General features: G+C 44.8%; 4 protein-coding genes and 1 pseudogene across 10 annotated transcripts in view; 4 read left to right on the forward strand and 1 right to left on the reverse strand.

Annotated features, from left to right (window-relative positions):
• Nucleotides 1–15302: 15302 nt before the first annotated feature.
• On the forward strand, nucleotides 15303–29731 carry LOC106589411 (protein kinase C epsilon type). The gene is made up of 16 exons (XM_014179373.2): nucleotides 15303–16255; nucleotides 16485–16631; nucleotides 20324–20387; nucleotides 22086–22251; nucleotides 23033–23067; nucleotides 23261–23349; nucleotides 23611–23740; nucleotides 23947–24089; nucleotides 24161–24236; nucleotides 24340–24512; nucleotides 27010–27183; nucleotides 27276–27430; nucleotides 27578–27716; nucleotides 27814–28002; nucleotides 28214–28360; nucleotides 28532–29731. Exons 1-16 carry the CDS (start codon nucleotides 16055–16057, stop codon nucleotides 28673–28675), a joined length of 2172 nt encoding a protein of 723 aa, XP_014034848.1. The 5' UTR covers nucleotides 15303–16054; the 3' UTR covers nucleotides 28676–29731.
• A 3733-nt stretch (nucleotides 29732–33464) lies between these two features.
• LOC106589190 (NLR family CARD domain-containing protein 3-like) lies at nucleotides 33465–37162 on the forward strand (annotated as a pseudogene).
• Nucleotides 37163–40047: 2885 nt separating this feature from the next.
• Nucleotides 40048–76841, reverse strand: LOC106589412 (protein transport protein Sec24C). 4 transcript variants are annotated; one of them, XM_014179374.2, is made up of 22 exons: nucleotides 76592–76841; nucleotides 71109–71287; nucleotides 70639–70719; nucleotides 70149–70281; nucleotides 69900–70066; nucleotides 69187–69816; nucleotides 67379–67521; nucleotides 66972–67040; nucleotides 59206–59445; nucleotides 58868–59006; nucleotides 58670–58785; nucleotides 58299–58423; nucleotides 57991–58182; nucleotides 56446–56656; nucleotides 56009–56179; nucleotides 50872–50968; nucleotides 46218–46502; nucleotides 45776–45894; nucleotides 45348–45527; nucleotides 44983–45168; nucleotides 44793–44882; nucleotides 40048–41707 (listed from the first exon to the last, which is right to left on the reverse strand). In XM_014179374.2, the coding sequence occupies exons 2-22, from the start codon at nucleotides 71266–71268 to the stop codon at nucleotides 41567–41569; spliced, it is 3675 nt and encodes a 1224-aa protein (XP_014034849.2). In that variant the 5' UTR covers nucleotides 71269–71287; nucleotides 76592–76841; the 3' UTR covers nucleotides 40048–41566. The 4 variants fall into 4 exon arrangements, with proteins under 4 accessions (XP_014034849.2, XP_014034851.2, XP_014034850.2 ...); XM_014179376.2 differs by lacking the exon at nucleotides 70639–70719; XM_014179375.2 differs by lacking the exon at nucleotides 66972–67040.
• Nucleotides 76842–91586: 14745 nt separating this feature from the next.
• On the forward strand, nucleotides 91587–102021 carry LOC106589413 (synaptopodin 2-like protein). The gene is made up of 5 exons (XM_045710252.1): nucleotides 91587–91817; nucleotides 94120–94271; nucleotides 94479–94754; nucleotides 95067–95293; nucleotides 98189–102021. Exons 1-5 carry the CDS (start codon nucleotides 91716–91718, stop codon nucleotides 100930–100932), a joined length of 3501 nt encoding a protein of 1166 aa, XP_045566208.1. The 5' UTR covers nucleotides 91587–91715; the 3' UTR covers nucleotides 100933–102021.
• Nucleotides 102022–105630: 3609 nt separating this feature from the next.
• The window catches only part of LOC106589415 (myozenin-1-like), a 5588-nt gene continuing 719 nt past the window's right edge, over nucleotides 105631–110499 (forward strand). Inside the window, exons 1-6 of one of the 4 annotated variants that reach the window (XM_014179389.2) lie at nucleotides 105631–105772; nucleotides 107765–107855; nucleotides 108759–108925; nucleotides 109018–109093; nucleotides 109980–110163; nucleotides 110326–110499. The exon at nucleotides 110326–110499 is cut by the window's right edge and continues 719 nt beyond it. In XM_014179389.2, coding sequence (XP_014034864.1) covers nucleotides 107774–107855; nucleotides 108759–108925; nucleotides 109018–109093; nucleotides 109980–110163; nucleotides 110326–110499 — 683 coding nt within the window. In that variant the 5' untranslated portion in view covers nucleotides 105631–105772; nucleotides 107765–107773. The remainder of the gene's footprint in view (nucleotides 105773–107764; nucleotides 107856–108758; nucleotides 108926–109017; nucleotides 109094–109979; nucleotides 110164–110325) is intronic. The other 3 variants (XM_014179391.2, XM_014179390.2, XM_014179392.2) reach the window with 3 other exon arrangements.

Here is a 110499-nt window from a genome sequence, read left to right on the forward strand (position 1 = left end):
TCAGAGTGACCATCGGGTTCATGGTCACCTCCCTGACCAAGGCCCTTCTCCCCCGATTGCTCCAGGCAACCAGCTCTAGGAAGAGTCTTGGTGGTTCTAAACTTCTTCCATTTCAGAATGATGGAGGCCACTGTGTTCTTGATGTCCTTCAATGCTGTATAATTTTTATTTTTTTGTACCCTTCCGTAGATCTGTGCCTCGACACAATCCTGCCTCGGAACTCTCCTGACAATTCCTTTGACCTCATGGCTTGGTTTTTCTCTGACATGTACTGTCAACGGTGGGATCTTATATAGACAGGTGTGTGCCTTTCCAAATCATGTCCAATCATTTGAATTTACCACTGTTGGCAGTGCATGTCAGAGCAAAAACCAAGCCATGAGGTCGAAGGAATTGTGAAGTTGTAGAAACATCTCAAGGATGATCAATGTAAACAGGCTGCACCTGAGCTCAATTTCGAGTCTCATAGCAAAGGGTCTGAATACTTATGTAAATAAGGTATTTACTGGTATTAACTGACTAGGCAAGTCAGTTAATTAAGAACAAATTCTTATTTACAAGCTTAATTGAAGTTCGGTTTAAGAACATTAACTTAATTCCCGTAACAATTATGCATAGTCACTAACTCTACCTACATGTACATTTTACCTCGACTAACCGGTGACCCTGCACATTGACTCTGTACCGGTACCCCTGTATGTAGCCTCGCTATTGTTATTTTACTGCTGCTCTTTAATTGTTACTTTTATTTCTTATTTTTTACTTAACACGTCTTAACTGCATTGTTGGTTAAGGGCTTGTAAGTAAGCATTTCACTGTAAGGTCTACACCTGTTGTATTTGGCGCATTGATAAATACAATTTGATTGAGGGGAATAAACAATTTTAATCCGTTTTAGAATAAGGCTGTAATGTAACAAAATGTGGAAAAAGTCAAGGTCTGAATACTTTCCGAATGCACTGTATTTGGTGACATTGTCCTGCAGTTCTTTGTGTTCTGGAGGGTCCTTCTACGTATAGATGGTGTTTTTCACTGACAGCATGTGATTTCGAGTGGGGTCATTTAGCAGATGAGGGCAGGCCATTGTTAGAGGGATAATCTGCTCTGACTGCTCAGATGGGTTAACACGCTCCTGATTAGTGCAGATTATTATACACACACACACACACACCCCATGCCCCCATCTGGCCTCTCTTCTCTCTCTAACCCTAGTCCCCTCCCTTCAAAGCTCCCTTTTCCTGTGCTTCTCTCGGTCCCTTCCTCCTCTTCCTGTCTCACTCCTTTTGTATTAGTCCTGTACTCTTTCCCCTGTACATTTCTCTGCTCTCTCTCTCCTTTCCTCTGTTTCTCTTGCTTTTGCCAATTTGTGAATACTGAAAACAGATAGCTGTAGACCGTGTCCCTCCGACTGTTTGTGTTTTTGGCTGCTGGTGTCTTTGTCAGGGCAGTTGAATGTGTTTGTCTCCACATACACCCACTACACCGACACAAACAACCTGGTTAATGTGATGTCACCACATTCGCTGGATAGCGATTTAAATACAGAGCCGACATCTGCCCAGCTCATCCTAACCTATCTCTCTCAGGCACAAACACTGAGTTTGGATCAGAGACGAGGGCTTGTTCGGGAGGAATTATTATCTTATAATAATCTTGTGATTTTGTTTATAGGTGAGTGTTTTGTGCTTTTGGGTGTGTGACGGGTGTTTGTGTGTAATTGAGTGGTAACACCTCTCCTCCGCTCTTTTTCCTCTTCATATTTATGTATTTTAACCCTTTAATTTACCAGGTAAGTTGACTGAGAACACGTTCTTATTTACAGCAATGGCCCGGGGAATAGTTACAGGGAAGAAGAGACGGTGGGAAAGATAAGGTGACCATGATGGTATGAGGGCCCAGATTGGACATTTAGTCAGGACACCCGTTTAACGTCCCATCCGAAAGACGGCGCCTTACACAGGGCAATGTCCCCAATCACTGCCCTGGGGCATTGGATGCTTTGTTTTTTTCACCAGAGGAAAGTGTGCCTCTTTTTGCACCTCCAACACCACTTCCAGCAGCATCTGGTCTCCCCTCTAGGGACTGACCCCGCTTAGCTTCTGAGGCAAGTCAGGAGTGGGATTCAGGGTGGTATGCTATATTGTTCTCCTGTAATAATGTGAGGTATGTTCCTGTACAGTTCATATTTCTCTAGGGGGAGATTGAGGACAATATATGTGTATTGAATAGAGAGTTAAGAAAGCCCTGAGAACCAGCTGTAAATACAGCTATAAATACACATCACACATCATTGATACCTGGTATAGAAACCCTGATGTACGTTTGTGTGTCAAGGAGAGACGCACACCTAGCTGGTGGTCTTGTTCTGTTATAGAGACCCTGAAAATAAGGGATACCCTGATGAAGACAGCTTGGCTGTCGAAACGTTGGTCATTACATTTTTGCATCTGAGCTCCTAGAGTGTGCGGCTCTCCCTTATTTTCAAGTTTTCTACTCCGCTAGCCAGCACCTCGCCTTAATAGGTGTGCGTTAATTTTTCTTCTAGATAGTTCTGTTATAGAGACCCACCAGTCTGCTTCAGACACCACTTAGTCATGGAGTGGATCTGTGAACAACAGCTAAGGCGTCTCGAGTAGTAATCGTGTTAGAGTATGGAATGAATGGACACAGCCTTGACATATCCTGACCCAGAAGTATCAGCCTGAGAGAATAAACCACCAACACATTCCTAGAGAATAGAGAAGCACTACACACACACACACACACACACACACACACACACAGTGTGACTGGGCTCAGACAGATCCATCTGCCTGTGTGTGTGTGTGGGGGGGGGTGGTGGTAATTGGCATTATTAATTGAGCCCATGCAGCAACCCCAGCTTTTTTCTTTTCCCAGATGTTTTTGTCATTGGTCTTAGTGTCAATCAGCAATCTGGTATACGGTTGTTTTTGGACAGGGCACAACAATCTCGCCCCATCCCAAATCAATCCCCCAGACCTCATTGGCACTCCTGTAGATCTGAGAGGATTGGACAGGTACTATAGCTTCATCTTGCCCTCTGAAATCAAATCCTGCTGTGTGATCTCTGCATCCGAAGGTAGTGGACACTCTGGACAAAGATAAGCACACACACACATCAGTATTATTATGGCTAAAGAAACCTCCGGTCCAGGGTGACTTTTATGTCCACTGTATCACCGGTAGGCTGCGTCTGTTTCTCTAAGTGGTTTCCCAATGACATAAACCATTATTCTAATCACTGTTCTGCTATATTTGTCATTTGAGTGTTAAGCCACACTACATTCTAATATAGTCAGATTATCATATCTAGCAGTCTGATAGACAAACACATTCAATCTGTATTAACACAGATTCAGTTAGGCTCAGCCATATGGGTATGGGTTGGGTTTCCTGATAGCTATGGAACAAATGCAAACAAGTGTTTTAAAAGATAACTAGCACCTTTGATATCTTTCTGGGTATCTGTGGCTTCACATACTAAGTAGGAGCCAAGTGCAATCCCAGAGTATATTGGGCTTAAAGAAGAGCACATGCCTTGACAGCTTTCTCTTCTGAAAGATGTTACTGCCAAAGGTCCAATGGGAGACCTTGCACATCCTCTAACACTGGTGTTTCAAAATGGGGGCATATGACATAACAGGACAAGCTTTTTACAAACAAGGAAATGGTTGAGCTGTTTTGCTATCAAAATGACGTGCAGTGAGCTGGTAGCTTACACTATCAAATAGTGTTCATTCTAATCAAGAATTTAATGAAACCATAATTGTACAAGAATGCCCAGTTTGTAAGAGATGCACAAAACACCAATCTAGCCAAGACTTAACATCTCAAACTTAAAGTTTTGTCATTTAGCACAGTGATTCACAAACTGCATGTGATCGGCATTACAAAATGTGTAGAATTGCAAGAAATTAGCTTTAAAATGGCAGGAAAAAAAGAGGCCTGAGTAAGAAAGTTTGGGAATCGGGGGGGCTGTGGGATTACCTAATATACTCTTTGAAGAGGCAGGGTTTCAGATGTTTTCAGAAGATGGGCATGGACTCTGCTGTCCTAGCTTCAGTGGGAAGCTGGTTCCACCATTGGGGTGCCAGGACAGAGAAGACCTTGGACTGGGCTGAGCATGAGCTGTGCCCTTCCGTAGGGGTGGGAGGGCCAAGAGACCAGAGCTGGCAGAATGGAGTGCAAGGTTTGAGCATAGCCTGAAAGTAGGGAAGGGCAGTTCCTCATGTTCCTCATTCCTCCTGTAGGCAAGTACCATGGTATTGTAATGGAGGCGAGCTTCGACTGGAAGCCATTGGAGTTTGTGGAGGAGTGGCGTGACATGGGAGAACTTGGGAAGGTTGAACGCCAGGCGGTTTGCAGCGTTCTGGGTAAGTTGCAGAGGTTTGATGGCACAAGAGGGGAGCCCAGCACATTGCACTAGTCCAGATGGGAGATATGGGCCTGGATTAGGACCTGTGCCACTTCCTGTGTGAGATAGGGTCGTACTCTACGGATGTTGTAGAGCATGAACCTGCAGGAGTGAGTCACTGCTTTGATGTTTGCAGAGAACGACAGGATGTTGTCCAGGGTCACGCCAAGGTTCTTTGCGAACAGCATGCATACAGCACTACCCATTGTCTACACTGGCAAGGCAAGACAGTGAACTTGGGGCTTGTATTCCCTGAAACCTGAGAGACCCCATCATGACAAAATGTTATTATTCAGTATACCAATACCAGAGATTTGTCTCTACCATTCATTCTGACTGCTGTTTGGTTCTCCTGTGCTGGTGTTTTATAAAAGGTGAGGTTATAATGTTCTTTCAAGAATGTAATCGTCTAACAGTCAAGGATGAGGTCAGAGTATATTAGAGTATATTATACTGCTCCGAATGGCATCTCCCGCAATAGCCTTCATAGTTGACGAGTTTCATGCGAAATGACTATTCAAGGCAGCTGCAGTGCAGAACCTTTGCTCTATAAACGTAATTCACCTACACTGAACAAAAATATAAACGCAACAGGTAAAGTGTTGGTCCCATGTTTCATGAGCTGAAATAAAAGATCCCAGAAATGTTACATATGCACAAAAAGCTGAATTTTTCTCAAATGTTGTGCATAAGTATGTTTACATCCCTGTTAGTGAGCGTTTCTCCTTTGCCAAGATAATCCATCCACCTGACAGGTGTGGCATATCAAGAAGCTGATTAAACAGCTGGAGACAATAAAAGGCCAGACTAAAATGTGCAGTTTTGTCACGCAACACAAAGCCACAGATGTCTCAAGTTTTGAGGAAGCGTGCAATTGGCATGCTGACTGCAGTAATGTCCACCAGAGCTTTTGCCATAGAATTTAATGTTCATTTCTTTACAATAAGAGAACATAGTTTTAGAGAATTTGGCAGTACATCCAACCAGCCTCCCAACCGCAGACCACGTGTATGGTGTAGTGTTAGTGGGCGGTTTGCTGATATCAACGTTGATGGCAAAAAATAAATATGTAAAAAAAAATGTTTTAAATGTTCTTTTTTTTACCCCTTTTTTCGTGATATCCAATTATAATCTTGTCTCATCGCTGCAACTCACCAACGGCCTCGGGAGAAGCAAAGGTCAAGTCATGCGTCCTCTGAAAAATGACTCGCCAAACCGACGCTCCTTAACACCCACCTGCTTAACCCAGAAGCCAGCTGCACCAATGTGTCAGAGAAAACATTGTTCTACTGACAACCAAAGTCAGCCTGCAGGCACCTAGCCCACCACAAGGAGTCACTAGAGCGCAATGAGCCAAGTAAAGCCCCCCCAGCCAAACCTTCCCTTAACCCGGACGACGCTGGGCCAATTGTGCACCGCCCTTTGGGACTCTCGGTCACAGCCGGTTGTGACACAGCCTGGGATAGAACCCAGATCTGTAGTGACACCTCAAACACGGCAATGCAGTGCCTTAGACCGCTGCGCCACTTGGGAGGCCCTTATCGATGTCAATTTGAATGCACAGAGAAACCGTGACGAGATCCTGAGGCCCATTGTCGTGCCCTTCATCCGCCGCCATCACCTCATGTTTCAGCATGGTAATGCACAGCCCCATGTTGCAAGGATCTGAAATACTCTTCCTGGAAGCTGAAAATGTCCCAGTTCTTCCATAGCCTGCATACAAACCAGACATGTCACCCATTGAGCATGTTTGGGATGCTCTGGATCAATGTGTATGACAGCACATTCGCAAAGCCATTGAAGAGGAGTGGGACAACATTCCACCGGTCACAATCAACAGCCTGATCAACTCTATGCAAAGAAGATGTGTCGTGCTGCATGAGGCAAATGGTGGTCACACCAGATACTGACTGGTTTTCTGATCCATGACCCTACTTTTTTTTAAAGGTATCTATATTCCCAGTTGTGAAATCCATAGATTAGGGCCTAATAAATTTATTTAATTTGACTGATTTCCTTATATGAACTGTAACGCAGTAAAATCTTTTAAATTGTTGCATGTTGTGTTTATATTTTTGATCAGTATGTATATTCCATGAACTGAGAACCACCTCTGCAGGTTACATGTTTACAGTGAAGTCATGAATAAGGCATGTTTGCACCTCTTTTCAAGTCCATGCATGCCCTTGTGCGTAGACCCATGTCTGTTCATTCACTTTGTATGATCAGTATGTTGTGTTCAACATAACATCAAGTAGAAGGAGGTGATAGTAGTTTCTAATAAATGGCAAAGGTGTGAAAGGTCAGTGGAGCATACATGTAAAGCTGGATACTACCCAGTGACAGCTTTAATGGAGGACCCATATAGGCATTTCATTATTCAGTCCTTTGGAGTATTGCTCAGTACAGAAGTGGTTGGATGAAGCAGACACTAAGCCTCAACACTGCTTCGTAAGCACAAACTAGAATATGTTTAGGGATTCAGCCAATAACTTTGAGGCGTTTACCACCATAGTCCCCTCCATGCTCATCACCAAACTCGGGACCCTGGGGCTGAACAACTCCCTCTGCAACTGGATCCTGGACTTTATGACAGAACGCCCCTAGGTGGTGAGGGTAGGTAGCAACACATCTGCCACGCTGACCCTCAATACGGGGGCCCCTCAGGGGTGTGTGCTTAGTCCCCTCCTGTACTCCCTGTTCACCCACGACTGTGTGGCCACGCACGACTCCAACACCATCATCAAGTTTGCTGACGACACGATGGCAGTAGACCTGATCACCGACGACAATAATACAGCCTACAGAGACCTGGCAGTTTGGTGCCAGGACAACAAATTTCCCTCAATGTCAGCAAGACAAAAGAGTTGATCGTGGACTACAGGAAATGGAGGGGCAAGCACACCCCCATCAACATTGACAGAGCTAAGGACTTAACGTGGTCTTCTCACACCAGCTCTGTCGTGAAGAAGGCGCTGCAGTGCCTCTTCCCCCTCAAGAGGTTGAAAAGATTTGGCATAGCCCCTCAGATCCTCAAACAGTTCTACAGCTGCACCATTAATATGGCAACTGCACCGCCCCAGATCGCAAGGAACTACAGAGGGCGGTGCATCACTGGGGCCGAGCTCCCTGCCATCCAGGACCTCTAAACCAGGCGGTGTCAGAGGAAGGCCCAGGAAATTGTCCAAGATCGTAGCGGCCCAAGCTATAGACTGTTCACTCTTCTACCGCATGGCAAGCGGTACCGGAGCACCAAGTCTGGGACCAAAAGGCACCTGTACAGCTTCTACCCCCCCAAGCCATAAGACCAGGTCTCGAATTTCCCCGTGGCATGGCTGTCAATGCCCCTTGTGTGGCCGTAAGGCCCCCTAGATAAAATCCATGCCTTGCGGCCAAAGTGGCCGTTGTGCCCTCGGGCTGAATATAATGATTATAATTCCCTTCTCCTGGCTGCCAATCGTCATGCTCCGAAGCACCTCTCACTCACATATCTCAATTCTTATTAGCCAATGCCTGTCACGTGATCAGGTCCTTTTCAGAGGCATTGCAGATCCAAAGTAGGCTACAAGTGAAGACGGACACATCGGGGACTCAACGGTGTACATCCTTCTTATTGAAGATGTTAGAACTGTCCACATTAACTTTTCGTCAGCCAACAAGATCAGTAACAAACAGCAAAAGCACTGGCCTATGTCATTCTACTATCCCCCATAGTACAGAAGTTGACCTATTCTATTGGTCAGCTTGTTGTTCTGTGCGAGCAAGAAATATTCCTAACATACTCTGGGACAGTTGTGGGATATCGTGATAGATCCCAAATTAATACAACCACTGTATCAAAAAAACATTTTAAAAGGCAATGAGGCTGATGCAACAGATCAGAACCTTTAGATTAAAATGTTGATAAACTATTAGGCTATTTCTTTACATTAAGCACAGCATGCACAAATGGCAGTAGGCTATAAGCCGAATGTTCAAAAAAGATATTAGTAGTAAACACGGTTCTCAAAAGTGAATCGCATGGGTTGTTAATATGACTATGATTTTGTCTTTGGCTGCTGGACACCGAAAGCAAGTTGAGAACATGAGAGAAATACTGGTTTCAATGGCATATGAGGAAGTGTTTATAAGAGAATCCCCTTAGCATTCCTATGGTCAGAACTCGGTAAGACATGCCTCATAAAATGACACAAACGTCCAGGTTTTAAACAGTTACGTTTATGTTTAAATAGTTTCAGAATGTTGACTGCCTCGACTCAGATTGCAAGGTGGGTGGCCTTTCTCACTGGTCTTTCTCATTTTCAGGCTATCACCTATGCAAATAATTGACGTACATTTACATACACTTATGTTTTTCTCAACAGAATAGCTAGTGTTTTTTCGATTTTTAAATCAATTTAATTGGCTATTTTGGTGTATGGCCTTGGTGCCCTAGCAGATGGCCTGGGTGCCCTGGTAGATTGGACACCTCTAACCGCTGAACAGTTAATCAAATGGCCACCCAGACTATTGCATTGACCTGTTTTTTGCACTGACTCTCTTTCACTGACTCTATGTATGCACACTCCCTGGACTCTATCCACACACTCACACATGCTTATACTCCAACACACACACGACATACGCTCACAAACACAAATCACACACACGGATATTGACCACACACACACACTATCCACATAGCTGCTGCTACCCTGTTTACTATCTATAGTGATTACCTAGTCACGTTTACCCCTACCTACATGTACATATTACTTCAAATACCTCGTACACCTGTTCATTGACTCGGTACTGGTACTCCTTGTATATAGCCTGTTTACTGTTATGTATTGTGTTCCTGTTTTCTATTCTAATAGGTAGGAGAGGGGAGGTAGGAGAGGAGAGGAGGTGGTCTGACGCCTGCTAAACTGTGATTGGCATCACTGTTTTTCCAGCCCTGTCCCCTCCAGTAGGACACCCAATGGAGATGCAGACTAAGGGTCCCACCCTGCCCTTCAGGTGAGCTATAGAAAGACTCCAGACCAGCGAGCTAATAACAGAAAACTGTCTTTTTCTTCTCTATTCTCTTCATTGAACCGATGGTGTTCAGGTCGCCGCTCAAGCTCTTTCACGCCCATCTCTTCCTGCCCCGTGTAACCGATGTAAAATGGCAATCAAGTTAGTGGGGTGCGCGCTAATAGCGTTTCAATCCGTGACGTCACTCGCTCTGAGACCTTGAAGTAGTTGTTCCCCCAGTTGCTCTGCAGGGGCCGCGGCTTTTGTGGAGCGATGTGTAGCGATGCTTCAAGGGTGACTGTTGTCTATGTGTGCAGAGGGTCCTGGTTCGAGCCCAGGTAGGGGCAAGGAGAGGGACAGAAGCTATACTGTTACATTGATCCTGTTGACCGGTTGTTGCGGAAAAGGAGGAGGTCAAAATGAGGTCAAAAAGTCATTATTCTGCCAGGCGCACTTCCTCCTTGTGGCCACGAGATGGAGACAACAGACTGTAGAATGCACTGGGGATAAAACATATGTGGGATGCATGCCAGCAAAGACACTACACAACACTAAACAATACATTAATTGCACTATAACAGGGCCCACAAACTGTTAGAGCCTACATAAAGCTGTCCCAACACCTTACCACTGCTACACCTGGCTATCAGCGGAGCCTTGTCTGGCAGTGAAACAGTTAATTCAGCCTCATTTACTGTCTTTAAAAAACATAGCTGATATGGCTGACTTGCTTAAACAAATGTGGTTTCTGCTGACAATTGAGATGTACTAACTATGGCATAAGGGGACAACAAGCGGAGAAGAGGCAAACCATAATTTCGATTAAGAAATTAATGAGCGAGCTAGGACGGACGTCGTCAATATAACTTTGTTCGGCACTTTTGAAATGTACAGCAACAGAATTCAGAACATGGGCCATTCTTACGGTGTTCTCCCTGTACACCAAGTCAGAACCGTAGGATAAATAAAGGGGGCAAATAAGCAGCCAGTGAAAGTTCTTACAATATTCGATGACTACATTTCTAAAAAACAGGTTATAGGCTACATGTACACCACCAAGTCAGAACAGTAGGCAAGATTAAGAGGTGAAATAGACCAAATTATTAGGGTGAGGCACATGGGCTACTAACAGCTTACTACACAACATACACTTAGTATTACTTTCTTAGCTACAGTATACATACCTCCCTGGCATATTACATCATTTATGCAGCAGCATACAAGACAATTTTGGACTCACCTTGTTGTGCTGTGATCACTTGAAAAGGAAGGTGGCGTGGCGGTCCTCCGTGGGCAAATTTTGTCATCAAACTTTGTAATCAAAGTCTGACGTTCTCTGGATTTATGGTGTTTTTAAGACAACTGGGAACTCAGCAAAAAAAGGTTGAATCATGATGATGTCAGTGATTTTCAGGTCGTAGCTTTAGAAAGAGTTGGATGAAAGTTCAAAACGTATTTTCCCAGTCGTAGCTCATTTTTCCCGAGTTCCCAGTTGTTTTGAAAGGGGCAGTAAAAGGGAAAGGGGGATACCTAGTCAGTTGTCCAACTGAATGTATTCAACTGAAGTGTGTCTTCCGCATTTAACCCAACCCTTCTGAACTCACTAAAGTCAGATTTTGCAGTTCCGAGTTAACAGTTGTTTTGAGCTCGGCACAAATCATGCTTCATTGACAGCATGGCCAATGTTGAATGTTTATCATTTTAAAATAGGAAAATAGACCCTTAATCTTAGACTTGGGACCACACAGCCACTCCACTGAATAGCAGGCTAATGATTGCTTTGCAATGCTTGCAGTTAGCCACTGATTCCTTCCAAACCACTCATTGTTGAATTTGCGATTTCCAACTTGTTGTGTAATGTTTATGTCCAATGGCCGATGAGCACTGATACATTTTATCTATACTTTCCCTACATTATTTCTCTTCATAGGATTAAGAAGGATTTGCCAGTAGATTGTTGACTTGATTCATTATGATGACTGCTAGCTAAGATTTTGAAAGTATGATGTTGACAGTCCAATCAAAGCTACTGTAGATATAATGTGATTTGATGTCATTTTATCTGTGGCCAATGACATTGAGCCTTCTTGGATGGGCACTTCTAATGTAACTCTATGGCAGCACCCAATCGGCTTGAATTTTCTAGCTCCACCCTTAGAATTGGCGGTGAAGTAGTGTCCCCATGAGTGACAGAACACTGGGCCAATCACGACGCAACATTCCGTATTTTCTGCACCATCACCACAGAAAGCACTGAGCTAGGCTGAACACCTGCATTTTGGAGCTGCCTTACTTCAAGAAAACAAAAAAGAGACCATGTTTGTATGCAGCTTTATTAACTCAATGATTTTTTTTTTTACCTTGTTTGCAAACTGATATGTGACACATATTAACGCCTCACAAGTCGTCAACTGGCAGATTCATTAAATAGTACTAACAAAACACCAGTCTCAAAGTCAACAGTGAAGAGGCGACTCCGGGATGATGACTTTCTAGGCAGAGTTGAAAAGAAAAAGCCATATCTCAGACTAGCCAATAAAAATACAAGATTAAGATGGGCAAAAGAACACAGACACTGGACAGAGGAACTCTGCCTAGAAGGCCAGCATCCGGGAGTTGCCTCTTCACTGTTGACATTGAGACTGGTGTTTTGCGGGTACTATTTAATGAAGCTACCAGTTGAGGACTTGTGAGGCGTCTGTTTCTCAAACTAGACACTCTAATGTACTTCTCCTCTTGCTCAGTTGTGCATCGGTGCCTCCCACTCCTCTTTTTATTCTGGTTAGAGCCAGTTTGCGCTGTACTGTGAAGGGAGAAGTACACAGCGTTGTACAAGATCTTCAGTTGCTTGGCAATTTCTCGCATGGAATAGCCTTCATTTCTCAGAACAAGAATTGACTGATGAGTTTCAGAAGAAAGCACTTTGATTCTGGCCATTTTGAGCCTGTAATCGAACCCACAAATTCTGATGCTCCAGATACTCAACTAGTCTAAAGAAGGCCAGTTTTATTGCTACTTTAATCAGAACAACAGTTTTCAGCTGTGCTAACATAATTGCAAAAGGGTTTTCTAATGATCAATTAGCCTTTTAAAATTATAAACTTGGATTAGCTAACACAACGTGCCATTGGAACACAGGAGTGATGGTTGCTGATAATGGGCCTCTGTACGCCTATGTAGATATTCCACTAAGAATCTGGGGTTTCCAGCTACAATAGTCATTTACGACATACAAAATGTCCACACTGTATTTCTGATCAATTTTATGTTATTTTAATGGACAAAAACAGGAACATTTCTAAGTGACCCCAAACTTTTGACCGGTAGTGTATATACACTACTGGTCAAAAGTTTTAGAACACCTATTCATTCTAGGGTTTTTCTTTCATTTTACTATTTTCTAGAATAATAGCAACTATGAAATAACACATATGGAATCATGTAGTAACCAAAAAAGTGTTAAACAAATCAAAATATATTTTAGATTTGATATTCTTCAAATAGCCGCCCTTTGCCTTGATGACAGCTTTGCATGCTCTTGGCACTCTCAACCAGCTTCACCTGGAATCCTTTTCCAACAGTCTTGAAGGAGTTCCCACATATGCTGAGCACTTTTTGGCTGCTTTTCCTTCACTCTGCAGTCCTACGCATCCCAAACCATCTCAATTTGGTTGAGGTCGGTGATTGTCGAGGCCAGGTCATCTGATGCAGCACTCCATCACACTCTCTCTTGGTCAAATAGCCCTTACACAGCCTGGAGGTGTGATGGGTCATTGTCCTGTTGAAAAATAAATGACAGTTCCACTAAGCCCAAACCAGATGGGATGGCGTATCGCTACAGAATGCTGTGGTAGCCAAGTGTGGCTTGAATTCTAAATAAATCACTGACAGTGTCACCAGCAAAGCTCCCCCACACCATCACACCTCCTCCTCCATGCCTTATGGTGGGAACCACACATGTGGAGATCATTCTTCATCCGCACTGCGTCTCACAAAGACATGGTGGTTGGAACCAAAAATCTCAAATTTGGACTCCAGACCAAACAACACATTTCTATCGGTCTAATGTCCTTTGCTCATGTTTCTTGGCTCAGGCAAGTCTCTTCTTCTCATTGGTGTCCTTTAGTTGGGCTCCCAAGTGGTGCAGCGGTCTAAGGCACTGCATCTCAGTGCGAGAGGTTTGAATCCAGACTGCATCACATCCGGCCGTGATTGGGTGTCCCATAGGGTGGTGCACAATTGGCCAGGGGTAGGCTGTCATTGTGAATAAGAATGTGTTGTTAACTGACTTTCCTAGTTAAATACATTTTAAAAAACCAAACAAAAAAATAGTAGTGGTTTCTTTGCAGCAATTCGCCTATGAAGGCCTGATTCACACAGTCTCCTCTGATCAGTTGATTTTGAGATGTGTCTGTTACTTGAACTCTGTGAAGCATTTATTTGGGCTGTCATTTCTGAGGCTGGTAACTCTAATGAACTTACCCTCTGCAGCAGAGGTAACTCTGGGTCTTCCATTCCTGTGGTGGTCCTCATTAGAAACAGTTTCACCATAGTTTTTGCGACTGCACTCGAAGAAACTTTCAAAGTTCTTGAAATTTTCCGTATTGACTGACCCTTGTCACAGCACAACTGATTGGCTCAAACGCATTAAGAAGGAAAGAAATTCCACAAATTAACTTTTAAGAAGGCACACCTGTTAATTGAAATGCATTCCAGGTGACTACCTCATGAAGCTGGTTGAGAGAATGCCAAGAGTGTGCAAAGCTGTCATCAAGGCAAAGGGTGGCTATTTGAGGAATCTGAAATATACAATCTATTTCGATTTCTTTAACATTTTTTGGTTACTACATGATTCCATATGTGTTATTACATAGTTGTGATGTCTTCACTACTATTCTACAATGTAGAAAATAGTAAAAATAAAGAAAAACCCTTGAATTAGTAGGTGTTCTAAAACGTATGACTGGTAGTGTATTTCTTTTTTTTTTGCTTAAAATGTGGGGCTCAAACCCATCTGCCCTTAATGACGGGTCGCAACTGCACACATGCATAGCTCCAGTAGAATGTCCTTGGCCATTTAAATCGCTGTCAGATGAAAATCTAATCTCCAAAACAGAAACTTTTCAGGAAAAAATAAAAATAAAAAACTGCCATATTTTCCCATGAACGAAATACAATTATAAAACTACAGAAGCTATTTCAAATAGGCCTACATTTTCTTGGTCCCAGAGTCATGACATGTTCAGAGCAGGCTACATTTGAGGGGAGTTAGCCAACTGCTTTCAATAGCCTATCCCTGCATGTAAAAAATGTAAATAGGCAAAAATTGAGTAACATGGTTTTCATCCAACAGCGACGGGATGCACTAAAAGCCCTTTGCGGATTCCGTGTGTGTGTGTGTGTGTGTGTGTGTGTGTGTGTTTGTGCGCGCGCGCGCGCATGACAGTAGACATCACTGACAACACGGAGATGGATAAAATGTATGACATCATAGCAAGGACACAGTCAAGCTTTTATCAACACACTCCTCTTGTGTCCTTAGGTAAACCACTGGATTTGAACCGTGGTTGTCTGCGCAGTCAGTGCGCCACAAGACTGTTAGTCCGCTGAGCTAAAGCCAAACCATTAGGCTATTCATCAGTGTACCGAACCATCTCTTCTACACGTGTGTGTGTTATCGTTTCGTTGGACAGAGAGGCTGTCTGATTGACCATATTGGGTGTGGTATCTTGCACACACAAACACACACACACAATCCCTTATCCGGCGCAGAGGGCAAGCGGCGCGGCTGACGCGTTTTGCGCATTTCCTGAAGCTCGCGCTCACACTGGGAAACCGCTGCTGGCTGGAGAAACGGGTGAACGCGCACAGGGAGGGAAAGAGAGAGAGAGGAAAACGACAGACAGATTGAGGGGGACCGATAGCCTGTCACTGGTCAGCTCTTTAAACCGTAGGACCCACCGGATAAGCAGACAGACATCCCGGGAAAGAAGAGAACCAGTGCTGTTCAAGACAGATTGTGTCGGAGCTGTTTACTGAGTTCGAGCTGCTTTTACAGCCGGCACGAGACACCGTGGAGGGATCGCGGATGTCTAGGTCTCCTCCCCCGCCCTGAGCCCGGGACAGCAGCTGCTCTACCGGGTACAGTCTCTGATCAGATGATCAGGACCGGAGCCGTTCTCTGTGATTCATCACCGGGCTTCTCTCCTTTCCTCCCACCACCGAGACCTATTCTATAGCGTCGTTATTCGTTATTTCTGCTAACGACAACCCTCGCTATCTCTGCCATCTGCACGGGACGGACTGTAAACAAACACGGAGGACACCGTCTGTCGTCTGGCCCGACCTGGTTTGGCGCAAGCAGGGCTCGGTACCTGACTGTGGGGTGTGTCCTATAGACTATATTAAGGGCGAAGAGGGGTGTTTTTGTTTTTACCCATGTTTACGTTTTAACATGACAGTGTGTGTAGGCTATGTGTGTGTATCTGTGACAGTGTGTTTGTTGTAAATGTCTGACTGTTTGAATGGATTCTGGGATGTAGGATTACCTATCTAATATGGTGGCTAGTTAGAGAGAACAGACTTACAGACAGACGGACCATCTGCACACACCAACACGCCACCATGCCAGTGTTCAGTGGGGTGTTGAAGGTGCGTGTGTGTGAGGCGGTGGATTTGAAGCCCACCCCCTGGGCACTCCGCCATGCAGGGGGGAAGAACTCATCCTCATTCCTCCTGGACCCCTACCTCACCCTCAACCTGGACCAGACCCACCTGGGACAGACCTGCACCAAGAACAGAAGCAACTCACCTGCATGGAACCAGGTACTGTACCAGATCCACCTCTCCAGGGCAGGGCCGCATTGGTGGCACGCTTTTGCTTCAGCCCAACACAAACACCTGAACTAATCATGCGCTTCAGTTTAGGGCTAGCCTAAAGGTTACAGAGGCAGACTCATGGGCAGAAGGTGGCTGGTGTAAATCTGGCCAACAAAAGTTTGCAGTTGGATATAGATTGACAAAAATGATATTATTCTGTTCTATTTTGTTGTAGGACTTTACAGCCCAGATGACAGACGGACGGAAATTGGAGATGTCAGTGTTCCATGATGCACCAATCGGATATGACGACTTTGTGGCTAACTGCACCATACAGCTGGAGGACATACTGCAGAACGGCAGCACACATTACCAGGCCTGGGTAGGAAGACGTGTGTGTGTGTGTGTGTGTGTGTGTGTGTGTGTGTGTGTGTGTGTGTGTGTGTGTGTGTGTGTGTGTGTGTGTGTGTGTGTGTGTGTGTGTGTGTGTGTGAGAGAGAGAGAATCATGCTTGCATGATGAGTATCCTTGTCTGAAACATTAAGACATGCATTAGCTCCCCAAGCTAATGCATAGGCTTTAGCTCAGCAGGCTAACACAGTTGGTGGCACACAGGCTAAATTAATTTCGTAACATTTGTGTCTGTCCGTACCTGTGTGTGACGTGTAGAGGTTGAGGGGGCCTGCTGAGGACAGGGCTGATGAGTATGTAGACTACCTTCAGAAGGTATTCATACTCCTGATTTAGTACACATTTTGTTGTGTTACAGCCTGATTTCAAAATGGATTGAAACTGACTGCACACACAATCCCGTAATGACAAAGTGAAAAGCTGTTTTTAGAAATGTTTGTAAATGTATTGAAAATTAATTACACAAATATAGTATCTCATTACGTAAGTATTCACACCCCACAGTCAATACCTGTTAGAATCACCATTGGCTGTGATTACAGCTGTGAGTCTTTCTGGGTAAGTCTCTAAGATCTTTGCACACCTGGATTGTACAATATTTGCACATTTTATTATTTTTTTAATTCTTCAAGCTCTGTCAGGTTGGTTCTTGATCATTGCTAGAAAACCATTTTCAATTCTTGCCATAGATTTTCAAGCTGATTCAAATCAAAACTGTAACTAGGCCATTCAGGAACATTCAATGTTGTCTTGGTAAGCAACTCCGGTGTATATTTGGCCTTGTGTTTTTGTTTATTGTCCTGCTGAAAGGTGAATTCATCTCCCAGTATCTGGTGGAAAGCAGACTGAATCAGGTTTACCGCCAGGATTTTGCCTGTGCTTAGCTCCGTTTCTTTATAACCCCCAAAACCGATGACAAGCATACCCATAACGTGATGCAGCCACCACCATGCTTGAAAATATATAGAGTGGTACTCAGTGATGTGTATTCAGGACATTTTTTGCAGTTTTACTTTAGTGCATGTTTTGTAATTTTTATTCCGTACCGGCTTCCTTCTTTTCACTTTGTCATTTAGGTTAGTATTGTGGAGTAACTACAATGTTGTTGATCCATCCTCAGTTTCCTCCTATCAAAGCCATTAAACTCTGTAAAAGTCACAATTGGCCTCATGGTGAAATCCCTGAGCGCTTTCCTTCCTCTCCAGCAACTGAGTTAGGAAGGGCACCTGTATCTTTGTAGTGACTGGGTGTGATCATCCATGTAGTGACCATGCAAGGTGTAATCAATACCTTCACCAAGGGATATTCAATGTCTGCTTTTTTACATTTTACCCATCTAGCAATAGATGCCCTTCATTGGAAAACTTCCCTGGTCTTTGTGGTTGAATCTCTGTTTGAAATTCACTTCTCGACTGAGGGACCTTACAGATAATTGTATGTGTGGGGTACAGAGATGAGGTAGTCATTCAAAAATCACGGTAAACACTATTATTGCACACAGAGTTAGTCCATGCAACTTATTATGTGACTTCTTAAGCACATTTTTACCCCAGAACTTATTTAGGCTTGCCATAACAAAGGGGTTGAATACTTATTGACTCAAGACATTTCAGCTTTTCATTTTGAATACATTTCTAAACATGTCTAAAAACATAATTCCATTATGGGCTATTGTGTGTTGGCCAGTGACACAAAATCTAAATTTAATCCATTTTAAATTCAGGCTGTAACACAACAAAATGTGGAAAAAGGGTGTGAATACTTTCTGAAGGCACTGTAACACACACATACACACACACGCACACACACCCCAGGGCTTCCTGTCCTGCTCTGTCAACCAGTATGAGGTCAGAGTGAACAGATCAATGGATCACTCCGATGATCGATCAGTTTTTATTGATGAGCCAGCCAAGTCAATACTCTCTCTCTGTACTGCTACAGCTAGTTACCCTCTCCCCTCCTCTCCTGTCTCTGTGGTGACATCACTGACTGTGGCCTCCTGGGTAATAACTGGATGGTTGCCGGGCAGTGACATCACTGGCTACGCCCCTCAGTGACCCTCTGTAGAAGTAGGGCAGACTGGGCTTAAGATGCCCTTGTAAACACACGCACACAAATGGGCCAGTGCATTCACAAGCACAAAGGCACTGGAAAAGGAAACCTGATCAACAATACAATGTGTGTGTGTATCTAGTGTGTGTGTATCTACTGTGTGTCATATATGGCCTTAGTGAAATTTGAGAACTCTCTTTCTGTGTGAGTTGTGTGTGTGTGTGTGTTTGCTGAAAATGCTGAATTCTCAATTCCAAACTCTCCTGAGAGAGGGAAAGGATAGATCTTTATTCAGACATTTTCATTTATCTATTTAAACAATGTATCAACATTTCTGTTACCATTATTACAAATGTACCCATTAATTAATTGCCCTATTATATCTCGAGATGTACTAGTCATCAGTAACAATGCATGTCATTTTAATGGGATGTTATTGGGATTTCACTGTGATTTTTAAAAAGTGATTTTATTAATAAATAGCATTTGAAACTCCCTTACGTTGGAAATGTTTACCTATCCATGTCATGGCAATAAAGCATATTGCATTTGAGATAAAGGGAGGGAGAGAAGTGGCTGGACTGGAGGGAGAAGAAGAGGGACAGAGGGATGACAGGAAGGGGTGCAGACACAGTGGAAGTGTAACGTGAGGTGTGTGTGTATGTGTGTGAACTGCCAGTGTGTGTGTGTGTGTGTCAGGTAGTGAGAACTCAGATGTGTAGTTAATGGTGGCCTCAGTCTCCAACCTACTTTAGGTTCCCTAGACACCAGACACTTACAGATCACACTCAATGATACAGTGTGTGTGGCAAGGGCTGTATCCCTGCATCCTAATTGGCTAGCCGGATTAATGAGGTGAACTCATTTTTCCATGTCCATGGCGACAGTAAAGTACTTAAAGTCTCAGCCAGGCAGTGTCTCCGAGTGTGTGATTCTAACTTAGCCATGTTGTTGTGTGTGTTGATATTATATGTATAATAGGTCTACATATGTATTGCTCTGTGTGTCTGTGTAAGGTGGCAGATCTGCTGTATGACAGGCAGAGTGTTGCGTAAGAGGATCTACGGCTGTCCAGAGCTTAACCAAGGATTTAACCCCCATCCCTCTCTAAATCTCTATCCCTCTCTATCACTCTCTCTCTCTCGCTCTCTCCGCAGCTCTCTCTCTCTCTCTCTCTCTCTCTCTCTCTCTCTCTCTCTCTCTCTCTCTCTCTCTCTCTCTCTCTCTCTCTCTCTCCCCTCTCTCTCCCTCTCTCCCTCCATTTGGAAAATGTAAAATACTTGTGAGGCCAGCTGCCATTGACGCTATGAAGGGTGGCAGGTAGCCTAGGTTACAGAAGCAGGTTCAAATCCTGGCGTGGGTAATAAAACATGTGAGAGTTAACTGACAACACCTACCTGGCTCCTGGACCTATAGGTGTTCCTCTCAATAATATGTGTTTGAATGTCTGGATGTTGGAGATGCATTTCCGTCATAACAGGTGGACTATACTACTATTCTATGATGTCATTGGTGTGTGTGTGTGTGTGTGTGTGTGTGTGTGTGTGTGTGTGTGTGTGTGTGTGCATACAGTGTGTTGTACATCAAAACGGACTGTCTTTCTCTCTCCAGGTTGATTTAGAACCAGAGGGGAAGGTCTATGTGATTATCGATCTGTCAGGATCTTCTACTGAAGGTAAAACTACTCTACCCACAATCCTCTGCTTCACCCACAGCCTCCTGTTCTACCCACAACCCTCTGCTCCCCCCACAACCTACTGTTCTACCCATAGAGAGTGAGGTCAGACACCAGCCCTAGGGCTATTGTTGGAAGGCCAGTCAGCAGAGGTGTGTGTGTGTGTGTGTGTGTGTGTGTGTGTGTGTGTGTGTGTGTGTGTGTGTGTGTGTGTCTCTCTCTAAATCGATTCTCACCCCTTTGTCCTACACCCCGTCTCACACAAGCTCTGACTCTCTCTCTCTCTCTCGATCTCCCTCATCATGTCAGTGACTAGATCAATATGATATTGCAGTCTGATGCCTGACTGGTAATTTAGATGTTGTGGCGTTTAATCATTGGTTAATTTGTGCAGCTGCTTCCCTGACCCCCTCTCACACCTGAACTTCCTCCCAGTTCAGCTAGCTAATTTATGCTAATATATGCTTATTATTCATTTGTACTATATTTGTATATAAGGACGGGCAAGAACTGGGGAGTCAAAAAGAATAACAGAGAGAGAGAGAGAGAGAGAGAGAGAGAGGGAGAGGGGAAAGATATAGGGTGGGTGAGGAGAGAAAGAGGAGGTATTTTTAGGAGTTATTCTCTCTGCAATCTGTTCTGTGCTGCTCAGGGGCCTTCGCTCGTCCCCTCCCTTCCCCTGCCTCCATCATCTCTCTTTTGTCTGCTGCGTATCCTCCTAGAATTCTTCTACCTCTACTTCCCCATCCGCTCCTCTTCACTCCCTTTACCCTGGTTGTTGAGCTTTTCTATACTTTTCCCCCCTACACTCCTCTCTCACTTTTCCTTATTTGAGATCCTCTGTGATTGTGTATGTTTGTGTGTGTGTGTGTGTGCTGTGATTGGTCAGTAAGTGTTCTGTGAGTTCATAGTACACCCGTCTCCACGGCAATCACTCACACCTGCCTAACCCCGCCCCTCTGTGTGGTGTGTGTGAACAGATGGATGATGTATTATGTAAAACACACTGATCTCAGTAATGGCCTGTTTAGCTGCTCCACTTTCTCGTTTTCTCCCTCACACACACACACACACATACACGCACACAACAATGCACGCACAAATGCACGCACGCACGTACACACACACACACACACACACACACACACACACACACACGCACACAACAAAACACGCACAAATGCACGCACACACACACACACACACACACACACACACACACACACAAGAATGCACTCACAAATGCACGCACTTACGCACACACACATACATACTGTACACACACAGTAACCACCTCTGCAAGACAACCTAGAGAGAGAGAGAGCGACAGAGAGAGTAGGAGGAGTGGAGGTGGTTCTCTTGTCTCATAAGGCTAATTCGGTCCTAGGGACACAGAGAGAGGGAGAGATGGATGGAGGTAAAACGATGGGACTGGAAGAGAAGAAAATGTAAATATCTTCATATTCTGTCCTTTGTTGTAGTGCCCACACAGAAAGACATAAAGAGAGGTAGAGGAGGACGGAGAAAGAGGGGGAGAAAGATACTGTACTTTTAGGAACGATCTCGTGTGCCCAATCCCCAATCGGACCCTAGCCTCTACCCCAACCTCCCTTAGGTACAGGTGGAGATCTTACAGGATAAGTAATATGGTGATTTGCGAATTGGACCCCTCTTTAATGCTGCCTGTCTGTTTGTTAGCCCCGGCAGCCAATGAGAATGAGGAGCGTGTGTTCCGAGAGCGGATTGGTCCTCGGCGGCGGCAGGGGGCCGTCCGGAGGCGTGTTCACCAGGTTAACGGACACAAGTTCATGGCCACGTATCTACGGCAACCGACCTACTGCTCACACTGCCGAGACTTCATCTGGTGAGAAACACACACACACACACACACACACACACCAGCTTCAGCCCTCTGTTCCATCCTAGAGCTTCCTCTGCTGGTGGGACCCAGATAAAGCAGCTCAGTAATCAGCCCCAGTAATGATCATAGAATACACTACATGACCATAAGCATGTGGACATGCAATAACAGCCTCCACTCTTCTGGGAAGGATTTCCACTAGATTTTGGAACATTGCTGTGGGGACTTGGTTCCATTCAGCCACAAGATAATTAGTGAGGTTGAGCAATTAGGCCTGGCTCGCAGTCGGCGTTCCAATTCATCCCAAAGGTGTTTTATGGGGTTGAGGTCAGGGCTCTGTGCAGGCCAGTCAAGTTCTTCCACACCGATCTCTAGAAACCATTTCTGTATAGAGCTCGCTTTGTGCACGGAGGCATTGTCATGCTGAAACAGGAAAGGGCCTTCCCTAAACCACCGCCACAAAGTTCGAAGCACAGAATCGTCTAGAATGTCATTGTATGCTGTAGCACTAATTTGAAGGCGTATCCATATACTTTTGGCGACATAGTGTATTTACATTTTAGTCACTTAGCAGAGCTACTTTCAGGAGCAATTAGGGTTAAGTGACTTGCTAAAGGGCACATCGGCAGATTTTTCACCTAGTCGGCTCAGGAATTCAAACCAACTACCTTTCGGTTTCTGGCCCAATGCTCTTAACCGCTAGGCTACCTGCCGCCAATATCCCCATTTTCTCTACGAAATGCTGACTTTCTCTCTTTCTCACCCTCTCTCTTTGATTTGATAGGGGAGTACTCGGAAAGCAGGGTTACCAATGCCAGGGTGAGTACAAGTTATCTGTGTCTGTCTTCTGTCTGGGTTCTTGAATTATTATGGTGGTTCTAGTGATACCTGCACATTCTAGAATGAGTCGAGACATTTTTGAGTTGTCTTTCTGTTGTATTCATATCGTGTGTTGTTCAGTGTCCACTTAAGTGTGCAATTGTGGAAGTGTGTAATTGTGTGTTTATTGCAGTGTGCACGTGCGTGGTCCACAAGCGCTGCCATGAGCACATCATCACCAAGTGTGCCGGGATGAAGAAGCAGGAGGATACACCAGAGGAGGTATTGTGGACTGTTATTGGTCAACATGGCCACCGTAGAGTTATCATGATGTATTTTGGTTGGGAAACACAAATGCCAAATTCTGTCTATTATAAACTATAGGCCTATATTCCTCTGAGCGCTGGGCATAGCTGTGTGTAGAGAGATGCTCCTATATACTAGGCGTAGATTCCTATCACAGCTCCAAACTCTCCCTAACTCTCCCACCCTCCTTCCCTTTCTCCCTCCTTCCCTCCCTCCTTCGCTCCTCCCTCTCTCCAGGTTGGTGCCCAGAGGTTTAGTGTCAACATGCCTCATAAGTTCAGCAACCACAACTACAAGGCCCCTACCTTCTGTGACCACTGTGGATCTCTACTATGGGGACTAATGAGGCAGGGCCTGCAATGCAAGGGTATGGCACCTGTGTGAGTGCGTGTGTGTGTGTGTGTGCGTGTGCGTGTGCATGTATGTGGTAGTATGCAAGGTGGGTGTTCATTGTCAACAGACGGTGTGAGTATAATGTAGCTCCTAACTATGACGTGTGTGTGTGTGTGTGTGTGTGTGTGTGTGTGTGTGTGTGTGTGTGTGTGTGTGTGTGTGTGTGTGTGTGTGTGTTAGTGTGTAAGATGAATGTCCACAAGAGGTGTGAGGCCAACGTAGCTCCCAACTGCGGGGTGGATGCCAAAGGCATCGCCAAAGTCCTGGCTGAAATGGGAGTCACTCCTGATAAGATCTCCACTACCGCACAGCGCAGGAAAAAGGTATACACACACACACTGACGATGGCAATGACGATGTTGACGATAACCTTCTCTTTCCCCTCTCTCTTTAGTTACTCCCAGGGTTAGACTCCCAGTCACCTTCAGAACTCTCAGACGAGCTTCCCCTCACCTCACCCTCACAGCAAGGTAACACACACACACACACACACACACACACACACACACACACGGTCACAAACATACTCGAAGACACAGAGTTGTCTGACTTCCTTTACGTGTGCGTGTGCAGAGCCGTCTGAGTTGGAGCGGCTACAACAGGGGACGTCGCTAGAGATGCAAGGTTCTCCCTCCTCCTCCACATCCTCCTACGCCTCCTCTGTCTCGCGGGAGAACGGAGCAGTGAAGAGGACTCTCAAAGACTTCAGTTTCATTAAGGTCCTGGGGAAAGGAAGCTTCGGAAAGGTGAGGAGGAGGAGGAGGGAGAGGGAGGAGCGTAGGTCTGTGGCGGTCATGACATTTTGTCAGCCGGTATCTGTCATGCAAATAACTGCCGGTCACACGGTTAATTGATCGTTAATTAACATAAACACATTTAGCATCTCCGGGCATAGCCTACAAGCCACTGATGCAGACCTTTTGAACATCCAGATTTTTAAAAAGTGTAATAAATCCATTTAATATAGCCTACACCAGAGATGGGAAACTCCACTTTTCCCCCATCCCAAGCAGACACCGCCGATTAAACTAATTGCATTCTAATCTGAAGATCTATAATTAGTTGATTATTGGAGTCAGGTGTGTTAGCTGGGGCCGGGGCAAAAGGTGTGACACAAATCAGGCCCCCGAGGACTGGAGTTGCCCATCCCTGTCCTACACCATCGCAATAAATCCGCCATTTATTTTAGGCAGTTCTAAAGAAAACATGATGTGAAGAAAATGTAGCCTATTTCAGATGAACAAAATAGCGTATTCTGAGTCGTTCTTATGTTTGGCCCTGATCTGGCTATGCCGTATGGCTACGGGCTACACTATTTGATTTAGCAGACAATATTAGCTTATAATTCCCGTGGCAATATTTTATATTATTTTATAGTAAGAAGAATACAATTGAACATAGCTGAATAAAATAGAAAGGATATTTTTCTCAGGGAGTGCGCACATGCAGCTATTCTGTGTTGAGCGGTTAACAAAGAAACAGGTCCTCCTATATGCTTATTTTAGAGTTATTTATGCAACTTTACTTGTGATACAAACGTTGGGCTGTATGTTTCGATTTCTAATACATTCTAAGGCTGCATGATGCTACTCTAATGAGGATTTGAAAAAAGTCGCATGAAAGGTTTTTCAGGCTGCACACCGCCCCAACGCTTTTCTGGATACTACATGATCCCATATGTGTTATTTCATAGTGTTGATGTCTTCACTATTATTCTACAATGTAAAAAATAGTACAAATGAAGAAAAACCCTTGAATGAGTAGGTGTGTCCAAACCTTTGACTGGTACTGTAATTACAAATCATTTGTAGACTGCAATGCAAGAAGCCCAAACAGATATAATGTTTGACTGAAACATAATCATTTTAAACCTTTCTTACATTTGTAAACGATCACGTGTCTCTCTATTATGCTTAGGAATACTTGGGAACAGATTTCTTAAATGAAAATCAGTTGGAGCTGATTTCCAAGTGTTATTATTATTCTTTGCTCAGAAAGCTTGTGGGGCCAAATAAAACCACCAGTTAGGGAATCCTGCACTAGGCTCTCTGTAGACTATGGGCTCTCCAACCCTGTTCCTAGGCCTTTACGTTACACTTGGAGTTATTTGGCCACTTGAGTTGTGATACAAACCTTATCAAAACATATAGTCCTATAGGTCGCACTGTTTCTGGCCTTAAACTGCACACGCTGGACATCATTCACATGCGATAATATTCTCACCCACTATTCTCAATTTAATCTTGTCTTTACATATACTAAATAATATATGTGTGAAATTAAACTGAACAAAAATACAAACGCAACCTGTAAAGTGTCAGTCCCATGTTTCATGAGCTGAAATAAAATATCCCAGAAATGTTCCATACACTAAAAAGCTTATTTCTCTCAAATTTTGTGCACAAATTTGTTTACATCCCTGTTAGTGAGCATTTCTCCTTTGCCAAGATAATCCATCCACCTGACAGGTGTGTTATATCAAGAAGCTGATTAAACAGCAGGATCATTACACCGATGCACCTTGTGCTGGGGACAATAAAAGACCACTCTAACATGTGCAGTTTTGTCACACAACACAATGCCAATTTACTGATGGAGAAAAATACATGTCATCCGTATGCACTTGAATAGCTTTTTCCACATCTCATTTTCATGCCATCAAGGTAGGCTACTCTGTTGTAAAGCAAAGCAACGTGCTTAATATTAGGACAGTTGAGAAATTAATATTGTAGGCCTAGCTTATAGAAAGCCGATGGGAGCCTCCTCTTTTTAGCGGAGGCCATCAAAACTCTGTTTTGTCACACAATTACATAGCATAGCCTATATAAATGTTGCACAACACGCTTATAGGAACATTAATTGAATTCCATCAACCAGCTACGAGGAGCTGGCTCTTGCTGCTCAACAGGTGATCCTATTCCGCTCAAACTCTGATGAAGTGTTTGACGTGGTTTTTGATTGTATTTGCATTGATGTCAGTGTGATTAGAGGGACAATAGAGCGCTGAGTACCATTAGCGAGTCCGGTAGGCTATTAATGACCATTAGCAGCATCAGAGTGCAGTTTTGGAGAACCCTAGTTCCCGTGACTCAACTGGCCACCGTAACAGCCCTAAGAGGAGGAAGGGACGGAGAATGGACATGGGGACGGAACTCATGTTTAAGGGTAAAGTCTCTCTTTTTCTCTCTCGCTCCCCCCCCCCTCCCTCTCGCCCCTCTCCTCTCTCCCCCCCTCCCTATGCAGGTGATGTTAGCAGAGCTGAAAGGCAGTGAGGAGGTGTTTGCCGTGAAGGTGTTGAAGAAGGATGTGATCCAGCAGGATGACGATGTGGACTGCACCCTGACGGAGAAGCGCATCCTGGCCCTGGCACGCACACACCCCTACCTCTGTCAGCTCTACTGCTGCTTCCAGACCCGGGTACACACTAAACACACACATGCATCTACACACACACACACGCACACACACATATATACACTCACACCCCAACCCTCTCCCTGCTTCTCCAGGACCGTCTGTTCTTCGTGATGGAGTACGTGAACGGAGGAGACCTGATGTTTCAGATCCAACGCTCCAGGAAGTTTGACGAGGCTCGCTCGCGCTTCTACGCCGCTGAAGTTACCTCTGCACTCATGTTCCTGCACCGCAATGGGGTCATTTACAGGTAACAGCTGACCTTTAACCTTGAACCGCAGCCCACACGTGCCGGCACAACATGAGAATCATATCATGGCAACTGCTGTTGTTGTACCAGTGTTACGTTTTTTTGTTGTTGTTGGTGGCAACCATGTCCTCTCTCTCCCTCTCTCAGGGATCTGAAGTTAGATAACATATTGTTGGATGCAGAGGGACACTGTAAGCTGGCAGACTTTGGCATGTGTAAGGAGGGCATCATCAATGGAGTCACCACCACCACATTCTGTGGCACGCCTGACTACATAGCCCCTGAGGTGAGCTGAGCCAGTGTTACACACATTTCTGTCCCCTATGGTGTTTTTAGCGCCTCAGATGTTAAAGATAACGATGACGATGTGTGTGTGTGTGTAGATCCTGCAGGAGTTGGAGTACGGTCCATCAGTGGACTGGTGGGCTCTGGGAGTGTTAATGTATGAGATGTTGGCTGGCCAGCCTCCGTTTGAAGCAGACAACGAAGACGACCTGTTTGAGTCTATCCTCCATGACGATGTCCTCTACCCCGTCTGGCTCAGCAAGGAGGCTGTATCCATCCTCAGAGCTGTACGCACCATCCCTCCATCCATCCCTCTTACATCTGTGTGAACGGATATCTCCCTTTCTGTTTTTCTGTATTTCTCTCTTTCTCTCTCTTTCTGTCTTTCTCTAGCATCTTTGTGCGTGTACTGATCTCTCTCTCACTGTGTTTGTGTGTGTCTGTGTGTCTGTGTGTGTGTGTGTGTGTGTGTGTGTGTGTGTGTGTGTGTGTGTGTAGTTTATGACAAAGGCTCCAGCCCAGAGGTTAGGGTGTGTGTTGTCTCAGGGCTGCGACGAGGCCATTAAGAAACACTCATTCTTCAAAGACATCGACTGGACCCTGCTGGAGCAGAGACGACTCAAACCCCCCTTCAAACCACGCATTGTAAGTCACAAACGCACGCACATTCACACACACAAACACGTGTCTCCTGGTTGACTCCGCCTTCTCTCTCTCTCTCTCTCTCTCTCTCTCTCTCTCTCTCTCTCTCTCTCTCTCTCTCTCTCTCTCTCTCTCTCTCTTCTTCTCTCTCTCTCTCTTCTTCTCTCTCTGTAGAAGACGAAGCGTGATGTGAATAACTTTGACCAGGACTTCACCAGAGAAGACCCAGTGTTGACTCCCACAGACGAGGCTGTTATCAGACAGATCAACCAGGAGGACTTTAAAGGCTTCTCTTTCTGTGCAGAGATACAGACTTGAGAACTCTACGGTTTAGGTGTGTGTATAAAGCCTGTGTTGATTGGTTACAAAGTGTTGTGTCTGAAGCATGGACCGGTGCTACTGGTTACTATTATTACTACTGTCCACTGTAGTGAGAAAAACTATACCTTGGGTCAAGTACATCTGTCAAATACATTCGTAAAATACCTGTGTTGTGCTTTATTTGGTTTGTCTGGTACAAAGGAACCAATAGAATAGTCCCAAAATGGCAAACTCCAATGTGAAACAAACGCACCGCCTGACCCTGATTATGTATATTTTATCGGTGTGTTTATTTCTTGGCTGGATATGTATTGTTTCTTTTCTTGACTGGAGATGTATTTGATTGTACAGTTTGTTTCATTTGCTTATGCGTCAGCGTTCCCACTGGTTCATTTCAACTACTTTCACCCAATCAGAGACGAGTAGTCCTCAATGTAGTACAGACTACCTCACACTCCGTGTGTGTGTGTGTGTGTGTGTGTCTCTACATTTGTGTACGGTGTGTGTTTGTGTCTCTCTCTATATTTGTGTACGGTGTGTGTGTGTGTGTCTTTCTCTATATTTGTGTACGGTGTGTGTGTGTGTGTCTCTCTCTATATTTGTGTACGGTGTGTGTGCGTTTGTGACTTTCGTTCCCATAGTACCCCCCCTACTCCCAGAAGCCATTTCTCTCAGCCAAAACCACTTTTAGTTCCTGCTGCTTTTCTACAGCTTTTTCCATTTTATGTTCTGTTTTGTAAACTGTCGACAGTAGCTAGTGGAGGGAATCGCACCCTTCCCTATATAGTGCACTACTTTATGTACGCACACAGACGCGCACACACGCACATCCACACACACACTCTCTAAGAATAATTGTGTATAGTGTACAGTGTTAAATACAGAGGTGGTTCATATAGCAGGCCTGTTAGAGGCGATGTAGTGATGCTATGTGCACCCTGGGTAAAATTGTTCCTGGTCACACTATTTCACTGTGCCAAATGTAGTGTAACAGCAGGAGGGGTGTCGGTTTGTCTGTCTGCTTATAATAAATACTCAACTGTCAACATGAAACTACCTCTCTCCCACTCTCTCTAACTGAGCTGTGTGTGTGTGTGTGTGTGTGTGTGTTTAAAGGTGCTGCACAGTGGTAATAAATTCCACATCAAATCTTTTCTGAGTAACAATAACATCCCTTACACTGAGTGAACAAAACATTAGGAACACCTCTTTCCATGACACAGACTGACCAGGTGAATCCAGTTGAAAGCTATGACCCCTTATTGATGTCACTTGTTAAATCCACTTCAGTCAGTGTAGATGAAGGGGAGGAGACAGGTTAAAGAAGGATTTTTCGGCCTTGAGACAAATGAGACATGGATTGTGTATGTTTGCCATTCAGATGGTGAATGGGCATGACAAACATTTAACTGCTTTTGAACGGGGTCTGGTAGTAGGTGCCAAGCGGACTGGTTTGCGTCAAGAACTGCAACACTGCTGGGTTTGATGCTCAACAGTTTCCCATATGTATCAATAATGGTCCACCACCCAAAGGAAATCCAGCCAACTTGACTGTGGGAAGCATTGGAGTCAATAGGGGCCAGCATCCCTGTGGAACACTTTAGACACCTTGTAGAGTCCATGCCCCGAAGAATTTAAGCTGTTCTGAGGGGAAAAAGGGGTGCAACTCAATATTAGGAAGGTGTTCTTAATGTTTTGTACACTCAGTGTATAATTGTTTGTTTGACTATAATTGATTTCAATTAAATGAGCCAAAAATAAACAAAATCAGTGTTTGTGCAAACCACAATATGGATAAATGGATCCTTTGCCATTTTCTTGTGTAAATAGCATATGAATTGCTGTGTACAAGGAATGACATTTGTGGTTTCGATGATGTAAGACAGTTCTACTAATCTTAGGTCCTCAGAGTACGATTTGACACAGGTTGTGTTCTATTCTGCCACAGCAGCCCAAAGGACCCACTGGGCCCACTGGTTGAATCAATGTTGTTTCCACGTCATTTCAATGAAATTACGCTGAACCAACGTGGAATAGACGTTGAATTGCCCAGTGGGGAAGTTATCAGAGGGATACTAGCTTAACTGAGCTAAGAAGGTAGAGCTGTTTGGATTTGCGGGCATGTGAGGACATGAAAAAGACACCCATGACTCAACAAAACATGGTAGAGTCTGGGGAAATTACAGTTTTTTAGCAACGAACATCAAACCACAGACAGACAGCTCCCTGTTTTCATCTGCAGCACGCCACCAAGCCCATCATACAGGAAACTGTTTCACTGACTGGTACACTGGCACGAAATGACATTTGCATGAGACAGAAAACAAAGAGATGACTAATAGAGAGAGAGAGGGTGAGAGAGAGCGAGATGTAGTGATGCAAAGTGAGGGACATTTCAGAAGATAGACCGAGAAATAGTCATTCCATTTCTGCAGAGAACCCGTGTGAATATACACAACGTTTCAGTTCAACGTGTTTTAAACATGTCTGTGTCTGAAGTGTAACTTACTGTGCTCTACGATGGCGACACCTGCTCCTGGAGCAGGTTGGACATTTCACTGGTACCTGACTCAGAACGTACCAGATGGCTCTCATCTCATCCCCAAGGGCCATCTGGAGAACGCCACCAGGCAAGACACCGTGGGTACCATGGTGAACTCCCACGGCCACGATGGAGCTATGACGATCTCCCTGGAAATCATGAAGATGAATCAGAAGTGAATGGCAGATCACCAAGGGGGGTATACCGTATTCTTTCACTCCTGCACTGCTTAGTATTGCTTGAGAAAAGAAATATGCTGGAAAAATCTGTGTAGGAGTTGAGAATAAAATTGATCTTTCGCTCTCTCTGTAAAGGCTGAGATTGACGGAGCAGCTGCCTCGGTTCTTGCCTCTCCGGTCTACCTCACCTGTACATCTCAGACTGGCGGCCATGTTGTGGCCCCTTCACACCCCGGCTGCTATATTGATGGTCCAATTCACTTCAACATCAGAGTCAAACTCCATAGACGGTCAGTAGCCTACATACTTCTAAAGTATTGATGAGTTCTAAAAATTTAAATCCCCTTGCTATAAGTATTTCAACTCACTTATCTTGTTCTTTACTCTCTACTTCTCCGTCTCTCTTCTCATCACCTGCCCGTCTCACCATGTTTCAACCTGTTCCTGTAAAGACTGAGGACAACGGTAAGACAGAGAGAATGGGGTGTTTGGCAGTCTTACTGTAGATCTGTGTAGAGAAGGTTGATCGGCAGTGGTAAGATCAGGGAAACGCTTTGGGACTGAAGTTGATTTTGGTATGAAGAACCACAAGATTGCAACGTTGTCCAGCAACCTGTATTTAGAGAGCGCACGATCAAACAACCCTAAACCTGCATTATTATACTGCAGTCTCGAAACAGTTTCAGTTTGAGTGGAATATTTACTGGATAATCCACAGAACCATCTATTTTACATACACAGGAACCTTTGTATACTGTGTTTGTCACTTGTTTATTTTACCAGATGAGCGAATCGAGAGGTGCCAACTTTTGTATTATTTTTATTTAAAAATATATATTTTAACCCATCAGGGAGGACACGTCTTTTTTATTTAAATTTTTTACAGATTTTCAGCTACATGTACACACATTTTACATACACATTTTACATACATGGAGAGGTGCCAACTAAAACTCAAACTCAATCTGAAAAGGAGTTTCTACCGTGTGTTTGAAGCCTGTTTTGCATGTTATTTGGGCATTACTAGCTGTCACATATCAGTTTGCAAACAATGTCAGAAAAAAATCATTGAGTTAATAAAGCTGCATACTAACATGGTCTCTTTTTTGTTTTCTTGAGTAAGGCAGCTTCAAAATGCAGGTGTTTCAGCCTAGCTCAGTGCTTTCTGTGGTGGTGGGGGAAGCCAGCGGAAAATACAGAGCATAGGGGTTGGTCATGTTCTCTAGTTGCGCTGTGATTGGCTCTGTGTTCTGTCACTCATGGGGAGACTACGTCACCACAAAATCTACGGGGAGAGCTCGAAAATTCAAGCCCCTTGGGTGCTGCCACATATTTACATTAGAAGTGCCTATCCAAGAAGGCTCAAGGTCATTGGCCACAGATACAATTACGTCAAATCCCACTATATCTACCGCAGCTTTGATTGGACTGATCATGTCAAAAATCTTAGTTAGAAAGCTAGACTAACTGTCATCGTCATGAATCAAGTCAACAATCTACTGGCAAATCCTTTTCAATCTTTGTCAGATGAAGAGAAATTATAGATAAGACGTATCGCTGCTCATCGGGCATTGGACATAAACATTACACAACAAGTTGGAAATCGCAAATTCAACAATGAGTGGTTTGGAAGGAATCAGTGGCTATCCTAGCCTTCTATTCAGTGGAGAGGGTGTGTGGTCCAAGTCTGGGTTTAAGGGTCTCTTTCCAAGCTTAAAAGGATAAACATTCACATGCAACAGAAACATGGGCCAGAAAAGGTTGGATACATTGGCTGTGCTATCAATCCAGCATGACTTTAGCTGTGTTCAAAACAACTGGAAACTCTGAAATCTCAGACTTCAGTGAGTTCAAGACAACTGGGAACTAGGAAGAAAACGAGCTCCGACTGGGAAAATACATTTTGAATGGTCATCCAACTCGGAATTCCAAGTCGGGAACTCAGGGCTCTTTTAAGAGCTCCGATCTGAAGATCACTTACGTCATGATTCAACCTTGTTTTTGTTTTTTTAAGAGTTCCCAGTTGTCTTAAAAGCGCCATAAATCCAGACAATGCCAGACTTTGATGACAAAATTTGCCTACAAGAAGGACTGCCGTATTACTTTCTTAGCTACAGTATACATATCTCCCTGGCATATTACATCATTTATGCAGCAGCATTCAAGACATTTTTGGACCCACCTTAAGGAAGGTGGGTCCAGAAATGTCTTGTATGCTGCTGCATAAATGATGTAATATGCCAGGGAGATATGTATACTGTAGCTAAGAAAGTAATACTAAATGTATGTTGTGTAGTATGCTGTTAGTAGCCCATGTGCCTCACCATAATAATTTGGTCCCTTTCCCCCTCATAACTTAGCCTACTGTTCTGACTTGGTGGTGCAAATGTAGCCTATAGCCTGTTTTAGAGAAATGTCATCATTTAATATTGTAAGAGCTTTCACTGTCTGCTCATATGCCCACTTTATTTATCCTATGGTTCTGACTTGGTGTACAGGGAGAATACTGTAAGAATGGCCCATGTTCTGAATTATGTTGCTGTACATTTCAAAAGTGCTGAACAAATAGTTATATTGACTACGTCTGTCTTAGCTCGCTCGTTAATGTCTTAATCAAAATTACGGATTGCCTCTTATCCGCTCATCGTTCCCTTATGCCATAGTTAGTACATCTCAATTGTCAGTAGAAGCCACATTTGTTTAAGCAAGTCAGCCATACCAGCTATGTTTTTTAAAAAGGCAGTAAATGAGGCTGAATGAACTATTTCGCTGCCAGACAAGGCTCCGCTGACAGCCAGGTGTAGCGGTGGTAAGGATTCAATCCAGGGTGCTGAAAAGAAAGCTCTGCTGTTGGGACTCTGCTGTTGGGACAGCTTTATGTGGGCCCTAACAGTTTGTGGGCACCGTTTGTGGGCACCGTTTGTCACCGTTATAGTGCAATTCATTAATTGTTTAGTGTTGTGTAGTGGCTTTGCTAGCATGCATCAAACCATGTGTTGGGGAATTTGCCCCAACAAGATGTACATGCAAAAATCGCCACTGGTCTACACAGACGTACAAAGCTCAGTAATGAACATGAGGTGAGACAGCATCCAGGAGACCAGCAACACAAGAAACATCAATCAAATGCAATGACATCTTTCAACCTTCACCTGGACACGATCAACCTATCAGAACTGTTCTGACAAAAGGGAGTTGCTGACATCGGGAAAAACGTCTCAGTGCAGAAGTTCATTCTGGACTGGGCTGAAGGAAAAGCCAATCAAGATCTACAGTTGATATTTCCTCTTTCTTTTCGAGAGCTGAATTTGATGAGCAAGAAAAAAATGAGTTTTATTGAGCTTCTCTACTGATTTTTAAGGAAACAAAAGAATCAGAAATATCAAACTACAAGAAGTATCAGGTTTTGTGTTCGATGGCCTGGATGAGTGTCGACTTCCTCTAGACTTCCACAACAATGACGTATTGTTTGATAGAACTGAGTCAACCTCAGTGGACGTACTGCTAACAAACCTCATCAAGGGGAATCTGCTTCCCTCTGCTCAACTTTGGATAACCTCCCGACTTGCAGCAGACAATCAGATCCCTCCCTGAGTGTGTTGACCAGATGACAGAGGTAAGAGGGTTCAATGACCCACAAAAGGAGGAGTACTTCAGGAAGAGAATCAGTGATGAGAACCTGGTCAGCAGAATTATCACACACATAAAGACATCAAGAAGCCTCTACATCATGTGCCACATACCTGTATTCTGTTGGATCGCAGCCACCGTTCTGGAGAAAAATCTGGTAAAAGCAGAGAGTGGAGAGACGCCGAAGAACCTGACACAGATGTACTCACATTTCCTGGTATTTCAAGAGAAAGACGTGTCATATGCTTCACAGAAGAGGAAACCTTGGCTCTGACTCGATGAGAAAGAGCATCAGGTCCCTGGGAAAACTGGCTTTCCAACAGCTGGAGAAAGGCAACCTGATCTTCTATGAGGAAGACGTGAAAGAGTGTGGCATAAACGTCAGGGAGGCGTCTGTGTACTCAGGAGTGTGCACTGAGATCTTCAGTGAGGAACTGACCCTGAGCCAGGGAAATGTTTTCTGCTTTGTCCATCTCAGTATTCAGGAGTTTATGGCTGCTCTGTATGTGTTTCTCATATTCTTCAGTGACAATGTGAATCTATTAGCCAAACAGCAATCCTTTTTTTTATTTTCCATTCAGAGATTCATCTTCAACCAGCTTTTACAAAGCAGCAGTGGAAAAGGCCATACAGAGTGAATGGACACCTGGACCCGTTCCTCCGATTCCTTCTGGGCCTCTCACTGGAGTCCAATCAGATTCTCCTACGAGACTTGCTAACTCAGAGGATATGCGGATCACAGACCAACAATGAAACAGTCAAACACATTAAAGATCATTTCAAGGAGAATCCCTTTCAAGAAAGATGCATCAATCTATTCCACTGTCTGAATGAACTACATGACCATTCTCTAGTGGAGGAGATCCAAAGCCACCTGGGCTCAGGAAGTCTATCTAGAGCCAAACTCTCACCTGCACAGTGGTCAGCACTGGTCTTTGTGTTGCTGACTTCAGAAGAGGAGCTGGGTGAGTTTGACCTAAAGAAATACTCCAGATCAGAGGAGGGTCTTCTGAGGCTGCTGCCGGTAATCAAAGCCTCCAGAACAGCCCTGTGAGTACAAAATCAACAGCAATACCTCAGATCACATCAACAGACACTGCACACACTCTTCTCACTCTTTCGGTTTAGTCAGGTTAAGAGTTGAGTTTATCCATTATATTTCTTAGGCTGAATCGACGCAAACTCACAGAGAGATGCTGTGAAGCATTGGCCTCAGCTCTTAGTACAAACTCCTCACACCAGAGAGAGCTGGACATGAGTGACAATGACCTGTAGGATTCAGGGGTGAAGCTGCTCTCTTCTGGACTGGCAAGTCCACACTGTAAACTGTAAACACTGGGCAGTCCAGACAGTAAACTGTAAACACTGGGCAGTCCAGACTGTAAACGGTAAACACTGGGCAGTCCAGACAGTAAACTGTAAACACTGGGCAGTCCAGACAGTAAACTGAAGATAGTAAGGCGAGTGTTTTATAAACAGTCTGGTTATACTGGTAAAAAACAAGTATATAAATGTAATATTTGCTTGTCACCACTTTTAGAGGCAGCTAAAATGTTACAAGTTTTTCTCTTTTTGTTTAAAGGTTTTCACTTTGTACTTTCACAGAGGAAGGATGTGCTTTTCTAGCGTCCTCTCTCAATTCCAACCCCTCACACCTGAGAGAGCTGGACCTGAGCTACAATCACCCAGGAGACTCAGGAGTGAAGCTTCTCTCTGCTGTAATGGAAGATCCACACTGTAAACTGAGGAAAGAATGAGTGTGTAAAAAAAAAAGCCATTAACTCGGTTTGGGATTGAGTGAGACTGTGAATCTCAGCCCTGTTTTACTGCCTCTCTCTCTGACAGTGTGGCGTACTGCGCTGAGTTCAGGATCAGACCAGGACCACAGAGATGTATGTACAGTATGGGTATGTGATATTCTACTATGAGTTTCATATTTTTTTGCCAGATACCTGTGACCTCAGACTGGACCCAAACACAGCACACAGAGAGCTCTCGCTGACTGCGGAGAACAGGAAGGTGACGCGAGGGAAAGAGCAGCCGTTTCCTGATCACCCAGGGAGATTTGACTACTGGAGGAAGCTGCTGTGTAGAGAGGGTCTGACTGGGCGCTACTATTGGGAGACAGAGTGAAGTGGGATCAGCAGGAGAGGAGGGACATGACTGCTGGTTTTGGATGAAGCCGTGTGTCCTGGAGTCTGAACTGCTCTAATGACAGTTACACTACATGGCACAATGACAAGAGCACTGCCATAACCGTCTCCTCTCTCTTAAAAATAGTAGGAGTGTATCTAGACTGGCACTCTGTCCTTCTACAGTGTCTCCTCTAACACACTGACCCACCTGCACACGTTCACTGAGCCCTTCTATCCAGGGTTTAGGCTAGGCTGGGTGGACTCGTCAGTGTCCCTGTGTCAGGTAGAATAGCCTCCCTGGAGGAACACCTGAGACTTCAGGGAGATCACACGTGTTTTTGTGTGTGTAACATACAGTAGATGACAAAGATAACGTAACCCCTAAACCTATATTCACATATGTGCTTTGAACCACACTAGACCTGACTGATAATGTGATGATAAATGAATGATAATCGGATTAAAGTACATGCTTTTAAAGAAGCAAGAGTTTTACTATTGTTCTGTAACATTGTTTATTAGCTCCACCTGGTCCTGGACTAGTGTTGGCTTTAGTAGCAGTGCTCTGCCTGACCTTTCACCCAGCTGTTACCTACTAGGATCCCTATACAGTTGCAGCCAAATACAGTGAGCTCCAAAAGGTACTGGGACAGTGAGACATTTTAGGTTGTTTTGGCTCTGTACTCCAGCACTTTGGATATGATACAATGAATACAAGGCTAAAGCTCAGACTGTCAGCTTTCATTTTAGGGTATTTTCATCCACATCGGACGAACCGTTTTGAGACGGCACTTTTTGTACATAGTCCCCGCATTTTAGGGGACCAAAGGTATTGGGACAAATTCACTTCTTTGTAGAGTGCCATTCAAAAGTTCAGACACACCTACTCATTCAGAGGGGTTGGTTGAAATGGGGAAGACATTTCAGTTGAATACATTCAGTTGGACAACTGACTAGGTATCCCCCTTTTGTTCTTTTCAAGGGTTTTTCTTTATTTTGACTATTTTCTACATTGCAGAATAATAGTGAAGACATCAAAACTATGACATAACACACATGGAATCCAAAATGACAATACATTATTTCCCATTCATTTCTATTGGATACAAAAATTATCTGAAACACAACCAAAACAGCAAATGCATCCCAAAAATGTGTAGAGTCACAAGCTTGATGTAATCATTGCATGCTTGGAATATGGGACCAAATAATAAACTTTTGACTACTCAAACACAAGTGAATGTCTTTTTTTTTTGATCCCCTAAAATAGGGGGGATTATGTACAAAAGTGTTGTAATTTTTAAAAGGTTCACCAGATATGGATGAAAATGAAAGCTGTCAGTCTGCACTTTAACCTCAGTCATTGTATCATTTCAAATCCCAAGTGCTGGAGTACAAAGCCAAAACAACAAAAATGGTCAGTCTCAATACTTTGATCTCACCGATTGACACTTTTCAAAAAAAAATTCCCTATTTCTTTTCAAATAACTTGAACAAAAAAAATAAAAATTCACAGAACCATTTTATTTTCTAAATTAAAATGGTAAACTTAAGACAATTGGCATGGACAAAATCATTGGCTCCCCTGTAGCTAGTACATGGTTGCACAGCTTTTGGCAAAAAATAACTGCAGACAAATGCTTCTTGTAGCCATCAATGAGCTTGTTGCACCTTTCGACTAGCAATTTGTCCCAGTCTTCAGCAGCAAACTGCTCTAATTCTTGAATGTTTTCGGGGTGTCCAACACCAACTGCTTTTTTCAGCTCTCGCCATAGATGTGATTTATATCTGGACTCTTCGCTGGCCACTCCATCCTTCAACAGAGACCGTTTTTGGACACCGGGTTGAACATTTCACTCCAAAACACCTTGGTAATCTGCTGTTTTCATGATGTCTTGCATATGTTCAAAGCCCCCAGTACCAGAGACCGCAAAGAAACTCAACATTATCAAACCTTCCCTGTGTTTGATTGTAGGGAGGGTGTTATTTTCTTGAATGTTTCATTTGGTCGTTGGTAGACATTGGAAGCCCCTCCTGCTGAACTTCTCAAAAACCCACCAAAACAAATCTAAAGCCTGTGGAAAATGTTCTGTACCAATGAAACAAAATTAGAGCTCTTTGACAATACAGATCAGAGCAGTTACAATACAACCCCCCCCCCCACAATCAAACATGGGGGTGGTTTGGTAATACTGTGGGGTTGATTTTCTGGTACTGGGGGCCTTAAACGTGAGCAAGGCATCTTGAAAATCAGCAGAATATCTGGTGTTGAGTCCAATGTTCAACCCTGTGTCCAAAAACATGTGTCTCCAATGAAGGCTCTGGGTCTTCCAGCAGGACAACCCCAAACACACATCAAAAAGTACCCAGGAATGGTTCAAGAAGTAACACTGGACCATTCTAGAGTGGCCAGCCAAGAGTCCAGATGTAAATCACATCTATGGCGAGAGCTGAAAACAGCAGTTGGTGGAGGGCATCCCTAGAACAGTTTGCTGCTGAAGAGTGGGACAAATTGCCAGTAGTAAGGCGCATCAAGCTCATTGATGTTACAAGAAACATTTGTCTGCAGTTCTTGGCCAAAGGCTGTGCAACCAAATACTATCTCCGGGTTACCAATACCTTAAGCAGACAAAAATAAAATTGGTTCTGCAATGTTGAAAATCCAATAAGGTGTGGAAACCAACACTTTAGAATAGGGAATTATTTCAGAAAAGCTCAAGGGTGTCAATATATTTGGCTGCAACTGTATATAGTGCACTACTTTTTATCAGTCTTAAATCAGGTGCAATTTATGAGTGACAAACAGTTTGGCTAGGAAAAAAATTCCCTTACTGTAACCATAGCACCGACAAGCCAATGAGAGCAGGCATGGGAGAAGCATGGCATGGTGATTCAATAACTTTATTAACAGTCCAGGAGGCACTGACAAAAAAAAACAGAAAAGGAAAACTTAAGATCAGTCAGTCAGAAAGAAGGTCCATTCAACAGAGAGATGGGTCAGAGAAGAGGGCAGCACACCAACACTGTGTTAAAATATGACAATGAAAATAAATGCGAAAGTCAGTATTGTGTCGACGGATCCCTCTTTTCCTTTCGTTTAGAGAAATTCACCAGGATCTGCCTCCAGAACCCCACACACTCACACACAGACTAAGCTGCACACCTAGACGGAACAAAAAGCGGGACTGCTTTTGTGTGAGCAGCAGCGACGGACAGGACTGACAAACCACAGCATTTGACGCAGGTGTTTAAAACGGAGGATTTAATTCTGTACAGGTTATAGACGTAGGTTATATGTGTAAATATGAACTTGAGGTTCTATAGCAGACAGTCCACAGTGTGGGACAACTCAGACACAGCTGTATGTGGAGCACAGGGTCGTGTTCAGCAAGGTACAACGTAGCAAAAACATTCTGCAACGGAAACCAAAACAAAAGTACTTCCCCCGTTTCAAATCGTTTTCTCCTGTTTCGTGCCTACTGAACATGACCATGCGACCCACCATTATTCTCATCACTCGTTCTCTGGCTGACCTCAATTTTGAGAAGCACAGCCAGTCACTCCTTCCCTTCACAGACAGGACAATACAGACAGGAAGACAAACAGGCATCATGTCAGAGAATGGTGTCGAGCTGATACAGACGTTAATAAACATGACACACACACCTCAACCAAACAGTCTATACTGTGTGAGTCATAGTGGGACCCCCACGCTGGTTGAATGTTCAACCCCCTCACCTCTGGATGATTAGATGCATAGACTTTTATTGGGAGTTTAACCTCAAATCACAGATTCTCTCTATATACTCCTCCCTCTCTCCTATTGCCTCAATAGTGTTTGTAAGTCAGAGCGCGCGCACACACACACACACACACACACACACACACACACACACACACACCGAGGCCATGTCTGAGGGAGAGAGAATAAGACAAATAGAAAAATAATTCTAGAGATGGAAAAAAAAAAAACATTTATTTAATGTCATGTATAGTTTGTCATCTTCAGCTCTACTGGGTCTGAATCATACAAAAAGAGAGTTTCTACCAGCGGCCGGTACACCCACAACAGCCTTTCAGTGCTAGTGTTAGACAGAACACCTACTACAATCAACAGCAACTCTCTCCCTCACACACACACACACACACTCTCTCACAAAATACACACACACCTCCATTGGCCAGTGGATCAGCTCCAGCTGTTTTAGAGCCTGACGTTAGGAATAGTAGAGTCGTATGAGGACACACACGGAATCTGCCACGAGGCTGTGTATGTGTCTCCGGCCTCTCGCTGACAGAGGGGGAGGGGTTAAGTTTATTAGGTAAATGAAAGATAAAGCGCATCGGGGGAAGGGGGGTGAGAGGCGCCGGGGTCAGGTTTGAAGGATCAGAAATCAGGCTCCTAGCTGAGTAGCTGGCGGATCTCCTTGTGCATGTGACACAGGAAGTCGACGTAGGAAGCTCCTCCGCTGGTGCTCTTGTCCTCACACAGGAAGTGCTTAAAGATTAGCTCCGCCTTGTCCTCCTGCTTCACCACCATCAACTACAGACACGTGTGGAGAGAGAAAGAGATGTTAACACACACACACACACACAACCTTATGCTTCTGTACTACAACCAGGGATCTCCTTTTTCTTTTTCTACTTCGAAAAAAAAATGTCAAACTAGGGAGGAGGACCGATTGTCCTCTTGTTTTCCTTCACGTTTTCACTTTCAAATCTCACTTTAATAGAAAAACAACAGAATTGGATGTTCCAAGTCCACAACAATGCTTAAACCACATCAGGGGACCATTTTGTAGGTCTGGGGAAAAAGCTGAGAAATGTAGCCATTTCAGTGTAGTTACCCTTTAATTCAGCGAAGTGATGTTTCTGTAGGGCACTTGTGGCGTTTTCAAAACAAATGGTGACTGGATGATGCAAATAATCATGAATCTGCCAGGAATGCATAGGCTACTTTGTAGTTACCTTTTAATTGCTTTTCCCATGTACCCGAAAACGGTCAGGCGATCATTAGCAGCATCGCTAACGGCTTCACAACGTAGTAGACATGAGCCCTGCGTGTGTGAGTAGGGCCTAACATTCATTCTAATTTACTAGTGACCCACCCGGGCCAGTGCCAACAAAGCTACTGGCCAGATTACATTTTAAAAATCTTACAGGAAAGCGAATGACGCGTGCATCATCTCAATAGCCTGTGATTTCATTTTTCATTTGCGGGCTGGGCAAGTAGCCTATACAGGGTTCATACTGACATTGGCAAGTCAAAGTCAAGGACTTTAGGACTTTTTCAAGCACTTAATTGTGACAACTGCTGATGTAGAAAAGGGCTTTATAAATACATTTGAGTCATTGATTTGTAATTTAAGGTCCTACATTTTATATTTAAAATGTTGTAATAGCCTAGAGAAGAAGAAAGAAAACTCAAATTGTATGCATTCCCAGAATAATGCTCGTTTTAATAGGACTTAACAGCATTATGCATTGACACTCACATTATTTGAATCTGTTAGAATAATGCGAGCATTGCCTGACTAAAAATCGAAATAATTTGTCACATGCACCGGACATAACAGGTGTAGACTCTACAGTGAAATGCTTACTTATGATCCCTTTCCCAACAATGCAGAGTTAAAAAGTAATACAAAATGTGCATGTGTGTGTGAGCGTATGTAGTGTGTGTGTGTGAGATGGAGTGTCAGAGTAGTATGTGTGTGGGTCAAGTCCAGTGAGTGTGTATAGAGTCAGTGCAAAAAATAAATATAGTCCAGGTAGCCATTTGATTAACTGTTCAGTCTTATGGCTTGGGTGGGGTAGAAGCTGTTCAAGAGTATTTTGGTCCCAGACTTGGCCCGAGTGATGTACAGGACCGTACACACCATCCTCTGCAGCGCCTTGAGGTCGGACGCCAAGCAGCTGCCATACCAAGCGGTGACGCAGCCTGTCAAGAAGCTTACAATGGTGCAGCTGTAGAACTGTTTGAGGATCTGAGGGCCCATGCCAAATCTTTTCAGCCTCCTGAGGGGGAAGTGGCATTGTCGTGCCCTCTTTACGACTGTGTTGGTGTGTTTGGACCATGAAAGGTCCTTAGTGATGTGGACACAGGAACTTGAAGCTCTCGACCAGCTCCACCACAGCCGTGTCGATGTGAATGGGGTCGTGCTCGGCCCGCCGTTTCGTATAGTTCACGATCATCTATTTTGTCTGGCTGACATTAAGGGAGAGGTTGTTGTCCTGGCACCACACTGCCATCCTCCCTATAGGCTCTCATCATCGTCAATCAGGCTCCCACCATCGTGAATGTTGGCAAACTTAATGGTATTTGAGTTGTGCGCGGCCACGCAGTCATGGGTGAACAGGGAGTACAGGAGGAGACAAAGCACATACCCCTGTGTGGCCCCTGTGCTGAGGGTCAGCGTGGCAGAGGTGAGGTTGCCTACCCTCACCACCTGGGGGCGACCCGTCAGGAAGTCCAGGATCCAGTTGCAGAGGGAGGTGTTCAGTCCCAGGGGCCTGAGCTTGGAGGACACTACACTGTTGAACGCTGAGTAGTCAATGAACAGCATTCTCACGTAGGTGTTCCATTTGTCCAGGTGGAGAAGGGCAGTGTGGAGTGTAACAGACATTGCGTCATCGGTGGTTCGTGAACTGGACTGGGTCTCAGGTGTCTGGGATGATGGTGTTGATGTAAGGGATGGCCAGCCTTTCAAAACATTTCATGGCTACAGATGCGAGTGCTACTGGGCGATAGTCATCTAGACAGGTTACCTTGGTTACACGGACGATGGTGGTCTGCTTGAAATATGTAGGTATTACAGACTGGGTCAGGGAGAGGTTGAAAATGTCAGTCAAGACACTTGCCAGCTGGTCAGCGCATGCTCTGAGTACGCATCAGGGTAATCTGTCTGTTAACCTGTTTAAAAGTTTTACTTGCATAGGCTACAGAGAGCGTGATCACACCGTCGCCTGGTGCTCTCATACATGGGTCGTTGTTGCTTGCCTCGAAGCGAGCATAAAAAAGGCATTTAGCTTGTTTGTTAGGCTCACGTCACTGGGCAGCTCGCAAGATGGTTTTCCCTTTGTAATCTGTGATAGTTTGCAAGCCCTGCCACCTCCGTCGAGCATCAGAGCCGGTGTAGTACGATTCGAACTTAGTCCTGTATTGACACTGCCTGTTTGATGATTCAGCGTCGCTGGTACTTCCTCTGAGTTTTTGCTTGTAAGCAGGAATCAGGAGGATAGAGTTATGGTCAGATTTGCCAAATGGAGGGAGATCTTTGTATGCATCTCTGTGTGTGGAGTAAAGGTGATCTAGAGTTTTTTTTGCCTCTAGTTGTACAGATGACATGCTGGTAGAAATTAGTTAAGAGATTTCAGTTGTCATGCATTAAATAGACAGCTTTATCCAAACAAACACACGTATGAAGTGTGTCCATGTGGTAGTTAGTCTCACAAAAGGTGTAATGCATGCCAATTAAAAATGTGTGTTGCACTGCCAAGTCAAACGGTTGCAACGTGACTGTTTTGGTCGCAGTATTGAATCCTGACAAGGCAGAAATAGAGACGGAAAGATACAGAGGGAAGAAAGAGAAGAGAGACAGAGACAAAGAGAGGTAGTGGAGTCTGACCTTCATGTATCGTGACCGTTGTGATCTGAAGGAGTCGATGATCTCTCGGAGTCTCTGGGAGAACGGGTTGTCCAGCTCCGGCAGACGCGTCTGGAACACAACACACACATTTAGGAGATAGCAACACACCCACACACTTAAAATCAAGACAATGATTTGTAAGAAGTTGAAGTCTGTGTGTGTGTCTCACCATGTTGGGGTCTATCTGGCTGAAGGTGGGCGTTCCAAAGATGTTGCTAAGCAGCTCCTGCTGAGCATTGGCTCCCACCCACAGGAAGAGGTGGAGCCCTGTCTCCAGGAGGTAGACTCCGCCCTTGGACAGGCGCTCCTCTGAGTTACGCACTGCCATTGGCAACGACCCTCCATCCAACTTCACCTGAGATGGAAAGGTACTCGATTAACACACGATTTAACAAACTGATTTCACATTGACGTAATATGTTCTTACATGTTTGCTTCAGCAAAGTAAGATGGTGCCTTGTCATGCCAAATGAGGCTGATTGAAGTGAATTCGAGAGACAGAAAGAGAGCGAGTTGGAGAGCAGGGTCTCTCACCAGGGGCAGTAGGCGGGGATAGAAGAAGATGTGGCTCTCTGATACGTCCATACAGCTGAGCAGCTGTCTCAGGTAGGCTCTGTCATCCAATGAGACGTCAGCTCCCGGCTGCAGCACGTCGCTCTTCAACACACAGTTCAGATAGACCGGCAGCAGCTTCATACACTCTGGTAGGATCAGCTACAAAAGGAGAGAGGGGAAGGGATTGAGTGTGTAAGTTTTTGGGGTGTGGGGGGGGGTTGATTTGTGTGAGAGACTGACCGATCTGACTGGCATAGGAGGTGCAGTGTGTGGGTGGTAATGGGGTGAATGTATAGTGTTTGTGTATGTATGTGTACAGTGTTTGTGAATGGTGTCCGGGGGGGTGGTGTGTATGGGGTGCGTGTCACTGACTTGTCCAATAGGGGGTGTATGTGTGAGTGACTGACCTGGCCGGCAGACGAGGGACTGGCACAGTTCTTGCGGTAGCAGGCCAGAATCTGGGCACACTGGTTCACCATGGTGTCTCTCACTGTCTTGGTGGGGGTGTTCAATATGCTGCGGTACGCTACACACAGACACAGAGAAAAAAGGACCGTTGGTTTCCATTTCCGGACATAAAGAAAAGCCCTTAAGTTGGTTTGAATCCTACTGGTATCAATCACATCTACAGTATCTCACATCTAAAGTAGATGTAGGTGTTCGGTGATTGGACCCCTGCTGATCTTTATACATTCTTTCTCTTGATAACGTAATCTCGAAACATACTAGCCAATTTCACGGCTGTATAGACGGAGGTATAGGGGGAGACGTATAGGGGGAGACGGATAGGAGGAGACGGATAGGGGGAGACGGATAGGGGGAGACGGATAGTGAGCGTGTGATACTGACCATACTTGGAGAAGAAGTTGATGATTGTGTCCGTCTCGCAGTTCCGGTAGAGGTCGGCGAGCTGGGAGCAGCAGTTGACCGCCATGTTGTGGACCCGCAGACGCCGCTGACCACTACAGCTGGTGTACAACACCGCGCACTGCATGAGCGCCCCGGTGTCCTCGCTGAGCTTGTCGTCGTGGCGGAATTCCACGGTAACAGTCTTGTCACAGTCCAGTCCTGCCAGCTCCACGTCGGTCGTATTGCTCATAAAGAACGAGCCGAAGAAATCTGTCGCTCTGATACCTGGAGGAGAGGATGTTATGACGGCAGTGAATAACACCACTAGGTGAAGAGTGAGTGTGTACAGACAGACAGACGGCAATACAAATTGTTCCAGAGAGACATAGAATAAAGTTATCTTCATCATAGAAATGCCACCATGAAATTCACCAAACAATATTTTGAAAGAGGAAGCAAAGTACTTTAAGCATACATTTTCTTTTCAGTCTCCTCCATCTCCACTAAACAAAGTTACCTGTATCGATTTTGTTTCTTCTATTAATAATGTAAAAATGTACAGAAAGACTCATGTGAAAGCCAAATTATAGAGGAGGAACTTCTTGATGCAATTAAAGCCTTTTAAGTCTGGGGCTGGATGGCATACCAGTGGAGGTACACCAATCCTTTGTTGATGTACTCAGAGGACCGTTGTAAGCATGTTTTAACCACTCCTATAAAAATAGTAGATGATCAGATACTCAACAAGGTCTGATTTCATTATTACTGAAACAGGAACCAAGTGGTAAATATAAAGACTTGGAGGCCCCTTACACTTCAGTGTTGTGACTAAGGCTGTTGCGGTGACCGTACTACCGCCACACCGGCGGTCACGAGTCATGAAGGCAGTCAAATTCCACGTGACCGTTTAGTCACGATAATTAGGCTTCTCCAAGCTCTGATGCTGCTGCTGGTCATTAGTAGCCTACCAAAACAAGCTAGGGCTCTATTGTCCCTCTAGTCACTGACATCAATGCAAAATCTAATCAAACACTTACTGGGAGCCCAAGAGCTCATGTTGCGCAACATTTATATAGGCTATGCAATTGCGAGAGAAAACAGAGTGAGGATCCCATCAGGCCTACTATATTTATTTCTCAACTTTCCGTATAATAAGCACATTGCTTCTTTTACAACAGGAGTACAGCCTACCTGGCTGGCATGAAAATGAACCATGGGAAAAGCTTCCGCCATTCGCTATTTAAGTGCAAAGATGACATGTATTTTTCCCCCCTTTATAATAAAAGCGTCACATGGATAATTGCATTTGCGGTCACTTTAGATAATGGGTTATAGCCTACTACCATGTGTGCATTGCTGCGCTTATAATGTGAAGAAATAGCCTAATAGTTTATCAACATTTTAAGCTAAACGGTCTGATCTGTTGCATCAGCCACATTGCATAAAAAAAGTTGATTCTAGTGGTTGTATTCATTTGGGCTCTATTGCAACCCACAACGGTTCCAGACTATGTTTGGAATATTTATTTCTCGCATAGAGCGTCGACTTTTCTACTATGGGGGAAAGTAGATTGACATGCTGTTCGTTAGGCCTACTCATCAAGTTGTCTAACGAAAAGAAAATGTTGACAGTTATTCCAATATCTTCAATATGCACCTCGGAATTGGATAAGGAAGCGTGCAGTTGCGTCCCCGACGTGTGGGTCTTCACTTCTAGCCTGTGAGAAAGACCCGATCACGTGATGGAGAGCCATATGAGTGAGAGGTGATTCGGAGCGCATTGAGAAGGGCACAACGCAAAAGGTAGGGATTTTTTTAGGGTGCATTGCAGCCACACAAAGGGGATGCCGCCGTGAAATTCTAGGCATTATCAAGTGCTTGTCAAATTGTGAACGAGTGACTGATGGGCGCAAAAAACAAAGCAGAGCTCATTTAGTTGTTTGGAGAACAACTAAAGTTACATTAACTAAATTAAGCATATACGAATAACTATTTATTTGTTAACGCTCAAAGAATAGCCGCTTGTGCGCACTCCAAATCGTTTGGAGAAAATATCCTTTCTATGTTACTCAGCTTTGTTCAATTGTATTCTTCCTACTATAAAAGAAAGCCACAGAATTCTAACCAAATATTGTCTGCTAAATGAACTAGTGTAGTCCACAGCCATATGACATAGCCAGATCAGTGCCTAACAATTCAGAGTATGCTATTCTGTTCTTCTGAAATAGACTACATTTTCTTCATATCATGCTTCTTTAGACCCGTCTGTAATAAATACTGGATATATTGTGATGCCCTAGTTGTGATGCAAAAAATTCTGCCAAAACGCATATAATTAAAAAAGGGTATTGTGGGATATTATTTATTCTAATCAGCCAGGTTTTTTTACATGGACGATACATTGGAGATAATATAAGACAAGTACTGGAAACAATAGGACATTATGAAAAATCTGGGAAACCAGGCCTGGTGTTCATAGGAGACTTTGAAAAGGCTTTTGATAAACTACAACTGGAATTTATATATAAATGCCTGGTATATTTAAGTTTTGGAGAATCTCATACAAATGGGTTAAAGTTATGTATAGTTACCCTAGGTGTAAAATAGTAAATAATGGCTACTTCTCAGAAAGTATTCAACTGTCAAGAAGAGTAGTGCAAGGTTTTCCACTAATCAGCATATTCATTTATTATAGCCAGCGAAATGTTAGCTATTAAAAATAAAAGGTGTCAATGTACGCTGATGATTCATGTTCTCTTTTTAATCCACAATTTGGATCCCTCCACAGCAGATCTAGATACTGTTTCTAACCAAATTATGAGACAGACAGACAAGACAGACAGGACAGACAACTATATTTTATTTGGGACGGCAAGCTAGATAAAATAAAAACTGGCCTATTAATATAATGAATATGAATTCAGAGGGCAGAAGTTATTAAATATTAAAGCATTAGACCTCTCACTAAAAGGTGTCAGTCATACGGAAGGTATACTTACACCCAACTGGTTCTCTAGCAGATTTGTAAGAATGTCTAACCCCTTGTTCAAGAATGGCCCTTTCCCCCCCCCCCCCCCTTTATTCAGATTACAACCTCTCACATTCAGTTATTTGAAAATGAAATAATCTCCAATATAGCTATTTTCAGTTTAGTCCATCAAATAATACATATATTATGGTTAAACTCAAAACATACTAATTGATAATAAAACTTTTTTTACAAAAAGGTATAATCTTTGTAAATGATATCATAAATAGGACTAGTGGAGTTATCACATGCAGCTAACACAAATAAATAGAAATGTCTGCTCCATCCAAAATTACTACCAACTAATTGCAGCATTACCGCAAAAATGGAAGGTGGAAAAAGTTAGGAACTTATGTCGGCTCTGCATTAAAGACCAAAATTGTTAAAAAATAAATAAAGTATACCAGTTTCATTTAAGGACAAAAAAAATTCAAAATTGGACAGCTGTGCCATATAGATCGCAAAATAGTTGGGAAGAGATTTGACGTACCAATTCCATGGCACATGGTTTATGAGCTGATACACAAAACACCAGATTCAAAAAACAGAATTTTTAAAATTAACTTATACAGAATTCTTGCAACCAACAGAATGTTATAGATATGGGGAATACAATCTGCCCAGCTCTGCAGATCTTGCTGCGAAGAGAACCCTTAAATCATTTGTTTTGGTACTGTCCATATGTAGCTTCTTTTTGGTCGCAGGTTCAAGAATGGCTGAAGAATTGCAACATTTATATGGAGCTAACTCTGTAAATAGCACTGCTGGGTGATTTGAAAAGTCATAGTCAATCGATCAATTATTACATTTTTACATTTTAGTCATTTAGCAGACGCTCTTATCCAGAGCGACTTACAGTAGTGAATGCATACATTTCATACAATTTCATACATTTATTTATTTTATTTTTTTCTGTGCTGGCCCCCCGTGGGAATCAAACCCACAACCCTGGTGTTGCAAACACCATGCTCTACCAACTGAGCTACAGGGAAGGCTTTATACTTCTCGCAAAAATGTTACTTTAAATTTCTTTTGTGAAACATCACAGTTTAAAAATATTTGGCAAATAGAAATCAAAACTGGATGGTGTTCAGAAATATATGGGAGGAGTTGAGTGGAGCTGAAGGGTGGGACTAAAAACAAGATAAATAAATGTAAATTGTACTGGGTCCGTAAAATGCATATAGGTTCAGAACTTTTATGAAACAGCACAGTAAAAAATATATTGCAAAAAATTGAAATGAAAACGAGATGTTCTTCAGCGATGGGAGGGGTTGAGGGTAGTTGAAGGATAAAAAAAAGATAACTATTACATTGTGTCCGTAAAACATATATAGTATGGATAAACTGGAAGTTGAAGCCTAGTTTATTGCAATTAGGGAGAAGGGTTGTTGGGTTAGGGGAACATAAAGGAAAACAAAGTGTGTGTACACACACACACACACACACACACACACACACACACAGTGCCTTCAGAAAGTATTCAGACCCCTTAACTTTTTCCACAGTTGTTAGGTTACAGCTGATCTAGCCCCCCCCTCCGAAAAAAAATATATTAGAAAAATTGTGAGTGTGTGAGACAGTGTGAGCGAGAGAGAGCAAGTGAGAGAGAGAGCAAGACACTTACCTGTGCTGGTTCGGACCCTCATGACAGCATCGAAGCCCATCGGCTTCTGAACGTCTCGCCGCAGATCATTCAGGAACCGCTCACGGTCCATCTCGGCCTGACAAACCACACAAACAGTGAGTGAAGGCAGGTAACAGGTGAAGGGTGGACGTGGTTACACCCAAACGAGCCCCGCCGCGTTGCGTGCACGAGAGTTGTAAAATAAAATGTATTCAAATGTTATTCAATCATTTCATCCACACCGCTCGTGCGCATCAACAACGTAGCCTTGTGGTAAAATAGAACTTGGTTCCATTTGAGACGCTTGACGCACTGCAAGTCCCACCTCTCCCATCTAATCATTGGTTTTCAGGAGCATACAAACCCACGTGGGTATTTGAAAGATGAACAAGGAGTGATTCAATCATAGATAACCTAGGGCTGCGGCGGTCACAAAATTTTGTCAGCCGGTTATTGTCTCGAAAATGACCGCCGATCTCATGGTAATTGACCATTAATTAACATATTTAGAATCTCCAGGCCTCCATGCACACAAGCCGCTGAGGCACGCCTTTGGAAATCTACATAAAAGTCCATCACAATAAATCCATGTATTTTAGGCACGTCTAAAAGAAACATGATGATATTTTTCCCTATTCCGGAGCGAGTGCACATATGAAGTGCCTATGTTGACCATAAAAGTGATCATTTGAAACAGGTACTATATGCTAGATTGAGTTGTTAATGATACAAACTAGAGGAAACCGATTTCAAGTTCATAACAAATCGGTAAATCTGCCTTTTTGGACACCGATTATGGCCGATTACATTGCAATCCACGAGGAAATTGCGTGGCAGACTGAGCACCTGTTACGCGAGTGCAGCATCAAAAGGACCTTGTGGCTGCAAGGAGCCAAGGTAAGTTGCCTGCTAGCATTAAACTTATCTTATAAAAAACAATCAATCTTCACATAATCACTAGTTAACTACACATGGTTGATGATATTACTAGGTTAACTAGCTTGTCCTGCGTTGCATATAATCAATGTGGTGCCTGTTAATTTATCATTGAGTCACAGCCTACTTCAACTTCGCCAAACGGGTGATGAATTAACAAAAAGTGCATTCGCGGAAAAAGCACAATCGTACCTAATCATAAACATCAACGCCTTTCTTAAAATCAATACACAGAAGTAAATATTTTTTTAAACCTGCATATTTAGTTTAAAAAAATTCATGTTAGCAGACAATATTAACTAAGGAAATTGTGTCACTTCTCTTGCGTTCAGTGCAAGCAGAGTCAGGGTATATGGAACAGTTTGGGCCACCTGGCTAGTTGCAAACTGAACTAATTTGCCAGAATTTTACATAATTATGACATAACATTGCACGACCTTCAATGTAACAGCAATATTTTGACAATATTTTGAGCATTGCCACCCGCTCGATAAAATACGTAACAGATTCGTATTTCACTGAAAGAATAAACGTTTTGTTTTCGAAATGATAGTTTCCGGATTTGGCCATATTAATGATCAAAGGCTCGTATTTCTGTGTTTATTATATTATAATTAAGTCTATGATTTGATACTTGATAGAGCAGTCTGACTGAGCGGTGGTAGGCGGCAGCAGGCTCGTAAGCATTCATTCAAGCATTAATGCGTTTGCCAGCAGCTCTTAGCAATGCTTGCTTCACAGTGCTGTTTATGACTTCAAGCCTATCAACTCCTGAAATTAGGCTGGCAATACTAAATTGCCTATTAGAACATCCAATAGTCAAAGGTATATAAAATATAAATGGTAGAGAGAGAAATAGTCGACGCGTCATAATTCCTATAATAACTACAACCTAAAACTTCTTATATTGAAGAACTGGTAATATTGAACCACCAGCTTTCATATGTTCAGAGCAAGGAACTTAAACGTTAGCCTTTTTACATGGCACATTGCACTTTCACTTTCTCCTCCAACACTGTTTTTGCATTATTTGCATTAATAATGAGCATGTTTCATTATTTATGAGACTAAATAGATTTTATTTATGTAAGTTAAAATAAGTGTTCATTCAGTATTGTTGTAATTGTCATTTATTACAAATATATATATAAATAAAAAACGGTATCGGCTTTTTTCGGTCCTCCAATAATCGGTATCGGCGCTGAAAAATCATAATCGGTCGACCTCTACAAACCTTAGAATGTCTTAGAAACCAAAACATAAATACTGTATGGGCTGCATGCTGCAACAATAGGCTATTGACAAATAAGCTTGCGCTCGGTTCCTTGACTCGGACCGCAAACGCTGTTCTCTCAAGTGATCATATTTTTCACCCAACAGACTATTCTCAAACGTAATCTTGTCTTTACTAATATGTAACATTTGTTTCAATTTAGAAAAGCCAAATGATCAAAATGGGCAGGAACGGGGCAGGGGAAAAAATACATGTCATCTGTATGCACTGGAATAGCAAATGGAGGCTGCTTTCACACAGTTGGGTACTCTGGTTTTATAGCGGAGCAGCTGAGAAATAAATAGAGTAGCAGCTGGGATCCTCTTTTAGTAGCAACCACCAAAACTCTGCTTTCACACAGGATTGCATATAGAAATGTCTGGGCTTATAAGAAAACGTATTTCAGTTCACGCATCGACCACTGAGGAGCCTGCAGCCTCTCGCTGCGTGACAGGTGATATACCGCACAAAATATGTATGGCATATGTATGGCAAGGGCTCTCCAACCATGTTCTTGAAGACATCCAGTGCTTAAAATTTGGGAAAGCAACTGAAATTTGTTCAGAAGCATCAATAGTAACAGGTTTTCACAACGAAACATAAATAAACTGCTGACAGGCCCTCTCTCTGCACGCTCAAGAAAGGAATGAAGGAAAGAGGAGATGGAAACGAACGGAGGTGAGATTCTGTATAGCTGAAGTTAGTCCGCCTATTAATTATGAAAACATAAAAATGCCCTATTACTAGGCTATTCAAAATCGAATTATTGTAGGCTAACTCTGTAAGCCGCCCTGCACAATCAATGACCCAACAGCATCGCCTAGGCCTACGTTCTCTCCCAGACTCATGGATAGAAAGTTTGGAGTGTAGCATGAGGTAACCAGTCCATCCAGTATGCATAATAATAGTCAGATTTCTAGAATTTGTTTAATTTGAGTATAGGCTAGACCAATTTGTTTTACATGTTTTTCCACCATGTGTAATATACAGTAGGCCATTAGGCAATGGACATATACATTGCATTCAGAAAGTATTCAGACCACTTTTTACAGCCTTACTCTAAAATGGACTAAATACTTTCTAAAACTTGATTGGAACAATTTAAAAACATCAAGGATGATCAATGGAAACAGGATGCACCTGAGCTCAATTTCAAGTCTCATAGCAAAGGGTCTGAAAACGTACGTAAATAAGGTATATTCTTTTTTATAACTTGGTAAAAAGATCTAAAAAACGTTTTTTTTTGCTTTGTCATTATGGGGTATTGTGTGTAGATTGATGAGAATTATTATTTTATTTTTTAATCCATTTAAGAATAAGGCTGTAACGTAACAAAATGTGGGAAAAGGGGTCTGAATACTTTCCGAACGCACTGTATTGCATAACGGCACGATCATTATTTTAATGAAGACAAAAAGCATGTGGGCTTGGGCTCATATAGGCCTAAAGCTCTGATATGCATACGGTTCTAAATGCAACGTCTTGAATGCTTTGAATTAATCGTCACCTTAGAAAGCGTTGTCCATTTAGTTGCGTTTGACCTTGAAACATCCACAACGACCATGTTGCTCGCTCAGTTTCAACCTGTTGTTGAACTATTTTCTTCAATTTGATAATCACAGTCAGGTCAAAAAAATTTTTTTTTGCCTAACTGCATTTTAAAATCATGATACTGTTTTGATAATTGTTCGATGTGATTTTCAATAGCATTTGCATTGATGTCAGAGTGGTTAGAGGGACAATAGAGCCCTGAGTACCAGTCCATTAGCTGGTCGTTATCAAGATGGGTACTACCAACACATCCAGAGTGCATAAGAGGAGATGACCGTGATTTTACAGGTAACATGATTTTAATTATATATTTTTGGGGGGATATCACAATTTAAAAAAAATATTTTACCCCTTTTTCTCCCCAATTTTGTGATATCCAATTGGTAGTTACAGAGGAGAAGGTCGAGAGCCATGCGTCCTCTGAAACACGACCCTGCCAAGCCGCACTGCTCATTGACACACTGCTCACTAAACCTGGAGGAAGAAAAAAAATATATAAAAAATAAATAAAAATTAAATAAAAAAAAATAAAAATCAGCCACACCAACGTGTTGGAGGAAACACCGTACACCTGGCGACCGAAATCCCAGTGCATGTGGCCAGCCCGGCACGAGGAGTCGCTAGAGAGCGATGGGACAAGGACATCCCGGCCAGCCAAACCCTCCCCTAACCTGGACGACGCTGGGCCAGTTGTGTGCCGCCTCGTGAGTCTCCCGGTCACGGGAGACTCCAACCCGGGTCTGTAATGAAGCCTCAAGCACTGCGAGGCCCAGTCACGTGGAAATTTGACTGTGGTCATGACTGCCGGTGTGGCGGTAACACTGTCACCACAACAGCCCTACAGACAACTAACTAAAAACTAACCAGGTTTCACCTTTTATCTGTGGATTAACACTAGAAGCTCAGAGAGCATCACTGAGGTTAAGAATTACTGTAATTTTCAAAGTCATGTCTCCTCCATGCTTGACTTGTCCTAAATAAGTTGATTCAACACAGTCGTTGCTAGAATTTCAATAACACAGATGTGTTCTAAGCAGTTTTAGGAGGACATAGCCATTTACCCCCCTGCCTGCCCTTCACCCCGATAGTTGGCTGCCATCTGTCAATGGTCCACTGAAACTAAACGGAAACTATATCGAAACTAATTTCACACACAGGCCTATAATAGATGTAGCCTAAAGATGAGATTAAATTGACAATCTGATGCGTGACATTATCTTCAATTGCCTTGTTAAAACCTCTTAAGGATCCACCCCTTTTTTCCCCCCAACTTTCACCTAAAATGACCCAACTAACGGTCTGTAGCTCAGGACCTGAAGCAAGGATGTGCATATTCTTGGTACCATCCATCAATCAAGAGAGAGGTGTGTCTCTCACCTGGAAGTAGGTGTATTTGTAGACGGAACCCCCGGTGGAGACGGGCACCACGCCAAGCGTTGCCACGTCGACGTACTGGTTGGGAAACAGGAAGAGGTCTACACAGCAGCCCTGTGCTACACACTCCTTAGAGAGGTTACTATAGAAACCAGACTGGGGCTGGAACAGAGACTGGAGAGAGAGAGAGGGAGAGAGAGAGAGAGAGAGAGAGAGAGAGAGACGCATAGACAGAGTCAATGACCCAACCAATAGCAGATTGAACACTTTCTCCAGAATTAGGGTTCTTTGTGTTCTGTGTCTAATTGCAACACTATCTGCCACACAGTTGCCATATCAGTTTATCTTGTCCTTGTTAGTGTGTGTGTGTGTGTGTGTGTGTGTGTGTGTGTGTGAGAGAGAATACATGTGTATGAGTGTATCAGTGTGTTTGCGTGTACCTTCTCCTTGTCTGTTCCCACTAGTTTCTTGTCCTCTCTATTCTTCAGTTTCCCAGGAGCCTCAGCGATGGGCAGAGTGGAGTGGAACACAAACAGCTTCCCAGCACAGTCTGCAGCCTTCAGTGCCTCCAGTCCTGCCTGAATGACTGGTCCAAACACCGTCTCAGTCTCCCTGGTGTCTGCAAACATCTCTGGAATCTGGTCTAGCAAACTGACACACACACACACACACACACACACACAACTTAAACCAGTTGCGAAGTCTGGACAGATGAGACGTCTGCTTTAATACATGTGATGGATATAAATGTTAATGGGTGAATAGCAGGGCTCCAGACAGTGACCTGTTGCTTGGCTGTGTGATTAAATAAAAATGTGATACATCTCAATCTTGCTGTTTTTTGGGGAGGCTTAAGCCATGATTTGGTCAGACAGTAAAGTGCATTATCCTGATGATTCATCTAATGAAAGTTCATGCCCTGCGGTTGCCCCTCCCGACTCGTTTCGCTGACGCTGTGACGAGCGAACCACTCTCACTGCCTTTCGCGGGAGAGAGATTGTATAACATTTCAAAATCCAATTGCAGAGTAAAAACACAGCTATCCTGTATATCGCTGAAGACAGGAGGTTCTGAGCTTTATGTAGGTACCACTTTCTCAACTTTGACTATGGCGCTAAATAGCAACTATTTTACAACCCTGATATTTGATATGGCTTTGGGATCGGCCATTGCATTTGCACAGGTTTCTGGTAGTAGGCTACAACTGCAGTTTTTTATTTTAGGACATTGCATTTTGCTGTTAGATTAACACATGCCTACTAGCAGTGTGTTTTATACTTTGAGTTAGCGATCTAGAAAATGTGTTTTGAGTTTCCACTTAGGCGGTGAATTAGCCCCCCCCAAAAGTAACCAATGATATTAGTGCACATAAAGATGTAGGCAAACGAATCTCTATTGAACCTATTTTAACAGTAAAATATAACAGTAGCCTAACTGTCAACCCGAAATTCATGACAACCACTGGATTAGGATGCGCATAAAAATATTTTGAATCACAAGATGTTCGAAGAAACAACTTATTTCTTAAAATACCATCTCAGTTGTTGATTACAGTCCTTAATAAAACACTGAATTATAAGATCTTTATAAGATGATTCAGGTAATGGAATAAGTTAGTATTCAGTTAAGAGTAATGTACACAATGCTTAGCATATTTAGATATGTTTTCCCTTTACGTAATACACATGATTTCCAGTGTTCTATTTGAGACGATCATTTGTGTACAGGTTTGTGGCCACTTAGACATTAAACTGAATGTTATGATTGTTGTCATATCTGTTGATAGTGATTGACTACAGACCGGAGGTACAAGGACCGGGGACACAATCTTATTGTGTTCTGTGACACTCTGTGATTCTGTAGCAACTGATATTGTGACTTCCTACCGTTCCACAGAACATTGGTGCTGTGAGATCAGATCACGGGCTGGTGCCACGACAGGAACCTTAGTCTGGAGGCCTGGTGTAGATGTATGTGTTGCGTACCTCTCGATGACCATCCGGCTGTCGTTGACGCTGACCAGGAAGCCGTCGAGCAGAGGGAGGAACATGTCACTGACGTCACTGACCACCATCATCTGGGGCTGGGCCAGGCTGGACTTGACGTTGTAGAAGTGTAACACCTTGTTGTAGGTCACAAAACCCACACGCACCACCGAGTCTGCCTCTGGATTCTCCCTGGAGGGTGAGTGGGGGGAGAGAGCAAATGTCATTAATTAGCTAGTGGGTGTGTGTTTACATGGGTGAATAGTGTGTGTGTGTGTGTGTGTGTGTGTGTGTGTGTGTGTGTGTACCTGGGCAGGTAGTCCAGTAGAGTCTTGAGCTCCTGACAGACGATGTTAACCATGCCGCTCTTCACGGCGTTGTAAGACACATCGATGAAGAAGATGAACGACGGGGGCTGGGGGAGCTTATTGTTCTGAGAGAGAGAGAGAAAGGGAGGAGAGAGCGAGAGAGAGAGAGAGAGCAAGAAAGAGAGAAGTATTTAGACGAGACAGTTGGCACGTTACATAACGGCACAGCTTTTCTTTGGTCGAGAATCTCTACTATGTGCCAAACCTGGTCATTGTGACGACAGACAGAATCGGGCTCTTCATGAAAATCTCCTGGTCCAAAATAGCGCAACGCTACGGGCCTCCAGTCTTCTCTAAAAGTAGACACCTACCTTACAGTAGTCGACGGTGGCCACAAACTCGTAGCTGCCCTGAGAGAGCTCTGGCCGATCGTAGCAGTCCACCCTCTTCCCTGTGTGGTCCAGATGCTGGAAGTAGTGGGGAGGCACTATGGAGAGAGAAAGGTGTGTTATAAAAAAAAAAAAAAACATTGACGCCAGACACACACAATATCACCCGCGCACACGTACCCTCTGTGACGCAGCTGCAGAAGCCACACTGGAAGCGGCGTCCGCCCTCGATGAACTGCATGTAGGGACACATGTAGGCCTTACAGCGGTTACAGCGGATAGGACCGCCGTCCCCATGGTCCACAATGTACGGAGGGGTCTGAGAGGCAGAGAGGGGATCTGTTAAACATCTCGTACCGTAGTTCAAACCCAGAAACGGCAGAGGCCTCAAATTCTTGCGAAAAATGAACACATACAAGAGAGAGAGCGAGCAAGAGGTCAGAGAGTGTTTTGAGAGGAGGAGAACAGACCAGAGGAGATAAGGGGTGTGTGTGTGTGTGTGCGCGCGTCTCTCTCACCTCGTCGGGGGGCAGCATGGCCAGGGGTTTGATTACAGCGGCCAAGGGGACTTGGGACTGTTTGGCCATGTCGGCGGTGCAGGGCATGTTGTAGGCTGTACAGCGGATGAACCGCGGGCTGGCATTGCCCTGGTCTTTCACCTGGAAGTTGGTGGTGACCAGGGGTGGAGCCTGACCTTTGACCCCAGTGGTGAACGGCTCACTGCTCTTGTTGACCCGGTCATCCTCAATCACCTGAATCTGAGGTAGAAAGAGAAAGCGAGTTTTACAGACACACTAATGTTAATTTGCCAGAGGGTGGAGTATAAAAGACATGCAGGGGAAGAATCTATCCACCACACACAAACCTATTCTCCTGCAGGAGAGTAAAAAAAAAAAAAAAAAAGATCTCCCAAAGAGAACAGAGAAGATGAACCAAAAACCAGTGATGCCATTCTATAATAGAAACACAATGACACAGCAACACTACTAGGGAGGGCTTAATATGCAAATGTAGCATGATTGTGAACCCAAAAAATGCAAGGAATTTGGGCTAATTACAGGGTGCTAGGAATAGTGGGCAAATTTCAGAAAGCAAGGAATTATGGGTGAGTTGTGTGAGAGACACTGCAGGCTGGCATGCGAGGAGGAAGAGAAGAGGTTGGGGGGGGGGGAACACACATAGAAACATTGGTAGGCTCCAGAGGGTCTGGGTTCAAAGGTTAGGGTGTAGCAGTTAGAGAGAAGTGACACACAGGAGATTGCTGGGCTGGAGATAGGGTGTAGAGGGTGTAGACAGGGTAGTGCTGAGCTGTGTGCTTTTTGAGGTTGTTTCATTTAAAAAAATACAAATCACAGTTTTCAGTTTCAGTTCCCCCTCAAAAATAATGCATTATGTGGGTTCAATGCTGTAACAGCATAGCATAAAACAATTGATGGTAAAACAACTTATTAGGCTCCAACAAAATCACTTATTCACATTACTTTCCTTAAATAAAATATTTTGGTTGTGTACAGTGCATTCGGAAAGTATTCAGACCTCTTCCCTTTTGTTACATTAAAGCGTTACAGGTTGACATTTCTGCAAATGTATACAAAAGTCTAACAGAAATACCTTACATAAGTATTCAGAGCCTTTGCTATGAGACTTAAAATTGAGCTCACATGCATCCTGTTTCTATTGATAATCCTTGAGATGTTTCTACAACTTGATTTGGAAAGGCACACACCTGTCTATATAAAGGTCCCACATTTGACAGTGCATGTCAGAGCAAAAACCAAGCCAGGTTGAAGGAATTGGCCGGAGAGTTCCCGAGACAGGATTGTGTCGAGGCACAGATCTGGGGTAAGGGTACCAAAACATTTCTGCAGCATTGAAGGTCCCCAAGAACACAGTGGCCTCCATCATTCTTAAATGGAAGACGTTCGGAACTCTTCCTAGAGGGCCTTGGTCAGGGAGGTGATCAAGAACCCGATGGTCACTGACAGAGCTCCAGAGTTCCCATCTCCACAGAGGAGAACCTTCCAGAAGGACGGCCATCTCTGCAGCACTCCACCAAATCAGGCCTTTATGGTACAGTGGCCAGACGGAAGCCACTCCTCAGTAAAAGGCACATGGCAGCCTGCTTGGACTTTGCCAAAAGGCACCTAAAGGACTCTCAGACCATGAGAAACAAGATTTTCTGGTCTGATGACACCGAGACTGAACTCTTTGGCCTGAATGCCAAGATTCACATCTGGAGGAAACCTGGCACCATTCCTTAGGTGAAGCATGGTGGTGGCAGAATCATGCTGTGGGGATGTTTTTCAGCGGCAGGGACTGAGAGACAGGATCGAGGGAAAGATGAACGGAGCAAAGTACAGAGATCCTTGATGAACCTGCTCCAGAGCGCTCAGGACCTCAGACTGGGGCAAAGGTTCACTTTCCAACAGGGCAACGACACTAAACACACAGTCAAGACAAAGCAGGAGTGGCTTTGCGACAAGTCTCTGAATGTCCTTGAGTGGCCCAGCCAGAGCCCAGCCTTGAATCCAACCAAACATCTCTGGAGAGACCTGAAAATAGCTGTGCAGCGATGCTCCCCATATCCAACCTGAGAGCTTGAGAGGATCTGCAGAGAAGAATTAGAGAAACTCCCCAGATACAGGTGTGCCAAGCTTGTAGCGTCATACCCAAGAAGACTCAAGGCTCTAATCGCTGCCAAAGGTGCTTCAACAAAGTACGGCGTAAAAAGTCTGAATAGTTATGCAAATGTAATATTCCACTTCATTTTATACATTTTCAAAAAAAGTCTAAAAATGTGTTTTTGCTTTGTCATTATGGGGTATAGTGCGTAGAATGATGAGGGGGGGAAAAAAAACAATTTAATCCATTTTAGAATATAAGGCCTTATCGTAACAGAATGTGGAAAAAGTCAAGAAGGTCTGAATACTTTCCGAATGCACTGTAAATTACACATTTGTTTTTAGTATGATGACTATTTCATGAAACTCCAATGAGAGCAGACTGCCCATTACATTTATCACTTATTAATAAGCATTTTTTTTCTCACATTACTTTATTCAACGGGGGATTACCTTTCACTTTATTTGAAGACTAACTAGCTCATTCCAAGTCATCATATCATCTGTGCTCAGGTAGTAGCAGCCAGCCATCTACACTACATTACCAAAAGTATGTGGACACCTGCTTGCCGTACATCTCAATCTAAAATCATGGGCATTAATATGGAGTCCCCCCTTGCTGCTATAACAGCCTCCACTCTTCTGGGAAGGCTTTCCACTAGATGTTGGACCATTACTGCGGGGACTTGCGTCCATTCAGCCACAAGAGCATTAGTGAGGTCGGGTACTAATGTTTGGCGATTAGGTCTGGCTCGCAGTCGGCATTCCAATTCAAAGGTGTTCGATGGGGTTGAGGTCAGGGCTCGGAGCAGGCCAGTCAAGTTCTTCCACACCGTTCGACAAAACATTTCTGTATGTACCTCGCTTTGTACATGGGCAGTGTCATGCTGAACCAGGAAAGGGCCTTCCCCAAACTGCTGCCACTAAGTTGGAAGTACAAAATCGTCTAGAACAGGGGTGTCAAACTCAAATACCCAGTGGGCCAAAATGTAAAACCTGAACAAAGTCGCGGGCCAACATTGAACAAATTAACCTTTTAATATGGACCCAAACAAGTTTTGCTTTAACATTGAATATGGAACAAGCATCGCTTATTACCATACAATATATAATTTAATAGTGGAGACATGCAAAATCGAATTTCAAATGAAAAAAACACAATGGCATTCATTTATTAAATAAATAAAATTTAAATAAAAATCGTATGCCTCTTTTCTATTTGCAGCCTTCTGATTTAAATACCAAAATAAACTTTTTCCACTGGCTAATAATTTTACAAATAAAATGATAATAAATCAACCATTCAAGCCCATGCCTTGTAGCAAGAAAAAGTGCAAAGAAAACGTTAATTATTGCACACTGATCTAATCTGATGTGCCCAAGCCAGATACCTGGCATCTCTTCTTGGATGCTAGTTCATCAATGTCTGGGCTCAGGCTCTGAGCTGAAGAAATCCTCAGTATCGAGTGAAGGTGTTCATCAGTCAGACGTCTCCTGTGAGTTGTTTTGGTCATCTTCATCGAGGAGAAAAGTTGCTCGCATAGATAAGTGCTGCCGAACATGGAGAGCATCTGAGCAGCTCGGGTGCGGAGCTGAGGCATTGTGTCAGGGATGAACCGTGGAAACTGTGCGGCGCCCACAGCATCATACTTTGACTTCAGCGTGTCGTTGCACTGGAGTTCAATCAGCTCCATTTGGATGTTGGTTGGTGCATTTTCCACATCAACTGCGAAGGGATTACTAAGCAGTTCAAACCTACATTTCTGGACATCGAAGTCGGCAAATCGCCGGCTAAACTCAGCGGCGAGAACACTGAGTTTTTCAGCAAACTGTGCGCATGGGAACACAGCGGTAGAGATCTGCGCTTTTATGGTTTGGCAGCAGGGAAAATGGCAAGGGTTTCTTTGCAGCATCTGATTCTCCCACAGGCACAGTTTAGTTTTAAAGGCCCTCACTGCAGCGTACATGTCTGTGATGATGCGCCCCCGCCCCTGAAGCTGCAGGTTCAGCGCATCGAGATGGCTCGAGATGTCACAGAGAAAGGCCAGCTCACACAGAAACTTTTGCTCCCGGCGCTCTGCTGTATCCTTCCCTTTGGTTTCCAGGAATTGACATATTTCCTCACGCAGCTCGAAACATCTGTTCAGTACTTTTCCTCTGCTTAGCCATCTCACCTCTGTGTGATACGGCACGTCTGCGTATTCCGAACCACACTCCTCTAGAAAAAATTTAAACTGGCGGTGATTCAGACCTTTGGCTCTTATAAAGTTAACTACCTGTGTTACTGTGGTCATAACATGTTCCATCTTTAGGGCTTTGGCACACAGTGATTCCTGATGTATGATGCAGTGGTAAACAGTTAGCTCACCTGCACAGTTCTCTTCCCGCATCTTCTCCCGAACCATGTCCACCAGTCCACTCTTTTTACCGCACATCGCTGGCGCACCATCTGTCGTTAATCCAACGAGTTTATCCCACGGCAGCTTTATTTCAGTTACACATTTGGAAACCTCCTCAAAGATTTCCTTTCCTGTGGTTGCGCCATGCATTGATTTGAATCCCAATAGCTCCTCCGTAACACACAGATTTGAGTCCACTCCACGGATGAAGACTGACAGCTGAGCAGTATCAGATGCGTCGCAGCTCTCATCCACAGCGAGGGAGAACGCAACGAAATCTTTTCCCTTTTCCATCAGCTGGTCATACAGATTGGTGGCAAGATCACATGTGCGATCAGCTACTGTGTTCCTGCTCAGGCTCACGTTTGAAAATGCTTGCTTTTTCTCTGGGCATAAGAGGTCACAAACTTTCATCATGCACTTTTTCACGAACTCTCCCTCATTAAAGGGCCGGGCTGATTTTGCGATCTCTGCTGCCACGATATAACTAGCCTTTACAGCAGCCTCACTTTGTGATGTGGCTTTTTTTTAACATATTCTGTTGTGAAACCAAACTTCTTTTCATCTCCTCTACTTTCTGGCTCCTTTGAGTCATGTCCAGGTCCTTGTATTTGTCATGGTGTTTCGTTTCATAGTGTCGTCTAATGTTGTACTCCTTACTTACAGCCACGTTGACTCCACAAACAAGACAAACAGGTTTGTCTTTTACATATGTAAACAGATATTCTGCCTCCCACTTGTCCAGAAAGCTCCTGTTTTCTGCCTTTCTTTTCGCCATTTTTGGGAAGGGATAGCGCGCTGACAGTTGTAGCGTCTATGTTGCTATGACTACTGTCACAGAGGAGAGGGCGTTTCTGGGTCCTGTCCTGATTGGCACGCGAAAACAACAGCAGAGCATTATGGGATTCGTAGTATTAGCGGTGAATGCGCTGTATAACACCGGCGGGCCAGCTCTAGTAGTAATTTGGTATTGTCTCGCGAGACAAATATATTTACCCCGCGGGCCAAAGTTTGACACCCATGGTCTAGAATGTCATTGTATGCTGTAGCGATAAGATTTCCCTTCACTGGAACTAAGGGGCCTTGCCCAAGCCATGAAAAAGAGCCCCAGACCATTATTCCTCCTCCACCAAACTTTACAGTTGGCACTATGCATTGAGGCAGGTAGCACTCTCCTGGCATGTGAAAAAACCCAGATTCGTCAGTCGGATTGCCAGATGGTGAAATGTGATTCATTACTCCAGAGAAGGCGGTTCCGCTGCTCCAGAGTCCAACGGCAGCGAGCTTTACACCACTCCAGCCGACGCATGGCATTGCGCATGGTGATCTTAAGCTTGTGTACGGCTGCTCGGCCATGGAAACCCATTTTATGAAGCTCCCTACTAACAGTTATTGTGCTGACGTTGCTTCCAGAGGCAGTTTGGAACTCGGTAATCAGTGTTGCACCCAAGGACAGGGCATTTTTACACGCTACGTGCTTCAGCACTTGGCGGTCCCGTTCTGTGAGCTTGTGTGGCCTACCACTTCGTGGCTGAGCCATTGTTGCTCCTAAACGTTTCCACTTCACAATAACATGACTTAAAGTTGACCTGGGGCAGCTTACTTGTGTATATACAGTACCAGTCAAATGTATGGACACACCTACTCATTCAAGGGTTTCCCTTTATTTTTTACATTGTAGAATAGTGAAATCATAAAACAAATATGAAATAACACTTGGAATCATGTAGTAACCAAAAAAAAGTGTTAAACAAATTAAAATATATTTTATATTTCAGATTCTTCAAAGTAGCTACCCTTTGCCAAGAGTGTCAAGCCGTCATCAAGACATTCTCTGAACCAGCTTCATGAGGTAGTCACCTGGAATGCATTTCAATTAACAGGTGTGCCTTGTTAAAAGTACATTTGTGGAATTTCTTTCCTTCTTAATGCATTTGAGGCAATCAGTTGTGTTGTGACAAAATAGCCCTATTTGGTAAAACACCAAGTCCATATTGTGGCAAGAATAGCTCAAATAAGCAAAGAGAAACGACAGTCCATCATTACTTTAAGACATGAAGGTCAGTCAATTCGGAAAATTTCAAAAACTTTGAAAGTTTCTTCAAGTGCAGTCGCAAAAACCATCAAGCGCTATGATGAAACTGGCTCTCATGAGAACAGCCACAGGAAAGGAATACCCAGAGTTACCTCTGCTGCAGAGGATAAGTTCATAAGAGTTACCAGCCTCAGAAAATGCAGCCCAAATAAATGCTTCAGAGTTCAAGTAACAGATACATCTCAACATCAACTGTTCAGAGGAGACTGCGTGAATCAGGCCTTCCTTCATGGTCGAATTGCTGCAAAGAATCCACTACTAAAGGACACCAATAAGAAGAAGACACTTGCTTGGGCAAAGAAACACAAGCAATAGACATTAGACCGGTGGAAATCTGTCCTTTGGTCTGATGAGTCCAAATTTGAGATTTTTGGTTCCAGCTGCTGTGTCTTTGTGAGACGCATAGTAGGTTAACAGATGATCTCCACATGGGTGGTTCCCACCGTGAAGCATGGAGGAGGAGGTGTGATGGTGCTTTGCTAGTGACACTGTCAGTGATTTATTTAGAATTCAAGACACACATAACCAGCATGGCTACCACAGCATTCTGCAGCGATACGCCATCCCATCTGGTTGGCGCGTAGTGGGACTATCATTTGTTTTTTTAACAGGACAGGCTGTGTAAGGGCTATTTGACCAAGAAGGCGAGTGCTGTGTCAGATGACCTGGTCGCCACAATCACCTGACCTCAACCCAATTGAGACGGTTTGGGATGAGTTGGACAGCATAGTGAATCTTTTTAAGACCGCTAAATAAGAACCATCAATCAATTAGATGCATTGTCGGGTAGAGATACCTAAGCAACTGCTCTCTATCCCTCGTGTCCATCGCTCTTCCTCTCCCTGTCTTTCTGCTGGACCCACAGGCTTGCCTGGGGCAAGAACCAATGAGAACAGGCAGCTGGAGGCACATTGGATTCTGGTCATTGTAGTTAATTACGTTTTCTGCGCTTAACTATGATGAGTTGGACAACATGAAATCTTTATAGAGATATTGCACATTGAGCTCAGAAAAAAATATAAAACAAATGGAATTCAAATAATTGAACCAATGTCAGTCAATTAGTTATTTAAAAAACGTAAATAAACAAATTTCAGTTAATCGCTCAGCACTAAGGATAATGGGTTAAGGGGAAGGGCATAGGGGGTTAGGAGGTAGACAGGACTTACTGGGCTGGGGATAGCGTCTGGGTCTATTCTATGTCTCGATTTCTGCACAGCCGGCAGCTCAGACGCTTGCTTTACATTCACAACAGAGATTTGTCCAGCAAATTATCAAATCAAACAAAACCAAAAGAAAACAGGGGACAGAGAGAAGAGGATGTAAATAACTCAGTAGCAGGATTATTAGCTCCCTGACTGATTCTGTGATTATTGGTTATAGATTAGTCAGTCATCAGAGAGAAGGCAAGCAGATCATCTGTGTTTGATGCACATGCTCAACAGACTGGGTTAAACTGTTAGACTGCGTGCACACACACAACATACAGTCCAATACCTAACATCATTATCACCAATACACTATCACAAGACAAAGTGAGCACGTGTTACCATGATGGGTTGTGTGTGTGCCTTACCGGGCTGGGGATGGAATCAGGGTCCAGTCTCTTCTGTGCAGGGGGAGCTGGTGCAGGGGCAGGGCCTGCTCCGTAGTTCTGTTGCCCGGGATACTGCGGGCCTGCATAGCCGGGCTGGGGCCCTCTAGGCTGCCCAAACGCACCTGAGGAGGAAAGTATTGATCAATTAGAAACTCTACAGGGTGGGCTTACTTACGTTCATTAGCTGGCAGATGTGACGTCCCAGACACCCTGGACCCACTCTCTAATTCGCATACCGTCCCAACAGAGCCACAGATGATATTGCACTCCACACTGCCCTCACCCACATAGACAAAAGGAATACCTACGTAAATGCTGTTCATTGACTACAGCTCAGCGTTCAACACCATAGTCCCCTCCAAACTCATCACTAAGCTCAGGACCCTGGGACTTAACACCTCCCTCTGCAACTGGATCCTGGACTTCCTGACGGGCCGCCCCCCAGGAGGCAAGGGTAGGCAACAACACATCCGCCACGCTGACCATCATCACTGGGGCTCCTCAGGGGTGTGTGCTTAGGCCCCTCCTGTGCGCCTGGTTCACCAACGACTGCATGGTTCACCAACGCGCACGGCTCCAACACCATCATTAAGTTTGCTGATGATAACGGTTGTAGGACTGATTGATCACCGACGACGATAAGGCACCATATAAGAAACAAAGACCTGGCAGTGTGGTGCCACGACAACAACCTCTCCCTCAACGTCAGCAAGACAAAGAAGCTGATCGTGGACTACATGAAACAGAGCACACCCCCACCCACATCGATGGGGCAGTAGTGGAGCGGGTCGAGAGCTTCAAGTTCCTCAGTGTCAACATAACTAAGGAACTAACATGGTCCACACACACAGTTGTGAAGAGGGCACAACAGCACCTCTTCACCCTCAGAAGGCTGAAAACATTTGGCATGGGTCATCAGATCCTCAAAACATTCTACAGCTGCACCATTGAGAGCATCTCGAAGGGCTGCGTCACCACTTGGTCCAGCAACTGCAAGGCACCCGAACGCAAGGCGCTACAGGGGGTGGTGAGTAAGGCCCAGACCATCACTGGGGCCAAGCTAACTGCCATCCAGGACCTCTATACCAGGCGTTGTCAGAGGAAGGCCCAAACGTTTGGCCCGCGGGTGGTTTATTTGGCTCCCCAATTTTGTGCAAAAATAATAAATATTTATTCATTTTATTATTGTTGAACAAAGACTAAAAACACCAGGAAATCAGCTCCAAGTGATTTGAATTTAAGAAATCCGTTCAAGTATTCCCACGCATAATAGAGAGATGTGATTGTATACAAATGTAAGAAAGGTTTAATATGATTATGATTTAGGGAACATATCCGTTTGGGCTACTTGCGGTCAATTTGCAGTCTACAAATGATTTGTAATTATGTTCCTAGTCACTTTACCCCTACCATATATAGTTTAATTACCTAGTACTCCAGCACATTGACTTGGCTATATACAGGGAGTACCAGTAACATGTTTACTCTAGTGTTATTCACCATGTATTTATTCATAGTGTCACTATTTCTATGTTTTATTTTATATCTTTAACTCCGCATTGTTGGAAATGGTCCTGTAAGTAAACATTTCACTGTTCGTCTACACCTGTTGTTTACGAAGAACGTGACAAATAACATTAGATTTGATTGATTTGACTAGAATGACATTTGATTTTCACATCCACTCTGACTGCCAAATACATTTTATTACAAAAACTCCAGACTTGCCAAAAGCAAGCTAGTGGTCTAGCAGAAGTTGAACAGGGGTTTGAACATGGTGTACTCACCATTCTGCTGGGTTGGGTATCCTCCCTGCATGCCAGGCTGAGGAGGGTGCTGTTGCTGCATGGGGCCAGGAGGAAGGTGGTTGGCCTGCTGCTGGGACATGGAGGGGGGTGGAATGGGGCCTCGAGGAGAGGGCCCAGAGTGGAAGGGAGGGGGTCCGGGTTGGGACGGGGACTGGGGACCTGGGTACTGGGCAGGGGGTATGGAGATAGGTGGGAAGGGGCCAGATTGGGAGGAGGGAGGGAAAGAGTGCTGGGTGGGAGGAGGGGGGCCAGAGTAGGAGGCCTGGGAGACTGGAGGAGGGGCGGAGTTGGGGAAGGGTTGCTGAGCAGAGGGGCCAGGTGGGAAGGACTGCTGTTGGGAGACTGGAGGGGCCTGAGGTTGGCTGGGAGGGAGAGGGCCCAAGTATGGAGAGGAGGAGACGAAGGGTTGGGAGGGATGGTGGGCAGAGGGGAAGGGTTGTTGTTGGGGGGGAGGGGGGCCACCATAGTAAGGCTGGGGGGCTGCAGGTTCACTGGGAGGGGGAGGCTGGGAGGGGGCAGCAGACAATGGGGGAGGAGCTTGCGTATAGGAGGGTGGGGCTGCAGAGGAGTATGCAGCACTGATTGGAGGCTGGGAGCTGGGATGGTGAGCTGGAGAAAGAAAATTCAGGTAACTAGGATTGTGTTTAGCAGGTGCAAAGTTTGGCATGAAATTCAATCAATCCATTTCTTACCATATCCCGGCCCAACAGAGGTGGGGGGACCGGACCCGATCTGCATCCCTGACATCTGATTGGTAACCTGTTGCATGGGGGGTGGAGCACCGTACTGCTGGGAGTAGGAGGGGTGTGGCCCGGACAAGTTCATAGCACCTTGGCTATAAGGCTGAGACACTGGCGACCTGGACACACAAACAACTTGTCACATACACACCTTCACACACAACGCTGTCTAGTATATACACTGCGTGTGTGTGGTCTGACCTGTGAGTTGGCTGGGCCATAGAGTGATCCATAGGTGGTGGTCCGTTCTGAGAGTCTCCCTGGGGATACTGGGAGTACGCCTGGGGGGTGGAGACTGGACGGGGGGCAGAGGTAGGGGGGCCTCTGGCAGGTCCTGAGAGAGAGTGAGAGGGGGGGCGTTAGGCACCTGCCTGCAAACAACCACAGGTTTGAAGCACAGCGGATGGCATTCAGAACGTTGTGATCAGCTAGGACGACCATTACGTCATCAACGTTAAAGATATGATCAGGCCTACTCCCAGACAGAAAAACCTGCATAGATTCACACCACTCGTTGGTCAAATGAGTCATCCTGAAGCTAAAGTCTTCTCACGTGAGAAACCTACACCTTAGATTTTGAATTTCAAGTGGGCCATGGGAACCATTGCTCTCAACCAAATGATCAGCAGGCTGTAGAAGCATGTAGGTAGGGGAGAGGGGCGGCGGAGAGAGAGAGAGAGAGAGCAGTTACCTAAGTCAAGAGGAGAGGACAGGTCAGAGACAGGGTTAGCTGCCACAGCCTTAGAAGGAAAACTGGCATAGGGAGAGTAACCTGAAAGACAAGAAAGGAGGGAGACACCGTGTACAGAGGCAGGAATAGAAATGCAGAAAGCCAGGGGGAATGGAGGAACACATACACGCATAATATGTTTATTCACGCAGGTCCACACACACACACAGGAGTAGGAGCAACTAGAATCCCTATGGTTGTTGATGCAGTCACACTACAATCAACTACATCCAAACACACACGAGCTGCCAGAAAACAATGGTGGGAAAGGCAGGGGGTGGACTTTGCGATGGGTTCAGAGAAAGAGGGACAGAGACAAGTTTGACCTTGCAGAATGTAAGCTAGCTCGTGGGAGGAGGGAGAAAAACAGAGACAGAGTCCCTTGCGAGACAGAAGAGGTGAGTTAGGGTTAAGGAAAGAGAGAGACTTACCTTGCGGTGGAGCCCCAGGCTGGTAGGCTGTAGCGGGCCCGTTGTAGGGTCCGTAGGGGCCAGGGTAGCTCCCTCCCAGGGGAGCGTAGCTGGGCTGGCCATAGCCAGGCTGGGGCGGGCCGTACGGAGACGCCATGGGAGTCTGCTGGTTCACATTCATTCTCAGTTCATACCTGGAGCTGGGAGAGGTTAACATGCATTTAGCACCCCAAGCAGGGTTTGATTTATACCTTTGACTTCACTGCCCTAACAATACCAGTCTGGGCCAACGTGGATCTTTTCAAGTTCCAGGGAGTGCCCTGCTTTGTGCCCTGTAGTTGGAAGTGAACCCTGGCTATCTGAGCTGAAGAACTTAAAGTCAAGGTGAAAAAAAAAGAAGGTTGATGTAGAATCCATAAAGGTTCCCCTAGAGGGAAAATATGCCCACTCAGCACAACCAGGCCAGCCCGTGTGTACTGGAGTCAGTATAGTACTGTACTGCAGGGCTCCGGGCCAACACCTAAGACATGGGCTCCATCTCAAGTATCCTCATCTCTCTCTCTTTCAGTGCTGATATGAACGATCTGGACAGCTGAGAGCCAATTCCTAGAGAGCATCCACCTATCATGTGTTAGATCACTGCAGTGGAGAGAAAGACACTAGAGTTATGAAATGCAGGTCTGGTTTAGCAACTAGTGCTGAGTGATTAACCAAAATGTTTTTTTCCCCCCAGTTATTAAGGCCGTGATTGGGAGTCCCATTGGGCGGAGCACAAGAATTTGTTCTTAACCGACTTGCCTAGTTAAATAAAAGGTACAAAAATAAAAAACATTTAAACTACTAATTGACCGACATCTGTTCAAATACTTGAATTCCATTTAGGTCAGGTTTTAGTGAGCCAACACCGTTTCTCTAGAGAGACATTGAATCATTCTCAAGAGAAATCAAGTCAAGAAATATGTTGGACGCTGGGCTGAAAGGCGTTTTCATTAAGCAAATATTTAACCTAGTTCAGTGCAGAAACGTGGTAATTAACTACAACGACCATACTCCACTGCACCCGTTTCTGGCTCGGGCAGAGACGGATCAGAGAGGAAGAAGCAATGCGAGAGGTTTCACTCTTGGCGAAATCTGTCCAAAATAAGCCCAATGCTTTTCTATGGGCTTATTTTGGATCTAAGCTTGTCGCCTGTCTTCCCGCCTTTGGGACAACAACTCCCATTGTTAGGGCGGAGACATGAACATCTCGTCATTATATACAGATCTCTGGAGGGATACACTTGTATGCCTGCTACGTTAGTTTAGATAAACACAGACTGATTGCATGAGACCGGAATGTGTGATGAGAAGGATAGAGAGTGCTTGTGAAAGGATGCCTTATCTACTTTGAAGAACTAGTCAAATGATTGGGAGACAGCTCTGCAGCATTCTAAGGCAGGCTAGCCTTGCTAAATAGGATGACCCAAGACAGTACAGTACGGGGAGCACAGACATAACAGATTGTCTGGCTGGCTGCTACTACCTGCAGAGATGATTACTTTAAGGAATTCAAAATATTCAAATAAAAACTGATAATATACACAACTGAAATATTTAATTATTTTATAGTAATTTCCTATTGATGTCTACCCAATGTGAACCAGACAGAGACAATGGAATATGTTCTGTTTTGCCAATTGAATATTCACTATTTTGGGCTTGGGAATTTCCATTAAAAAGCTCTAAAATAATTTTAGTGTCATTATTTCATAATGTATTTAGGTGTTTCAAAAAATATAACTGATCTACATTTTTTTTTATAGAAATTGAACCGAAACAGACCTCAAAAAGCACTAAATTGCTCAGCACCATTAGCTAAATAGCCAGAGTCCCAAACCTACACAACCAGAAAACGTTCTCTTTTTGCATATATGTCCCCCTTTTCTCATGTCTTTTTGGTCACGTCTCCTGTGCTCCTTCTGCTGCGACTGTCCACCATCCCATTTACACAGACAGCCATGTGTTTGACCTTTAAATTGTTACAACAAAGCTTAGAGAAAACATGAAAATAATTCAGATATGTATCGTAAATTGCCCATAAGGTTGAAAATATGATTTTTAGGCCATATCGCCCAGCCATACTTAGTACACACTTGGCCCCGCCTACATCACCCTACTACAGGCCTGACAAGGCAATCTGATTTTGGCAAATAGGTCAGGTTTTTCCCCAATTCACCTTCTTTAAAAACACACCTAATCTAATTTCTCTTTATGTGAGCGAAATACAACTCTAGCTATACAGCACAAGTAGGATCAATCAACAGACCTTGTTGACACACAAGGCTCAATCAAACATCATGTGACTGGCTATAACCAATCTGACAGCCATATAATGGATAGACTAGTGTCCTGTCCTCGGTACACTGACACTAGAGGCCAAGCTACACCACCCACTTGTCAAAAAGCCTGTTAGCTAGCTATTGAGCACCCATTCACTTAGCTACCTCACAACAACACATCTTTCTTTTAAAGCGGCAATATGTACGTTTTTGGGCAACCCAACCAAATTCACATAGAAATGTGAGTTCTAGATTTGTCATTCTCATTGAAAGACAGTCTAAGTGTTAGATATGTTCTATGTGGGCTATTTCTATGCTTCCCTGTTCTCAAACTTTGTATTTTACATTCGGTGTTGTCCACCAGCTTCAACCAGCTGAAAATATAATGTTTGTGGTTATGGAAAATATATCTCACAGCCGTTTATGACTGCTTGTTTTGTCAAATAAACTGAAATTAGGGGAACTACTAGAATTTTTGAAACCAGGAAATGGAGGAGCGATTTCTGCATAGTGCAACTTTAAAACATCAAATGTAGTTACATGTAATCTAAATGTATCAAATTATTTCTCATGAGAGGGCCATAAAGAATAACTAGTAATGCTGCATACTCCAATAAAGTTACTCTCACCTTTCTGGTTAAAATAGTTTTGAATTGCTGAGGTGTAGCCACTTTTGGAGGACACAAGCTCAAGTACACAGTAAAAATATTTCTTATTTTTATCACATTTCATGATGCATTTCCTATTGAAAAAAAACTGTATGAATAAGGCTTGAAATGACATATTCCTTCTAAATATAGCATAAGCAAATAAAACCAACTATAAGCTTTCCCCTTCCTTATAACTGTAAAATACATATTTGCATGTTCAGTGTTAGAGAAAATGTGCATATTCTCTAAATGTCTCTCTTGATCAAAACATCTGCCCTGATCTCTGAACGTCACACAGAGCTAGCTCTTGCTTGGCTTCCTGAACTCGTCCAGGAACTCGCCTTTCACCTAATATTAATCTCATCCATCTCTGACAAACAGAAAGTGTTTGTTTAAAATCTATGACTTATTTTTTTATCAAATAAAATTATTTGTCACATGTGCCAAATACATGAAATGCTTACTTACAAGCCCTTAAACCAACAATGCAGTTAAGAAAACAGAGTCAACAATATATGTACTAAATAATCTAAGTACTAAGTAAAGTGACTATGCATAGATAATAAACGGTGAGCAGCAGCAGTTTATAAACGGGGGGGGGGTCAATGTAAATAGTCCGGGTGGCCATTTGATTAATTGTTCAGCAGTCTTATGGCTTGGGGGTAGAAGCTGTTAAGGAGCCTTTTGGACCTCAACTTGGCTACAAATCGATCTCTGAATGTGCTATAGTGATGAAACCACTCTCCTGCTGCACTATGGTGTATGGATTGCAGGCATGTGCTTTGTCAGTGGTTGTGATGTAAGGTTCAGCCAGGAGTTGGACAGTCGGAAGAGCAAATGAAATGGTAGGAGGGACATCCCAGTGTTTTTGATTTCACATCCTACGTCACACAGGCACAAAAAAATATACTACTGTGTCTGTGGGAACCAGGGCTGTCGCTCAATGCAAGCTGTGGTGTCCACAGATCGATTTATAAGCAAAAATGACAGTCGGAACCAGTACCAGAACCACACAGGTCCCCTAAACAGGGAACTTTACATCTAGGAGGTTAAAATCTGGTTAAAGGCATTAACCTAGTCTGCCAAGACCTGACCTGGATATTAACTCATTGACTTGCTGGCCTCATCCAATGGAATTTGCATCTATTAGCTAGCTAGCCACTGGTTAGCCCAATATTGGTCTAAAAGGTGCCTTAAAGTCACTCCTTAGTCCAAGGACCTTACATGTTCGATTCTCAATTGCGATATGGTTCCAGAAACATAAATCCCTATCCTTTCATATCAAAATAATTTCACAAATGCAAAATACACACCTAGTGTACACCGTTTTAACAGTTTCAGCCGACAGTATTTTTCGGTGACAACAGTCTCCCATTTACACACAGGTGTTCGGATGAAGCAGATAACCAACGTTATTAACTAGCACATGCAGTCCACTCCGTCTTGTATCTGTTTTTCCTAAACAATCCTGTAACATGGAAATATATGTCCGTGTGGGAACCCTAACCATATAAAAAAAAAGGTGTGTATCAATTTAACCATTACACTACACGCAAGCGATGAGTGTTCATGTTCAACCCGAGCGCCGTGGCTCTAAGAAGCCTTCATCCAATGACTTGTGTGTAGTGTAATGTAATGGCACTGAGAGTCATGATTAAGGACTAGCCACTGCACTGGTTACCTTAGCTAACTAGCCACCTCTGGTGTAGCAATATTATATGATGACAAACACGGGTTCATTCAACACAGCTCTTTAAATAATTCAAGGTAACAGGTGCTACGGCTAGAAATACAATACCGTTGGATCTGTGTACTGTAGCTACTAACAGTTAACGTTAGCGAGCTAGCGTAACGGGCCTGTTGAATGACTTCGACGTATCGGCGTTAGCAAGAAACTGTCAAACGTGCTGAGCTACCGCTGGCTGACTAGCTAAAGTTCATTGGATAGCTTACGTCTGTTTAGCAACTAGTTATCGTTCAAAATGCTAATTTGCTTGATCGATACAGCCCATTAAAGTGTGTCCAACTTCAATGGACAAGAGAGGAGAGGTATTTTAGGTTGTTATCCCGTGAACTAACGTTAACTACCAGTTAGAGACAAGCAGTCTCATTACGTTAACTAGCGCGGGTAACTAAGGCTAGTTCTAGTTAGCTAGCCAACCAATGTCGCATTTCACCGGGCTACGGTAGCTAAATCAATATTCATTATTGTGATCAGAGAAACAATCAGCTTCTATACACGGTCTTGAGTAAAACACCACTAGCTAGCTAGCTAGCTAGCTAGCTAGCTAACCTTCATGTCAGTTGACGACTTTGGGCCTACATACACGGAGTTGATTCATGACAAGAATCAGCACTCACAGCAACTAAATCAGCTAAATAATGGAGCGTATAGCTAGTATCCTGCTGACGTTAGGTAGCTAGCTAAGTTAGCATGTAGCTAGCTACCAAGTTTGCTAGCTGTTCTACCACCGATTTCTAATATATGTTTACTTTAAAGGAATTGAAATACTTCAAGGTACAACTCGACACTCACCTCAAAACTGGATAAAATAACGAGTTAACCAAGAGATCGGTTGTCCCTGTTCACAACCGGTTCCTAAGGCCAGTAGCCGTCAAACTATTGCCGATGTCCGTCCTGGGGTGTTTCGCTAATCCTTTCCTCTCTGGTTTCTCTCCAAGCGGACATTCGCACCGGAACTGTCGTAGATAGCTGTCTGCCACGTCCACATCCGGACACTGCGTCAGCTGAGCGCTCAATAACAACAGGGAGGTTAAGGTTGGGAATTATGTAAATCAGTGGTTTATTACACCTTTAACAGTGTATGGAACGTAAAGTTTAGTATTGCAGTTATCAATCTCCCTAAAAATCGTATCTAACGTTTTATTGTTTCGGTCTCAGAGGTTGATTGTACTGTCCCTATTATCTACTTAACAAAAAGTGTAAAATATTTTTAGGCCTGCTTATTTCCGAATTGAATATGTATCTGTTGTCTGTCTAGGGAAGTTGTAACTTGTTTTGTACAGTAGGGACACTCATGTGGAGTTGAACGTCACTGGTCACATGTTTGGTAGGCCTACTCAGGTGACAAGGAAGTGTTAGCACAGATGAGCAGGTGGAGTGTGACTTGCAGTATTGGGTGAGATGACGCGAGGCAGGAAGAAGGGCGCGAGGTTCAAACCCAAACTGACATCTGCGAAATACAAGCCAAATACTTTCTCCTTTTAGTCAAATACAGGAGCGATAATTACATGTTAAGGTCCTAAAAACCCTGAGCAGTCGAAGGATAGTGAACTCTCGGAAATTGAACTGTGCAACAGGTGAGGTGAAGACTTCTGAGCCTCACCCCAATGATCAGGAAAATACCTGAGATTACTCTGGCCCAGTGGGAGTACGATTCATGGATAAAGTGGAGTTTTGTCAAAATATCTAGAAGGTGATTTGTGTGTCTGCTGCACAGATGGAGATGGTACTACGTTTTGTGATGAGAGCTGTTTTCTGCTTTGATCTCCAAAACAGAGCCGCTGAAAATAGTGATAACTGGGGTGGCATTGAGTGTTCAGAGATTTAGATTCAGGGTGTTTAGTAGTCACATACAGGGTTGCAGGTGTGAAAATCTTAGGCTCAGGATGGTAAAAAACAACAACAATAGAAATAGCACTACATATACTGAACAAAAATATATGAGCTGAAATAAAAGATGCAAAAAATCTTATTTCTCTTTTGGCCAATCCAACCTAAAATGTTGTGCACAAATTTGTTTACATCCCTGTTAGTGAGTATTTCTCCTTTGACACGATAACCCATCCACCTGACAGGTGTGGCATATCAAGAAGCTGATTAAACAGCATGATCATTACACAAGTGCACCTTGTGCTGGGTACAATAAAAGGCCACTCTAAAATGTGCAGTTATCACACAACACAATGCTACAGATGTCTCAAGTTTTGAGGGAGCGTGCAATTTGCATGCTGACTGCAGGAATGTCCACCAGAGCTGTTGCCAGATCATTTAATGTTCATTTCTCTACCATAAGCTCCTCCAACTTCATTTTAGAGAATCTGGCAGTATGACCAACCGGCCTCACAACCGCAGACCACATGTAACCACGCCATCCCAGGACCTCCACTTCTGGCTTCTTCACCTGCGGGATCGTCTGAGACCAGCCACATGGAAAACTGATGAAAGTGAGGAGTATTTCTGTCTGTAATAAAGCCATTTTGTGGGGAAAAACTCATTCTGATTGGCTCAGCCTGGCCCACCAATGGCTGCGCCCCTGCCCAGTCATGCGAAATCCATAGATTATGGCCTAATTTATTTCAATCGACTGATTTCCTTATATAAACTGTAACTCAATAAAATCTTTGAAATTATTGCATATTGCGTTTATATTTTTGTTCAGTATACATCATAACTAGCAGTGATGAATATATACATGTCCATTGGGGTGGAGGCAGAGCACCTGGTGTCCTGTAGGGCAGGCAGTGTGCACCCAGTGGTGTGTTCGGCTGCACGTATCACCCTCTGAAGCGCTTGCAGTTCACGGCAATGGAGTTGCCGTACCAGGCTGTGATGCAGCCTGACAGTATGTTCTCAATGGTGTTCCTGTAGACACTGAGGGCCCTCGGGGACAGGCCAAATTTCTTCAGCCTCCTGAAGTTGAAGGGTCGCTGTCGTGCCTTCTTCACCACGGTGTCTGTGTGTTTAAACCATTTCAGCTTCTCTGATGGAGTTGGAACTGTGTGAGGCCATGCAGTCGTGTGTATACAGGGAATACAGGGGGTGACTGAGGAGGCACCATTGTGGGGCACCCGTGTTGAGAATCAGTGTCAAGGAGTTAATGTTGCCTATCTTCACCACCTGGGGGACGCCCATCAGGAAGTCCAGGACCCAGTTGCATAAGGGAGGAGTTCAGACCCAGGGCTGTGAGCTTTGTAATGAGCTTATAGGGAACTATGGTATTGAAGGCTGAACTGTAGTCGATAAACAGCATCCACATATATGCATTCCTTTTGTCCAGGTAGGTAAGGGAAGTGTGCAGTGCAATAGCAACTGCGTTGTCTGTGGATCTGCCAGGGCGGTAGGCGAATTGGAGAGGATCGAGTGTGTCGGGGAGAGAGGAGGTCATACAGTGAGGGAAAAAAGTATTTGATCCCCTGCTGATTTTGAATGTTTGCCCACTGACAAAGAAATGATCAGTCTATAATTTTAATGGTAGGTTTATTTGAACAGTGAGAGAGAGAATAACAACAAAAAAATCCTGAAAAACACGTCAGAAATGTTATAAATTGATTTGCATTTTAATGAGGGAAATAAGTATTTGACCCCTCTGCAAAACATGACTTAGTACTTGGTGGCAAAACCCTTGTTGGCAATCACAGAGGTCAGACGTTTCTTGTAGTTGGCCACCAGGTTTGTACACATCTCAGGAGGGATTTTGTCTCACTCCTCTTTGCAGATCTTCTCCAAGTCATTAAGGTTTCGAGGCTGACGTTTGGCAACTCGAACCTTCAGCTCCCTCCACAGATTTTCTATGGGATTAAGGTCTGGAGACTGGCTAGGCCACTCCAGGACCTTAATGTGCTTCTTCTTGAGCCACTCCTTTGTTGCCTTGGCCGTGTGTTTTGGGTCATTGTCATGCTGGAATACCCATCCACGACCCATTTTCAATGCCCTGGCTGAGGGAAGGAGGTTCTCACCCAAGATTTGACGGTACACGGCCCCGTCCATCGTCCCTTTGATGCGGTGAAGTTATCCTGTCCCCTTAGCAGAAAAACATGTCCAAAGCATAATGTTTCCACCTCCATGTTTGACGGTGGGGATGGTGTTCTTGGGGTCATAGGCAGCATTCCTCCTCCTCCAAACACGGCGAGTTGAGTTGATGCCAAAGAGCTCCATTTTGGTCTCATCTGACCACAACACTTTCACCCAGTTGTCCTCTGAATCATTCAGATGTTCATTGGCAAACTTCAGACGGGCATGTATATGTGCTTTCTTGAGCAGGGGGCCCTTGCGGACGCTGCAGGATTTCAGTCCTTCACGGCGTAGTGTGTTACCAATTGTTTTCTTGGTGACTATGTTCCCAGCTGCCTTGAGATCATTGACAAGATCCTCCCATGTAGTTCTGGGCTGATTCCTCACCGTTCTCATGATCATTGCAACTCCACGAGGTGAGATCTTGCATGGAGCCCCAGGCCGAGGGAGATTGACAGTTCTTTTATGTTTCTTCCATTTGCGAATAATCGCACCAACTGTTGTCACCTTCTCACCAAGCTGCTTGGTGATGGTCTTGTAGCCCATTCCAGCCTTGTGTAGGTCTACAATCTTGTCCCTGACATCCTTGGAGAGCTCTTTGGTCTTGGCCATGGTGGAGAGTTTGGAACCTGATTGATTGATTGCTTCTGTGGACAGGTGTCTTTTATACAGGTAACAGGCTGAGATTAGGAGCACTCCCTTTAAGAGTGTGCTCCTAATCTCAGCTCGTTACCTGTATAAAAGACACCTGGGAGCCAGAAATCTTTCTGATTGAGAGGGGGTCAAATACTTATTTCCCTCATTAAAATGCAAATCAATTTATAACATTTTTGACATGCGTTTTTCTGGATTTTTTTGTTGTTATTCTGTCTCTCACTGTTCAAATAAACCTACCATTAAATTTATAGAATGATCATTTCGTACAAAATCAGCAGAGGATCAAATACTTTTTTCCCTCACTGTATGGTCTTTGACTAGCCTCTCGAAGCACTTCATGATGACGGAAGTGAGTGCTACTGGTCGGTAGTCATTCAGTTCAGTTACTTTCCCTTTCTTTGGCACAGGTATGATAATGGACATCTTGAAGCAGGTGTGTATAGTGGCCTGAGCTAGGGAGAGATTGAAAATGTCCAAGAACACAATAGCCAGCTGGTCTGCACATGCTCTGAGGGCACGGCCAAGGATGCCGTCTTGGCCGGCAGCCTTACGAGGGTTAACACGTTTGAATGACTTACATACGTCCACTGTGGAGACTGTGAGTGTGCAACCCGCGTTGTCATTGGGGGCTCTCCTCGCCAGCTCAGGGTCATTGTGCTCGAATCGTGAGAAAAACGTGTATCTCCTCCAGTAGGGTGGCGTTGGTGACAGCGATGTGGCTGGCTTTCTTTTTGTAATCCGTGATCGTTAGGAGCCACATACGCCTTGTGTCCAACCCGCTAAATTGCTCCTCCACTTTGTCCCTATACGTGTTTCGCCATCTTGATCGATCTGCGTAGGTTGTATTTATACTGTTTAACCAAACTATTGTTCCCGGGTCGCCTTGCCCTGTTTATAATCAGCATCTCGCTCTTTCAGTTTTCCTACAAGGCTGCTATCAATCCATGGTTTTTGATTCGGGAACATTTTTTAAAGACATTATCAGTATCACGTCATCTATGCATTTTTTTTATGAATCAGGTGACTGAGTCAACGTATTCATTGATATTATCTCCAGAGGCGACATGGAACATTCCAGTCCATGTGATCAACAGTCTTGGAGCGTGAATTCTGATTGGTCGGACCAACGCTGTACAGACCTGACCACCGGAACATCCATCTTGAGTTTTTGTTTGTAGGCGGGAGAAGCAAGATAGAGTCATGGACAGAAGGGGGCCTTATACCCGTGACGAAAAGGCGTCTAGCAGTGGTCAAGAGTAGAATGTCCATGAGTTAGACAGTTGATGTGTTGGCAATCATTTGGGAGCACGGTTCTCAAATTACTTTTGTTAAAGTCCCCTGCAACAATGATCACTGCCTCCAGGAATGCAGTCTCCAGTTTGGTAAGAGTCCAATGAAGATCTTTGAGAGCCTTTTTGGTGTCGGCTTGGAGCGGAATGTACACAGCCATGGCGATAATCCCTGAGAGGTGGATCGACTGAAGTTGAGGATCCTCAGTGTTTTGATGCAGAGTGTTTGCTGGATAATGTCAGTTATCCCGTAAGAGCTTTTGTTCCGAACCAACTACGGTGTTTCAGGTTCCAAGTTTATGGTCATTTTGCATCAGTATGTAGGAGGGAGATTCCGAGGTGTACGAAGTGTGCAGGATGGCATGGGACAAAGGAATGTGTCGTTTCGGTGGAAAACGTGGAGTGTTTTAATTGTCGGGGTGGCCATGTTGCTGGGGATCAGAAATGTGCGAGTGAGACAGGTTGAAGTTTCAAGGGTGAGAGCAGTGCAGAAAGTGTCATATGCTGAGTCAGTGAGGAAAGTACAGGATGGTGGGCAAAGGGTGAGGGAGCCTGAGAGGATCCCTATGAGTAGTAGAGCAGTACAGTGACTTGAACAGTTTGTGCTTTAGTAAGGTTGGGTTTTTAGCATTTATTGCTATGGTCATTAATTGTACTGCAGAGATGGAAAGGAAATCCCAGAAGATTGAATTGCTAGTAGCAGCAGATAGCTTTTCGGGTGTCAGAGATTTGAGTGCAGAAGAACTACAGGGGTTTGAGAGAAGGGATTCCATCCTCCCAGGTCGACGGCTTGGTGTATGATCTGCTAGGGCCAAAGTAGTGGGAAGGGGTGGTGGGGTGTGTTGGGGATAGTGGTGTATATATGCAGAAATATAGAGTTGAAATCGAAAGTTTACATACACTTAGGTTGGAGTCATTAAAACTTGTTTTTCAACCACTCCTCAAATTTCTTGTTAACATACTATAGTTTTGGCAAGTCGGTTAGGACATCTACTTTGTGCATGATACAAGTAATTTTTCCAACAATTGTTTACAGACAGATTATTTCACTTAAAAATCACTGTATCACAATTCATGTGGGTCAGAAGTTTACATACAATAAGTTGACTGTACCTTTAAACAGCTTGGAAAATTCCAGAAAATTATGTCATGGCTTTCGAAGTTTCTGACAGGCTAATTGACATAATTTGAGTCAATTGGAGGTGTACCTGTGGATGTATTTCAAGGCCTACCTTCAAACTCAGTGCCTCTTTGCTTGACATCATGAGGAAATCAAAAGAAATCAGCCAAGACCTCAGAAACAAAAATTGTAGACCTCCACAAGTCTGGTTCATCCTTGGGAGCAATTTCCAAACACCTGAAGGTACAACGTTCATCTGTACAAACAATAGTACGCAAGTATAAACACCATGGGACCACGCAGCCGTCATACCGCTCAGGAAGGAGACGCGTTCTGTCTCCAGAGATGAACATACTTTGGTGCGAAAAGTGCAAATCAGTCCCAGAACAACAGCAAAGGACCTTGTGAAGATGCTGGAGGAAACAGGTACAAAAGTATCTATATCCACAGTAAAACGAGTCGTATATCGACATAACCTGAAAGGCCGCTCAGCAAGGAAGAAGACAATGCTCCAAAACCTCCATAAAAAAGCCAGACTACGGTTTGCAACTGCACATGAGGACAAAGATCGTACTTTTTGGAGAAATGTCCTCTGGTCTGATGAAACCAAAATAGAACTGTTTGGCCATAATGACCATCGTTATGTTTGGAGGAAAAAGGGGGAAGCTTTCAAGCTGAAGAACACCATCCCAACCGTGAAGCATTGGTGTGGCAACATCATGTTGTGGGGGTGCTTTGCTGCAGGAGGGACTGGTGCACTTCACAAAATAGATGGCAAGGAAAATTATGTGGATATATTGAAGCAACATCTCAAGACATCAGTCAGGAAGTTAAAGCTTGGTCTCAAATGGGTCTTCCAAATGGACAATGACCCCAAGCATACTTCCAAAGTTGTGGCAAAATGGCTTAAGGACAACAAAGTCAAGGTATTGGAGTGGCCATCACAAAGCCCTGACCTCAATCCTATAGAAGATTTGTGGGCAGACCTGAAAAGGTGTGTGTGCAAGCCAGGAGGCCTACAAACCTGACTCAGTTACACCAGCTCTGTCAGGAGGAATGGGCCAAAATTCACCCAACTTATTGTGTGAAGCTTGTGGAAGGCTACCCGAAACATTTGAACAATTTAAACAATTTAAAGGCAATGCTGCCAAATACTAATTGAGTGTATGTAAACTTCTGACCCACTGGGAATGTGATGAAAGAAATAAAAGCTGAAATAAATCATTCTTTCTACAATTATTCAGACATTTCACATTCTTACAATAAAGTGGTGATCCTAACTGACCTAAGACAGGGAATCTTTACTAGGATTAAATGTCAGGAATTGTGAAAAACTGATTTTAAATGTATTTGGCTGAGGTGTATGTAGACTTCCGACTTCAACTGTACAACAAAGTGTCTTGTCTGCCGGAAAACCACACAAAGAAGTAGGTGAGCAGCATCTGCAGTGACTTGAAGGCAACTTCATCAAAAAACTGCATGACCTTTCATCACATGGTTTTTGTAAAGTTCACACTTTAAAAGGCGGTGACCAATGACGGTCACTGTCTAGACAAAATTGTTCTGCTTGAATGTGCCCTCAGTCAAGCTCTGGCCTGTCTGCTGATGAATTCCTCTCCTTTGTAGCTGAGATCTGTCAGTTACTAGTGGAGGGTGTGAAGGGTGTGAACTAGAGCACTGAGAGGATGGCCTATATCAGGGGCAGCCTACTCAATTACTATCGGAGAAGGTCCTAGGTGGAAAAGGTCCGGATGGATATTGTAATTTATCGTCATAGTAACAAACCCCAACCTCTCAACCCCAAACTGTTCACACCCCTGTTGTTGGTGGAAAGAAAATGTTTCTGTTTTTAAGATAATTTCTTGCAATTCTACACATTTTGCCATGAGGCGGAGATAACTTTTTGCAATTTTAAAGCTAATCTCCTGAAATTCTCCACATGTTGTCATGTCTTATGTGTGTATAATACCTGAGTGACTCAACAAAATCAATTGGGGCCCCCACGGGCACATAATCTGACCATAATAAGATTTAGATAGCTAGTTAGCCTAATTTACCAACCTTCACATCTGTCAGTAAACGACCACTGCCCATGCACTACCAAACTGCCCATGCACTACCAAATTTCGAAACTGCACGTTGTGCATTCTATTATTGCAGGTCTCAACAGCATTATATTGAAAGCCTGACAAAGTAAACATTTGTAAATAAATTGGTATTGACCCTGTTCTGGTTGCAGATCCGGACTGCAGTCCGCCAGTTGAGTATGGCTGGTTTATATTCTGATGGACAAGGTTCAGCCCGGCCTGTTCACAACTTCCTCCTGAGAGTGCGGACGCCACTCAAACTCAGCCCCTGTCTAACCGAGCTTGGCGTATTTGGGGCTTACTTCAGGTACATTCATAGACCCATCTGTATATATTCCTTTCTTGACAACTTTACAGAGAGATGGCTATACAACTTCAAAAAAATATATCCTGAGGTGTTTATTTCTTGGTCTGACAAGAGAAAATCTAAACTATTGTTATTAAGCCCTTGCAGAGAAACCACATGACCAAAATCACATAACTGGTGTTACATCATAGAGAGGGCAGAGCAAGCCTTAAACAGGAAGCTCACCCCGCAAAGCACATGGCAAGATCAGTGACATAGCTTTTTTTCTTTTTTTGATGTTAAGGTTATAAAACTGTCAAATAATACACTGTCCCAAATTGTGATGTAATACATAATAAAGTTGTCCATTTATTGTTGTTGTTGTCCCACTTTACCAATCATACTGTAGGTAGCTAAAGTAGGACAGCTTGGAGTAGCTGAAGTTGGACAGTCTTATAGGCTTTTTCAATGGAGGAAAGAGATCCAGTTTACAATAGGGACCCCCTGTGCAATAGTATGTAATAATTCCCAACAATACACACAAATCTAAAAGTAAAATAATGGAATTAAGAAATATATAAATATTAGATCGAGCAATGTCGGAATGGCATTGACTAAAATACAGTAGAATAGAATACAGTATATACATATGAGATGGGTAAAGCAGTATGTAAACGTTATTAAAGTAACTAATGTTCCATTATTAAAGTGGCCAGTGATTCCAAGTCTATGTATATAGGGCAGCAGCCTCTAAGGTGCAGGGTTGCATAACTTGGTGGAAGCTGGCTAGTGATGGCTATTTAACAGTCTAATGGCTTGAGATAAAAGCTGTTTTTCAGTCTCTCGGTCCCAGCTTTGATGCACCTGTACTGACCTCGCCTTCTGGATGATAGCGGGGTGAACAGGCCGGGGCTTGTGTGGTTTATGTCGTTGATGATATGTATTCCTCTTGTTCAAATGGGATAGGGCAGTGTGCAGTGCGATGGCAATTGCATCATCTGTGGATCTATTGGGGCGGTAAGCAAATTGAAATGGGTCTAGGGTGTCAGGTAAGGTAGTGATATGATCCTTAACTAGCCTCTCAAAGCACTTCATAATGACAGAAGTGAGTGCTACGGGCTTGTAGCACTCATTTAGTTCAGTTACCTTTGCTTTATTGGGTACAGGAACAATGGTGGACATCTTGAAGCAAGTGGGGACAGCAGACTGGGATAGAGAGAGATTGAATATGTCAGTAAACACTCCAGCCATCTGGTCTGCGTATGCTCTGAGGACGCGGTTAGGGATGTCGTCTGAGGAGGGGTTAACACGCTTAAATGTCTTACTCACGTTGGCCACAGAGACGGAGAGCCCATAGTCCTTGGTAGCCGGCCGCGTCGGCTACCAAGGTTATCCTCAAAGCAGGCAAAGAAGGTGTTTAGCTTGTCTGGAAGCAAGACGCCGGTATCCGTGACATGGCTGGTTTTCCCTTTGTAGTCCGTGGTTGACTGTAGACCCTTCCACATATGTCTCGTGTCTAAGCCATTGAATTGCAACTCCACTTTGTCTCCGTACTGACAGTTTGCCTGTTGCCTTATGGAGGGAATAACTACACAGTTTGTATTTGGCCATATTAATGCGGTGGTTCGCGCTTTCAGTTTTGCGCGAATGCTGCCATCTATCCACGGTTTCTGGTTTGTGTAGGTTTTAATAGTCACAGTGGGTACAATATGTCTTATACACAGTGGTGTAAAGTAATTAAGTAAAAATACTTTAAAGTACTAACTTACTTATGTAGTTTTTGGGGGTATCTGTACTTTACTTTATTAATATTTTTCACTACTTTTACTTGAACTCCACTACATTCCTAAAGAAATAATGTACTTTTTACTCCTTACATTTTCCCTGACACCCAAAAGTACTCTTTACATTTTGAATGCTTAGCAGGACAGTAAATTTGTCTAATTCACGCACTTATCAAGAGAACATCCCTGGTCATCCCTACTGCTTCTGATCTGGCAGACTCATTAAACACAAATGCTTAGTTTGTAAATTATGTCTGAGTGTTGAACTGTGCCCCTAGCTATCCGTAAATTTAAAAAACAAGAAAATCGTGTCTTCTGGTTTGCTTAATATAAGGAATTTTAAATGATTTATACTTTTACTTTTGATACTTAAGTACATTTAAAACCAAATACTTTTAGACTTTTACTCAAGTACTATTTACTGGGTGACTTTCACTTTTTTTTGTCATTTTCTTTTAAGGAATGTTTACTTTTACTCAAGTATGAAAATTGGGTACTTTTTCCACCACTGCATACACTTCCTGATGAACTCAGTCACCGTATACGTGTATTCGTCAATGTTATTCTCAGAGGCTACCTGGAACATATCCCAGTCCGCGTGATCAAAACAACCTTGAAGCATGGATTCCGATTGGTCAGACCAGCGTTGAATAGACCATAGCACGGGCACTTCCTGTTTGAGTTTCTGTCCATAGGAAGGGAGGAGCAAAATGGAGTCGTGATCAGATTTGCCGAAGGGAGGACATTTCGAAAAGTTGAGTAGCAGTGGTCCAATGTTGTTCCAGAGCGAGTACTACAGTCAATGTTTTTGGTAGAACTTCGGTAGCGCTATTCCTCACATTTATTTTGTTAAAATCCCCAGCTACAATAAATGCTGCCTCAGGATATGTGGTTTCCAGTTTGCATAAAGTCCAGTGAGGTTCTATGAGGGCCGTCGTGGTATCGGCTTGAGGGGGAATATACACGGCTGTGACTATAACCAAAGTGAATTATCTTGGGAGGTAATACGGTCGGCATTTGATTGTGAGGTATTCTAGGTTGGGTGAACAAAAGGACTTGAGTTTCTGTATGTTATCACAATCACCATGAGTAGTTCATCATGAAACATACTCCCCCAGCTTTCCTCTTCCCAGAGAGTTCTTTATTACTGTCTGTGCGATGTACTGAGAGCTCAGATGGCTGTATGGATGGGGACAGTATATCCCGAGAGAGCCATGTTTCCGGGAAACAGAGTATGTTACAATCCCTGATGTCTCTCTGGAAGGAGATCTTCGCCTTGAGCTCGTCTACTTTATTATTCAGAGACTGAACATTTGCAAGTAATATGCTTGGAAGCGGTGGATGGTGTTCACACCTCCTGAATTGGACTAGAAGTCCACTCCGAATACCTCTTCTCCGCCGCCAGTGTTTTGGAGCAGCCTCTGCAATAAGTTCAATTGCCCTGGAGGGTACAAACAAAGGATCCAATTCGGGAAAGTCATATTCCTGGTCGTAGTGCTGGTGAGTTACCGCCGCTCTGATATCCAAAAGTTATTTCGGCTGTATGTAATAACACAAAAAAATTCTGGACATGGTGCTAAATGAGTATGCTGGACAGACATCTGCTGAGGACCAAGAGTGATGAGCTCAGAATCACATTAGTGGAAAGCAAGACTGTTCTCCAGTGGTGTAAAGTACTTAAATAAAAAATACTTTAAAGTACTACAACCCTGGTCATCCCTACTGCCTCTGATCTGGCAGACTCACTAAACATGTGCTTTGATTGTAAATGATGTCTGAGTGTTGGAGCGTGCCCCTGGCTATCCGTAAATACATTTAAAAAAACAAGAAAATGGTGCCGCCTGGTTTGCTTAATATACTTAAGTATATTTCAGCAATTACATTTACTTTTGATATTGAAGTATATTTATAACCAAATACTTCAAAAATTTTACTCAAGTAAGATTTTACTGGGTGACTTTCATTTTTACTTGAGTCATTTTCTTTTGAGGTATCTTTACTTTTACTCAAATGACAATTGGGTACTTTTTCTACCGCTGCTGTTCTCATGGCAGGCTTGGTTGTAGCTAGAAATGTTTGAGTTGCTTCAGGGACAATTTCTTTTGCATTTTAGCTAGCCCTAACCCTTTTCCTAACCTTAGCCCAGTTCTCCTAATGGAGGTGTGGCGGAGAGAGTGGCAGTGCTAGACAATCCACTCCTCATCTGACCTGCACTGCCCTCTGTCACATTACTAGAGGAACTGCACAGGACGGTAATGATAAGTGCCCTTCTTTGACCACAGAGAAAATTGCTGCTCCCCAGCTAAAGTAGATTTTTATTTTACCTGGTTTTGACTGTAGAATCCAACATGCGCTCTTATTGCTTGTGTAGATCAAGAATGAGCCTGATGGAGGAAGGAAAGCAGCGAGCGGTTTGCTGATGTCAACGTTGTGAACAGAGTGCCATGTGGTGGCAGTGGGGTTATGGTATGGGCAGGCATAAGGTACAGACAACGAACACAATTACAGATCCTGAGGCCCGTTGTCCTGCAATTCATCCACCGCCATCACCTCATGTTTCAGCATGATCTGTACACAATTCCTGGAAGCTGAAAATGTCCCTGTTGTTCCATGGCCTGTATACACACCAGACATGTCACCCATTGAGCATGTTTGGGATGCTCTGGATCGACGTGTACGACAGCGTGTTCCAGTTCCCGCCAATATCCAGCAACTTTGCACAGCCATTGAAGGGGAGTGGGACAACATTCCACAGGCCACAATCATCACCCTGATCAACTCTATGCGAATGAGATGTGTCGCGCTGGATGAGGCAAATGGTGGTAACACCAGATACTGACTGGTTTTCTGATCCATGCCCCTACTTTTCTTTTAAGGTAGGCCTATCTGTGACCAAAAAATGCATTCTGTATTCCCAGTCATGTGAAATCCACAGATTAGGGCCTAATGAATTTATTTAAATTGCCTGATTTCCTCATATGAACAGTAACTTAGTAAAATCATAGAAATTGTTGCGTTTATATTTTTGATCAGTATATTTCAATCTGTTTGTCTGCATATTTCAAGACATGGCATAAATATGGGAACGATTCTCTTTATTTTGGGGGGGACCAATAACGTGGAAATGAATCAATCCGTCATCACTAACACAATGGAAAAATCGAATAATTTATTATTGAAATGGCATGGGTGACCTAGAAAAATAAATTGAGGCAAGTGGCAAACAATAATGCAGGCACTAGGGATGAGGGTGTGAGCATGTGGGTCTGGGTAGATGAGATGTAGTCATTGATTGTGTGAGTCTATAAATTGTTGTTCGCATGTATAAGTTAGTATATGGAATTAATAAAAAACGGAAAAACGAAATATAAAAGAAAAGAATGAGCCTCAGGTATTGGCACATGCGCTCTAGCCAACAGCGCGCAGATACACGAACTGTACAGTAAAGTCTACATGATGAGATTCTTTTTATTTGTCAAACGGCAGCCCAGCATCGATGATCATGTCACCAGAATAAGACCCTCGATATTTATTGGAAAGGAGCGTCAAGTTCATCAACTTCACTTTCACCGCGCTGTGAAGTTCATCATCATCAGCATGATTTCCTGACAAGTCGTAGTGCAAGGACCACACGTCATCGTGTCACTCCAAGTTTAATTCGATATGATTGTTATTATATCCACCGACATTTCTCGCATAATTTGTTTTACCGACACAAAAAGATTCCACCTTGTCTAGCGTATTTTGTTTTGTCGACATTTTGAAAGTTTACCGAACATTTTGAAAGTTTCCATCAGGCCTGGCCTGTCATAACATTTCTTTCATCCGACATGCATTTACTCGCATGAAAAAGTTTGGATGGAAACATGGTTAATCACATAGCATTTTACCGCAGCTTTTTAAATCCGAAAAACGTGTGGCCAGTTTAATGTGGCCACGAGTTGCTGACGTGACGGTAAAAAATATGATCAGTAGGCTACTGAATTACCAAAACTGGTATCGCTTCAGACACACATCTCTGGTGTTATCATAACAGCAATTTAATAACGCCCCCTAGCAACACTGACCCGCTATGACAGGCTGGCCTTAGCTCACTGTGAATGTGGATCACAATATATAGGCCTTTTGTTTTGCTCTTAAAATACCCCTCACCCTCTCCTCTCCTTTCCACTCTGTCCTCTTCACTCAGGGCAGTTGGACAGAAAGCCTCGAAGAGGGCTGGTTCGGGGGTCAGGGCAGTATGTGTGATGGGGTCAGGGGGTTATTTTGGGAGGATCTATCAGCATCCTGCAGAGTGACATGACACGTGTGGTGGATATAAAACACACACACACACACACACACACACACACACACACACACACACACACACACACACCCCCTGTGCCCCCCCTGACAGCCGACACAGCATTCCACTGTTAGCAGACGGAAACCAGTTCCCCCCCCCCGCCCCTCTCTCTCTCTCTCTCTCTCTCTCTCTCTCTCTCTCTCTCTCTCTCTCTTTCTTTCTCTCTACCCCCTTCCCTCTCAACCCCCCCTCTCTCTGGGTGGAGTGGGCTGGGTCACAGAGGAAGCATGTCAGACCAGTGAGACAGCACATACACAGAGCAGTTGGAAGAAGCAGAGAGACATACACTCTGTGTGCAGTGTGATTTAGCGTGTGTGTGTGTTACTGAGTAGTGATGGTAGCAGAGGAGGTGGTGGTCTCTCTCTCAGGAGGGGCTCCATGGGGCTTCAGACTGCAAGGAGGAGCAGAGCATCAAGCACCACTGCAGGTTTCCAAGGTACGACTTGTGTGTGTGATAGAGCGGGGTAGGTGGAACAACAGGTTGTGTGTCTGTTATACGGTGGGCTGTGGAGACAGGATGGGATGAGTATGTGTGGAAAAGAGTGGAGGACGGGGGCAGATCATGGAGTAACAGTTGCAGGAGAGGGTTAGGGAACAGCGGCTGGTGGTCTATATAGATGGTGGTCTCAGGCCGTCAGAGTTCTGCCCTCTCCATGTCGTGCGCTGCCTGCCTGGTCATTACTGGTACGATAACTTGAACCCTCTGGCACAAAAGGACTGCTGTGGCATCAGCCAGGTGGGTGCTACACATTGGTAGAAGCCGGCAAGTTCTCCCTCCCCCCAATGTAATGTAAAGCCCGTTCAGCTGCTGGGCAAGTTCTGTAAGGCATCATTATTATCATTACTTAGCTGTGGCTACGTAACCCTTCATAAAAAACTCTGATTGGTTTGTTTGTTTGGTCTGTTTGGTTGTCATGGTGATTGGATTTTAGGGACTGTGGGTCATGGGCTGACCCTAATGGACACACGATCTATGACCTTTCTTGGTGTTTAAGTGTGTTTCATCTCTATGTATTAACGCGTGTGTGTGTGTGTTTGAGATGGTGTGTGATTGGGAATTATTGTGTTGTCTCTGTCGGTGTCGTATGCTAGTAAGACACGAGCACAGGAATTGAGGGCATGCTCTCTAAGTGGACGCACAGAAACACACACACACACACACACACACCACGCAGACACATTGGTGTTGACAGGGCAGAATGCATTTAATCTAACCAGAAAAGATATCGTGAAACGCTGGGCCATGACCTGACTCTGCTTGGCATAGATGTTCGTACTGGGTTCTATTTTATTCTATTCTATAAACCAGGGGTGGCCAACCCTCCCCATGGGAGAGATACAGGAAATGCAGGCCTTTTCTCCATCACACCTTTCAGCTAAACAAGGTCCTGATGAGCAGCTAATCACGGTTCTGTTGCCATTGCCAGACAAGGTCACCTCTAGTTTTATCTGTAGTGGTGTGTGTGTGAGAGAGGCCTTTTTTTTCCATGGCCTGCTCCAGCTCCTCTTAAATGAGCTATTCTGATCCTACGGACCTCTCTACTCCTAGCTGGGCTTATCTGAGGCACGTCTGCCCTCCACATACTCACACACACACACACACACACACACACACACACACACACACACACACACACACACACACACACACACACACACACACACACACACACACATATACACTGCCTGGTGTTGTTGACCGGTAGAGGTGAAAGGCCGTGAGTAACGTAAATGCTAATGCTAACCATGCTAATTTGAAAAGTAGGTCGACATTCACCATATAAAGTGTGTTAAAAGGCTACATCCCCAGTTAGCTGCTCCGTGGGTCCGTCTAGAAATGTGGCTGGTCCTACTGCCGGGGTTTATTTTGGGGTGTATGGGGAACACATGGTGAATGTGAGGCATGCCCTCTGCCCAGGGCCTGCAATGTGTGTACGGAAGGGGAAGGGGGGGAGGTGCATCTGTCTAATACCCCCTCTCTCACTGTGTTCTCCTGCAGTGTGTGTGTGTGTGTGTGTGTGTGTGTGTGTGTGTGTGTGTGTGTGTGTGTGTGTGTGTGTGTGTGTGTGTGTGTGTGTGTGTGTGTGTGTGTGTGTGTGTGTGTCAATGGGGTAGAGGTGTCTTATTGGATGGTCTGTGTAGTACCAGATTTTGTGTGAAGAAACTGCACTCGACAGGTGACCTAACTTTGTAGAACTAACCGTGCTTGTGTGTGGTTGGTTTGAGAGTCCTTTATCCTTTAGATATTCGGCTGTTTAGCATGACATGTCTCTGCTATCTGTCGTCTGTCACCTGCTCTTTCTTTCTTTCCCTCCCTCTCTCTTTCTCTCTCCCCCCTTTCCTTCCACACCCCATCTCTCTCCCTGTGTCTCGCTTAACCGGCTCTCTCTATCCTCCTCATTTCTCTCTCTCCTTCTTCCCCTTTCTCCCCCCCTTCACCCCTTCTCTTTACCCCCCCTCTCTCTCTCTCTCTCTCTCTCTCTCTCTCTCTCTCTCTCTCTCCATGTCTATAGAGCTCTGCTTCCACCCCCAACCCCCCTTCAGTAAAGATAGGTTTATGACATCATTGCCTAAATTGTACCACCCTTCAGCCCCCCCTCCCCCTCCTCATATCCCAGAAGCGATGATGACCTCACACCCCATAACCTCATAACTGAGTTGTCCCCCCCCTGTGATTTCATGCTGCTGGATTGAGGCTGTGTGTGTGTATATGTTAATGTGTGTGTTGTGTGTTGCAGGTGCGACGGCGCAGTAAGGCATGCAGGGCTGGCCTGAGGGAGGAGGATGAGTTGGTTGCCATTGGCGACCGTGTGTGTGCCGAGCTCAGCCACGCTCAGGCCATGACCCTCATCGACTCCCACCGGCACACACTCAACCTCAGGATCAAGAGGTCAGAGCACACACACAGACGCACGCACGCACACACACACACACAAGCAAATACACACATACACTAGACTGATACAAGTATATAATAAGCAAAGCAGATACACACATACACTAGACCGATACAAGTATATAATACGCAAAGCAGATACATACATGAACACACACACACACAGCCTGACTATCTTTCTCCATTTCTTTCTGTCTCCAGGTCTAGGTCTGGGGTCCACACTGTGGCCGTGTCAGGTCGTACACCTACACATATAGCTACACACACATACACACCCACACACCCCGTTCTCTCCCCCACTGACGGGCCAGCCTGCCTCACCATCACCTCCCCCCCTGACAGTGAGGCCTACTATGGAGAGACGGACAGTGACGCGGACACACACACACACACACACCGCCGTCAGCGACGCACACCTCCACATACACGCTCTCCAGGTCGCCAGCAGCAGGAGGAGGAGACCTCGGAGTTGAGCGGGTACGAGACAATAATCATCCCCAACCTTGCTTCCTGGTTTGTACTATGACATCTTGACCTATCCAATCCCTCTCTCTCTCTTCCTCCAGGTATGAGAGCGCTCCAGATGGAGGGGTTTCCCTGCAGGGGCCCTGGGAGCAACTACCCACATTTGGAAACGGGGTGATCCAACAGTGGGAGCAACCAACAGGATTGGGAACAGGGGGGATTCAACCTGGAGTACCACGGAGGGAGGTGGTCTACCAACCCCAACCCCCCCAGTCCCAGCCAGAGTGGACCCACCCAGCCCAGCCCGTCCCACATCCTGAGCAGGGGGACCCGACGGGGGGGAAGAGAGGCGGAGGGAGAGGGAGACAGTGGTTTCCAGGAGGCAGGGTTGTGTGTGGGTCTGGCCTGCTCACCCCTGGTGTCTCCAGAGCGGGCTAAAGGAGCCATGATGCTGGGTTCCAGCCGACAGATGGTTCCCATGGTGGGCGCCCAGCTGACCCCACTCAGTGATGATCTATCTACTACGTACAAGGACAAGGCCAGGCAAGCCAGTGAGTGCACTATACCAGATACCCTACACACTATACACACTACAGCCTACACGTGAACCCTTCGGGCTGCTTTGAACGGTCTCTGCGAAGCCTGTGGATTGTCAGAGTGTTAAGAGTGTGTGGGAGTAAAGGTGTCTGAGCTGTGATAAGACCCCCTCTGGTGTTGTTCTGCTGTAAGTTCAGCCTCTCACTTTGTGGTCAACTAGGAGGGGGTTGTTAGAGAGAGAGAGAGAGAAAGTGAGAGAGAGAGAGAGAGAGAGAGAGAGAGAGAGAGAGAGAGAGGGGGAGGAAGAGAGGAAGAGATATTTCCAGTTGCTGTCTATCCTATGAATCAAAGCCTTCATCTCCTATTTTCATCTCCTATTTCTGCCCCTTAGTCTCTCCAGTCAGTATTCTAAGCCCTGGTCTCCTCCAGAGTATTTATAGTTGGGCAGCTAGCATTCCCATCTAGCGTTGATGGACACACGGACACAACTGACCTCACATTTAGTGATCCACACAGCTGAATGGGCAATGGGGGAGGGGGCAGCATACATGACCAATGATATGTACCCTATTTATATGATCAATGATATATACCCTATTTACATGATGAATGATATATACCCTATTTACATGATCTATGATATATACCCTATTTACATGATCAATGATATATACCCTATTTATATTATTTGAATCTGTAAATAAGGTTTCAAGGATACTTTATGTGAAAAACAACATTCTTCCCATGAAGCTAGACATACGTACTGTATGTCTGACCTGCTTAGATGACTACATGAATGTCTCACAGCTGTCTACCTCACCCTGAACTAGATCAGTTGGTTGTGACTCACTGATTTTCATCCCAAGCATGGTTTTAGCCTGCTGAGCTAAAGCCTAGGCATTAGTTTGAGGCGCTAATGCAAGTCTTCAGGTTTCAAGCAAGGTTAGATCTTGGACAAAGACAATAGTGACAGACTGTTGATTGAGGGGACAGGTGACCTGCCCTTTCTCATAATACACACGTACACAGCTAAGAGTAATGAGTAAGTTGTTCTTGACGACCTAGAACAACACACACGCACACCTTTTACAAGGTTGTTGTGTGGACATTCCTTGCGCGTATGTGAGGTGGGTGAAGTAAGGGGGAGAACCCGATAGACTGTGTGTGTGTGCATGCACGTGCGTGTGCCCAGACAGGTGTGCAAAGGATGTTCCCCCATGATGAAAGGGGGGCATGACTGAACAAGGTTTGGGAAGCGCTGATCTAGCTAATGATTAGCACAAATACAGATGGGGAACTCCATGCTTCAGTCTATGTATTTATTGGCACTATGCAGCATCAGTTAGGCTACAGGTGATAATGCCTATTGCTAAGTAATACAGCAGCCTGATAATATAGACCAATATGTTGTTAGGCTCATTTCTGGACATTCATTTTGAAGGAAAAGTTGCCAGAACTGACTTTCTTACAGTCATTCTACAAACAAAATGACATGCCAAGCGTGGTGAAGGGTACACAAATAAGCATAAGCGGTTATGGCATTTAAAGGGGCATGGTGGTGACTCTCGGAACTGATTTTGATAGTTTTCTCAATTATTGGCAAAAAATCTGAATTGGGCAGACTGTGTAAACACAGCCTTAGAGTTAGACCAACAGTTCAAAAGTAATAGGGACATTATTGGTATTTCAGATGAGATTGGGATATATTGACCATATTATCATGAATATTTTGTATTTTCTCTTCAAAATTCACCAGGAACAACCATTTCACAGCAATTTTTTTAAGTCTCCTGGGGGGGCAGGTCCCCGAACCCCCCTAGAAAGGTGTTGACCCCGGTATCCATTAACCCTGACCACCAAATATGTAACATAAAGTTACGCCCTTGCAGACAGTGATGTGGATACTGACCGACAGTCTAACAGGTCGCTGCTCAACTGGGGAGTAGGGGGAATTTAGAGCTTTGAGCCCCCCAGCACACTCTCCTGTCTGTCAGGGTTGAGCCCCTCCCTACTTGTTGATGGTGTCACCTATCATGGTGTCATCATGGATTTGAGTGACATTCCAGATGCTATGATGTCATTCTGTTGATCACAGACATAATTCTAACCAGACCTTTCTTATTCATTTCAGTTACTTATTTAATCAGGGGCATCATTTCAGCTAAACCTTTGGTATGGCAAAGTGACAGGGATTTCTTAAAAAAGTGACTGCATTTCCTGCTTATCTACAACATTTACAAACTCTAAAATGCAATTTGGAGAACAGCAGAAACAAGCAAAATTGACTCCAGCCATTATCACCTTGTTGCTGTTAGTTAACTCACCTGTCAAAAAGGGTACTTAAAATTCGATGCGCTAGCTCAGCGCCGGGATTTCAAACTCCAGTTTAGTTTCATGTTAAGTCAGATGGCTTTGGCAGTTACCTAACCAAAGCCATCTACTACAGCCATCTTCACCTCTGCAATGTGTTGAGAAAAAGTCCCGCTGTTCCCTGCAGCTGCATCGATGCGCTCTCCATAGAGAGAAAGAAGCGAAGCAAGAGGTTTCATTCTCGTCAAAATCTGTCCAAAATAAACCCAGTCTGTTTCTATGGGCTTATTTTGACCTAAGCTTGTCGCTTGCCTTCCCGACAACGACTCCCATTGTTAGGGCAGAGACATGAGTATCTCGTCATTAATTATAGATCTCTGCTCTATATAAAGCCAGACATACAAACAAATACCACTAAATTGCATTTGCATTTTAATCGAGATTGGAATGATTTTAATAGCCTATTTTAAATTATTGGTGTTGAGCTATGATATGGTGACTGCCATACCCAATTGACACTCCTGTATTTAATCCTCTGTTCTCTCTTACTCTCTCTCCCTCTCCTCCCCCCTCCTCACATCCCTCCCCATGTCTCCCAGAGCTGCAGAGAGGAGAGAGTGCGGTAGAGAAGCAGGTGAAAGAGGCTCGTACTAAATGTCGTTCCATCGCCTCCCTGCTCACCGACGCTCCGTACTCCAACTCTAAAGGAGTTCTCATGTTCAAGAAGAGACGCCAGCGTGCCAAGAAGTACACCCTCACCTGTTTCGGCCGCGCGGAGGGGGAGGTGGGTCCTGAGACTGGGGGAGAGACGGAGGGAGAGGAGGAGGAAAGGATTTCCTTCCTATCGGGTTCAGAGGTGGATGAAGAGGGCTTCGCTGGAACCTTTGACCCCACCTGGGACAGCGGATACCTAGACCTGCTGGATAGGAGGAGCTCCGCCTGTCCATCCACCTATAACTCAAGGTCCCAAACACCAACCAATCACAGCTCAGGGTTGGATTCCTCGGCTTATCAGAGCCCAGAGATGAATGTGTCAATCAATCAGGGCTCTGTGACGAATGCCCCTGCCTATCAGAGCCCAGGGCTGGACTCCATTGCCTATCAGGGGAAAGAGACGGAGCAGTATGAGCAGCAAAGGAAAATGGCCACCCATGTCGCCTATAACCCCGCCCCTAACCCCGCCCCTAACCCCTCCCCGGCCGCAGGTTTGTCAAATGGGGGCCCTGTAGGGGTGAGTCGAGCCAGTGTGGTTCTGACCCTCCCCTCTCACACACCTATCCTCCAGCCTGACCTAAACCCTAACCCTAACCCTAACCCGCCTGGAGGGATCCATAACCGCACGGCATGCCCCTTCACCTCAGGCCTCGCCCCATCTCGCCCTCCAGCCACCCCTGTCATCTTTCGACCCGTCCAGCCCACTCCTGCCGTAACAATGGTTTCCAAACCCACCGCTGCGGTATCCATGGTGACCATTGCCCCTCCTCGCCCTTCAGGGGGGCCCCAGGCAAGGAGAGCGGTCTCCAGTACCTCGCTCTACATCCCCCCTAGACCTGCTGCAGCCATCCTTTCTCCTCCTCCCTCTGTCCTCTCTCCTCCTCCTGTTCTATCTCCTCCCTCTCTGGCCTCAGCTCCCTTCTCTCCTACCTCTCAACCTTTCACTCCTCCCTCTGTCCATATTGCCACCTTCTCTCCCTCTTCTGCCTCCTATTCTCTTCCTAATCATCCTCCTCAACCCACCCAACACTTCTGCTCCTTGAGTGCTCCTCAACCTTTCTCTCCACCTCCTCCTGCCCCCTCTCAACACTTCTCTGCTCCTCCTCGACAACCTTTCTCCCCTCCTCCTGACGCCCCAGTCTATCCATCCTCTGCTGTGGCTGCCCAGCCCTTTTCTGCTCCTCCTTCTCTTAATCAATCCTTCTCTCCTTCCTATCCCACACCTTACTCTCACCCACCCCCCCTTGCTCAGACCCAACCCCCTCCTCCCCTGACCTTCAACCCCTATGTTGCCATAGCGACCCCCTCCACTGCCCAGCCCCCATCCTCTGATTCACTGTCCTCCCGTGAGCAGCGTATCGCCGTCCCCGCCTCCAGAACAGGCATACTTGCGGAGGCACGTCGCCGCAGCAACAAGAAGCCCATGTTCCGTCCGTCTGTGGAGAACAAGAAGGACGTGTCTCCCAACCCGGCCCTGCTCGAGCTGCTCCAAAACCCGGACGCACCAACCAGGATGGGTCCACGCCCCGGTCCCGGTCCCGGCTCCATGGGGCCTAGTGGAGGAGTGGGAGGTGTGGAGACTGGAGGTGAGTCTGGCCCTGAAGAGGACTGGTTGAGGCTGGGGGCCGAGGCCTGTAACTTCATGCAGGCCCGGAGAGGCCCCAAGCCCCCTCCTGTGGCCCCTAAAACGCAGGGCCCTCCACAGGTACCCCAGTTAGCGGGGAAGGGGGGTCAGCTGTTCGCCCGTAGGCAGAGCAGGATGGATCGCTATGTGGTGGAGAGCACCCCCTCCTCACCCCAACCCTCTCACGGCCACCCCTGCCAGCTCTCTCCCACCCCCTCCCTCCCCTCTCAATTCAGATACTCCTCCAGCTGCAGAGCCCCCCCTCCCATCAGCTACAACCCGCTCCTCTCCCCCTCCTGCCCTCCCCAGGCCCAGCGCCAGAGGGTGGGGGTAGCAGGGCAGGGTGGGAGCCCAGCGGGGCATAAAGCCGCTCCTGGGGGTCAGAAGGCTCAAGGCATCAAGGCTCTGGACTTTATGAGTCGCCAGCCCTACCAGCTAAACTCCTCCCTCTTCAGTTACCGGGGCGGGACTCCCCAGCAAGCACAGGCCTATCAACAGCAGCCGCGCATGATGGGCGGCTCCTACGGGCCAATCAAGACGCCACGTGTGTATGAGATCAAGCGCTTCTCCACGCCACCTCCCACAGGCCCCTCCCCTACGATCATTGTCCCACGGTCAGCGACCACACTGGGAGAACCGCTGTGGAGGTCTGAAATCATTTCCCCTCTGCCCACATCCACTTCCTGCTACCAATCCCCCTCTAACACCCCCTACCAGCCTCAGCCCCAGTGGGTCCCTCCTCCTCCAGCCCCCACCGCCCCCCTCCCTCAGCTCCCTAGCTTCCCCTCTGCCCATGTCCCTAACCCTCACCCCTACCCTTCCGAGCCCCATGCCCCTCAACAGGGTAACAGGCAGTTTAAGAGTGCCCCTGATCTCAGTCCTCTTGCCCACACCCCACCTCGCCCCGCCTCCACCACACCCTCCAGAGTGCCTCGCCCCAGATTCAGCACCTCTAACCTGGGTCTGCAACCCAGCGTCTGGCGCCCCGGATCCACCATGCACTGAGATTGCAGGTCATGGATTGGCACGAAGTGACAGGAATATAAATCCCCCCACATTCTGTTGTGATTTTGGTTTTTGGTCTTTGTCACGTCAAAGAAGATGTTAGTATGGTGCATTGCAGGCTTTTATTGATTTCCTGTTTGGGCACTATTGCAACTCTTGGATCACACCACCCATTTCATCACTTTTCTTCTTATGATCATTTGACCAGCTCTATTTCTCTTCGTAAAAAAATACTGTTTGATGTATAGTTGATACGCTTTGTTGATATAGTTGATATGTATAAATATATGAATGTAACATAAGTATTTAATGACAATCGGAAAGGAAAAGGGTGATCTAAAATGAGAAAGACGTGGACAGGGAGAGAAAATGGGACACGATGTGAAGTTTAATAAAGTTTATTTAAAGCGATGGGGTCGACGGAATAGAGGTGAAAATAAGGAATGAAGTTGAGTGATAAACTGATACATGGAGGATGTGCTAAAGACAAGCCTGTGGAACGAGAGAGTGAGGGAGGATGGAGAGGAGAGATAGATTAGAGGAGAGATAGACTGGAGGAGAGATAGATTAGAGGAGAGGAAATAAGAGTCCTCTCTAAGAGACAAACTGTTCGGTAATATGCCGATCTGTTAAAGACTAGGATGGACTATATGCCTGATGTGTGCTGCCGTTGTGGCTTTAGCTCGGTGGGCTAACACAGTCTCGTGGAGTGAAGACGGCCCCGGTTCAAACCCCAGTTGGTCACATAAAGGCCTGAATCTGAAATAGAGATCTGACTCCGCTACAACTATATTGTCATGATTATTGTGATTATATTCTTATTCTGAATATTATAAAATAGCCTGTTTTTTTTTTTTTTTGGGGGGGGGCTTCATATGATTGTGTCAGAGTATTGCACAGTAGTACATCAGGATGCATTTGTTAAATGTTTTCCCCACTTCATAAAGTGCATCCTTTATTGTTATAAGGAAGGGAGGTGAGGGGTGGAAGGGTAGGAGGTAGTGGTGATGATTTGTCTGATTGTTGATATGCGAGATGTTAAGTTGTTATTCTGTGGTTCAGAGAAATAAAACTAGATGTGAAACTCTCCAGCTGTCTGTATGTCTGTCTGTCTCTACCTATGTCAACAACATCATGCCACCGTCGTGGACCCCGATGTCTTGCTCCCAGACAAACTAAACAGCTTCTTTGCTTTGAGGACAATACAGTGCCACCGACACGGCCCGCTACCAAAACCTGCGGGCTCTTCTTTACCGCAGCCAACGTGAGTAAAACATTTAAAGGTGTTAACCCTCGCAAGGTTGCAGGCTTAGACGGCATCCCTAGCCGCGTCCTCAGAGCATGCGCAGACCAGCTGGCTGGTGTGTTTACGGACATATTCAATCAATCCCTATCCCAGTCTGCTGTTCCCACATGCTTCAAGAGGGCCACCATTCTTCCTGTTCCCAAAAAAGCTAAGGTAACTGAGCTAAACGACTATCGCCCCGTAGCACTCACTTCCGTCATCATGAAGTGCTTTGAGAGACTAGTCAAGGATCATATCACCTCCACCCTATCTGATACCCTAGACCCACTCCAATTTGCTTACCGCCCCAATAGGTCCACAGACGACGCAATCGCAATCACACTGCACACTGCCCTAACCCATCTGGACAAGAGGAATACCGATGTAAGAATGCTGTTCATCGTCTACAGCTCAGCATTTAACACCATAGTACCCTCCAAACTCGCCATTAAGTTTGAGACCCTGGGTCTCGACCCCGCCCTGTGCAACTGGGTCCTGGACCTTCTGACGGGATGCTCCCAGGTGGTGAGGGTAGGAAACAACATCTCCACCCCGCTGATCCTCAACACTGGGGCCCCACAAGGGTGCGTTCTCAACCCTCTCCAGTTCTTCGGCGTACACATCACGGACAAACTGAAATGGTCCACCCACACGGACAGTGTGGTGAAGAAGGCTGAAGGAGGCTGAAGAAATTTGGCTTGTCACCTAAAACCCTCACAAACTTTTACAGATGCACAATCGAGAGCATCCTGTCGGGCTGTATCACCGCCTGCTGCTCCGCCCACAACTGTAAGGCTCTCCAGAGGGTAGTGCGGTCTGCACAGTGCATCACCGGGGGCAAACTACCTGCCCTCCAGGACACCTACACCATCCGATGTCACAGGAAGGCCAAAAAGATCATCAAGGACAAGAATCACCCGAGCCACTGCCTGTTCACCCCGCTATCATCCAGAAGGCGAGGTCAGTACAGGTGCATCAAAGCTGGGACCGAGAGACTGAAAAACAGCTTCTATCTCAAGGCCATCAGACTGTTAAACAGCCATCACTAACACTGAGTGGCTGCTGTCAACATACTGACTCAAATCTCTAGCCACTTAATAATTAAAAATTGGTTGTAATAAATATATCACTAGTCACTTTATACAATGCCACTTTATATAATGTTTACATACCCTACATTACTCATCTCATATGTATATACTGTATTCTATACCATCTACTGCATCTTGCCTATGCCGTTCGGCCATTGTTCATCCATATATTTATATGTACATATTATTATTCATTCCTTTACATTTACATTTGAGTCATTTAGCAGACGCTCTTATCCAGAGCGACTTACAGTAGTGAATGCATACATTTCATACATTTTTTTTGTTTGTTTTTGTACTGGCCCTCCGTGGAATCGAACCCACAACCCTGGCGTTGCACACACCATGCTCTACCAACTGAGCCACAGCCTGTCATGAATCTTGCCCTGGAGGTAGGTTGGCATTTATTGTCATGAATCTTGTTCTGGAGGCAGGTTGGCATTTGTCATGAATCTTGTTTCGGAGGCAGGTTGGCATTTATTGTCATGAATCTTGCCCTGGAGGCAGTTCAGCAAAGTATTCACTAGCTGACACAGGCACAAAGTAATACAATCAGATTTTAATCCTAACCTCAACCACACTGCTAATCCTTCCCTTAAATTAAGACCATAAAACGTTATTTTCCACAGCCAATTCTGACTTTGCAGCTGACATATCTAGAGGAAATCGCACAGTTCTGCCTCCAGGTCAAGATTCATGACAAACGTCAACATGAGACAGGGAGAAGCAATGTAAAAATCAATAACGAAATTGTTTTCACTTTACACTTGTGTGTATAAGGTAGTTGTTGTGAAATTGTTAGATTACTTGTTAGATATTACTGCATGGTCGGAACTAGAAGCACAAGCATTTCGCTACACTCGCATTAACATCTACTAGCCATGTGTATGTGACCAATAACATTTGATTTTATTTTGAATATGAAGGACTGGGTAAGAGTTGTATTATGATCATATGGAACAGTCTCTACCTTCATCCACTTGTGGTAATAACTGGTACTGAACTCAGTCCTGTGGCTCCCTTGGCGTTAGGCCCTTTTTCAATCTTCATACACTAACTATCACGAGCGCCCCTCCTATTTTTAGTCCTGTTAATCTCCAGTCATCTGGTTGAGTGCTGAGTGCTGGACTCTAAACACTGATACATTTTACAATGTTACTAGAGTAAAGACATCAGAAGAATCAATTCGCTCTCTATCTCCCCCCTCACTGTCTATGTCCACCCCCTCTCGCTCTCTATGTCCCCGTCTCTCTCCCCCCTCTCACTCTCTCACTCTCTATGTCCCCGTCTCCCCCCCTCACTCTCTATGTCCCCCCCTCTCGCTCTCTATGTCCCCGTCTCTCTCCCCCTCTCACTCTCTATGTCCCCGTCTCTCTCCCCCTCCCCCCTCTCACTCTATATGTCCCCGTCTCTCTCCCCCTCCCCCTCTCACTCTCTATGTCCCCCGTCTCTCTCCCCCTCTCACTCTCTATGTCCCCGTCTCCCCCCCTCACTGTCTATGTCCCCCCCTCTCGCTCTCTATGTCCCCCCCTCTCGCTCTCTATGTCCCCCCCCTCTCGCTCTCTATGTCCCCGTCTCTCTCCCCCCTCTCACTCTCTATGTCCCCGTCTCTCTCCCCCCCTCGCTCTCTATGTCCCTGTCTCACTCCCCCCTCACTCTCTATGTCCCTGTCTCTCTCCCCCCCTCTCACTCTCTATGTCCCCGTCTCTCCCCCCCCTCACTCTCTATGTCCCCCCCTCTCGCTCTCTATGTCCCCCTCTTGCTCTCTATGTCCCCGTCTCTCTCCCCCTCTCACTCTCTATGTCCCCGTCTCTCTCCCCCTCCCCCCCTCACTCTCTATGTCCCCCGTCTCTCCCCCTCCCCCCTCACTCTCTATGTCTCCGTCTCTCTCCCCCTCTCACTCTCTATGCCCCCCCCCTCTCGCTCTCTTGGTGGTCAGTTGTGTAACAGAGATCTGATTGATATGGGGACACAGACCCCTGTTAAAGGTGTAAATCCTGTCTGAAGGATGGACTGGACACTTCAGTATGGTGAGAAACACTGCTCAGGGAGCGGAGGGAAGAGGGATAAGTAATTATCTTTCTCTATCCTTTTTTACTTTATTCCTCCCTCCCTTTTCACACACACCCCTTAAAATCTCTCTCTCTCCCTCTCTCTCTCTCTCTCTCTCTCTCTCTTGCTCTCTCACTCTCTCTCTCCTGGTCTATACATAGACCTCAGGAGCATCTGAGAGATAGTATCAGTCTCCTCGTAGACCCTTAAGAAGCTCCTAGCCCCCCTGAACCCTTAACCTCCACCCACCCACCCACCCACCCACCCAGGCCTCCATAGCCCAACTCCTTACTGTGCTAGGGTTTCACTCCCTCTTGGGTGTAGAGGAGGGGAGGCACTTGGACACTCTCTTGAATACTTTCAACTCTTCTCCTTCTTTCCTTCTTCTCTAATTCCTGAGGATTCTACTGAGGTAAGGCTGAGTTTGTGACATCACTTCCCACGCAATCCCACACACACACACACACACACACACACACACACACAGTCTTTAACACACACACAAGCAGTACATGTCTGTGGCTTATATTGTTGTGATAATAGGGAAAGGATGCAGGACTGATACAGGTCTAAATGTCACCAGGGTAGGGACAAGCTACCCGGCAGGAAGTGAAATGAGCTATATACCAGTTGGAGAGTTGATTGAACATGGGTTTATGCCATGCAGGGCCTGCACTGTGCTAGGCTGTGCTGTGCCAGGGAGAAAAGTCCCCGCCAGTGTGAATCATGTGTCATCCGCCATACGGCAGCATATCATATCACATCATAAAATGAATGAATAAATGTATCAACAGCATCGTTTCAACGCACATCGGCAAGTAGCTGTACGGATTATGCAACGCTAGGCAGACTGATAAACTCTTCAACACTTACTCGATACACCTTTGACAGCCCCGTGTTAAATCATCGGGTACTAAGTTGAACGACTACATGGTCAGTGAATGCAAACTATGCTGTTGGCCTGCTTGTTCCGAAACCATTACATGTCCATCAGACCAGAGTGAGTTAGGAATGGGAGGTCGATGGGCGGCAGGTAGCCTAGTGGTTAAGAGCGTTGGACCAGTAACTGAAAGGTCGCTGGTTTGAATCCCCAGCTGACTAGGTGAAAAATCGATCTATATAACCCTAATTCCTCCTGTAAATAGCTCTGGATAAACGTGTCTGCAAAAAAATTAAATGGAAAGAGAGATTATGAGTTGTAGAGGAGGAGCGGAGTGTTTTGGGAATTGGGATGTTTGGGAATGTGCAGATTGATTATGTTTGCTGTCCTCCGGTGAGATTTATCTGCAGCTAAAACAGGAATAGCGAGCGGGACAGGAGTCCCTTCTGCTTGGGGTAACCAGACATTCAGGCTCACGTTCTCCTGAAGTTGGGGGACTTTTCCCAACACTAACCCAGCAGGAGCTCCATAAGCCTGGCGTTCTCTCACCTCAGTGGGAGCAATATTTAGATGTTGACCTGTAATTGATTGTCTTTATTGTGTACAATATAGGCAATCCATTTTAAATACAGTACCAATCAAAAGTTTGGACACAGCTACTCATAGAAGGGTAATTCTTTATTTTTTACTATTTTCTACATTGTAGAATAATAGTGAAGACATCAAAACTATGAAATAACACATATGGAATCATGCAGTAACTAAGAAAGTGTTAAACAAATAAAAATGTATTTTATATTTGAGATTCTTAAAAGTAGCCACCCTTTGCCTTGATGACAGCTTTGCACGGTCTTGGCATTCTCTAAACCAGCTTCACGAGGAAGGCTTTTCCAACAGTCTTGAAGGAGTTCCCACATATGCTGAGCACTTGTTGGCTGCTTTTCCTTCACTCTGTGGTCCAACTCATCCCAAACCTTCTCAATTGGGTTGAGGTCAGGTGATTGTGGAGGCTAGGTCATCTGATGCGAGGCACTCCATCACTCTCCTTATTGGTCAAATAGTTTGGCATACATTTTAAAGTGAAAAATCTTAGTCTCAAAATTACTCTGTCACTGTGGAATTGCCCTGTGTGTGTGTGTGTGTGTGTGTGTGTGTGTGTGTGTGTGTGTGTGTGTGTGTGTGTGTGTGTGTGTGTGTGTGTGTGTGGTGACAGTAGCACTCAACAGAGCTGCTGTGGAACATGAAGTAATAATAGCTACAGGGTGTTGGATTCCAACAGGAGCTTCAATTACAGCAGATTAAACCAATTACACCAGCTAGAGTGTGGAATTTACACCCACAGGCCCAGAGCCTCAGATTCGTGGCTCCCTAGAAACCTAAAACATTTCCTTATCGGGTCAGTCATGTATCATCATCATCATCATCATCATCATTATCATTATCAGTCTGATTGGGATTGGTGGATGTCACCGATCGGTGTGTGATTGGCTGTTGATTTGAACTGTCTATTTCTGATTGGTGCAGGCTCTAGCCATGCCTCTCTCAACTCCCGCCCCCCCAAAGAGGAAGAAGGCCAACAAGATCATTACTGATCTGACCAACATCACCCAGGACGGTATGACGCATGCACACGCACACACACCCACGCACACACACACACACACACACACACACACACACACACACACACACACACACACACACACACACACACACACACACACACACACACACACACACACACACACACACACACACACACACACACACACACACACACACACACACACACACACACACACACACACACACACACAGACCGCACACACACAGTCCTGATTTACAAGGTACTGCAAGCTAAAGCTCTCAGCACAGGATTGCTTTGCCAGCTTTGTGTGTGTGTGTGTGTGTGTGTGTGTGTGTGTGTGTGTGTGTGTGTGTGTGTGTGTGTGTGTGTGTGTATATTGTGTGGCTGGGCTCCAGGTGTTATGAGTGATATCAGAGAGTGTGTAGTGGATGATGAGGAGAACGTTTTACGGGGACGAGAGCAGACCAGCCAGCCATCTGTAAAACACATTTGACACTTTTATCAGAGAGAGAGAGAGAGAGAGAGAGAGAGAGAGAGAGAGAGAGAGAGAGAGAATAGGGAGAGAGAGAGACAGAAGGATCATGTAATATTTGAATATTTCCACCTTGCTCTCAGATTGGTTAAGTTGGAATTTTTGCCATGTTATTCGCAGCTATCTGCACTTTCAGATCAACAGTGCTTAGGGTTTGGGAGTTTAGACTAGAGGACGGGGGGTGAAAGAGTTAGTGGTGATATGGGTCTGGGAAGATAATATTGATTAATAATTGAATGGATTAATATAGCCTGTTTCCAGTGCTCAAATCACTTTACATAATAAATGTTGGACTGTGATGCTGTGTGAACTTAGCATTGGAATCAATGCAATCAGGGATATGTAAATTACAGTACATGTCATCTCATTCAATGACATTGTGTCTCCCCCTTCTACAGATGAAGAATCGGACCCCGAGGCATCAGAGTTTGATCTGGGCACTAAGATCAAGACTCCTAAAGACACCATGCTGGAGGAATTGTCTCTTATGACCAACAAGGGATCCAAGATGTTCAGGAGGAGACAACAGAGGGTGGAGCGCTTCATCGTCACCAACGAGAATATGGTGGGGGAGAGGGGGGTGGGGGGGTGGTGTAAGTGTACATGTGTGTGTGAGTGTGCTGATCTGGCTGTGTGTGTGTGTCCTGTCTCCTCTAGCAGAATCTCCAGAGCCTAGTTCCGTCGCTGGGGTGTGAAATGATGGCCCCACCACCCGAGCCTGAACCTGAGCACGGTAGGACTATGCACTTTTAGGACTTCTCAATTAGTTCCATTGTACCAAGCTTTAATGAACACAAATATGAATGCAACATTCAACTATTTAAAAGATTTAAATGATTTTACAGTTCATAGAAGGAAATCAGTCAATTTAGATAAATTCATTAGGCCCTAATCTATGGATTTCACATGAATGGGCAGGGGCGCAGCCATGGGTGGGCCTGGAAGGGCATATGCCCACCCACCTGGGAGCCAGGTCCACCCACTGGGAAGCCAGGCCCAACCAATCAGAATGAGGCTGGCGTGGTTACACGTGGTCTGCAGTTGTGAAGCCTGTTGGATGTACTGCCGAATTCTCTAAAACAATGTTGGAGGCGGCTTATGGTAGAGAAATGAACATTAAATGATCTTGAAACAACTCTGCTGAACATTCCTGCATTCAGCATGCCAATTGCATACTCCCTCAAAACTTGAGACATAGTGTTGTGTGACAAAACTGCATATTTCAGAGTGGCCTTTTATTGTCCCCAGCACAAGGAGCACCTGTGTAATGATCATGCTGTTTAATCAGCTTCTTGATATGCCACACCTGTCATGGATTATCTTGGCAAAGGAGAAATGCTTACTAACTGGGATGTAAACAAATTTGTGCACAAAATTTGAGAGAAAAAGCTTTTTGTGCTATGGACAATTTCTGGGATCTTTTATTTCAGCTCATGAAAAATGTGACCAACACTTTACATGTTGCGTTTACATTTTTGTTCAGTATAAATCAAGCACACCTCAAGTATGTTAAACTATTTGATATTCATATGTATTGAAGTGTGTTCTGATGTCAACAGCAGGGAAACTTATACACAAGCGAAAACAGTACGATGATGTCATGTTCATCTCCCCCACAGTAGAGGAGGAGGTGTTGGATAAGGAGGCGGAGAAAGAGAAGAGGAGGCAGCAGTATGTGCGTACTTATGTGTCTCCATGGGAACGGGCCATGAGGGGAGACGAGTCTCTGACTGCCACCATGCACCACTGCATGGCTGGACCACACCCCCCCCACGACATGCCCAAGTTTAAGAGCTTCAACAGGTACTGCACACACATTCACACCAACACACATATGCACACAAACATGCACGCACATACACACCTGTCGAATATAACCAGATTCAAGACCTTCAGCAGGTTACTGCATTTATTACTATGTAGACATGTATTTTGTACGTTATGATATTAATATTTGATTGACAGGTCGGCCCTGCCCTATGGCGGCTCCGACAAGGCGGGAGGCCACATGACCTTCGAGCCTCCTGAGATCCTATTCGCCCCATTGGAGCTGGAGCCTCTCCCTTCCCTGCAGGCGGACATTAGGTCCCGCCCCTCGTTCAACCGCACCCCCATCGGCTGGGTGTGCAACCCGGAGGA

This window comes from Salmo salar, chromosome ssa28 (assembly GCF_905237065.1).
Source record: "Salmo salar chromosome ssa28, Ssal_v3.1, whole genome shotgun sequence".
NCBI lineage: Eukaryota > Metazoa > Chordata > Actinopteri > Salmoniformes > Salmonidae > Salmo > Salmo salar.

Excerpts from the sequence above, each read along its gene's own strand:
- LOC106589413 (XM_045710252.1), top strand. The coding sequence starts at position 91,716 with ATGGTAGCAGAGGAGGTGGTGGTCTCTCTCTCAGGAGGGGCTCCATGG. Across the intron at positions 91,818-94,119 it reads CACCACTGCAGGTTTCCAAG|GTGCGACGGCGCAGTAAGGC; the intron begins GTACGACTTGTG and ends TGTGTGTTGCAG. Across the intron at positions 94,272-94,478 it reads CTCAACCTCAGGATCAAGAG|GTCTAGGTCTGGGGTCCACA; the intron begins GTCAGAGCACAC and ends TTCTGTCTCCAG.
- LOC106589411 (XM_014179373.2), top strand. The coding sequence starts at position 16,055 with ATGCCAGTGTTCAGTGGGGTGTTGAAGGTGCGTGTGTGTGAGGCGGTG. Across the intron at positions 23,350-23,610 it reads AGGAGGATACACCAGAGGAG|GTTGGTGCCCAGAGGTTTAG; the intron begins GTATTGTGGACT and ends CCCTCTCTCCAG. Across the intron at positions 27,184-27,275 it reads ACTGCTGCTTCCAGACCCGG|GACCGTCTGTTCTTCGTGAT; the intron begins GTACACACTAAA and ends CTGCTTCTCCAG.
- LOC106589412 (XM_014179374.2), bottom strand. The coding sequence starts at position 71,268 with ATGAATGTGAACCAGCAGACTCCCATGGCGTCTCCGTACGGCCCGCCC. Across the intron at positions 59,007-59,205 it reads CCATGCTGCCCCCCGACGAG|ACCCCTCCGTACATTGTGGA; the intron begins GTGAGAGAGACG and ends TCTGCCTCTCAG. Across the intron at positions 41,708-44,792 it reads AACGGTCACGATACATGAAG|TTGATGGTGGTGAAGCAGGA; the intron begins GTCAGACTCCAC and ends ACGTGTCTGTAG.